We start from the raw sequence: 144,179 nt of genomic DNA, 5'->3' as shown, positions 1-144,179 counted from the left end.
GATGATTACAGGGGAGGCGCAATGCTCAGTGGTAACCACACCCAGGCAGCTGCTTGCCTGTGAAAATGAAAACATGCACCAAGCAGATTTCCTGAGAGATCTGTTTTTAGGAAGAGAGAGGATGAGTACTCAACTGAGAGAGGAGTAATCGACCACACAGCCACAAGACTAGGATCAGCTACTTATATAGCAACCCTTCAGAAAGGAGTCAACAGCATGCAGAAAAGGTCAATATCCCACTCAGGTGTATAAACAGGTGTTTAGGAAAGAAGATCTGAAAGAATGGGGTTAGCCTAAAGAAAAGAAGAGAGGGGATAAGGATAACAACTTCAAATACAAAAGGCAGATGCAAATAACAGAACAATCTTTTCTCCATGGCCCATGAACAATGAATTACGGATTTAAAGTACAAGAAGACTGATTCACATTAAATACAAGAAAAGTTTCTGGGGTAAAGACATGCACAGGAACAGCGTGTCTGAGCGAGGTTCTTCATGAACAGGAGAAACTTTTCATAGAAATAATTTGCCTTCAATAGGATCTACATGCACACTGTGGCTGATCTGAATTTGAGCTCCAGGCAAGTGACTAGGAAGGACTCTCAAAGTTCTCTGAAAGCTAAGTGTGGAACAAGCAGATCTTACAGAAGTGTCCTAACACCAAGAGTGCCCAACAACATATCTCCAGAATTCATGGCTGCCATATATTGCACTGCCTTCAGAAAGGAGATTACATTTCAGGGGCACCAGGTCTAAACAGAAACCCAGTGTTGAGCAGCTTCCTGAAGGATTAGAAGATTTTGAGAGCACCCCCAAGAAGCACATAAGTTCCCTCCATTCAATCTTTTGGCACCAAAAACCGTAAAGGTCCCTTAACAGCTGCTGCTGAGATTCCTCAATTTCCTTTAATTCCACATTTCCTATCATTTCTGTAGCACATCTGGCTGTGCTCTGAGCATTTCCACTCAGCCAGAAACCCTAGACCATATACGACTAGAGTATAAAGGGATTAACAGATTTATATACCTTAAGGACAGAAACAAACACTATTATAACCTAGTCTGATCCTCACCTACAGGAAGGAATCATAAACATAATTGGAAAAAGGACATGCCATTAATATGACACAAAACTAAAAGGCACCTGCTACATGATGTCAAGTCATGCTTCTTTAGAAGAATTGTACAACCCTGACAATCACACTTTTAATATAACTGTTGTTTAACATTATGAAATGCAGAAAAAAAAAAGCATCCTTTTTCTCACTGGCTTTCATTGTGGGACCCCCCCCAACTCCAAGCTGCGTACAGATTTTCTGAGATATATAGGAAACGATCTGCCAATCAACCATCTTCAAAACAAGCCTCAATGTATTCAGCTTGCCTTAGGAAGATCAATACTAACATCAAATGAAATCCAGACTATGCATTCTACATACACAATCTAGCCTCACAAGAGCTTGTGGCGGGGAATGAGTCTATGGTATTGCGTAGTCACCCGCTTCCCCCCACCAACCTGCAAGCATCCAACACTCACTCTCTAAGCAGCATCAGGCAGTTCAACAGAAGAAAAAGCTTCAAAAACAAATGGCAATCACAGTATTTATTTTATTTTTTAATAACCTTTTAGGGATAAAACAAAGTAATAATCAAATTTTCTGCCTTCTCATATCGCATACTTACTGACTCTTCCATAGGGGACCATTTCTTGCAACAGGTCATCATTCCAAAGCATGATACCAAATATGGGGCAAGGCAGAGGAAAAAATCAAAGGATTATTCCAAGCAGAGTTGCTGTATGAGCCCCGTTTTGCCACTGAAAATTAAAATTATTGCTTTAAGCTGCTGTCCTTACAAACACGGACTCTGTAAGGAGCAGTGGTTAGCATCAATAATCCAGAGTCACTAAATTAGCATGAAATTAACTATATTTGGGAACCAAAAAATTACAGTTTGCAAAATGAGGGACAGGACAGAAACAAGCATAGGGACTCAGCTCCATGTAAAATGGGATCCCTACTGACTCCTGAGTTTCATTAAAACTAAATATTGTCATATGCTTTCATATCCATTTATGAAGGTTTAACCTTGGATCTTTAAAAAGCTTCCTTTAAGGTTATATATGCGTATTTTTGACACTATCTGCCATTATACTAAGATCTGTTTCTTGCACTAGCTTTTTTCATGTATTTTAATTTTTTGGTTTCCCCAGTCCAACAAAGCCAGACAACACCATGTTAGGATTGTCTGGTTATTTCAGAGAAGGTGTAACACTCGTCAGCACGCCTGCTGCCCAGCTGAAATTGCCTTTATAACACTATTCACAGCCTTGCCCAGTGAGATGTTTGCATCTTTTTGCCCACTTCTGTCCAACCACAGGTATAGGCAATATGTGCAGTTAAGACATTATTTGGATTTTTCCACATGTTAAAAAATTAAAATAATTTAAAAAAAGCAATAAAACTGTAATTTTCATGCAAACATTCATTTTGAGGATATCTGATTTTGTATTCCTTTTTGTTCATGGACTACAAAAAAAATTTCCACTAAAACAACTGCACTCTTTATAAGATAAATGGAGGTATAGTTTCTCAGAGCAACTTACTTCTTTTAGGGAGAGTATTTGCTAAATGAAAAAACGCTGAAACACGACAATAGTGTGTAACAAATGTATAACCAAAACGCAGGTTTTCAGTAATGAAGCACCAGAATTTTGGACATAATTTTACAAATGAAAAATCAAGAACTTGCAGCTTAGCAAGTGAAATAAAAAAAACATGTAAAAACGAATGAAGGCTTCTACTGACTTCAGTGGTTTTTAGCTTAATCATCAGGTATTAAAACTGCAGGCTTCTAAAATCAATATTCCAGCTACATTTAAGAATATCTACATCACAGCAAGTCACAGCTTAGAAGTTAGAATACTCTGCAAACTCCATTTCATGCTGATTTCAAACAACATTTTGGCTCTACAAAGAAACCCACATCAGTAGCATTGTATACGCACATTTGAGACACTGTCAAAGACTGAGGTGATTCTCCCCCTATTAACTGATTACACAGGGTGCTTATGGTAACTTGGTTTTGAACTTGAATGTTTCCATTGTGTCAAAAATAAGATGAGGAAAATCTAGAGGTGGGTTCTTGGGGTTTTTTTTCTGCTTTGCCTCTAATGTCAATTTAATGGATAGACTGTCATTTACGCTGAAGGTTCTATATATCTCTATGAGTTCTTTACCTGTCCACCAGAAGGCTCTTGAGATTTCAGGCTTTAAATCAAGATTTAAGAGGAACTTACATAGAGGAAAGGTCACACCTTTCAACCCCAGCTGTCTCTGAGGAATTGCCACCCCCAAAGGAAACTGCTAGTGCATGAAACAGGCTGAAACGTTGCAAAACTGACAGTGAAAATACTAGACGTTGGAATAAATGTTGTTTCAACCACAACAGACCAGGTAAATTGTGCAACATATTGCAAAAGGTATATATTAATCAAAATGCTTTCTTTAATTAGTAGCTGACTGCCATACGCTAAGCACCTTAGCATGGCATGACAGCTGGACTGTTGCGAAGCTCGGTTAAGGAAAAACAAGTACCAGTTTTGTGCCATTTGTTCTCATTACATGTTAATCACCAACAAAGCATCCTACAGAGAAAAAAAAAATAATTATTCCTTCCCTAAGAGGTAAGCAAGTGGGACAGTGCCTGAGGAGCGTCTTATTTATATTACACTTACATTACTCTCAGAGTCTTAAATGCATTGACAATGCAGTTGAAAGTATTGTAACTGTTTAAGCAACCTCATGACAATGGATCAGAAACTTCTAGTTGCTAAATATGATCACCCTTAGTAAGCATTAAAAAGCTCCAAGAGCTTACTCTCACCAGTGTCTGATCCTGATCTGATCATGCATTAAGCAATATGATCCATCTCTGTTGCATATCTAAAACCACAGTGCTCTGTTTTCCCAAGAATATCACAGACAAAACTCATCCCTTATATAACAACAAGCCCTTCGTAACTTTGAACCTGGGCCCCTAGGGCACAGCTCTACTCCAAAAAGTGTTTTTGAAATGGCACAACTTCTGTTATCCCTCAGTGATTATCTTTCACCTACAAGTCAAAAGATGAGCTTTGAGCTTGACTCACAGCAGCACCACTTTATCAATAAATGGGAGAGCACATTACACCTTCAAGTACACCTAAAAACCACAGGTGGATGTATGTCTACTTAGGTACACCAATATAACAAAATTTGTAAGGGATTGAGTTAGGGACTGATGATTCAATCCTCACCAATATTCCACAATCAAGATTCTTCCACAGTGTTTCCAGATTCTTTAGGACGCATGTCCAGGTGACCAGTATTCACCAAACATATTCTAGATACCCCTTTGAAGTCAGGTGTTGAGAGATCTTCAGTAAGCATCTTTTATAAACAATCAACCAATAATGTGTACTTGACTTTTCAAATGCTTTAAAATTCCAGTCACTAATGTTTCCTTAAAATGTCAGCTGTCGGGAGATAAAGGAAAGGCCTCTTGTAATTTAATTTATTAAAAGAAAGAAATTGTAGGAGGAACCCCAGCAGGAACCCCACAGGAGCTCCCCTTCCTCAGCAAACCTTCCCCCTTTACAATGACCATGACATTATGGTATGGGCTACCCCTGTAGCTAAGGCCTTCCTAGCATGGCTGGGCTTTGATTCTGTCCCAGCCAAACCAGGACAAACCCACTCACTTCAACATCTTTATAGATCTGGGAAAGGACTGACTTGTGAACTAAAGATAAAAATTATTTAGGATCATCAAAATAAAAGCCAAATGCAAGAAGTTGCAAAGGCTCTTGAAATACTGATGGGTCTGAGAGATAATATAGTGATAAAAGCTGGAGCAGATGAAATTCAACACAGAAAAGTGCATAGTAACACACATGGAAAAATAACATTAATACTGCATCTACATTGATGCACACAGTAGTAGCACCTCTGTGATAACACACTTAAGAAAGGGGGAAAAAAAAAAACCCACAACTGCTGCGGAACAGAAGCTGGAGGAAAGGAGTGAGAATATGTGAGAGAAACAACTCTACAGACACCAAGGACAGCGAAGAAAGAGGAGGAGGAGGTGTTCATGTGCTGGAGCAGAGATTCCCCTGCAGCCCGTGGTGAAGATCATGGTTAGGCAGGCTGTCCCCCTGCAGCCCATGGAGGCCCATGGTGGAGCAGATAGCCACCATGCAGTCCATGGAAGACCCCACGCCAGAGCAGGTGGATGCCCAAAGAAGGCTGTGACCCCGTGGGAAGCCCACACTTCTGGCAGGACCTGTGGACTCTTGGAGAGAGGAGCCCACGCTGCAGCAGGTTTGCTGGTGGGACTTGTGACACTGTGAGGGACCCACACTGGAGCAGTCTGTTCCTGAAGGGCTGCACCCCGTGGGAGGGACCCACCTTGGAGCAGTTTGTGAAGAATGGCAGCCCATGGGAAGGACTCACATTGGAAAAGTTACTGGAGAACTGTCTCTGCTGTGGGAGGGACCCCACGCTGGAGCAGGTGGAGTGTGAGGAGGAAGGAGAGGCAGAGACAACATGTGATGAACCGACCATAACCCCATTCCCCATCCCCCTGTACTGGTCACGCAAATGAGGCAGGGAAAATCAGAAGTGAAGCTGAGCCTGGGAAGGAGGTGTATGGGGGAGAGGTGTTTTAAGATTTAGGTTTTATTTCTTATTAACCTACTCTGATGGAAAATGTGGGCCCTTTCCAGAAGGAAATGAGAGATCTGGGTACCCAGGATACGGAGAAGGCTGAGGTACTCAATGACTTCTTTGCCTCAGTCTTCACTGGCAAGTGCTCCAGCCACACCGTCCAAGTCGCAGAAGGCAAAGGCAGGGACTGGGAGAATGAAGAACCACCCACTGTAGGAAAAGATCAGGTTCAAGACCATTTAAGGAACATGAAGGTGCACAAGTCCATGGGACCAAATAAGATACATCTTTGGTGTCACAATAAGAGTATGAGGCTGAGGGATGCTGTCCCGTTGAGTTATGAGGTTATTCACTCTCCAAACTCCTCCAGAGAGTACAGTTAGATTCAATCCTAGTCCCAGACTTGGTCAATGATTTATGACTAAGTATATAGAGAAATGAAAGGGGTGTTGCATTAAGGACAAGAGGCGGTTATGTGACTGGGGAAACCCTCCTGTCCTGTCACAAGATTCATCACAGACTGCCTTGCTCTCTAAACTCCTCTCAGAGAGGAGCCTAAGTGTGGCTAGATCCACCCCTAGCCCCAGACCTGGTCAATGGTTTATCTCTAAATGTATGTGTAGTGTTGGTGTATAACTTCCAGATTCCTTTTTCTTTTCTTACTAATCTTACCCCAGAACACTCAAATTATTTTCACTGAGACAATTTCACAAGCCCCATATTAGAGTCAACTTTTGACTGTCGTAACCCTCTCAGGGACTTTCACTGAAACAGTTTCACAATGTTGCAAAAATAGGTAATTTATTAAGGCAACAGATGTAACAAGTTTGGAATTGCCGTTGATAAATGCACTATCTCACATAAATACAAAAATCACCCCAAAATATTAAGGTATGTATCCACTAACTAACATTAATTATACACACACTACAATAAGCAAGCATAAATTAAGTAAGCACTACAATAAGCAAGCACAGGTTAATACTTTAGCACTATAATTGATTATCATGATTCTCACCAAGAAAGTGTCCCTGCTTGGGGAGGAAAGAGGTCAAGGCCCAACGACCAGTCTGGTAATTAGAGTTCTCACCCTCAAAATGGAGGATTTAAAGTGCCAGATTTATCCCAGTGGTGTTCCTCAGGAGTTGGTATTGGGACCAGTGCTGTTTAACTGTTGGCAACATGGACAGTGGGATTGAGTGCACCCTCAGCAAGTTTGACAACACCAAGCTGCGTGGTGTGGTCGACACAGTGGAGCACCTCCCCTATGAGGACACTGAGAGAACTGGGGTTGTTCAGCCTGGAGAAGGCTCCAGGGAGATCTTAGAGCAACCTTCCAGTGCTTAAAGGGGGCCTACAGGAAAGGTGGGGAGGGACTCTTGATCTGGGAGGGTAGTGATAGGACCAGAGGTAACCGTTTCAAACTAAAAGAGGGTACAGATAGGTTAGATATTAGGTTAGATATTAGGAAGAAATTCTTTCCTGTAAGGGTGGTGAGACAGTGGTCCAGGTTGCCCAGAGAATCTGTGGCTGCCCCCTCCCTGGCAGTGTTCAAGGCCAGGCTGGATGGGGCTTGGAGCAACCTGGTCTGGTGGAAGGTGTCCCTGCCCATGGCAGGGGGGTTGGAAATAGATGGTCTTTAATGTCCCTTCCAACCCAAACCATTCTATGAGTCTATTATTTGATTGGCAATAAATTACATTAATTTCCCCAAGTTGAGCCTGTTTTGCCCATGACGGTGACTGCTGAGTGATCTCCCTGTCCTTATCTCGACCCACAAGCGTTTCACTATATTTTTCTCTCCCGTGTCCAGCTGAGGAGGGGAGTGCTAGATTGGCTTGGTGGACATCTGTTGTCCAGCCAGGGTGAACCCACCTCAGCTTACAAGAACAGGATCACTGCCTCATACTTTAGGATGAATTAATCCAGTAGGTCCACTCAGACACTTCAGTAGAAGTTCAAATATGCAATGACTAAGATCTGTTTTGCACACATACACACAAATGCACGTAATTCTGCAAACACAGGAGAATTCTTGCATACATAAACATATAGGGGCATATGAAACTGGGACATAAATGCTAGTTTCCTCATAAAACATCCAAATTAAACACTTCTGAAATGAGTGCTGCTACAAGTAGGACCTGCAGCAACTCCACTCCTCCAATATGTCTACCTGCATTATCTCACAAACTCTCCACAAACGTGAAAAGTAGCATCATTTGTATCTAGAAGAGAAAGGAATGCAAGACTTCAAATTGGCACTTTTAAAGGCCATCTTTTGGAGATATGGAGATACTTAGGGAAGTGCAGTCCATTAGGAGCAGTCAGTAAGCAGCAATGTAACCACAAGCTGACCTACTTATACACCTACACTTATATCTTTGATGCAAATATCTACAACACAATCAAAAAACTTGTCATTGCCAACATTTCTATGTTCAAGACAGGAATGTAAAATAGCCTGGGCAAAAAGCATTAACCACTCCTTAAAATGCAGTGTTCAGACGGAAAAAGAAGAAAGAAAAAAAAATAAAAGGAGGAAATACATGAGTGAGAGCAGAAAGAAGTATCTGATAAGATTTGAAACAGCAGCTACATCGGTAGCAACGAAATACATTAAGCTGGGCCACATGAATAGGCAGCAATATATTAACTGAGAAGCTAAGCCTGGGCATTCCCCTTTGCCGCTACCCACCTAGAGCAAGCAACTGGTTCTACAGGTGGGTCAGCAGTGGCACGCCTGTAGTTTGTCAGTGCAGCCACAGTTTACAACTCACGTGTACATATATGTAAAGTCAACCAGTCCTCAGCTGAATCCTGTGTTGGCACGGAAAAGGAGGTGGAAGGGTGGATGTGTGGGGCAGGGAAGAGGAGAGCTGGGAAGAAAGTCACAATTATTGATTACAGTTGCATATGCTCAAGAAAAAGCCATATAATAGTTTTAAAAGTTTTTTTTTCAATCTCTACTTTCCCTTTGAGGTGGAAGGCACCTAACAGATTTGTAATCTGGGCAGTTTTCCAGATCCATCTTAAAAACTGATGTGGTGCTCTCTACTTTAAGAATCATCATTCTGCCCACGACAACGCAACTATGAGCACTGAGGATGTGCTTTGGGCACCTGCTGGTACTCGGTAAGTCATCTGGAGAACACAAGGACTTGTCAGCTAGCTCTTTGAATCAAAACAGATGATGTTCACTGACACCTTGCAAACCCTTAGCAAGTCATTTTATTTATTTAGCTATTTATGCATGGCTAGAGATACAGCTGATGTTTGTTCCCATTCCTTAAGTTGAGAATGAATTTGGCTGGCCTAGACACACACAGTGATGTTTCCGGATCATGTGTCACTTGAAATATATTTTCATTAGTCCAATTCTCACCCAGGAAACTGTTGATTAGTGTATTCAAGCTGTGTGCACAATATACCCTTTTCTCTTTCACAAAGTAATGGATGAGAACATTGGAAAGGTTCAGTTTAATCCCTAAACTTCCCTATTAGCTAACTTTGTTCCTCTCACTCTCACATCTTCCCCTGCCACTTACTACTAAATCTAATTTGTCTCTCTTCATAGGCATATGCCAGGATCTAAGGTGGCAGGGATATCAAGTCAAGATGACATTTTCACAGTTCTCAAAATTACTGTGCAGCTGGATTAAAATTTCATTGCTCATGAACTGCACAGTTCATGAAATACAGTACTGTAATAATTCTATCACAATGCAATCAGGTGGTATAGTTGGCTAAAAATCTTTTGCTAGGAGAGTCTTATGTTGGAACGCTGACTCTACAGTATCTGAACACTCTACAGCACAACACTGACTCCATAAAAAGCTCTGATATAAATAAGACAAATGATTTCCTGAAGCCTTACATTTCCACAACCCCCCGACTGTGGAGCTAAGCAGCTTTGGCACTGAGCTGAACGAGCTCTCCAGATACCAAGCTCCACCTGGCCATATTCTGGGAAAGGACAAAAATTTCCTCCCAGTTTCCTGTCTATGGACCAGAAATTCCAGCGGCTCAGGTGACAGTGACTGAAAAAATTATCAGGGACCCGAAAGATTAGTAATATAACAGTTAACAGAGATAAAAATTGCCCAGCAGTATATATATAGACACTCAGAGAAATGAAAGGAAGCAACAGTGTTTCTAGTATTACTGAAAATAGCTGGTTCCATAAAGGCGAGAAAGAAGATAAAATCTTGGCTGCTCTCAGTCCAGTAAGACTTTTGCTATTGACTTTAAGAATGACAAGGTCTGATTTATGTTTTCCATGGTGAAAAAACTTACAGGTATAGATCACCACATGCACCAGTAGTGCACCTCCTTAGAAAGCAAGTCTCTAGATACACACAGGTGGTAGGTCTTTGCAGGATCATTGATAAATGAGTGATATAACAGGGACAAGGGGAAGTAGGGGGATTCAACACGGTCCACTTCATACAACAGTTTTAACTATGATTGGTGACTGGTATTTACCTAAAGTCACATCAGAGAATCTATGTTGGCAGGTTATCTTTTCCTCTAACAGCATGATTTTCTTTTAGAGTTACTCCTTTCATGTTTACTACCCTTCGAAAGGTAAACAAGACAGCAGAATTATATCCCTACAGAAGGATTACCTAAATGCCATGTCAGTCTAGGAAAATAGCTTGGTATTAGTGTTTCCATTCTTGTTTTCCTTGAAGTGTGAATGAAGTTGACTAAGGATAGTGAAGGGCTTTTGTTTTCACACTGTATGGGGATAAGTGACAAGCCGCACAGCTTTGGCTCTACATGTTCTAGTCAACGTGGTGTACCTTCTCTACACGTACTCCATCCTCTGCACTCTGGCAGGAAACACAAGGTGGACACAAATGCTAAATAAAAGGTTCTCATTCATATTTAGTGAAGGCATCTAGAGCCAGAACAACTTGCATGGCAGAGCTCTAACTTGCTAAGTTTAATAAGCAACGCTAACTCTCGCAGACATGCACTTATGCTGTTGCTACCTGGTTCCATTGGCACAAGGTGCTGCAGGAAGCATATGAATAAAAGAAAACTGGAAGACAGAACATCAGTTAAATAAGTGAAATCAAGCTCTGAAAAGACTAAGACTCTTCTGTTTAAAGCATAACCAGCAGAGTGCATGCACAAACCTCGGATGCCAAAGCTGAGATTGCCTGCACTCTTAGTCATTTAAAACTGATTATGGGACAGCAGTAACAGGTAAACATCTTTTAACAAAAGATCTCATACTTTAGTGTTTCACAGACAATATTGACAAAACTCTTCTCTCTCTGGTAAGGTTTCTATAATCTTTCAGACTTAAGACTTCCAGTTCTGCACTGCCAGAAGGAAGGGGAAGAGTTTACACCAGGCTTTTTAAGTTACCAAAAAGTGCGGGGAAGGGAGAAGGAGGGAATACTTTGTAATATACAACATGCTCCCAGCTGAATTAATAACATCAGTGAAAACGAACATGAGATACAACAGAAGTACAACACATAGGGAAACTGTCTTGTAAGACCTCCGTATCAAATTCAGAAACATTATTTTTAATACTGCAAATATACTTCAGCAGCAAAAGTATGACGGGAAAAACCTCGACCCTCTGCTGAATGGGGCAAGAGCGCTGCTGCAAAAAGACTTGGAAGAGATGAAGCTACTCAATGCCTGCTTTGCCTTGGCCTCTACTGGTAAGATTTGCCTTCAGGAATCCCGGGTCTCTGAGAACAGTGGAAAAGTCTGCAGCAACGAATGCTTACACACTGTGTAGAAGTAGCTTGTTAGGGAAAATTTAAGCTAATTGGACATACAGAAGTCCATAGGAACTGATGGGCAGTGATGAGGTGCTGATCAAGGTCATTGTGAGGCAACTCTTGGTTATCTTGAAAAGGTGGTCGCAATTGGAAGATGTTCCTGGGACTGGAAGAGAGCACATGTCACTTATCTCGAGAAAGGGTGTGAAGGAGGATCTGGGGAGCTACAGGCTAGTCAGCTTCACCTTGATCCTTGGGAAGGTGTGGGAGCAAATGATCCTGGAAGCTACTGCCAGGAAGGATAGGAAGGATAAGAAGGTAATTGGGAGTGGTCACCCAGGCTTTATGAAGGAGAAATCACACTTGCTCAAGAAACCCATTATCCTTCTATGATGACAGGACTGGCTTGGTGGATGAAGGAAGTGCAGAAGATGTTGTTTATCTCAACTTTAGTAAGGCTTTTGGCAATTTCTCCCATAACATCTTTATAGGGAAACTGATGAAGCACAGGCCAGTGAGGTGTGCTGAAAAGGGGCTGAGCTGCTGGGCTCAGAGGGTTATGATCAGCATCACAAAGTCCCACTGGAGGCCAGTCACCAGTGGTGTACCCCAGTAGTTAATACTGGAACTAATACTGTTTAATACCTTCTGCAATGACCTAGACAATGGGACAGAGTGTATACTCTCTCAGCAAGTCTGCAGATGATTCAAAAGTGGGAGGACTGGCTGATATACCAGATCAGTGGTCTGGACATGCTGGAGAATTGAAAAGAGAGAGGAACCTCGTCAACTTCAACATGGAGAAACACAAAGTCATGCACCTGGGGAGGAATAACTTCAAGCAGAAACACAGGCTGAGGGCCAAGCAGCTGGAATGGAAAACAGCTTTGCAGAAAAGGATGCAGGTGTCCTGGTGGATGGCAAATTGAACATGAACCTACAATGTGCCCATGAAGAAAGGAGGCCAACAGCACACTGGGCTGCATTACAGTGTCAGCAGGAGGTCATAGGAGGTGACCCTTCCCCTCTGCTCAGCACTGATGAGGCTGCTCTGTCTAGGTCTGGGCTCGCAAGCACAAGAAAGAGTTGGACATACTGGACTGAATTCAATGAAGGGCCACAAAAATATTCAAGGCATCAGAGCATCTGACACGTGGGGATAGAGTGAGGGAGCTGAGATTGTTTAGCCTGGAGAAGAAAAGGCTCACAGGGGATCTTATCAACTTATATAAATACCTGGTGGTGGGTAGTAAAGAAGAAGAAGCAAGACTCTCCTCTGTGGTGCCCTTGACAAGACAAGAGCCACTGGGCATAAATTGAAAAAACCCAAGAAATTCCACTTAAACATGAGAAAAATGTTGTTGAACTGTAAGCATGATTAACAATGGAAGAGGTTGCCCAAAGAGACTGTGGAGTCTCCAACCTTGGATATATTCAAAACCTGGCTGGGCACAGTCCTGAGCAACCTGGCTTAGTTGACTCTGCTTTGAGCATATGAGGTGGATTAGACTACCCCCAGGGTCCCTTCCAACCTGTGACTCTGTGGTCACTGTGTAATAATGCACAGGTTTCTTTAAATCAACCTAGATGAAAAATTCTTATCTGATCTACTCAGAAAGGCCCAAAAAGAGAAAGAAGTTGTAGGGTGAAAAATAGAGAACACTTCTGGTGCTCTGTTGGTAGCTTTGATGAGACTGGAATTTGAGTACATTAATTCCTTTTAAACACATTTTGAGCATTTAGCTACTGCAGTAGTGAGAGCTCCAGAAAGTAATATGACATTTACCCTTGCTTATACTTTTTGCAGAACAAAATTAAAACAGTCCAAATCCCAGCTCAGGAGGTTGTATAAGAACTAAAACTATGAAGAGTAACATCTGATTTACAGCTAAATTAATACAAGATAGTTTATTCAAACTGCATTTAAAAAGCTGTCAAGAATAGTGCAAGTGTTCCAAATGTAACTCACATGGGTCTATTAATTGTTTCTGCAAGTAAAACATGTTCATGTAAAGTCTAGTCTGAGACATCTTCACCTAGATACAGAATGACGACACAAGCTGCCTTCAAGAAGCCAGCTTATTCTGTCCCTGCTAAGTTCTTTTATTAAAAAAAAAAAAAAAAAAAGTGTTTTCTACTTCCTGAGTTTTTGCACTTACTATTCATTTACTTCATGTTTTCATGAACTTCTTGCAATTCCATTTCTGTATACAGTATGGGAATAAAGAACTCCCTAAAGCACAGAACTTGCTTCATACCACATTATCTCATTTTCAGCTTAACTTTTATTAAATATTAAAAAAAAAAGAAATCCAACTTTCCCAGGTAGCAACTTCTCCAAAACCAAAAACACACAGGGTCAGATAATCTGTTGTGAACTTCCAAGCATAAGAGAATTTTGAAAATCAGCTGTAAAGTTCATTTCTACATTGTTTTTCCTTCATTTTATGACCAATAAGTACACTATACATAATTCACTCATAAGTCATCACATGATATAAGCATTGAAAATATGAACATAAGGATACCTAACGCTGCTTATCAAATACTGATCTGACTGCATGTTGAATTTAAAGTCATCAGCCATCTCCACCAACTTCACATAAGTCCATGATCATGGATGAATGCGATGGAAGTATCAAGAGCAAGCTGGAAGCCATGGAAGGCAAGAAGTGGGTGCCATACAGCCTTTCCACAGACCGAGGCATCACCAGCAGCAAAGGAACAGTCCAACTGCTTTCTCCTCTGGTGGCCAGTGCCAGACAACAAAAGAACTAATCACAGTTCCTCATTAAAAGGATCCCAGTCGCACTTGCTGCAAAGGCAGATGGCATCTGTGGACAAGATGGCAGCACAAGCTGCCATTACAGCTTGTGGTTGTTACAAGACTGAATCTCACATGCCCAGAGGTATCAAAGTGAATGTGCTGCTCCCTGATGCAGGCACATCCATAACTGACAAACCTAGTCAGGCAGAACAGCAGTGTTTAATTATTATTTACTGAATGAGTAATAACAACATACTTGTTTATTTAGTATCAGGGAAGGTTGTTGAAGTGTCAGGTTTTAAAATATCACTCAATAACATTCTTCTAATGTTTTTCTTTTGACAAGTCTGCTTAACACGACACAGGTACATCATCTAGAAGAAGCACAGATCAGCATTTTAGAAAAATAAAAATTTGGATCCTAAAACCCTCACTTGCTAACAAGAAGAAAGCATTAAATCAAATGAGCCTGAATTTGAGAGAGTTTTGTGCTCCAATGGCTTCAAGCATGGCTCCTCAGCTTTAAAAAATAGGACATTTCTATAGATTTAGAGATTTAACTTCAGTTAGTCAGTTTTCAGTTTTTGCCCATTTTCACTTCTTCTCTATTGCTTGCAATGATGATATTGTGGAAATGCAATGACTTAGGCAGAAAAGATTGAAAGTACAGCAGCACACAGTCTTTTTCAGCTAATATAGTCTTTTAATGTTAATAATTTATATACAAGAGAAATTTTTTTCTGTTCTCATAGTATTATGCATAACAGATTTAAAGATGGGCTTAGATGAACGTTAGCCTGTGTACGAAAAAACATTATGTGAGTAAGCAGCAGTATGAAAATAATGTGAGAGATTAAGATAAATACTCCAAAAAAGAAACCATCTTTAGACCTTCTCAATTACGAGAACATGAAGAGACATGAAGTCAGATAAATACATGGAAACGTTATTACTTGTTACTTGCTTAATGCAAATCTAGGAAGGTCAACTGTGATGCGGTAAAAGATGCATGACTAATGAAAACAGATCAAAGGCGGCTGGAAAATAATTCAGAAGAGATGAGGAAGATTTTTCAGGATGACAAGCACCACCAAAAGCTACTATATGAAGATTTTCTTTCCGCAGATGGGAAGATGATCCATGTTGCTAAGATGTACTTACAGCGTTAAGCCATGTAGCACTTCATCATCCTTACAAACAGCATTCTGCCAGAAGCAGGACAATGTGCTCTTTGCCTTGTGTCTAACTCAAGTCAGTTCTTACAGCAGAGGCACTCACTTGGAACAGTGCCTAATAACCAGCTATACGTAAACTTTGTGATTCCAATACATAAAACTTACTAAACTCAGAAAAACAAATCTCAACATCACTGATTTCTCCTACTGTGGAAACAGCCTAAAAGACTGCAGTTATCTGCTACTGCTGGGAAAAGTGAAACATGGCAATCTCAGAGGCAGGGCACGATGGGCACGGGCTAAGTGCCAAAGCACAGGTCTCTCACACTTGAGATGCTCTAGGTTATACTAGATATCCACGTGGGGCTATGGGAGCTTTCGGAACTTGCAATTGGAGGCAAATCAGAAAATAAATTTTAAAAAGGAAGGAAACAGAGAGGCAGAAGCGCTAAACTTAGGCACAAACTGAGTACGTTGGATTAGATGGACCTGCTTCTCAGAAGGCAAGCCTATGCAAGTAACAGAGTACAAAAGGGCTATAGGTGAGTGATTTACTTCTAGCAACCTCATCTGTGCTTTTGCACCAATACAAACTGGTGAAGCTACAATAGGCATGCCTCCTTCTGCCACATCTTTCATTTTTCAGTAAAAGCATACCTGAACAAGAGCCATGTCTGGGTCACATGGAGGATGAATAAATATAAAATAAGCAGCATCCAGTTCACACAGAGAAAACAAGCAGTGAAAATGAACATTATTTCAAATATGAGTTTTCATAGACGTGGAAGTCTATTTTAGAAGTCATTATTGCTAGAAAAAACAACCCAAAGTTCCTGCCTTCGAAAGTCATGTTACTGATAACATCAGAAAGCCTCACATCTGGCTAATACCTGGAACAGCTTCATAATGCTGCTTTTCAAGTGGGCATTCTACTGTCATCTCTTCCCGAAGTTCTGTACTGACTTATCAATGCAGTTACAGATCTGACCATATTTTCATACCTAAACTTGCCTTCAGTGTCACTTAGGAGCACTCCACTTCTGAGTATGCTTGAAAGAACCTGTTACACAGTTGCTGATAAGGGAACATGTCACCTAGGCAAGTGGACTTCAGAAAATGGAGGCTGTCAATCAACACTGCAAAGCATACACAGGTGTTCTCTCAAATGTCTCTCCATGATGATAACAGACAGCTGAGGACAAGGCTCTAGGAAAATGCGCACAGATTGAGATACACTTCTTCCATTAACACTAACGAGATTTGCACAGCTTAAATCTCCATGCAACACACTGAAAATGGGCTTTCTAGTCACTCCAGGTTGTTGTATTAGCTAGGGAGAATTTTCTTATCTTTTTCTTATCTTCCAGGCAAGACTGGATCCACAGCACAGAGGCCCAACATTTCATCCAGGCTCCGTGTGTGAAACCCTTGTTGTCTGATAATAATCCCTTTTGCCAAAGGTCCTAACAATTCTTCAGCTATACCAGGTCCAAAAGTGAAGCAAGGCTTGGGAATACATACCTGCATGAAGCCTTGGTTCTAGAGGCAGCAAAAGCACATGTATCACCTGCTTTTGCCAAAGATCCATGTAACAAGTAATCTCTGAAGAAACAGGGAAAACATTCAGGCCTGAAGGTTGTCCTGTTCAAGTTCATGAGAATAAAATTAACTCATCTGTAAGGTGAAAATAAAACCTCCATTGTTTCTTCAAGGAGAGTATTAATAGGGTAAAGCAAAACAAACTTCCTTTCCTTGTGGTTGTCCAGTAAGTAAAGCTGGTCAGGCTAACATATAATAGTATTCCAGGAATGCATCTGCTGTTTCGAAAGTAAAAAAATCAATTTTTAATTTGTGTTAATTACTCTGAACAGCAAAAGAAAGAAAATCCATCCTAAACCAAACCAAAACAAAACAAAAAATTTACCTGCTGGATACTTCAGGAAAACTCTTCAGAGGGTGATTACAAAAGACAATCATTAGAAATGCTGGTGCTAAAAATATTAATGCAGAACATGAAATAATATCCCATCATTATTAAACTGTCAGGCAGTTGCTTGGAGAGAAGCTTAAGAAAATGTAGAACTAAATCCATTATTTTCAAAGAATATATTACCTTCTTTAAAGTAGTCTTGAAAACTTTGCTAAAAGCCAACTTCATGCACTTACAGACAAATCGATTTCTTAGTAATAATCGTGTTACCATACTTAACCCACAAGGACAGGGAGATCTAATGTAGAGACTTGCATTCATACAGGTATGATTTGTTCCATACTAAATTCAATATTGAAGCAATTAGGTGCATGATCTATTTAAATGAATTAGCCAAAGAAGGGAGCAGGGGTGGTAAATCTACAGTTGTATGGTTTGTATCTTTGAACTATAATCATTGACATTTCAGTAATGTGTGAGATTCAAAAAAAAATCGATGGAAATTAAAGTAAAAGTCTTTGTCCAAAATATTTTTTTTCTGGAACATGAGCTGAACAACTGCATTTCTCACTAAGTATTCTGATTTTGGCCCAGATTTCTCTTTCCTTTCGCATGGCATATCTCAGTTATAATACCTAATACTCTGCGAGCACAAAGGTTAGTCCGTCACTAGTCACACACAATATGGACTTCAACGTCCACCATATGAGCAAAGACGATAAAAAGTGTTCTAGAAGCAATACTGAGAATCAGCTGTAAGATCTGTTCATCAAGCCACAATGATTTAAGCATAGCTGTGGAAATTTGTTTGCCTAAACTTACTAGACATTCAGATCCATTACTGTCACCCTTACAACACCATCACATAGAAACAGCTACCAAAATGTACAGTCATCACTGTTTTTGAAAAAGCCGTGAGGATGCAGCGTAAATGTTCGTCAGCTCAGAGAAAAGCTTTTGCAGTCACCACATGTAACATATTTTACTGACAGTTGTTCTTTCTGCAAGAGGTATTATCTCATTCAAGAACTCTGAAGCTGATACTTCTAGAAACGCTCGTCTGCTGACAGGCAGAACTGGCTGTATTCCAAACAGCTACATGAGGGGGCTAAGATGGAAATCTGTAGCTAGCAACAGATTGCACGAACAGAAAGATACTTCGACAGGCACCCAAAAAGTTGTCACATAAATAGGCACCTGTGAAGAAGCAGACAAACCTCGAAAAAGAAGAAAGTGAGTTCTGGTCTGGTCTGACAACGGCTTTAATAGTGCCAAAAAAGGACAGAGAACAACTCCTAAAGAAGAACAACATCTTCACTGTGAAATGAAGAAATGAGAGGATCCTTCAATCAAAAAAGAGTATCACAGGAACATCCAAATTTATATTTTGTCTAATTATTCACTTATTAGTTACACAATGAGCCATGATAAGTGTAAACCAGGAATTTACACTGAAGATAAGGCGAGAAAGGGTTTCAAGACAAAGCAGCCCCTGGTCCCAGCTAGGCTGGCTATATAACGTTGTTTTCAAACACGCCAAAGTCAGTTACCATCATACCATTAAGTGGTATGGTCAGACTTGGCATTAACCTTTTGCAATTCTTCACTTTTTGTGACACATTTTCCCAGAAGCACTGAACCTTCCATCGCAATGAAGAATGTTTCCCATTCGAGTCCATGACTCCGTTTCCCAGTTTGTACTTGCACTTTCACAACTGAGTCTTATTTTTCCCTGCTCACTCATCTCACCCTTCTTAACCCATCTTGTCCCTGTCACTAGTTCTCCCTCCCTCCTATGTATTCAGTAATTGCCTCAACAGAGTTGAACCTCAGAGGAGTTCTCTCTTTACAGAGCATCCAGCACTGAGGAAGCAAAGAAGCTGAAGGGAAACGGTGACTGCTGAAGCCACTATCAGAGCCTGGCATTAAAAATCACTTCTTTTGAGTCCCAGTTACCTTGAAAACTAAAACTACAGTTTTCCTGCCTTTCCCTTTGATTTATCTCCCATTTTCCACTTTCATCTCGTCTCTCCACATCTTCAAAGAACAATAATCCAACCCTCTCATACTGGAAACTGAGGTGAATACACAAAACTATTATCTGTGTTATTTCTTCTCACCTGGAGGCACGCAGGACTGGAAGGCCCTAAGCTACATTCTATGACTGAGAATTTTATTTCCCTCATTGCCAATATTCTGGAAACTCCTTCTTCAAAGCCAGGCCACTGCTCATCCCAGCCCTTACTTTGAGATTATGGAGTTTCTGTTTCGAAATTGCTTTGTTTAGAGTTCACAGAAGCTTAGCAACATGTCACGGCTAACATATAGTTTTAAAATAACGACCTAATAAAAGTCAGCGTTCAGCTTTTGAGGGATATTGTTCTATTTCAGTCTTAATAAACCTATCATCAGTTAAAGAAATTGACAAAGGACAGCATGTGTGAAGGCTGCACGCTTCTCTCAGATCTTGTGGACATGAAATGACCAGCATATAAGAGTGACAGATTGCACTAACAGCAAAGTTTAACTACTTCTTTTTTCTTTGTTTTACACCCCACTGTAAATCTGGAATAAGTAATTCAGAATTTGCAGTAATTTGTGCAAAACTGACATGAAAAACAAGCTGGGGATAATCCACTGATTGTTGTATTTTGCCCACAGACATTTTGTAACTGTTCCAGGAATATATCTCTAAGCATAACTTCAGAGGAAATATGAGCATTTCTTCTTTCGTACGGTGTTCATAATATTATGGTATCAATAAGAGTTAGAAACAAAGGTCAACAAAACATACACACACGTCTATATTTTTTTTTCCTTTTTAAGAACAAGCATGCCTATTTCTGCTAGCCATAGACTAGCCTGAAATGTAGGAAGTTTGGGGTTTCAGTTTTGTGCCTTTTCATTCTATTTTGCCTTTCTAGGTGGTAGCCAGAAATTAGACAGGGACATAACACTGGGACACCAAAGGCTTTATTTTTAATACTTTAAGCAGGTGTAGACAATTCAAAAAAGCAACATCAAAAAAAAAAAAACAACAAAAATTCTGAAGCCTCAAATATTAACAGATTTCACTTCAGTCTTAAGACCCAGTCTCACAGCTTTTAGTGCAGCATCAGCTTGATCGCATCTGCCAACACAGGCAGAGCAAATGTGATTCTGTCCCCAAAACCCTGCACAGAGATGCCTTTGCATGTCCCCACAGGAAAAATCAGGAGCACAGTATGGACTCATGTGTCTTAATTCATCCCTCGATCATCCTCTGACTCGTCACTCAGGAGTTTCTGTCAAGTTGTTCCCAAAATCCTCTGTGTACTTGGAACCTGGCAGTAAGCAAGATAAATTTTCTAGACAGTGCCTTAATTTCTCAACCGCTGAACACGCATTACTCTTCAGGACCAAACCCATTAGTGCCCAGAGCCCCATTTATTTCTCACAGACAATCAAATAACTTCAGATAGGGCTCTGACTGAAAAAGCCCAAGCTATACTTTTCCAAATCATCTCTTGGTAGCCTCATGCACAGCAGCTTTCATGCTTACGATATATCCATTAAAGGAGACTCTCCCTCTAAAGTCTTTATAAACACTCAGAGCTCAATAAAATAACTGAGTACATTTCAGGATATTAGCCTTTAAATACTAGTTAGCTTTGCCCATAAAACAATACAAGCAGCTGCAGTAAAGTATTTCTTTTTTATTTTCTCAGATTTTTCCTTTTTCTTTTTATTTTCTTCTACTTTCATACAATCCACTCCTTTCACAAAACTCTACCACTGAAAAAACAGACGTAAACATCCATTTTAGCTGTACAGAATAATACTATAATCACACTTTACTGCTCTGCAATTAAACTATAGGTTTTGTGATGAACATGAAATTATCCTTTACTGAAAACATATCAATAGAGGCAGGACACATCTTTTGTTCTCAATACAAATTTATTTTCTTATGTGTTGTGATACTCTTCCCAGAACTAGAGGCATGATTTAGTACCTACAGAATTCAGTGGAAAGCCTCTTACTAATTTTGGTGGATTCTGGCTAATACTCAAATGAAGGTTGGCAAAATAGCCAGGTCTTCCCCCTCCTCAGAAAGCCATGATGGGGTAAAAAGGGGGGCAGTGGCGGTGGTTAAAAAAAAATAGATTTTAACAGTAGCTTGCAGATCAGTTTCCTGCAAAAAGAATACAGTTCACATGTACCAAAACTACTTGGCAAACATAAAGAATACCTAGGAAATTAGAATAATCAAGAAATTCGCTAAAAAAAGAGCACATAACTTCTCTGAAGAAAAAAAGTCAGAGTGGATGTCACCATTTATAAGCCAGTATCTATTTTATTTAAGTTAATTTCTGAGTTCACGCAACATTTATCTCATGTTTATTTGTAAAATCACTGTTTTGCCATTGCTTGGGTTCTGTAACTGGCCTGCCAACCGACACAGCTGTGTTACTACTCTGTGCATGAGTGACTTTCGTGGCAGGAAAATAGTGACTAACTAAACAAGAAACATCTACGCATCACTGAAAAATATTCATATGAAAAATTCTGCAACAGATTCTTGAAAGTTTTTACGAACATCTATCCATCCAGAGGACCCTGACAGGCTGGAGAGGTGGGCCTATACAAATCTCATGAAGTTCAGCAAGGCCAAGTGCAAGGTTCTGCACCTGGGTTGGGGCAAACCTAAGCACAGATACAGGTTGAGTGATGAGTGGGTCAAGAGCAGCCCTGCAGAGAAGGACTTGGGGGTGTTAGTAGATGAAAGACTGAATATGACCCAGCAATGTGAGCTCATAGCCTGGAAAGAAAATTGCATCCTGAGAAGTGTGGCCAGCAGGTCGAGGGAGGTGATTCTGTCCCTCTGCTCTGCTTTGATGAGACCCCACCTGCAGTGCTGTGTTCAGCTCTGGGGTGCCCAGCATAAGACGGACACAGACCTGATCAAGCTGGTCCAGAGCAGGGCCATGAAGATGGTCAGGGAGCTGGAGCACCTCCCCTTTGAGGACAGGCTGAGAGAGTTGAGGTTGTTCAGCCTGGAGAAGGCTCCAGGGAGACCTTCTAGTGGCCTTCCAGTGCTTAAAGGGGACCTGCAGGAAAGGTGGGGAGGGACTCTTGATCTGGGAGGGTAGTGATAGGATGAGGGACAATGGCTTTAAACTGAACGAGGGTAAATTGAGATATTAGGAAGAAATTCTTCACTGTGAGGGTGGTGAGGCACTGGCACAGGTTGCCCAGAGAATCTGTGGCTGCCCCCTCCCTGGCAGTGTCCAAGGCCAGGCTGAACAAGGCTTGGAGTAACCTGGTCTGGTGGAAGGTGTCCCTGCCCATGGCAGGGGGGTTGGACTGGATGATCTTTAATGTCCCTTCCAATCCAAACCATTCTACGATTCTATGATATCTTTGGATTATAAATAAGAAGATGCTAAATGTATGGGGGTTTCAGTAATAATTTATTTTGGTTTGGATATGAAATAATGAATGGTTTATTTTCTGCTCAGCCACTTGAAGCCAGTACCAAACAAAGTATCAGTAGGATAATCTACATCTCTGTTCAAACTTCTTCAAAGTTCTCATTTCCTGATCTTTCCACATCATCAGTCCATGAAAGCACTAAAATATTCATTTAGCCTCAAAACTCTGAGAACAAGCCATTTCACCACTGAATTTCTGCTCAAAATGGAGCTGATGTTAAAATACTGTATGACTACTTATGAGAAGCCTCCATAGCATTTCTGATGTTAATGTGCCCATTGAAATATATGGCAAAACTCTATTCATTCTACATTTGCACAAGCATTTTACTCAGGAATTCCTAGCTCAGATTTCGTGATGGACACTGAGAATGCATGCAGCTCTAGACATAAATGAAGTAAGAAAAAGCAATCATAATCATAAAGAACATTCAGACAATTATAAGCACCCTAAAAGAATTATAGCATGTTATTAAATAATATGAATCAACAAGATGCAGTGTTCTTGGGATTAAACAGAACAACTAAAAGCTTCATGCATAACTAACAGAAGGCTCTAGGAATTTCTGGTGCGTTATTGAACTTGCTTTATTATTTCATAAAGTCTATTTGAGTACTATTTTATAGAGGATTTACACAGATTTCAGTGTAATTACTAAGTAGATGGCAGTACAAGCCATAGCAGGAGAAGTTTCTGCACACTGTTCTGCTAGCTTGATGCAACACTTACCCAGAGAGACCTTCTTCAGGGAATAAAGTAAATAAATCAGACCTTTTCTTTTCGCTTGAGACTACCAACCATGCTAGTCACAGGGGAGATGCATTTTCCTTTGGTAAGAGACCAAAAGCACACAAACTTTTCACTGGAATTAGATGACCAAACAGCATCTATTTCTTGTAGCTACAGAGACAAGGGTATTTTGGTGCAGAAGAAAAGGTGGCCAACCTCAAGCCACTTTCTTCAGTACACAAATGGACTCATTTTGGTAGATGAGATTGATAGCATACATAAAATATATTTATATTATGCCAAGACTACATTAAAAAGTCTTCTAATAGACTAGTTTACATTACTTATTTTAAAAAATAATATTTCTTATACTCCAAAATATTTACCAGACTTTCAAATCTGCTTGTTTCTTTTCTTTGATTTTAATCTAGCAGTAGGTCTCTTCCCTTGAATCAGAAGACAACTTTAGCAGCAAGTGAGGGGAAAAAAAAGCTGTCCTTCTTTGACCTATCCATTTGCGTCCTGTCAAGATGCATTCGATCAATGCTATTATGTTGCTGTCATATCACACACTATATGACAGTCTTTAACATGATTTAAATATAACTTGACACATTGAGGCATTGAAAGGCAAAAAATAAATATTTTTAAATCCCCAAAATCTGCTATTATTTTCAATATCCATGTAGACAAACACACCACTGCTCACCACAGCAGCACCACCAGGGAGCTCAGGAGTGCTACCTAAGGCTGGAGATCTGCTCCTTAGCACAAAGATGAACTAAGCCACACGTTGAACTCATCTATTTTCTCCCCAAGGTAACTACAGTGGAAGTCACGGCAGGAAAGGTTTCTGCATACTGCTCTGACAGCTTGATGGGACTTTTACCCAGAGAGACCTTCTTCAGGGAAAAAAGTGTAAATCAGAACTTCCCCTTTCCCTTGAGACTGCCAACAACAGCGTTAGTCTCAGGGGAGATGCATTTTTTTGCTAACAGACCAAAAGCACACACGCTTTTCGATGAGGCCATTGTGTTCCTGTCAGCTGCCTTCTCTCACACGACACTGACCTTCAGAGCCTTTCGACCAAAGACTGAATTGTCAAGCTTTGAATCTCAGTAACAACAAAGCTACTGTGAGGATATGCTGTGTGAGGTCTTCAGCTGACAGAAACCCGCATTGCACATTGAGGTAGCTATGCCGCTTTTATGCCACTTGAATGTATGCATATCTTCACAGTTTTGGTTAACGAAAAATTAGTTTGTACACACTTCTCGAGCAGTACATGCATACTCCCCGAGCCTATACACAACAGTCTTGAGCAGCCTAGACAGCAACAGTTCACATTGTTGTTGTAAACATTTTATTTAAAAAACTGTTATTTCACTCAAACCACAGCAAAATCTAGACAGAGATGTAAGTTGGATTGTGCTTGGGTTTTCATGCAATTCATGGAGAGTTCTGATGACTTCCCCTTTCCAAAGACATTGCAAAAATGGGAAAGCTTTATTAAGATGCTCCCTGAAGTAAAGATCTACAGACTCTGTCACATAAGAAATTAGGCAGCTGCAACAGTGCCTTCCTGGCATCAAGAAATCTGCAGATTATATATAAAACTGCATTAAATCAGGATGTAAAGACCATATACTTCATTGGAAGAAGAAAAAACTTTCTGATGTTGGAAAAAGAGTAAGCAATTGCTTTAGTAACCTCACAAAGTTCCCAATAGACTACTTGCATGTTACATGCTTTAGTCCTTTGCTTCATCAGGTTAAAGTTAAGGTATGTCTCCTGTGAAGGTCAATAGACAACTGTAACCTGGTTAATTTTTCAGAATATCTGTTTACCTTCACACACAGCATCATGCTACTAAGCCGTGAAACTGATAGTGAAAGTTAAAGGCTGAAGGACTTAAGTGGAAATCAGATCTGGAATCCTTTTTAAGTTAAAGCTGCAGAAGGACTCGAAATCTAAGGAAAAGGATGAACATTTCCCCTAGAGTTTAAATCCAGCCAGGTGAATATCCAGCTTAATACCTAAAATCTAGTATTTGTAATACGCAGAGCTCCAAATGTAAAAGAATGGAAATGGAATAGAAAATGAGAAAGATCACCAAGGAAAGCTCTGAATAAGATGTCACAAAAAAAGCAAAAATGAAATTAAAACATCCAAAAATTAGACTATATTAAGGAGATTAAAATGAATAAACAAAAAGCCATTAGTGGAGTACTAGAAGAATCAATCTTAAGGGAAATTTTGCTCCATACTTTCAATAATGACATTAGCCCAAAAAGTAGGCAAGTGACACCCACTGACACGAAGCGTTTAGCATCACCAGTAAGCAAAGGCAGTAACTGGAATATTGTGTAAGGTTTAGAAGAATGTCTACTTCAAATCAGTCACTCATGGAAATGTCTGGAAATAGTAAAGAACGATCAAGACCTAAATTTATTAATCCATCTGCCATTATGACTTTGTCCCACCAGTGTGATGCTACCATAAAACAGGAAAATAAGACAACAGCAGTGCATCCACAGAGATATTTCCGATAAAAACAGGAAAGTACTGATGTTATGGGTGAGAGCTGATCCAAAGTACTGTTCTGGTCACACGTTCCCCAATCTAAGCCAGAATCTAAGCCAGAATTGTCTTTATAAGAGTGATTATTTATTTCTAATTAGGGCGCAGTAATTGAATGAGTGTTAACAGAAATTCTGCATTGCTAAGTAATTGCTAGACTCTCTTACGGTTTCAAAACTGCTTTTTGAAAAGCAGAGGGTAAAATGAAAATAAAGCCTTCAGAGCACTTTAAGCCCTCACAAGAACTTAAACAAATGCTCTTCCCAGTCAGCATGGCAAGATGTTTTACTGAATTCACAGTTGGCTCCTTTGGCCAAAGATGCCTAACATATAATAATTAGGGCAAAACCAGCATGACTGCTGTTTAAGTGAGTCATTAAGGCCAACCAATTGATAGGTTGTATTATATTTTTGCTTTTTATTTTTCTGCTTATGAAGTTGAGGACCTTGGGATGCCAGCAAGATATCTCTTGACGTTAAATATTTTCAAGAGAGGGGTTATTTCAGAGAAGAATAACAAAATCTTTCCAACCCTTAGCATTAAAAACAAAGTAAACAACAGATGAAAGAAGGAATGGCCCCTGAAGGAAAACTATGCAAGCTATTAAAACACTATTTATAGCCCTAGATGAAGAACAGCAATACGTCTGTCACAAAAAAATTCAAAGTCTAGTTTGTATTCTGATTTTAAAAAAAGACCTGCAGTATCGAAAAGAAAAAAAAAAAACAAAAAAAAACAAAACCATAAGAAAAGCTGGTATCATTCTCCACAAAGGAAATACATTTGATTCTGATTGTACAGAATCAAAACGAGTAATTTTAACCATTTCACAGTGTTTCATTTGGCTTGGTAATGCTAAAAAGCGAGATCGAGCATACATGAGGACAGCATCCAAGACCAGCACCTTTGGGACTCATCTATAAAAGATACCAAGGAACCAGCTGTGGGTTTTTAGTCTCGTATTCCTTAATGCTTTGTTTTCCAGTACCACATTTGCTCCTAAGGCCAACTTTCCCACCCTCCATCCAGAGGGATCCTGCCCTGGCGCACTGAAAGTTGGTGTGACTAAGTGGCACAACAGAGGAAACTGAGGTATAAAGCACTGTTGAGGAGTAAGAAGAGGTAAGGGCTCAGTTTGGGTTGCCTCATGGATAGGGCATCACAGAAAAGTACTAATGACTGCTTTCAGAGCCAATGGAGGAGCCTGAAGTGATAGGCTCAACCTACCGTCCAGCTCCAAAGCTAATTTGGTGTTTCCAGATCAACCTGCTGACCACAGAAGATGATAATTAAAATCCTGTTGCTATTTTACACAGACAAAAAAAGGACTACACAGAAATAATATGATATTAGGAATCTGGAGTTCTAGGTGGGTTGGAACCACATGATCTTTAAGATCCCCTCCAACCCAAACCACTCTATGATTCTATGTACTGCTGACTCTATGTGCTGTCCCCAGTTCCAAATCAGAAGCAACTCCATATCCAGAAGGAATTATATTCAGGCCCTTCACAGAAGGAAAAAGGGAGTGATGAGTGCCCTGACAGACATGTCCAGCAGACATAGAAGAATCAAACTCTGTGAGGGGTGCAGGTGCGGCCACTACAAAATCCTTTCCAGATTTGCAGCAGCAAAATTATACATCAAGATAAACTGCTCCACCAGAGGCCACTGCCTGCACTAGCAGCATTCTAAGGAGGTACTACAGCAACTGACACCAGGCTAAGCAGCTCCTCCCCTTCCTCCCCATGCCTGCTTCCCCTTCCCGCAGCACTCACCAGCTGTCTGTGCTTCTGGGGCTGCGTTCCTTCCAACAGGACTACCATCATCAAACACCAGCTCTGCTTACTCCTCTTCATTCAGAGCTCACTCACTTCACTTCCTGGTCCTCATCCTGCAAAGCTTCCACAGCTACTGCTCTCCCGTGTGAACGACAACTACCTTTGCTCCCTCCATCTTTAAAGGGGTTCACCGAGGGAACTTGCTTCAGAGTAGCCTGCTGCCTCAGCCTTTGTCCAGTGCTAGAAGTAGGGCCCATTTGCTATGGCTTATCCTAGAGTTATCAGATATTTTCTCTGACATTCTGCTTTAAAGATTCCTTTTTCATCTCACAAAGCGAAGGTGGAAGGCTTTCTGCAGTGAAATAAATCAATAAATAATTACCACTTCATATAGCAGTGCACCATGAACCACTAGCACAGCTACTCGGATGAGACAGATAAGTACCAATGATATTGGAAGAATCCTGCCTTGATAGCCCTCAGCCTTCTAAACATCTGTCACCAAAGAGCAAGAAGCATCTGTCTGCTGCTTCAGGCCAAGTCACACAGAATAAGGGCACCTTGCAAAGCAATATATGTTCATCCAAGGAAAAAGATGCAGAAAAAGGGCAAAACAGGAGTTATTAACATTTTTAAAAGCTGCATCAACACAAAAGACTGGTCAACTTCAGTATCTGTCTTCAAGCCCTGACTGTTAGCTTTCCATACAAAAAGCCCTTAGACTCAGACCTTGGTCGGAGCCCACCGTGACCCCAAAAACTTCTTCTGAAAGCTTGGGTTTGAGGACTGCAGAGGACTTAGAATTCACCCACTTGCTGAAGGACAGTAGAGGTCCAACGGGACAAATCCCTCAACTTCCTGTCACCAGATCTACACATCCAGCATCAAAAAATATCATGATATTTTCAGTATTAAATAAAAATAAAGTGAGAAATTTTTAAGTGAAATAAGATCAAAGCACGCAAGTGCAAAAGAAATCATAACTATTCCCCAACTAAAAGCAGGATCAACAACATTCCTCACTGAAGACTGTAGGACTTACTCTTAAAAAGCCTCTGCAGACAGAAGTTTGACAGCTTACCCACACAAACTACATGAGCTCTGGCTTTTCTATCTGTCAGGTAGTTTGCCCTAATACTTAACCTTAAATCTCCTTTGCTGCAAGTACTTGAATCTGGACAACAGATTATTTCCCTGCCTTATGTATTTCCTCTTACAAATCAAAGTACACTATTTTCTTCTTTACTTCTTCTTTTACCCAGAAAACTTTAATTTCTTCACAATTCTTATGATTCTCACTGTCTGTGTCTCAGCTTTCTCTACATGTACTTGTCATGAATTGCCGAATCTGGTAGCTCCATACAGGCAAGGCTGTTGCAGCTCCATATCCCCAGGCCCAGCCAGCAGCAAGGTGGTGCACATGCTCTGAATGGCCGTGTGCTCAATGCATATATACATACATACACGTGTGTCTGGCCACACAGATACGTGAACATCAAACACAGCACTCACAGAAAGAGCACCAATGGCTTAATCCTGTTCCCCTCTCTGGACAGTATGGATGAAAGCCCATCAACAGAAAATATAGACATACAGACATATATATACACAACATGTATCTCTCCAGTAACTGGCCTTAGACATTCAGTCTGTCTAGTACCTGGCTCCTGGATCGCGCTGCCCCACTCACAGACACAGACATATGCAACCTGACCCAGATTTATGAGCCTTCCCAAAGCCGTACCCCAGCGGCCACACTCTCTCCAATAGCTGTCTTGGACCTCCTGGTCCCTCCAGTAGCCAACTTACAGACCATTCAAGTCTCTCCAGGTTCATGGCCAATCCAATACGTAACTCCCAAGCTTCCATCCTACTCATCGGCTATTCCAGTGTGATGTTTGCTAGTGATTATGCACTGACATACACACTCACACAGTATGGACACACTTGGGTCTCTCCAGCTACTGGCACCACAAACACACAGGCCCCTACAGCCCGTGGTCCAACTCAACTCTCTGGCACTTAGACCTCCCTAGACAGAAGTGCACTGAATATAAGAGAGCTCTCTTCCCCAGGGCAATATTTAAAAACAGAGCTGAACAAGAAAACAGTACAGATTGCACTGGTCAGGTTCAGGGCACAGCTAGGCAAGGACACTGATCAGCAACCTGTTTATACACAACAGGCTCATTTTGTTATCCTCTTATCACCCAGTTTCCCCAAGATTCTTCCTTCTAAAACCAGCAAGATTTCTCCCTTTCCCCACTTTTTGTTCCTTCCCTAAACATCTCATAGTAATACGTGTTCAATGCCGAGATGCCCTTCCCCTGCATCCCACAAGGCCCATACCTCCTAAGCAATAACCCTCTTCAGTCCAAAAGGTGCTCTGGAGAACCTGTCCCATTGACTCACCTTGATGGGTTTCACCCTGGGACAAGGGGATGATGGCTCTTCTGTGACAGATGTGGGAAGAGCCAGGCAGAAGCTCATGCCTCTGGCTGGATTACTGGGGTTCCCTTGCTTGCTGTTGCCTTTCTGTGCTTCTTTGTGCTTGTGTGTGTGTGTGTGGTGAGAAGCCTAATTCCACAACCCAACACGCTTTCCTTGCACAGCAATGCCTAAAACTGAAAGCAGGTCTGCAACCGAAGCTTTGCAGACAGCAAAAGCACTGGGAGGATGAATTCACATATCCGAAAACAATAATCTTATTAACACTTCTCAATACAGTATTGCTTTTTCCTCTCCCTTCCTGCAACATCTTAATCACAGTTCAGCTTGTGATTCACTACTTCCTGCATCCACTTTGGAAGAGCTGCCACCTATTTACACAACTGATTAATCCTGCTTTAGCAGGAAACTGTTCTGACTTTAATGGATTTCACCATATTTTTAGGGCATTTCCGTAAGTTGTCAATATCACCTTGAATTCTAATGCTCCCTTCCAGCATTCTTCCTTCTGAGAGGCATAATCTGTGCATTTAATAAGCAGACTCTCTTTTCCAATATCCAACTTGTAAATGAAAATATTAAGTATCACCAGTCCCAGGCAAGGTCTCTGTGGAAACGACTATACCCCTGCTATTTAGCAGTGAGCCTCTACAAAACTCGTTACCCCAATAGTCAGGTTTCCACTTGTGCCTCAGTCTTTCAAGGTTTCTTTCTGTGTTCTTACTTCACGCATGTAGTTTACAATCTGACCTAGTTTCTCTTGCTGTGTACTACCTTTTCGTTCCTCTGTAGTGCAAGAGTTTGAGCTAGCACCCTTAACGTACTTTAAGGAAATGCCAGCTACTCCGAACATGTGCTTCCTTCTCAGAGGATTAAATTTATCTATTTTTTTTTCTAATTTGTTAAAGTTGTCTTTTCTAAGTCTATTGGATTGGGCTTTTTTTGTGGGTTTGGTTTTTTTAATGTTCTTCCACCTGCCTTCTCCAAGAATAGATTTTAATTGTTCACTTGAAAATGTGAAAGTAAGCCTAAAACTAGTAGTTAGCTAACCACAGAAAGAGATGGAGACTTTCTCCAACTTCTGTACAAGAAATTTCTCATCAGCAACCTGCAAAAATTTGCTGTAGGCTATATCCTTTCCAAACAGATGCAACTCCAGCTGTAGTCCACCTCCACTACAAAACTCTGTGCCTTGCACAATTGCTCTCAAGTACCACCTTCTGATCTCCTTGCCTAGTGTTCCATAAGAAACTCTAAATATGGTTCTTTCTCCTTTTCCCCATCCCCTTCCCCAGAGGAATGAAACCTTCCTTCTTGCTGCAGCTGAGAGCAATTGGCACAGAAAACACCTCTTCCTGCTATTCCTATTTCCTGAACAAATGGTAGCCTTTTAAAAGAGCTCTTTTATACCTTGCCTAAAGTCAAATCTTTGTGACAATCCAAATGACTTTGGTAAGTACGTAGATTTCAACAAACTGTCAAATCTTAAAGTAAAAACTAGGAGCATTAACTTCACAGCAAATTTCACAGCGCTCCAAGTACTTTTGCTATATTAAAAATCTACAGATACACAGAATCAGACAAATTCGCAATCATCAAAATTCAGTGATTTGACAAAAAGGCCAAAGTCAGCAGAAATCTTTCATTTAAGATTTTTTATCAGTTGGATCTTGCCTAGAGATTAGACCTAAACCAAATTAGCTCACAAAATACCCTCCAGAATGTGAGCTGAATGCATATACGTGGCACTATCATTTGTATACATGAAAGTAAAATACTTACAACACAGAACAGAGCGTGCAGGACAGTAGTCCTTAAATGCACCATTTCAGATGTTGAACTGTACCTGTCTGGAAAATCTCAAACAGGACACTCAAATTCAACATGTCAGTTCAGGTGTCCCTGCTAAGAAATAACAGTTAGGTCTTCCAAGGAGCTTTGATCCAGAACCCTCTTAAGGCAGGGAGAACTGAGTGAAGTTGCTGAAACAGGATCCTCACTGAAGAGGGGAAAAAAGGGAAGGATGGGAATGAGCTGAGGGTGAACGTGGTACTTACAAGAAGTAATGCACAGGATAAAAGCAGCCATAATCAAATGAAAATATAAAAATGCATCATCTTGCTAATTATTTAGTATACTACTTCTCCATAATTTGACAACCTCTGTCTGTGAACAGAGACTTAACATAAATAATTAAAAAGGGAAACTTAGCAATGTGGCAACAGATGTTTCAGCAGAAACTGTCAGTTATATGATGACAAAGCAGCTGTTTGAGCAATTTTTAAATTAGCTTGGTTTATGCAGAATCAGATGTTACCAGAGGCATCAATTAGAAGATGATCCTGCCATTCAGAATATTAAAAAAAAAACAACCTATAAAGTATTTCAGATCTATTTTGTTTAGAGGCTTAGCTATTCAGAATTAAAAATAAACACTAAGGCTAAAAATTCTGTATCATTCCATGCATGGATGGACCTAGCTGACAACGAGCACCGTCCGTTCTATCAAATAATTGTGCATGCGTAGAACAGTGAATAATCAGTTTATTCACTAATGTATAACTTTCATCAATTAGCTGTGCTTCACTTTACAAGGACTTCTAAACAGGACCTCTCTCGTGATTCTTCTCGTGTACAGCAGAGTCAGTCTAACTAACAACAACTGAGCAAATATGCAAAATGTAATAGGATCCCAACGTGGAAAATGAGGCTCTCACTGGTTTTAACATCCACAACCCAAAAGTTTCTAATGGTATTCGAACAGCCACACCGAACTGAGTCAATCTAACTCAGACTTGGTGTCACCCACCCATCGCACAGTCTGCCTTCTCCGTTTCGTTCCTTCACTAAAAGGACTGAAAAGAACATCGACTTTTTACAATTAACATGGAAAATGGCAAGTGCTTAGCACTTTGCTCATCTGAGACTAAGTATCAAGTGCGGATCACACATTGCTTTTGTGACTGATGTAGTCCAAATAACAGTCCATTGTTATACTGCCAACTATTCTGTATTTTACTTTCGAGAACACCAGTAACCCTGAATTTTATAGAGATAATTAACAATCCTGTGTGGTTCAGGAATATATTAAAGAAAAAACAAAAAGGAAAAACCCATTTTCTGTAGCTGTTCAAACAGTGCAGCTAAAAACAAAAACAACCTCAATTAGTATTGTTTTGTGGCCAGAAAAATCAAGCATCTGGGCTGTAAATTAGGAGGATGCCATGAGACATAAATGGATCCTAATATGAACTAACATGCTAGTTGCCAAATTAAATAGATCAGAATAGAGGCAGTTATCTCAGTCTACCTGACTGAAGAAACAAAGGTCTCCCTGTCACAGTAGTGGCAGTGAGAAATTCCCTGAGCTTTGCCGAGGAAGAGGGAGGCTCATACAATCCCATGTCCCAGGTAACATGGATGCAGTTATTTGTAAAATACACCGCTATTAAAGCACGCAACAATAAAACAAGATTGCCAAGAATATTTTCAAGATTTTGGGATAAAGATGTGGGTTTTAATATAAAATATTTGCCTAAACTACAAATATAATTTCTGCTAATTTACAGTCTCTCAGCTTGTGCACAAGCCAATCCTTCCCTTCCTTATTTAAAAATACAAAAGGTATAAAATATTTAAAATGTTGCTTGAATTTGGAGACAGGAGCAGAGGACAGTGAGAGCAGCTCACTATCTAAACTACTGTCTGTACCAACATCCTGTCAGTATTATTCTACTGGATTTTTTTCCTTCCACACAGTCACCTATTCTTGCAAACAAAAAAGAACAAGGACAAAGGGCGGGGGGTATGTTCAGAAAGCTGGTGTTAAAAATAATAAAAAGGGATGCTATGGGAAATAGAAATCTCTCACCTCTCACAAACAACTGAGTGATGGTAGAACGAGAGTAGGGCGTGATGTGCTCTCTCAGCAGACTTTCATACATCTCCAGCCATGAAGTGCTCACTGACCCATGAACATAGCTTGATAGTTTAAGGCTTATGCCATCAACAACCTAGCTAAGAAAAAAACAGTTTCCTCCAAGTTCTGTGAAGAAATCTTTTTTTCTTCTTTTTTTTTTTCCAATGGGGAAAAAAAGACTTAAGAAGCATTTATATTTTATAGAACATGGTTTTGCAGTTTATTAACAATCTCAAGCTTTCCAGAGTTGTTCTCTCTGAAAAATGAGAAATTAGCCACTAAACAAATTAACTTGTTAGATTTACTAGATGCACACTGGGATCTCTCCGCCAAGATATCAGGTGCGGGTAGAAATTTAAAAGTCTATAGCTAGCCAACTGCTGCTGTTAAAGGAGATTAATTTTCTTTCCAGACACCGAAGCTTGATATAATACCTGGCTAAAGCTCTAATGAAGGCAACAGAGCTGTTGCTGACACATCGCTTGAAGAATGTGACAAAGAAGATGACTGGTCTGATCTTCTTCGTCTAGATTATGGTGCAATGGCTGACTGATTTTTTTCAATTCAATGGCCAAAGTATTGAGAATGTGTCTCGGGCAAAGATAAAAGTAAGATTTGACATAATACTTTGCGTTTGAAACCATAGGATTTAGTATGTTTCAATAAAAATAATTTCATTATATTTTCAAGTTTTTTTTGGTTGAAGTGAAGGGCTAAGTGAACAAAGAGGTACACCTGCACACCTAAAAGCTGTATCTAAAACTCCCAGAGAAAAAAGTTAAAATGTTTTCTCTACTTTATGATCATCTGTTGAGACGATTCCTCTGGAGAGTGGGCTTCAAATCCCCACTGAGTACCTTCAGAGCACTTCCCCAAACTTTAAAATGCAAGCTATTCTGGTGCAGATTTGTCTCCATTTCCTTTTAAACAGTTTCACTTTATGGCATCTACCTAAATCATCACTGGGATAGGGACTGGAACCCAGATCTTCCTGACTGCACAATCATTCTCACGTTACGTCCTGGAGTATATGAACATAATTATTAACACAGAACAGCTTCAGCAGGAAAGAATGGGAAAAATCCATTCAAAATTCTCTTTGTTCATTGTGTATCTATCTTGTTAGACATAGAGGACTACCTAGTAAATTTTGGGACTGCAACAAGCTTCTGAAAAGGATCAGCTACCTCCTCCAAACTGCTTTTATAAATGCTGCTACATCCCTGATGAATCCAGACTGATAAATATTTTGGATATACTTCAGCGAATGTTACTGTGGAACCACTTTTTAAATTAAAGGTCCAAAAGTATTCACCAAATTTTACAGCAGTCACAAAGGTTTCACATTGACTAAAACTGCAGTTTTCACTGAATAAAACTACTCACTTGGAAAACAATACCCAACCTTGCTAAGATATGAATCAGCCAAAAAGGGGAAATCCTGCAAAACAGGTGCTATCAGGAGATATTGGGAGTAAAAGAGAAGTTATCAGGAAGCTTATAAAAGATGAAATAAAGAACAGAGTAGACTGATATCAAAAGAAACAGAGATGAAGATTAAAAATACTAAATTGTATATCCAGGAGGCCAAGCATAAGGGGAAAAAAAATGCCCCAAAACCCACCAGTTCAGTCAGTAGGAAAAAAATTAAAAGGAGAAGCTGAAAGCCAAAAGGAAGAAGAGTCGTCTAAGGTAATAGAAAAGAAGGAAACACAAAAGGAAATCAGTTGAATTTGAAACAAAATCCTGTTCTTAGCTGATGCAGGGTTTCAAGTCATCTAATCTGCTACCAGTGTAAAGTAAATGGTTGCAATTGTCAGACTGTACCAAAACAAAGTATTTAAAAGGAAAAGCATAAGAAGTGAAACATGCTGTTGACTTAGGGAAAGAGGGTGGTTTTTTTTTTTTACTTTTGTGGGTTTTTTATGCTTCTAGTTAAACAGAAGGCCTTGTGACAGAAAGTTAAAAAAAGGAATACTTAACTATTCAGTAATACATGATGTCAGTACCACTGCTATGTAGCACTGTAACTACAGCTACCCATAATACTCCAAATGCTCAGCATGAACAGCAATATCTGCATATGCATATGCCATTTTTCAAATTGACAGAAATTGCTAATATTTTGACTCAGAAATTCTATTTTTCTTTGCAAATTCTCATTATTTTTGATACATTTTTTATTTCACTGATACAGCTGTTTAGGAAGCACTCACTCCTGCAGCAATCAATAAGCCTCCCCACAGTCCATGCTTCTGCCTGTTCCCACACAACAAAATACACAATCATTTTCAAATTATCAGAATGCTACATTTAAGAAGAGCCTATTTTTACTCTGTGCCATTTATCTCACCTAAGACAAACTTCTTTTGCAGGGAGCCACATCAATACTCAGATAAATCCCTGCCGTATATTTGTTGCTTTGAGAAAAAGCAATTAACCACTGCCTAAGCAGTGGAACAGGTTTCCTTGAGAACTTCATTTGTGACTTTGTAATCTAAACTCTCACTCACCAGCAAAATTTTTTGCTCATCCACTCATTCAGCTGAATATTCTTTCTATGACATTTTGCTCCTTCGTAGTGATGTTTTTCATGCTATTGTTATTTATTGCTGAATTTGTTTTTAGATGTTATGCCTAAGTTGCTGCAAAACGAGACAGAAGATGTGTTTGATTCACTGCTGGAATTGAATACATCTTTGGGATTCTGCCCACATTAATATCTGCAGGACCTCAAAGTCTCCAGAGAGACTGGTGAGTGTCCTGCTGTGCTAGGTTCTGTACAAGTTCAGAAAAGACACAAAGGAACTGCTCAGCAAAGCGTATAATTGCAGACATTCAAAATGGAAAAGGGATACCATAGCCCATTCCAATGAAATTGTAGGAATCATGTCAGATATTCAAACTTAATTCACTTTTCTACTATTGCTGTTCTTGTTTCACCACCATATTCCTTTCCTCATTAGAAAACTTCTCCTAATTTCCAGTTTAAAATGTATTAATGCTCAATTTATGTCCATTTATCTCCTAAGCTTGTCATTTTGCTTGAGGAATTTTTCTTTCCCAGTATTTTGTGCACTGACCAATTCAGAGAATTCAACATACATTTTCTCCATCTTTGTTCCACTAGATGCCAGCCAGGTTTTTCTCATCTCCTTCCATAGCAGCACTGGCTTTCCCTTCTCCTGCTCAGCTCAGCACCTATGCCAATTTAAACCCACCATTCTCAAACACAACTGGTCAGATTTTCACACAGTGTTCCTACTCTCTACTGGAAATACATATGTCCTACACGTAGAAACAATGAAGTGGTTTCAGGCAACTTAGTGGTGCAGCTAGGAAAAGTGTTCACGCGACCACAGTTAGCTGACATCGACAACAAGCCTCCCAACAAGGTTTTTGAGTAATGAAATGTGTAATGTGTCAGTGTGCTACAATCTGACCTCCACAAACCCACTCTAGCAAAGATAGTTATGAACCCACTCAGCTAAAAACTGTTGAATTTTTTTCCTGTGATAAATCTTTTATCACATCAATTGAGAAGGCACTAAATTGAGGAACATTGAGATAAATACGTTTAATACTATTTCCAACTACAATACCTACTCATTTTTCAAACTCAGAGTACTATATTTAAATCATCCCTCATCTACAGCTGACGAAAAAAGCAATACCAAAGAAACAGATACAGCTCCTAACACAAAGCATACATGCACGTGCAAACACACCCGTTCCGTTAAGAAATACGGGGATATTTTAGAATCAATTTTCAAAACAGAAACGCACTTTAAAGTTGGGCTGAATGTACCAATATTTCCTAAAACATTATAAGTGTCTCCCACCATTACCTCCTATTGCAAACAGCTGAAGTGGGGTACTCTTACCATGTAATAACGGTATCTTAACATTCAGAATAATTCAGACTTTCACTACATAGGAAAGAGAGACCTAGGTAAAATCTGTTGCAGCAGAAGTCCTTATTAAAATATGAATGGAAATGTAGCATAAGGAATATATGAATTGTATGTTATACAGTTAATTACTTCACCACAAAGGGTTTGTTTCATTAAAAAAAAAAAAACCAAACAAACAACTAATTGCTAGACTACATCATTCAACACTTGTAACCAATTCTAGTGACCTAAATGTTTTAACATATTTAACTGTGCATGTGTCACATATACTGCAAGTTCTGCTGGATTCTGGTAACGTCCAAGATCAATATATTTAAAATATTGATTTGGTAATTCCAGCAAACACTACTGAATAATCACCATAACCCTTTCTGGCCAGCCAAGAGAAATGGGATTGGATGAGAGGCAAGCGGACCAGCACATAGCTGTAACAGACGTCTCAAGAAATAAGGTACACCCATCTCTGTCTTCACATAGATCTCTCAAGGGATTTTACCTTTCCAAGAGGCTCCAATAAACAGCAGCCTCCAGAAGAAATCACTGAAAATTTAATACTGGAACATGTACAGGCAGACTTTTTTTGATCTTCTGAGGTTCTTTTGATATGCAATCTCTTTAATTTAAAAGAAGAAAAAAACTACAATAATCTGAAGTCTATAAACCAAGAAGAAATTTCAGATGTTCTAGGCACAATTCCCTTAGATGTTAATAGCAATATTCTCAGTAACTCTACTGGTAGCTAAATTTTGCACACTTTTCAAGTGAACTGTTGATTACCTGCCTTATACTGAGGAATCTGTATTGAAGATAAAAATGAACGCATTCCTCCAGTCTGGCTTAGCCCATAGACAGTAAGTTTTACCATGAGCTACTTCTGTTAAAAGCTACAAGATTAGATGTGGAGCTGACTGATACACCACAATTTTTTACAATTACAATTTTAGTGGGGTTATACAGGCTGTAAGTCACTCTTGGATTCCACTGCCTTGTTTTATTCTACACTGTGTCAACTGGACATTAAAAACCAAACTGTTCTCTAAGAGTTCACAGATGTGTGGGAAAGTAGGAAGACAGAGAAGCAAGGAAAGAACTACCTGCAGTTCCTTTGAAAGATTAAAAATACCGTTTACAGCTTTTGGCAGATTAACTAGTGTTTATACCTATTACTGGCTTCATTAATTCATATATTCATCCTCATCATCACAGCCATATTTGCATAAAACCCAGTAACTTCAGGACAATGGTTCAAGTGTCTGATTTAAACAGGCCTATTTTCAATGCCAAACCATTCCCTATTAAGCCCTCTAAGGAGAGAGAGAGGGAGACAAATGTCCCTAATGAATGTCCCCATGGAAGTAAGTGACCTTCTCGGACACATGCAGCTGAGCGGACAGGACCAGGGCTGTGTGCTTTTTCCAACTGGTAGGAATCAACAACTTTACTGATTTATCCCTTGACACAGCCAAGCTAATATGCATTCCATGACTGTAACTCGCACGTGCACAGGTCAGAGTTGAACATGACGTTGTGACCATCTGCTCCATCAGCCAGCTGGTTATTTCATTAAGGGGTAAGAATAACCATTAGAGAATTGCAAACTCCGATCAGATGTTTGTTCTCCAATCTAGTGCCTAAGGAGACAAATCTTACACAGACCTACTATCTGTATGTGCACATGCCCATCCTTTTGTCTGCTGTCAACAGTTTTCTAATAAGCAACCAAACAAAACAGATGTTCTGATGATATTAAGTCCTTCAGGAACTTCAGGATAAGTTCCTGAACCCAGAAAGACTGGCTGGTGAAAAAAAAAAGGAAAAAAAAAAAAAGAGTATTGATGTCACAATAAAAAAAAGATCATACTGTGAAGTGAACTCCTATAGTAAGACAGCAGAAAATTCACCTGAATAAAATCAACTTGCACGTACAGCATATCAGACGTTGGAGAGTCTATCCAGTGGATTGAATGCCGTAGGAAATTCTATTTCAATCACTCTGCCACTCACAAAAATTCAGGATTTGCAGAGGCAGGAACAGGGAAGTACCATGTCCTGGTGGTAGGGACTGTTTAATTTAAGCTTAGCACCGCAGACAAACTGGTTGCATTATTTGTTCATATCTACCAGCAGTTCCGACACACACAGGATAATTGAGCACCTAAATAATACAGAAGGTGTGTCCACCTCCCAAAAGATCTTTTTTTGTTGTCTAAATGAGACGGTATAAAGATTAAAGTGGGGTTTTTTGAGTATGTAGCTTCTCTGTTCCTCATATCTACATCTGATTAAAGCAGTTTTCTTGTTCATTTTGTAGTTTATCTAAATGCTGCAAGTTCCACTGCAGAATTCTGTTTCATGTCAAAGTTGTATTAAGAAAGAACATCCTTCACTAGCATTTTCAATCTTGTTGTCCATGCTCTAATAAAGGGGACAATAGTCAGTCACACTCAGTCACACATGGCAAAATGTAATTTGAAGGTGTTATAAATAACTAATCTCCTAACAGACTAGTGGCCTTACTTCCTTTAAACCTCTCTAAACCGAGACATGAACTTATTCAACCCCTTTTGAAAATTCCATTAAAAACCCACCTCCATCTCTAGGCCTCTGAGTACTTCTGCCCACTTCCAGCTTTGTACTTTTTTCTGAGTCTGGGTTCTGAGCTGGCAATGCAACTGCATTTATAAACAAACAAGGTGTAGTCAGTGAAAATTCATTTCCATGCACCAATACAATCCCCTTCCAAAGTTAAGGTATATGTTAGAAACCCAGAGAAAACAGCGAAGGGAAAGAAAAAAAGAAGAAACAGCCCACATATGCATTACAGCCACAACACTGAAGGCATGGTTATAGACTAGTTAGTAGTGACAACAGCTGTGGAACCGTGTAATTTAAAAGCCCGCCGTAAGAAATTATATCATGACCACTCAGTAATTAGCAAAAATATATTGACCAGTAAATACATCCATAGGATAATTATTGGTCAAAATCCTCACACATGAAAAACATCTGAATGAAAATTTCCAATGCACATTAAATTATCTTGGAATATTAAGTGATTGGCATCTCTCAGCATTTGGCTGCAGTGAGGGGGCAATGCAATACCATTGTCTACATTGCCAGAACTCTGAAAAATGTCCCCTTTCTCCATTTGTTTCAAATTCAGGCAACTGTATTGAGAAATTTATTAGATCTTGTTTTTAACTGTAACTCAGAGCTTTGTGCTGTGCTTTGACCTTGTCAGAGGCTGGCAGGCAAAACCGGAACAATTAGCTGTAATGTGACAAGATTCCCTGACTTCGACAGTCTGAGCACTTGACAAGCAGCTGTAGGACAAGCTTTGGAACCATTTTAATCCAAATCCAAATGTCAGAAAAGGAATGATACTACTTAAATGGAACTTAAACATTTAAAAATCAGGGAGCAACTTCTCAAAAATGAGTCTTGGGCACCATCCTCCCAAAGGGAGTTTAATAAGATTTGATTACATTTTTCCTAAGATTAAAATAAAGATTTCTCCATTTCAGACAGAGAAACTGGCCTTTGACCCTTAACCACACTTCCATCATCTACTGAATGTAAGTAGCTGGAAGACATTCACTGCGAGTCTGAGTGCTCCCATTCTAACAACAGCATAAGTCAACATCTTCTGGCTTTTTTTTTTTTTTTAATACTTGTAAGGGATCACACATCAAAAAGGTCAAACAAAATTGCTGATAAAAAAATAAAATACTCTACTTAGCACTTGTTCTAATTTTCCTTTCCCCCATTCCTATACTTTTCTACCACTAAGAGCCACCCACACACTTGGCCTCCACAGCTCCCTGAAACAGCTTAATAGCCACACACTATGCTGTAAAACAAGCTGAAAATCTGCAGTGAATTAATTACATTATGGAGCTTGTGACCAGAGACATTAATAAATCACAGCTACCTGCTTAGGGCTCATTAGAAAGGAATGAAAAATGTTCCAAAGACAAGTTGGCTTACAGTAGGACCTTTGTTTGGAGGCAGAAGTCCTCACAAGTTGTCTGAACTGGGAAGGCTGGGAGTGATGAAGCCCATGATTCATCTTCTGCCTTTTGGATTACTTACCAGTTCCCAAATGCTAAGCAAGAGGGAGTCAGGCCAAGAGGTATATGAGGCAGAAAAACCAAGGGGACTCTGGATGCCCTTGTAGTTAGATGGGTCTGGGACAGTTACTGCTCTCAAAACTGTTTATTGTACTTTTCCAAACCAGACACTTCAGATACTACTTTTAAAGCACTTTTAAATACTTTTAAAGGTATGCACTTACTCTGAAATCTAAGTCACAGAATCACAGGATCACAGAATGGTAGGAGAGTCCAGTGGAGGGCTATGAAGATGATGAGGGGGCTGGAGCATCTCTCATATGAAGAAAGGCTGAGAGATCTGGGGATCTTTAGCCTGGAGAAGAGAAGGTTGAGAGGGGACCTCATCAATGCTTATAAATAAAGGGCAGGTGTCAAGAGGATGGGCCTGGGCTCTTTTCAGTGGTGCCCAGCGACAGGACAAGGGGCAACGGGCACAAACTGGAACACGGGATGTTCCACCTGAACATGAGGGAAAACTGCTTTAATCTGAGGGTGACAGAGTCCTGGAACAGGCTGCTCAGGGAGGCTGTGGAGTCTCCTTCTCTGGAGATACTCAAAATCCATCTGGACATGTTCCTGTGTGACCTGCTCTAGGCTAACCTGCTTTGGTGGGGGAGTTGGACTAGATGATCCCCAGAATCCCTTCCAACTCCTACCATTCTGTGATTCTGTGATTCTGTGATTTATACATAACAGAATGTTGCATAGTGTAACATGTCAAAATTAAGATGGTATTTTAGATTTATCAAAATGTAATTCCAAGATCACAACTCGATCTCATTGAGCCACAAAATAAACTTATGAACTCCTGGAATTCTGCAGGGAAGAGAAATTTCATTTTTCAGTAAGCTCTACCACCATCTTCGCAATTGGAATTTGAAACTGAATGTGAAAAACTGTTCCAAGTCAGCTTTCTAAACACAAAGCTTAAATTGACAATGGCCAAGATTCACCTGGGGTGGAAAGTAAAGGGAGACTTACATTGTAAGAACTTCATGCTCTGAGAAACAACTGAGAAATTCTACAAAAATTCTACAAATTCTACAAAAACAGAAAAGCCTTGCTTTTCTGAAGGAGTGCCTTCATCAAGACCTTAGGACATAAAGGTGGACTGGGAGTGTAGCTATGCAAAAAAAATGTCCAAGTTCTAGTATTTAAACGAAGCATAAAGCATTTGAAGACCGCAAAAAAAAACCTTGTTTTAGAACTTATATAGCTCTAAATATTGGGCATCACAATAATGCTTTTACTAATAGAGAATTGCCACATATTACTCTACTGCAAAGTTATTTTGATCAAGTTCTAAACAGCCAGTGCGAGAAGAAACCATTGCAAAAGACTGCAGGACCCATTTTCTTTACGACTTGTATCAGAATGGGTACTCAAAATCCTCAGACACTTCTGCAAGTTTCTGCCTATGAGAAAAAGGTAGTGGTTTAGAAAGAATTAGGGACCCTCATCCTACAGAATACAGTAATCCTATTAGCTTTGAAAATGCACAGCTACACTTTTTCATCTAAAACCTTTTATAGACCTTTTAGTGTTAACCTAAAATAGAGAACATATATTTCATCATTGTAACCCATTTAATTTGTATTCAATTTAAAACAATGAATTACTCAGAATTAGAAAGTAATTTTAAAATAATTTTAAATTAATTATTCCTGAACTTTCCCTATAATTTTTAAAGTAAAGAATTGCATTGGGTCAACAATCATGCAACATTTTAATATGTGTCTTACGGCACAACCATTCATGCATTTGTGCATTTAATGGTACTTGACTTCCAGCCTTACACTTCATAAGAATAAGTGTTCTATTGCATCATAATTCACACCTTGTCACATCCATGGCAGACAGAAAGAATTTGAATTTAAGGACGCTAGAAGACTGGACAAAGAATGACAACTGAATTATAACCGTATGAAAAGTGTAACAGGAACTGTAATCTGGTCTTTTCTAAGACATTGATAGGACAGACAACATGGGGTAAACAGAGAGAGGAGAAAATACAAGTGCTGGGAGCAGTAGGTAAAGATTTATTTATGGTAAGTATAATAATATAATAAGTATAATGTAATATAACAAGGCACTGAAAAGCAAACACAATCCTATCTAAGTTACAGCTGGGACAGTAATACAACCAAGACACAAGAAATACTGTATTTTCAACTTCTGTTCTGCATTACTGCTATATAAATGCAATATATGCCACATGTCCAGCCACTATGGTCTAACTATACTACTGTCTTCATCGAACATAAGTGTGTCCTTCCCTTCCTATCCCTTCACCTTTTGGAGCAAAAAACGAACATCTGTGCTTTAAACAGAAGGCAGATGAACAGTCTGGCCAATTTAACTGACATCTCCATAAATTAAGAAAGTATGAACTATCACAAAGCACTAGAACACAAAAGCACAAGACCAAGTGGGAAGGGAAAAATGAATAGGAGTATTTATTACAGCTTAATAGACCAAAGCTGTTCTTTGTCTAACTGCTAATAAACTTTGGAGATCTTCTCCTGTTGATAATCAGCAGAGTTGCTCATACACATACAGTATGACAATCTACATCAGTTACATTTGTATATGATGGCTGGTTATTGGCATTTGCAAATTCAGTCAGTTGTTTCAACCCATTTGATAATTCCCAAGAGTGCATGTGCCCACAACAATAAAGTTATTTATGGTACTAGCACTAAAAAGCAATCTCATCAGAACTTGGAGAGGGCAAGCACTGAAGATGCTCTATCCTCAAAAGAGTTGACAATTCATAAATCAATTACAGATAGATGTCTAGTTCTGAAATCTAGTTCTCCGGGGGGAGGGGGTGGACGGGACAGAACATGACAAAATGTTAACATTTTCTAGGATCAGTCTTTCTGAAGTTAACAATACCAACACGCACTTTCGAAAAACTTGGTCAAGAACAGAATTGCTCAGAAAGCACTGGGAAAAATATTACAACAAAAATATTTTTTTCCTGTCATAAATCAAAAAAACAAAGCTTTTCAGTTTGCAGCCAAAAGTTCAGTATGCTCATGAAAAAATGAACCACCCACTCAGCCACCCCTCTTCCTTTGAATAAAGACACTGCACACAGATTTAAGATAAAATTCCATAGCAAATGCTTCAGGTATTTTCATAGTCCTGTAATTTTGGAAGTATCTGATCAACATGAATGGGCTCATACACATACTTACTTTATCACCCATGAATTGGATGTCCTAAGTCAAAAACAAAACAAAAGAAAACAACAAACTCCAGCACCTGAGAAGTTTGAAAAAATTCAACTCTACATATCTTTGCACAGGAGAGTATTTTTACATTGGGCAATTTTTATGGTACACATATAATTCTTCTCAAATATTACAGTAGACTATCATCCTCACTCTTATAATATATGGAACTGATTGATATTTTCGTGTATGTGTAAATTTCTATCTAAAATCATAAAGAGTGTATAGGTTTAACAACCTGCTTTTTTTAAAGCCTTCCTGTTCCTTTCCTGTTGTCCTACAGTCATCTTTCACACGGTCTCATCAGAAACCATCAAGCCATGACATCAAACTATTAAGAGCACCAGGAGGCAGAATAAGCAGCAAGGCAGAGGCAGACAGGAGGTAGCAGGAGACAGGAGGACAGCCGAGGACAGCACCTTGCAACACAGGCCAAGCCCACCTTGACACAGTTGATTGCTCTACTCTATGCACACAGAGCATTTGCAAAGTCTGCACTCAGCAGCCATGTCACCAGGAAAAAAGTAGCTGACCTAAAGTATTTCTCTCTTCTCCTCAACATACACGGTAAGAAGTAACACACCTGCACTGCACAGGCAAATGCAGGCAGAATGTGGCCTATTACAAAGACAGAAACAACCCCACACAACGTGCTGCTTTACTCCTCTCATCTGTCGCTTGTGCATGGAAAGAAGGCCATGCTCCTTTACTAAAAATCTCAGATTATGATGGCTAATGCCCTAAACTGCTCTATGTAGGACTATGCAAATGCATCTGTTTGCACATCTGGAGCTGCACGTGCCAGAGGCCTAGTACAGTACCCATCCGAGAAGCAGCATGTAAGAAACAAAGTTCAACAGGTTCAGGATTGGAACTTAACTTATGTGAGGCAACACAGTATGAAACATGGAGAGTGACGCTTACAAGAATACAATTCTATAAAACAGTTACTAAATAATGGCATAAATCACACATTTTGATTCCCATTTTCTTAAAATAAAGAAAAAAGCGAGCCTTTTATGAGAAAGAATTCAATCGTGGAAATGTCAACACATCCATTTCCAACAGCAATAAAAATGCACATCATATAATCTAAAGCATCACTTCTAAATCCCATCGACCTAGTTTTAAATGTATATTGGATCAAGGAACTCCAAGGCAGTTAAATGGGAATGCTGGTCACAACATTCAATAAATGCAGAGTCACGGAAGTACTTGTTAAAAGGATCATCTAGGCTTATAAGGCTTACACGGACTGGATTGGGCTCATTTAGCTGTTATTAAGGGAGCCCAAAATATTCAGAACCAATATGTTTTTCAAATTGTACAAATGGAATGTTTATGAAATAGTACAAATACAAAATGTATAAGGGAGGCAGGGGAAAATCATGAATAGAAGGAGAATGTTATGCTTTGCATAAATTTCAAGCTCCTGAGGGAATCAAAAGCAATTATTTATAAAAATAAAAGAGCAAAGCTGAACCGTTGCCTATTGCTTGGTAAGTACTATAATAGTTTATTACCATTGCATTGGTGCCTGCTGGAATACTGACTGGACACACTTGAAGAATGTGACTTCACCATGGTTTCCTCAAATACGAATGAGGTACTGGGACGTTCCTGAAATTCTAATGTACACTCCGCATCCAACATGCAAATATTATTCTCTGTGAGTACAAAGCACATGAAGCACTCGAAGGAATTTTTAAAGACACAGGATTCTGAACCATATAGGTTTTGATGTCAGTATTTTGAATAAACCTTCCAAGTCCCTAAAAATTAATCAGTTGCATTACTTTTTACTTAAACAGAACATTTACCAGGTTCACTCCGTCATATCCCCTGTCACACTTTCTAAAAAAAGATGTAGTGGGTCTTAACAAAAAACATTAGAACTTCCATCTCTAACACATTCAGCAGATGGCTTTTAGCCAACTTTTTTTTGTAACTACTCTGAGTATTTGGTACAATTAGGCTAAACATGAAGTGTTGAGTTCACCTTTGTTTTCAAACAGTTTCTTTAGAACTACCAAGAAAAATGCCCCCTCTTTATTTCTTTGTGAAAATATGAGGATGGAAGACAAAAATTTCTGAGTTTCCTTCCAAAACCAGGACATGACTGTAGTTGATTAGTGGCATATGGCAAGTCATCTAATTTTCAAGGAGTTTTCTAATGGTTAAAAGGCAAGTTTGTGGCTCCAGAAGACATCCTGAAGAGAAATAATTACACAGAATGGTACCTCCTCACTAAGCCCTTGCACAAAAGGTCTTTTGTTTTCTACTTCAATTACTTCCCTAGGACTCCTTTGCCCAGCACACTGGGTTACAGACAAGGCTTAAATCACTTCACCTCCATTTTCCCCAACCAAATGACATCCTTATTATGGGATGAGTTACAAGACCAAGTACTGTTTCTTCCTGTTCCTGGAGAGGAAGGGCAGGGTACTCATACCAGAAAATATCAGAGACAACATCTGTATTTACCTAAGCTTTCGAAAACTGTCTCATTCCAAGATCCTATTTTCACTTCAGTGCAACTCCATGGCAGTATTTGCTGTAGGCTGCATGTTTAGGAGAACCATCAGGAAAAAAAACAGCTATTTTTAAAAATCCAATTACTTAAACATAAAAATTCCAACAGTCATTTGGCAGGGAAACTCTAATTCCCTCTTGGGACAAAGATTAGAAAGACAAGATCCACCTTATGCCAAGCACAGGCCATCTAATGATGGTTGTCTGTCTCCATATAATCACAGAAAGACTGTAGTTTTCCTATACTGAGTGCAGGCTTCTTTTGTGAAGGCTTGGTTTTTAGGGTTTGGAAGCTGCCTTCTCCAAAGAACACACATCAATTAAGTAGCTTTCCCAATGGCTAGGGCCAGCAATTTTGCCCTGCAACTTAAGACCATGAGCTGTTTTAGAGACAAGGAAAGGGACAGGGAAATGGTCAATCAGTGCTGCTGATGCCCCTCCTCTGCTGATCTCCCCTGGCAGATGGGGAAACAACCTGCCACAACAGGGAGGAGGGCGGGAGGGGCAAAAAGACAAACTGGGATGCATGTGTAAGAACCTAGAACTGGAAGAGCAGCAATACAGGGAAAAGAAGATACTGAACAGGAAAAGAACTGGGCTACAGAGGCCTATGGAGGGATGAGCAGATGCCAGAACATACCAGCTCAGGAAGGGCATTCTCTGCCACCAGCATTGACGCTTTGCTGAGCAGCAACAGATGTTACAAGCTAGCTTCTGACTGAGACCAAAAACATCCTGCTACAGATTGAGCAGTACTTGTTTCTAATAAAATACATGTGCAGTCACAGAACACATGCAATCAAGAATGCAAGTCTATTTCTTTCTAACCTATCTTGACATCAGAGCCCAGAGCAAACAGAAAACCTCTTTTGCTGCTTGCACACCTTATTCTCTCCTGACAGACTTCCTACACAACTTTGCATGACTCACAAAATGAAAAATAACATGTCTTTTTAGGTGACCAAACTTGTTTGCCTGCTCTTCTATGTAAGGCCTTACAGCAGCCACTGCCACACCAGCAATCTTCAGCAGCAATGGGAAAGGAAGCCAGAATTCAAGTAGTGTGGAAGGCTGCTTGTGTTTTTTAATTCCTTCATTAAGGAAGGTTGGGACACCCTAGATCAATGCACCCAAGAAAACAGAATCTATGGAGGAAAACTTGAAGTCAAGTGTAGGTACTTGAGAGCACTCATTGCGGCTTGGAGACTGACTGACTGATTTCCACTTTCCATGCCTACAACATATAAAAATTGCAACAGGAATAAAATCACAAGATTGACTTCCATTTCTCTTGACTGTTCTACAGATTCTGTTCTCAAGCTGTAGACTAGTGTTCATACATAATGATGGAAAATAATGAAAATAAATAGAAAAAATACTACTTGAACAGCTCCTAACCCTTTTCTACAACCTTTTGCCCTTTCAACTTTATGTTGACAAATAAAGCACTTAGAGTTTCTGTGCACAAAAAAAAGTCTGTATTAACTTCCGAAGTATCAACAATTTTGTTTCGTTACTATACAGGTTTCACTTTTCATGTCAGATTCTCGACTTCTTTTCTATTTGCGAAACCCACAAGGACTGCATCCATTGCTTTCCACTAAGAAGCCTTCTGATTTTTGCAATGTCAGCTTTAGTAAGCCAGACTCTCAGGCTTGCCCTTTCCACAGTGAAAGGATGCTGAAGCCTTGGGGGCAGGGTGGGGCACACCACAGATGGGAGACCCAAGCAAGTCTCAAGTTTTCCATAGCTCTACATAAAAAACCTAGCTGAACATCACCACAGGATTTCCGATAAACAAAATGATGCATCTTTTTAAAACTAGGCTGTGAGTTTCAAATTGTATCTTCATGTTTTTTTTCCTGGACAAAAGTGTAAGCCTCCGGTAGTTATTCATTTTTCTCATTCATTGTGGCACAGAAATTTTTTAATTTGCTTATCCATTTACTCTGTATATTCCTCTCTACCCTCAACCTTATCCCTCACCCCCCATCTTATTTCTCTGCCACTTTTCCCCTTGGCCTCTATTTCAAAAGAGGCAGCTTTTTCCTTCTACAGTGAATCTTGTTGATCAGAGATGGGCATGTGTGTCTATAACACAAGAAGAACAAATGTTTTAGTGGATGAGTTCCATTATCTGCCAAATGGCCCTTGAAAGTTAATGAGGAGTCTTCAGGCTGGTTCATCCTCCTTAAGTGTAAAATCTTCTATAGAATTTTTATACCTGTTCAAAAATAAATGTGATTTTATGACCTGCGTTCTTTTCAGCTCCTTGAATTAAGCTTACAGAAAATTTCATTGCTTCTTTTCCGCTGTAGTAAATTGCCACTTTAGCCTTATAAAAATCAGGTTTTTATCTTTATTGCAGTAAACTAGTGTAAGTTATTTCCTTTACATTCTGATGTACCACAGTAACGAGAGCAAGCATGAGTGTACGTGTATCTTCCTTTGGAAAATGTGAGCACTGTTCCAAATAATCACAGTTAACTTATTCTCATTCATAGGCTCTTCCTCTTCACTAATTAAACTATTTACTATGTCTGTACAGACTGACAATGAGCCTGTTGCCCAGGATCATGCCCAGACAGCTTCTGAATATCTCCAAGGATGGAGACTCCACAGCCTCCCCCAGCAACCTGTGCCAGTGCTCAGTGTAGTGGGTCTGTCTGAGATGGAGCCCTCATGGTGCTGTGTGTGTATTGGTAGGTAGAAAGGTCTTGGTAACACACCAGTGTTTTGAATACTGCTGAGCAGAGCTCACACAGCATCAAGGCTCTCTCTCCAGCATGTCTCCAGTGGGCTGGGGGTGGGCAAGATCTTGGGAAGGGACACAGCCAGGACAGCTGACCCAAGCTGACCAGAGGGATATTCCATACCATACGACATCTGCTCAGCAATATAAGCTGGGGAAAAGAGGAAGAAGGCGAGGGCATTGGTTTTACATTTGTCGTCCAGAGCAATTGCTACAACTACTGAAGCCCTACTTCCTAGGAAGTGGCTGGACATCGCCTGCTGATAGGAAGCAGAGAACTAAATCTTTTGTTTTCCTTTGCTTCTGCACATGGCCTTTGCTTTTTCTTTATTAAATTGCCTTTATCTTGACCCATGTGCTCGTTATATTTTCTCTTCCCTGTCCAGCTGAGGCATTGAGAGTGACAGAGCAGCTTTGGTGGGCAACTGGCATCCAACCAGGGTCAACCCACCACACTCAGTCACCTTCACAGTGAAGAAGTGTTGCCTGATGCTCAAACAGATCTTCCCGTGTTCCAGTTTGTGCCCGATGCCTCTGGCACTGTCACTGGACACCACTGAAAAGAGCCTGGCTCTGTCCTCTTTGCACCCTCCCTGCAGGTATTTATTAATAAAATTACGCCTCAGCCTCCTCTTCCCCAGGCTGAACAGTCCCAGCTCTCTCAGCATTTCATCAGAGGAGAGCTGCTGCAGTCCCTTAATCATCTCCACAGCCCTCCACTGGACTCTCCAGTACACCTTTGTCTCTCTTGTACTGGGGAGCCCAGAACCCTACTGAACACTTCAGGAGCGGCCTCACCAGTGCTGAGTGAAGGAGAAGGATCATCTCCCTCAACCTGGTGACAACACTCCACCTCATGCAGCCCAGGATGCCATCACCCTTCTTTGCAGCAAGGGCACGTTGATGGCTCATGCTCCACTTGGTGTCCACCAGGACCCCCAGGTTCTTTTCTGCACAGCTGCTTTCCAGCCAGTCAGCCCCAACGTATTTTGGTGCCTAGGGCTGTTCCTCCCCAAGTGCAGCACTAATCCGTAGCAGTAACCTAGTAGGGTACTAGAGTGACACAGGTTGGAAACAATTACCATCTTCCATAAATACATACAAAGATTTATCTGCCTCTGTGTGTGTATATGTACATGACACTTATTACGAATTTTATTTACTTAAAATGTATGTAAAATGTACATATAAACATTGTATACATTAAATAATTTATACCTGCACATAAAGATATGTGTAAAAGACAGTGAAAGAATAGGTTCATCTCCTCCCAAGGAAATTTATTTTAATTCCTTACCTTTAATGGTATTTGACGCATTCTGAGAGCAAAGAGAAAGGAAACTCCAGAAATATTTTTAAAGAAGGCCAAAAAACCCCTCCATTTTATGAAAGTATGACTGACAGTACAAATAGAGGCAGTTGAACTCCACTTGATGCAATGGTACCTTGCTTTCACTTTGGTGGCAGGCAGACCTTAACAGCAGACTCCCAGAAGCCTTCCCACCAGCATATCACAGTTTTATCAGGAGCTCAGCTGAGAATAATGGAATCACATTAATATTTTATATAACATGCAAAATACACTTCCCACGACCACTGACATAACATCCCCTCAGCATCCTGGGTGAGGCTGGTCTGTATTTTTAGGTCTGTATTTATTATTCATGTAGCAAATATGATACAATTTGCCTGAGACGAAACCACATAAAGATTCAGACTCTGGCATTCCCACTTCTTTGGTCAGTTTCCAAATCACATCCTCAGGCAGCAAATGTGAAATCGAACTATAAGGAAGCATTCTGCTTAATGTAAGGCTGCCTCTTTTTTTGTTTGTTTGCTTGTTTTGTTGTTTTTTTTTTGTTTTCAGGCTTCTGTGTCCTCACTACTCTTGCAAAACATAACAAGAACACCGAAATGCCCTTCCTGGGTCATCACGCAAAGCCATCTAGTCCCATGCCCTACAGTAACAGCTAGGACCAAAAACTGCAAGAAAAGCAAGTATATAACACATAGTGATACATATTCTCTCAGCTTTCAGCAACATGGTTCTCATAAGCCAAAGGTGACATCTTGAGGTTAAATGTCTTCTTTTTGTATGTCTTTACTACTCTCCCTTTGCATTTTTTACATACTCCATTTCTTTCTCCTCTTTTCATTCTTTCCCACCCCCCCCATTATCATCTTACTTCTTCTTTCACAGATCCCTAATACTGAAAGATCTGCAGCAGCTTCACTCCTGCCTCCTTCTCTACACCTCTCTTCAGACAGAGACCTTACTTCTACTTCACGCGGCCCACTGCATCCAATGTTCTACAATCTAGTGGAGCAAGAGCATCAGCATTTCTTCCCCACTTACTTAAAAGGAACTATCACTTTATACCAGCTGTTACGCCTCCTGATGGGCTCTATTGGGAAGGGACAGGTGATACCCACTATTCATTTGGAAATGTGAATGTGTGAAAATTTTAACAGACTTCGGAGCCATTTCAACACCTCTGGTTCAGCCACATGGATTCCCTTACTTCTTAACTTCATCTCTTTAGTAAAACAGCGTTGTCAGAAAAAAAAGGGTTAACAGTCACAAAAATTCCAGGTTTTGCAACTAGATGGGCTTGTGTAGTTGATGGAGGGGGGGCCACCTTGGTGGTACCAAACTAATCTCAAGGACAATGGGAGTCTGGATATAAGAGAATGGTAAATGTCCGCTTTCAGATGTAAAGTCAGGAGTGAGGAGTGACTGACCAATCACTTTACTGTAGTTTCTTCTTTGTATTTTGTACAGAAGACCCGGCCTGTTTCTCACGAGGGGCGCTAGCTGTGTGGAGTTACCACCTCACACCCTCTTCTGCTCAGAACTGGAATTAAACAAATACGGTGACTCTCTGTGGTTTTCGGCTCTTTGCACACTGGGTAAAAGAACCTCGATTTTTTGGGACAATAGCAGCACGTTCAATTCAATCACTATTTTGACCCAAAAAACCCCCAAAAACTGGGGCAAAAAGGCATTTCTGACAACTTGTAAAAAGCATTTGCCTCCCCTTTTCCTAATAGCTCTGCTCCAGCAATAATTTCTCACGTTTCCCTTGGTATATAGCTCAAAATTTTCCTCACAGTCAGATTAAATATGCCATTTTTAACAAAGAAACACAAAATTTACTAGCATTAAATATTTAAAATCCATTATTTTATGAAAGAGCAGTTGCAGCTTTAACAAGGACTACTGTGTTTCCATTCTGTTTTCCTTTCTTCTGTAATTTAAATGCTGATGGGAAGGAATTTCATTCCCAGCAGAACAATACCTAGCCCAAAGTTGTAAAGTTTCTGTCAGGCTCAAACATTCACAAATACTTTCCCAAAATCTGTGACTGTACTAACAGCAAGGTGAATTTCCTTTCCATAACTAAGGCAAAATTACCCATTTAAACAAAAGGATTTCGTTCTGCTCCATTACACAGACCCACCGTGTTATTATGTAGGAAATGTTCAGCTGAAGATCAGGCACTGTAAAGGAAAAGACTACCGTATGGTCAGACACCATACAGACAGGCACAGCAAACCCCCCCATATTTACATATGGGTTTGTCCAATACACTGTACGGGTGTTATCTTACCTCATTCAAAGGAGCATTACTGCAAAAGATAACTCATTTTTGCATCAAATGAGGCAATAAGCTTGTAAATGGTTGTTTTTCAAAAGCTAGAATTAGTCAAACTTAGGTATGCATGACTTACTCTTTCATCACTAAATTATGACAGTATTTGTATGTAAAGTACAGCTATAATCATTAGAGGGTAACAGTCTAACGTGGAAAAGCTTTTAGGAACAAGGTATTATTTAGACTAAGCCAATGATATGTGTCACTTTTGTGTCTAAAGAAATTCCACAAAGTTATTCTAGGACTACATCCTGGATGTTCCTGCAAATTCTGTCTGTGCAGTCGAGTGAGTGATAGCAGGATTTACTACATACAAATAAATATCCTTTGTACCTGAAGACTTCCACTCACATCACCCAGCTGAAGGCCCTACAACTAGAGAACATTTTATTCCCCTTAAACTGAACATAAGCCTGCTGTAAATCATGGATTAAGATCTTCATACCTAGCCAGATCTAGGTCTTTGATTAACCAATAAAAAAGGCCAGTGCGCAGACCCAGAGTAGGATGCATTTTGCAGAGATAGCTCTAATGTAAAATTTACCAGACATATCTTCAGAGGAAACTCTCAGCTCTCACCGACTTCACTGGGTGTTGAAGGTTTTCATTCACTTTGGCAGTGAAGTGTTTTGCATGAAGTGTTTTGAAGTGTTGTGTGAGACTTGTCATCTCACATGGTTAGCCCTCTGTTAAATCTAGCTCTTTTATATTATGAAAAAAAGCCTGACAACAACCAAAAGTCAGAATTCACATTTTTTGTACCCAAACAATCTAAGATGACATACAATAGATGATAATATACTGCCAAAGATGTCAAGCAGTAATGATGTATCATGAAGAAGTCCTTAAATATACCTCTCTCAAATCAGCTGCGATTCTCTCAAAATTCAGAATGAAACAAAAAAAGAAAAAAAGGAAAAATCCTTCTGAATATGGAATTTTCATCTCTATCTGAATGGCTGCCATTTAATCACATACACTATACTATATTTACAAACTGAAAATATTTAGTTCTGGCTTGAATCCCACGGTGTCCATTGTCTCGCTGATGGAGGGCCAACAAATGCCGTGACTTTTTTGATGAAGACAAAAATTATTAGCCATCTGCTTCAGCTACATGGTTTTGTGTTAAAAGAATACAAAACACATTACTCCCGGTCTACTCCCATTACATCTAGTTAATTATAGCAGGCATTGCTCTCCAGGTTTTAAAAAATTCAGTATGTCTACACCTGGTCATTGCCATAATTAAGTCTCCTCAGAACGTACTTAAAAATGACAAAGATAGCTGGGAAAGACCAAAGAACAGGAGTCACAAGTGAGATTTTTGTCCCTTCAGTCCTTTCAGCCATATAAGCATGATGCCAGTACTTGCAGTGTGATGAGATCCCATAGACTATTTCAGTCTCAGTGACTGCAAAAACTTAGCAGGAGCGGCTGGCAAAGGCAAGACACAACTGACCAGCTCTTCCCTTCAAAGCAGCAGCACCCACATTGTTCCTCCCAGTGCCACAACCACTGATTATCGGTCCGATTCCCAAACCAGTTCACTCTGCAATGCCATAAGGAAATCTCAACTTCCTCCACATGCACAGACGCCAAAGGAAATTTGCTCTGTCCTTGTATCCCCAGCGTTCATGGCCTCACACTTTTTTCCTACACTCCAGTGCCTCCATGAAGGTCCTGCCTCTGTCGCTGCCTTACACTGTCTGCCTCAGGACAGCAGTACTGTTCCATCTAAACGTAAACAAGCTGCAGTTCCCAGTATTGCTGCTCTGCAGCACCTGTATCGCTGCTACCAGACTGCTATGTCTGTTATGGGACAGAAACGTAATTCAGAAATGCAAGCAGAAAACATTCACTTCATCATGTTGTTGAATTTATTCTTCAGTTAGGAGTTCTGTCATACTGAAATCTTTCCTGTACCACCAAGTAAAAGGATTGACTTCAGCACTTTTGATACAGACCTGCTCTATAACAATACCTAACATGGCTAATTCCTTTATTTCTACAGATATGCTTAATAAACAGGCACATTAATAATACTAATTAACTAACAACTGGACTTGTTCGGATGGGGCATCAGACCAGCCCCACATACCAGAAAAGAGTCACTCAGAAACAGCAGCCATTGCCAACACCACTGCTATACAAATGGGAAGAAAATTCTGTCTGCAAGAAACCAGGACAAAACTGAACTAAGCTATATCAATATTTTGGTTCAGAGTATCAGTGTAAATTTGACACAAATCCCTGTCTGTCCCCACTTACTGTGCATTGGTGCAGCACACTGGATGGACTGAGCAAGCACAAATTACATTAACTCCACCAGAAATCAAACTGGAAGCTCTGCTTCAGGAGTACACAAACCACTATCTGTTCTCTAATAGTGAATCAAATACATCATGGTCACATACACGATGGGGATATTCAGTCCAGGATTGAACCTAGTCCAAAGAAGAACCCTGAGTAGTGTATACCATAGAGGTAGGGGCCCCAGCTTCAGTCTACTGATCCTGTCCCATGGTGTAGAATTACACACTGATGTAGACCTAGCCAAACCCTCTGGCCAACAGCCCAGTAAGTCTAAGTCTAGCAGATGCAATAAGGCCATCAAAGAGTAACCATACAAACCCAGCCAAAGATCTGCCTAGACCTGTAGTCCAGCAACGGTCAGTAGAAGGTGCCTAGGAAAGAGTGTGGAAGCAAAGAAAGCAAGCAAGCATTGCTATTTCCTGCAAATACTTTCCAATTTACAGCTCAGTGAAACCTTGAGCCAGAAGCACTGTGTTTCTCGGCACAGAAAGAATTCTTATAGATTCCTTCTTTTAGGAAATTATGTAATTTTTTTTCACAAATCCTCAATATCCACCATAAGCAAGAGGATGTAGAAGGTATTTACAAGCTATGTGTAAGTTACAGAACCACTACCATTGGTTTGTTATGAACATCACACCTGTATGATCTGACACTCCCTATCCTTTCTGTGGGAAGCTATTTCACCTCTCTATGACCTTTATGATTTTATTAACCGGCACTATATAGGTCCTTTAGTTTTTTTCAAGAAACAGATAGCTGGTATTTTTCAAAGCACTGAGCAACACCATCATAACGAAAAAGGAAACATACAGAACTGTGAGATACCTCACCTGACACTGAGCTGTCAACTCCCAGACACCTCCTGGGCGTGAGAATGAGTTTTCTGCCATCAGTAAAAGCTGTTATACTGCCCTGTTTTATATCACCAATGCAGTTTTTACTTCTTGGTTTCCCAGTCACCACAGAGATTACAGCATTTCCCAGCTTCAGGTTGAATCTACTGTCATTCACAGGACGATGTTAACCTGCCACATTGAGGTAAAACTCCCAGCTCTATCTGCAGATAGCTTTTTTTTTTTTTTTTTTCCTGACAAAAAGCCTAATGTGTTGACTTCATTAGGACTCTCAGAAAGCTCTGATTTAGGGTGATTTAGAAACGCGTTGCATTAAACAAAAGAAATGGGAAAGCAGGCAGAAGGAAGTGAACATAACATTTATTTGCAGTTTAGATGTAGATTCAGTCTAAAATCTCCCTTACTTTGCCCGTTTTTCCGTGTCCTAGGGATGACTGTACACTGTCAAGAAATGTTGTTACCTTCGTTATCCGATTCTCTCTCCAAATAAATAGTAAAGATACTGAACATCCATGTTCTCATGCTTGCTGCAAGTGAACCCATATTGCACATTGTTGCTTGTGCTTTCACTTCAGTGAGAGACACAAGCAGCCTACTCAGTTTAGAGCCCTTTACACCCATCCAGTATCAGGCACTCATGCTGCCTCTGCCTGCCAGGCTACAATTGTTATTAGCAGCTCCTCAACCATTTCTCAAAGTCTGGCAGTGTCTGCAAGGCTTCGGAATGCTGTGTAGCCTGGGGGGTTGATGTTTCATCTGGGATATACAGAAGAATTCTGCTCTACACCCAATGGGCACAGAACAAAGTTTTCTCTTCACTGAAGTGGTGTTTGGACACAATTGTGGAATGTGTCCAAGACACCAATGTGTCTTTTTTTTTCCCCCCTCAAAGTTGAAATTAACTTTTTAATTCGTTTCGCCTTGAATTTGATAAAGATCAGGTGATAAAGATCAGGACACTGGGAAAAGGGCAAGTCTCTCCAACACATACAGACTGGGAACTGGTATATTGCAAAAAAAACAGCAACCAGCTATGACTAGATCAATATAAACCTGAAAACCCTCAAAAGTTCTGAGAGGTTTGAGGGCTGTGGGTTTTTTTAAGGCTTGTTTGTTAGTTTTCAAACAAGGAGGTATGCTTCCACAGAAACATGTCTCTACTGAAGATCAAATTGCTGAACAGAAATGGTACTGGCATCTTATGTTTAAAATACCAAAAAGTCATCTCCGTAGATAAAGAGAGCCAGTAACAATAGCTGGAACTGATCCAATGTTGCCAAAGAAATAAAGTTTCTTCCTGGGTCTAAAGCAGCCTTTGTCAGGTTTTAGTTCTGAAAACTACCATGTTAAAGTATTTTGGATTCATTGGCACTCTTCTGCTTCATCAGTTTCACCTTAATCTCTGGACAGATCTGGTCAAAAATTTTACCTCCTGCTAACTGTCCTTTCTCTCTCCCGCCACAGCACTTCCAGGATTCACATAAGCCATAAGAGGACTTTGTGAAGACATGCTGTGATTTATCTAACACTTACCTAGGTAGCTGCATGGCCCCAACGCAGTAATGCATCTCACTCTTACAGCCTCTGAGGGTAACAGCAAAGTGTTAACTCCATGAGAGAGGAACTGAGAAACTAAGTCCAGGGCGGGAGGTGGAAAGAACCTGGCCTTATTCCTACACCTCTAGTTAGGCTAACAGCCAAGTAAAATAAAATAACATATAATAAAAATAAAATAAATTGTTTTAAAAACAAGTAAGCCAATGGAAAAGAACAGTTCAGTTCAATTTTTTAAGTTATCTTCAGGGAGCAAAATTAATGGGTGCAAAAGCACTCATGGCTCTTTACAGCTGTGTTGCAAGATCCCCTTCTCAGGTGAAACAAACCCTCTGCACATAAATAATTGCAAACTAATTGGGAAAAAATCATGGAAAAGTAAGTTAGGTCCTCAATGCAAGGTCATCAAGGAATGAACACACGCAGACAATGCTACCTTGCAGAAGAGAGTAATTTAAATATTTAAATATTCTGATAAAGAACTCTTTCAAGTGCTAAGCTCTTTGCCGAAGGTCTAAGTCCCTACAGGAGGCAAGAGTGAGTTCTCACAATATTCAACAATCTACTTAGTCTGATATAATTCGGTTATTTAGTTATTTACCATCTATCATTTAATCAACTTCTGTGTTAACAAGCTAGTGCAAAGGCTAAAAAACAATTCTGCCCTCAAAAGACAGCACACAGAGAAAACACTATCTCTGAGAGAGCTCTGGGAGTGAAACCATCTTCACAGATCCTGCCACTACAGTAGGTCTGATGCTTCTGGAAGATGACTTTTCTGCATCTGGTAATCCAGCCCATATTAGGGCTGGTGCAAAGCCTGCTGCCCTAGAACTGAGCCAGCAGAAAAGGTCAAGAGCCAAAGCCTGGCCTCTTCCTTATGTGGAACAGGAAATCTTACCGGCATACTGGGCATTATGAGTGGAGTCCCTGCTATTCATGCTGGTGTTTATCAAAGCTGTCCAGGAAATGTCTTGTGCTATACTCACACTTTGTGATTTGTATAAGTACAATTGCAGTCTGTTACTGCTAATTAAGTAAATTGTTAGACATTTTCTTCCTAGTTTTACCAAACACCACTGACAATGTTCCTTTTTTCTTCTACCTGTAGCTAAAGACAGGCTGTAGAACATTCAAAGGCTATCTATCTGGCAATGCACTTTCAATTACCTTTTGTTCATAGCTTTAGTTCAGGTAGACAAAAACACTCTAGTATACTGTCTGGTGGGGAAGTAATAATGGATTCCCAAATGAAAACAGTGATTCAGAGACTTCAAATCTTAACACCTTATACATCACTCGCTACAAAATATATTGTTTCTGGAAATGTACTATTTGGAGCTATCTCCTACCCACCAATTAGTTTTAAACATAATAATCCTGCAAATAGCTGTAAGGTTCTGTTACTACACAGAAACACGGTTGTTAAGACTACATGAACTGAAATGACCAAAATATTGCCCAAGTACAACCTCTAGCTTTCCATAACCACCACTATGAAGGCTGGACCAGGCCTGTGAGGGGACAGAATTAAAACAGACTTCCCTAGAAAATAAATTTCTTAGGGAGCATATAATCATCAGCCATTTATGTGAAAAACAAACCCCCACCGCTGCATCACCAAGTAGCATCTTAACCGTTCCACATCATTCTTAAACATATACAAATGCAGAGGTGAACCTATCTAATCCAACCCATACCAGATTTCACTCTCAGGATACTTCCAATTCAGCACACAAAACACTAGCTAGGCTAAGAACCTTTTGGGGAAAAAAGATACATGGGAAAACGACATATTTCTTAGGACTGAAAACACAACCAGTGGCCAATTTGGAAACCTTAGTCAAGCAAAACCTCCAGTGGCTTTCAGTGGCGTTTTGCTGCATAGAGACGAAATAGTCTGACCCTAATGCATGCTGAGCACATCTGCTAAGGTGCTGAGCACAGCCAATTACAGTCAGCTCGCCTGCCAAAGTCACTCTTCGTTCTGATACAGAAAAGGCTGGCTCAGGTCATGTGCACATCTACTTCCAGCCCAGCTGGGGAATACTTGAACTCATTACTATACCACACATACAACAAGTTGTTTCAGCGTAGCAGCTTTAACTGCATAATACACGGCTCCACATGGCACTTGTATTTGCCCAGAAGATTAGCATTAATGCTTCACACCTTCATTTTGTACTCAATTATCACATCTTATTTGTAGGACTTAGTCTCTGGATTTGTATGTTATCATGCTGTAAGCTACGAAATAGCAATGACCTCATTACCACCTAAATTACATGATCAAATTCTCCTCCATACTCATTGCCTTTACTGAGAGCTGTGATGTTATGTTTCAACTGCACTACTTACTGGGGGTTGGGTTTGCCGGTTGGCTGTTTTTTCCCTTCCCAAAGTCACTGTTACTTTATAAAAACGCAACATAAAATGCAAACAGGTTTGAGTACAGTTTTAACAGTGCATGGCATACAACCTTTTCTAGTTAAACTGTTTAGATATGTGTGTTCGTGTAATGTCTCTTCAGGCAGCGCTAGGACTCTGACAGATGGTAAGTCTGACACACGTGGCTGCGAGTAAAAACTCAGCTTTTCCAAGAGGAGGGAAGGAAGAAGTGAGGGGGGAGTGAACTGAAATGCAACTTGTCAGCTCTGGAAGGCAAGTGGTATCTTCTCCCATCTCAAATTAATTGCTTCGTTATTAGGAATCCCTGATGAATTGATTTAGAGCTCATACCCTAGGGTATCCATTCATATTTACATGGGTTGATGCACATCATTAAAGCTACCTGTTAGCTTTTGATAGCAGTGTTTTATTTTAATACAAACCATGAAAACCAGTTGTCTAAAGAACAAAAAAATACTTTTTATAAATTGTACAGAAATATTTTAGCCTAATTTTAATAATAAAACAGGACTTGTTTCTCTGTGTCCTCAGAGACTACAGCAATGCTCAGTGTACACATGTCAACCTGTACGCAATGCTGGAAGACAACCATCCCTGCAAACAATTTCTTCCTCACTGTGCCATCAGACAGACCACATATGCCACAGCTGAAAATGTTCCCAGATGTCTGATGTTAATCTACCATGTACCTCAGAGAGACCTTAACCAAATCAGTATCTACCTCCTCAGTAGGTTAACTCCTTCAAAGCACTGCCATCATTTCATATATTGAAGCTGCTTGGTATCACAGATAACGGAAAATTTCACTTCCTCAAGAAGGGAAAGTAGTCGTCTTTTTGTTTAATGGCACTTGTCACACAGCAGAGAGCAGGGGTTAGTGCAAGTAGCAGCCATGGTTCAGACCTAAGGGTTTAGGAGTTTCCTTTTAATGCCTATTTTTCATTTGTTTTTTTGCAGAATCTGGGAAGTGCTCTATGAACAAATTCTGACTAATCCATGAAAGAAGACGAGGAACAGCTGGTTAATTTACATTATTCAGCAATGTGGGCAGGTAACAACTCTAGAAGAGGCCTCATCTTCCTTGAAAAAGGTAGAACACCACAGACTGAAACCAAAAAGTTTGCTTTCATGTTTTGAAACCTGACAGCAGCTGTTTTCTGTAACAAAAACCTGCAAGAAACATATCCTTATCTACACAATTAATTATCCTGTATCCTTAAAGAAAGATAAATACTCAAACTTAGCAACTTACTGTTCTAATCACTGCTTACATGACAATGCAGTGTTTGTGGTGACATTCTAAATACACCATCATAGTAGTGCAAAACCCCTGGCATTGAATTTACAGTAAGTAATTACCATTTATTAGCCAAATCTCAGATCATTGAAATGAGCTGGTGACTAACTTACTGTCTGGGTTCATATTTTCCTACTCATTTTTTCAAAGTTGAGGGTCATATGACACATCAAATTTACTTTGAAATATTCTGGCTCATGTAATTAACTCTCTGGCTAGATCAACATACAGTCATCACTGGTGTAAACCGCAACAAAAGTGTAATTGAACTGTAAGTGCCAAGCGTTACATTGTAATTATGGTCACCAAGTGATAAGGTACAATTATTAAATTAAAATATTAGATGCTTGTGTGTAGATGATATCACTGCTTTCTGGAGAAGATGCTACTGCATCTCTGTCACTAAACTGTTTTTCCAGAAACACCCTTTTTTCGAGAGAAATAGTCTTCAGTCTTTTTCCCATCCTGGTTTCATCGTTGCCCATAAAAACAGCCAAGCAGCAGTAACAAGTATTATTAGAACTGACCTGTAGATCTTTTTTAAGATTGTATTGCAACTCATACATGATAAAGTTGGGAAGAAGGATATTTGCAGTGTTACTGGAAGAGGAGGTGGTCTGGAGTGGGGAACAGAAGAATGACTGCCTATGTGACAGGAACAAGCATTCAAGATTTCAGAAGAAAGCTTAATTAAACATTCAGCTGGTCAATGCAGAAGGGGGCAAAACAGACCCCGTCCTTCATTATTTGTAAGTAATCAAAGCACTGTAATCTAGGGGCGAATCAATACAAGTTTTCAGGAACTCTGCTTTCCCTTCTCATGGCGATAGCCACAGCACTAACACGATATAGGCTCTGAATAGTTCTGCTTTTTGTCCTGGTGCTCCAGTTGGACAAATGAAACAAACAATAGTATGCAAGTACCTGAATTCCTCCTCTTGCTGAGCTGCTCACAACCTACAGAACAAATGGGGAATGCAAATCAATATGCAGTAATTCTATCAGATACTACACGTCAAATTTCATAAGGAATAGACATCATCATCCATGATTCAGCCGTAACCAGTCATTACTAGCATAATCTGGACTCTTTGTGAAGTAAATCTTCAGAACAAATCTATTTTAATATAAAACCCCCTTCTTTCCTATAGAAAATCACAAGTTTGTATTCTCTTTCTATGCCAGACAATTAACTTCTTTGTGAAACATCTAATTCTTCTAAAAATAGGTACAGCTACATGATTAATCAGTGCACATTAAATACAAATAATCTTTTTATAAAGGAGTACTCTCTAATCTAGATACAATGAGTTACTAGTTACAACTACACAAAATTAATATAGCCTGAAACAATATGCATTATCAGTTTACAGTATGACAATGTGCATTTAAATTCTTTTGACCTATTTTATATGGGTTGGTTTCTTGTTTGTGCACATGTGGCTCCAATTTCATGTCTTTTCCAAACCACAGTTACTTTTCACATTTTTTTCGTCATGATTTTCTACTTATTTAGCTAATAGAGCACAGGTTCGTTTTGCAGCTATCAGAGTCCTGGAGTCTTGTCCGGAGCGTGCTTGGTGTCATCAAGACTAACTAGGAGGCATTAAATAAAAAGTTTTGTAGACCACGCCTTTCAGCCCAGACTACTTGACTTTGGAAAGCTCCTGATTTATGTTATCACTATGGATGGAACACAGCTATAACAATGATTCTTTAAGAGCAATAAAATAACAGAGATGTACTGTTCACCGAGCATATTGTTTCTCTTTGTCTTGTGTTGAACTTTCCACCCTTTTATCTAGCTTATCTATTTCAACTATCAGTTGGGGAGGCAGGATGATTTCATTACTAGTATTTTTGTATCACAACCACACATGAGGAGTCAAAGACTTCTCTGGATCCCAGCTACTAACACAGCAAATACAAGTAGTAAGAACAACACTGTTGATGTGCCTGAAAAGCCTCTATCGTTAAACGGCTGACTGTAGAGTTGGCTTCCATACATCTCCTCCCTATACTGTATCCTACCCTATTGATTCTGGTTTTGTACATAAGAATACATTGCACATATAGGATGTGCCATGTGAGGAAATACACTAAGCTGGAGCCCAAGAATAACAGGTTTTTTCCTTTATCTGTTTTCCATGCCAAAAAGTTCAGATTCTTTTCCAAAACCAAGGTAACAGAAATACAGAATTTGTAAAGCATCACTTTGGTCACCTACAGCATTATGTTGGCCACCTTCATCCCAGGGCAGGGCTGCTTTTGCAAATGTTTTGGATTCTAATTTTAAATACAGAAGATATTTTTATAACCATGCTTCCCATGGTTAATTCCTCAGTCCATAAGAAAGATTTGTTACTTAGACTGAACAGCCTTTTTAACTCGAATTATTTTAACTAGCAAGACACCTTCTGTTGTGTTTAAATATCTACTTTGCTTGGGATTTAATCTAATATAGGCGTGGACATCTGATTAGCCAATGTGTATTTAATTAATCTAATCTTCCTTGTAAACCAGTCTTCCAGTCCTCTCTAATATAAGTGGAATTAGCCACTGATTGCAATTAGAGCAAGTTAATACATCTTTAGGAAATACACATCATGAATTATGTCCTAGGAAAAAATGTGACAATATTCACTTTAATTGGTGGATATCTTGATCTCACACACACGTGTGTGGCCGTGTTTTATTTTCTTTTTAAAGCAAAGACAGGGCTTATGCAAGTCATCACTTTGAGTTCTGGACTCTGACAACTTCTAACATCTGATCTGAGAAGTGTATGTAGAACAATTTCAGGCATAAAAATGTTCTTCCAAAATGCTTTATGAACTCACTTCAGGAGTGAATCTATAAATTCACATCTGCTGTCAATGACACTGCTGTTACCTGCATGCCAGCAACTGCTTCTAGACACTGGACAAAGACTGCCACCCAGTCTTTGTCTAACACAAAATCCCTTCAGTCACACTTCAAAAAACGACCTAAGAGTGAAAGGTTTTCTGATTCTCTCCAAGACATCATGTTTACACTGCTGCGTTTTTATTTTCTATGAATACTGGAGCTCTATTTCACTCTACACATTTATTAAAATGTTAAAATAATGTATTTCCATGTGAACATGTCAATGAGTGCAGTCAACAAGTTCTTTAATGCAGAAAAATCTTGAGTTACCTCTTATGGAGAGCTCATCAGTGATGGTCAATTCATTAAGCTAACTAAGTATGTGAGTTACACCCACAAAACATCATGATGTTTATTCCATCTTTATAAATTTCCCAAAATTAACACACCAGCCTACCTTTAAATCACAGTAACAACACTGTGATAGTAAGGGGAATCCATTTAAACAAAAATATCCAAATCTGTCTTTGTGGATGGTGCATTTAAATGCTTCCATGTAAAGATCTAGCAGATAAAGTCAAGATGATTTACTTCTTTCAGTCGCAAGCGTAAAAACCACCTAAAGTAGACTCAAGAAGGCTGGATTTTATTCTTTAATGTATAATTGAAAAAGGTAATTCTAGCTGAACTGCAAACATGTAGCAACATACACAGCAGTATTTATGAATTACGATGTCTCTAGAACTTTTAATCTGGAAAAAATTTACAGTATAAGTGAAAGTTGTAATGCAGGATCATTTCCAGTCTGAAGTTTGCAAAGGATGCTCTCAGTCTTTCAAAAGACACAATGCAATCCTCTGCAGCTTAACGATGGCTGAGTCTCTCACCAAGAAATAATTTATGAATTCACAACCAGTCACACAGAATTTCTGTTTTCTGTAACGGTTATCTTTAACAAGACATCTTGCATTCCTCATATTATAGTGGAATCTCAGAATCAACACTGATGCCTTGAAAATGGTTTGGCTTACCTATCAATAAAGTGACCACCACCACCACCAATCATACGTGATCTAAGACAAATCCCAAATTAATGAATTTAATTCTGGACGTAAATATCAGGGGTTCATAACATAATTATCATTGGGCAGCCAATAAGCAGGTTAATTACTTTGATGCATAATAGCAGTTTCGCAAGTAGCACAAGATCAGAAACATGAAGAGTCTTTTAATTATTCTGTTCTCTGACTATGGTTTAAGGGAAGAGTATGTAGAGAGACAACAAACCTCTGGCTCACGGCCTCCGCCATCCTGAAATAAGTAGCTGTACTGGTGAGATGCAGCTGAAAGTGCTCAGACCATACACAGATCATAATGACACCCTACACGCACAGTTTTCAAGACAGCTAAAAGAAAGGTGATGTAAATTTCAGCCATCTATGTTCAAACAATGAAGAGCAAAAAACCTGTTGAATGTAACTATCAGATGAAAGCCAGCTCACTGCATTCAGGCTGGTCACTCTTCTGCTTGGTAAAATGTTTACAGCCAAAGAGAGACAGGAGCTCAAGATCACAATTACTTCATGGAATTTGCACACAATCAAAATAAGCAGCAGCTAGTACTTTTTCAGACACCATATAAAAAAGACATTAGCAAATGTATTAAAAATACATGAACATGAATGTGCAATGCTAAATAGCAGCAGAACAATGATAAAGTTGAAGTTTTATAGTGCTTTACAGGTATTTTCCCAGGAAATTAATTCTGAGGCTTAGCCTGGGTAACTTTGGTATGAGAGCTGTGCACTTGTAATTAAGAGATGGAAATAACAAACAGAGGCTTCAAACTGTTGGTATCCAAAATTCCAGAAAATCTCAATAAATTATTTGCAAAACATTCCATAAACAGTTTACTAAGTTAATATTTTTCCAACTGGGCAATGAAACCCGTAAGAGAGCTTCACTGAAATCAGAAAGGAGAAGTTTTCAGCACTACAGGAAATTGCATTAATATAGCCTAAACACACTATATGTTCAATTCTTGTACCAACTAAGTCCTAAAGGCCTTCAAAGTTAAGTATTAAAGGATAAAGCCAGCTCATGCAAGAGCTGAAATTCAATTTGAGATCATGCCATGAATATACTTCCCCTTACTCTTACAACTTCATGAAATGGCTTCTGACAACCAATAAACATTGCAAGTTCAAACAAAACAGAGTCTAGTCCACAAACAAGGATTTGATACTTGACAGTCACTGCACAAGAAACAACGCTCCGAAATGAAATAATGGCAGTTCCAGCATCGTCCAGGACTGATTTGTACATCTTGAAGCTGTGTGAGATGAACACAGGCTAAAAAGAAAAGACTAAAGCATTTTCTTCAACAGCAGAAGAGTATCTGAACTCCAGACAAACGGCGCAAACATATGCCGTTAAACCCGGTGGAATAATGAGGTGGATGAACCACAGCCACATGGAGACCAATAAGAAAAATCTGTCCTATTAAGCACTTAGTATATTGCGCCACTAAGAATGCTAATTACTCCCCAGTGTAAGGTAGATTGAAGTGAACTGTTTACCCAAAATTACCCAGCATCTGTCATGTGCCAATGACAATTTTTATCAACTTTCTTAATTGAGAACAGCATCATAGCATGCACCAGACTATGTGAAGCAACACAGAATGATTTTAGCCTTCCTTCTACACATGGCAGTATTTTCAAAGTTATGACATATTAAAAAAAGCAATATTCATGGACCTACCACAATATAAGATTTGAACCACGTAGCTTAACCTCATTAAAAATACATTTATCTACACTAAACAGAAACATGGAACAGTAGATAGGTGAAAATGCATCATCACCATCTGCAAAAGAACATGGTAATTTTAAGCTCTTCTTTTCGTTATTAGTTTTTGTTCTTTCATAGGCAGTAGCTGAGCAACTGCTTATGATACAAGAAAGTCCCTCTATGTTAGGACCACATTTATGCAAATAGTGTCACTAGGAAACAGAGGAGAATTGGGGGGTTGTGAAGAAGGGAGGGAGGAGGAATCTCTTGTAACTCTGCACTTCACTGAGTGAGGAGGGAAGGAAGGAGGCATCCAGTCAGCGCGGTGTCTAAATTTTCAAGGCTTCTAGGAAAAGATGGTCTAAATAAAAAAAAATAATACTAAATAACAATGACCAGGAAACGAAATGACCATCTATGCCATTCCCCATCCTTCCCTTTCCTTTACAGTAATGGAAATTTGAGGGAAAGTAAACTTGTGTCACCTGAAGAAGCACACATCCTTCTCATTTTTCCATATTGAACCAACTATACAGACCAGCAAGTGAGGAGATAGTGAAGTCAGTCTCTAGCCACCCGCTCTCCGTACCTGCTTAGCCACAGAATATCCAGAGAGGAAGAGGCCAACAGCCAGCATTTGACAACCTTGTGGCAGGATGGAAGCAAAGGAGAAATGTTGTTTCTTTCACAGAATAAAGTTGAGCTATGTCAAATCATAAACTAAACAGAGACAGTGGCGTACATATGTCTGATTTGAATCAAGAAGCAACTGTTCTTAACTACGTGTAATAAATGGAAAAATAAAAGTAATAGGAATAATAGCAGTATTATGTCATAATCCAGTAAATTCACAGTACAAAGTGCACATATACAAAATAACACAAAGAAGAAAATTTAGAAAAATATGTATATTGAAAATTAGAAAGTTACAACTATCATTCCAGTAGTACCTAAAAAAGTGTTTAACTCCTCTTTGTGGTTCTTTTCCTAAAAGCAATGTAAAAATCTCTCTTAATTTATTCCATTGAAATTGATGAGACCGAATACAAAAAAGATCAATTTTTCTAGTTTTCTAGTTAATTCTTAACACTCTGTAATTCAAAGATGCCCTTTCACAAGCACGTATAGTCAGTCAGCACATCCAAACTGAAGCAGTCTTTTTTCTGGCCTCAAACATTGTAGCAGTAAGCAGCTGTAAAACTAACAATATCCCTACATCTAAGCATTTATGTGTTTCTTCTTTGTTATGTCTTGTGTTTAAAAATCCTGACTTTCACACATTCTCTTATGCTTCATTTTGTTAGCCCTGTAGCCAAAGAAGCTAACCAGAGAGAAGAGTCTTATGACTGTGGAGAAATGAAACAAGCAAACTCCTTTTGGAAAAGGCTTCTAATTAGAATCAAGACCATAGTAAAAATAACTTGATGGGAAACAAAAAGAACAACTGTGGAAGCCATTTGAGACTATATAATAATACAACACAAGTTTGTTGTACTACGTTTTCCATTCATCAAAGCGGCAGAAAGTAACAAACCTGATTAGAATGAAAAAGTGGCATATTTAGTGTCAGCGAGAGAAATATAACAAAACAGAGGCTCCCCTGTAAGCCAGAAGATAAATTCTGGCTTTCATTTTTGATCACAAGTGTGTGACGATTTGCTTCAAGTAACTTGTCTGATAAGGGTTAATTACCTCTCTGTATTTATATCAATGTGTTTCTAGGCAGATTTAGTACTGCTTATACAGCACCACCAGCTGAAAGTGCTTGCTCAGAAACATGAAGAAATCGTGACTAATCAAACCCCTGATGTGCATCAGGCGTTGCACCTACTGTGTGTTTCCTGGGCTGATTTACCATGAAAACCCGGGAATCATTACTGATGCGTAAAAACACTGGCACTCGTCTTTACAGCCAACTATCCTCTGCTTAAGTGTGCACCAAAGTTCTCTCTCAACCTTGTTATTTTATGCAGGTCAGAGGATCTCAAAAACACTGTTCTCTCTGTAAGAGGTAACACACAGCACCACTCAAATAGCTGTGAGCGGGATGCAGGTTAGATGGCTGTGTAGCACTTCCTAAATGATGTCTAAGCTTATGGCGTGAGAATTTTCATGTTTTGTATTTACTGAAGTAGTTGTTAAAGCTGTACAGGATATCCCTGCAAAAATGGTATCAGAATAGATTTGGACCTCTTTGCATGGTGCATAAAAAGGAAAGCGTTATCAAACAAAAATAAGCCATCAAAATTAAGTAGTCCAAGAGAAACACATTAGCAATAATGCAAATTGTAGAATTAAGAACTACAAAATAGTTTACCCTGTATTGGTGATAATTCACTAAAAAAAAAAAAAAAAAAAATCTTCAAAAGCTTCTGTCTAAGAAAGCTAAACACATACCCAAGCGGAACTAAACAGCCCATCACAATGGTTTTATGACAACTGTATCAATGAACCTACACAGCTCATGGTCTTCAGCAAGCACAAAATGGTTTCCTTAGATGCACCTGAAAGGTAAGAGGGTGCCCTCTGGAATCCTCTTTGCTTACTATTAGCAACTGAATCACAAACACCAGGTTTCAAACCTACCCCAGTCAAGCGTTTGGGACAAGTGGTGTATCCACAAGCTTTTAAATACGATTAAGACTGAAACTGAGGCCTTGGTACAGGGAAGACACCTAAATATTTTTCTTCTAGCATTTCCTGTTCTGCTCCAGAAGCTGTCCATCTGACATGTCCGTCTCCCAAAGCTTCTACAGAAATCAGGAAAAAAACAGTGAGGAAAGTCTTCCTATGGAGGATTCCTCCTGAGAAGGTTTAAGGTGGTGTCAAAAGACATCCTAACCGACTAGCTGACTCCTATCAGTTTTAAAAGCAGTATCTCAGGATAAGAAAAGAGAGAAACACTATTCTCCACGGGAAAAAAAAAAAAAAAAACAACCAAGAATAGGAAATGCAGAGTTAAGTATAAGCCACCCTCTAAGAGCACTGGGGGAATCCAATGGAGGCAAAGGGGAGGGGAGGGGAAGTTTGGGTGTAATTAGTCGGAGCAGGGATGAAGTCAAATATATTCGACCAGACCAAATAGAGAGAGGAGCACTGGCATATGGCCTGGTTTAACATTAACTGGGACTAAGAAGGTAAGTTACAGACCTCCAGGCCTTGCAGTCAAAGATCACAACTTTTGAAACGAAAAGCTTCCTTAAACCTTTCTAAGTAAGCAACGAAGAGATGATGCTGAAATACTGCTTAATGAAGTAATCATAGGTAATGTACCAGGCTGGGCCGGGTGACAGAGGAAATTTTGGACTTTCATAGTGTGCTTTAAGTCTTTCTTGGCTATTTCTTCTCCATACTTCTCCAATTAAACATACATAAAGTTTTATTTCTGTTCTGAATACTTAGCAGTATGTAGCAAATTATGATAATTGTATAAAAATGCTGTCAATTTTTTTCTCCAATATTTAAATGAGTCACACAGACATTTTCATCTTAATCAGACTCGGTAGCTGTTAAAGAAAATATACAAAATGTAATCTAGGTGTCCAGATTCTAAATAGTTGCCCAGACATAATCATGATTAGGACTACATAGTTACATAAATAGCAAGTATGATTGCACATAAATGATTATTCTCTTCTGAAAATAATTTTGGGAGATCATTTATTGCTAAAATGTCAAGCAGGAGAGATATCAAATTTTACCTCTAAAACTTAATCTTCAGTGGAGTTATCTGAGAATTAAACTAGTGTAACAAATCATTCAAATTCCAGACCTTAATTTCTTCTATATTTCTTTTATCCAAGTATGAAACAATTTCACAACAGAGGGTCCTCTTACCTTCAGGAACCCTACCGACACGGTATGAACTCCTGATGTGTTATTAGTGTTCTTCATCTGCATATTTACTTAATATCGTAATTTGTTTCATCCAAGTATTGTAATAAAATTTGATTACTACACCAGTTATGGAATTCAGGCAACCACCTGCAGCTACACAAGGAAGGAAATTGCTTTTGAAAAAACTCATCTTTTCCATCTTCCTCCATTCTTCAGTTGTGTCTTCACCCAGACCAGAATTGCCTTCAGAATTTCTAGTCACCTTCTTGCACACTTGCACCCTCCTTGTATATCTTCCAGCTTCCACCTTTCCTGTTTTTCCTAATTATTGATCCAGTTGTCTCATCTTTTTGATTTCTTATCTATTTCTTCATGGTGCCATTTTAGTCAGTTTTCCAAGACTTCAATATCACCTTTTTGTTTCAGGATATAAATGGATTAATATTTCTTATTTTTTAAGTTTCTTCTGTGAGTCTATTTTAGCTTCTTTTTTTCCTAAGTACTTCACGGTGCTTTCCTAAAACTGCTCCACTCACACAATGTTCCAATTTACAAGCAAATAAAGTTGGAAATTCCATCTCATTTCTTGTTTCTTCCAAATTATTGCCTGGTACAGAGAAACAATTTGCTTTTCTTTCCTGTGGATTGACATCCAGTTTTGCCAGAATGGATGAACATCGTTCCAAATCTGTACTGGTATAAAACTGGGCATCTAGAAGTATCAGTAATGGAAGAGATGAAGAGAAAAAAAATGTGATTTAAAATAACCCAAACAAACTGATCTGCATGCAGGGATCATTTAACACCTATTCAAACTTCATTCATTTTGTGACAGGCTGTGCTGAGATAACACTCTGGTCTGCTCATCAGTCTCCCTCTTATTTTGCAGGCAGTCTGCTTCTGGTTACAAGTAAGCCCAGACTACTAACCAGACCACACAACCAATTCCATTGGGGCCAGATTAAAGTTTCTCCCATTCTCCACAGTTGTTCTCCTACTTACACAATAAGAAAGAGAAGATCTATCTCTGGTATTTATCTCCCGATTACTTTACATCTTATGCCATCAGTCAAAAATGCTGAACATTCTCCATTTACATTTTGTTATAATTTTGGGGATTTATTAGATTTTTACATATATAAATCTACCGGAAAGTCTAACATACAGAGATACTCTACTCACATATATATAATTCCATACCTAGTAATTTTCTCTTCCCTTCTGAAAAACAAGAAAAAATAAACTTCTTCCATTTTTTAATCGTCCTTTTCCACTTTCACCTCACTCTCACCGTTCCTATCACACAGTCCAATGCCCTGCAGCATGGATCCTCCACTGTCTTTTGACTTGACTGCAACTTACTTCCTACCTCCCTTCTCCTCTGCTTCAAACACTTGTCTCGAAATTCTGCCATTTATCAATGTTAATTGGTACAAATCTAGGACCTTTGGCAAATCAAGGCAGAATCCTTCACGGAGTCAGGGATCCAAATGTGAGGAACAAGACTTGACCTAACTTTTCTTTGGTTCTCAGAAATTACTTGCTTTCCTTCTTGAACAAGCTCTCCACCAGGGACAGTTCTTAATTCTCGGAAAATATCTTTAAAATGTTATTTTAAAACTTAAATTATATTTTAATTGCTCTTAACTGTTCTGCTCTTTGGGAAATTCCTTGGGTCCCAGTGAATCCAAAAGTTTTCTTTTTGCTGCAAGGTGTCCAAAACATCCTAAAAGCTAACAAAACACATGTCCTTTTTTAATTATTTACCAAAACATGACGTAAAATCACAGTTCATTGTTTTCCATTTCCAGATACTGATAATATAGTCAACACATAAAAAGAAGCAAGATATGAAATGTCCAAGGGATTTTTTTCTTCCCTTTCGAAGTCCTGCACATTTTCCATTATTTTGGTTAAAATTGCTTTCCTACCCTGCACACAGACAGAATATTACAGAAATTTTTCTTTCAATTTTTTTTTAAATGAAAATTGGAAATATGCAGAGTCCCAAATTCTGAGTGATGCACTTTGCATCCTTTCCTGTGTATTTCTTCCTTTCTTATTATTATTCCAAGTGTGTCATTCATCAAATGAAGAAATCTAGTTCTTCATCTGTCTATCCATCTACCTACCCATCCACCTGCCCTTGGCTTACAGAGGGATACGATTTTGCCTCTAAGCAATACAATTAAAGGTAAAAGTCATTGATGTGCTATGTGCCTTTGCTTGTAACAGAAAACAATACTATATATTATGTCCAGCAACTGATCATTTTTTTATTAAGTCTCCCAACTACCAATATATGCCCTGAAGTCATGATACAAATAATACACTTTGTGTATTTACCACTTAGGTAAAACATTACATCTAAAAAATTATTTTCACTGGCACTACTTTTAAGATTTAGAAAATATAAGCCTGGTAATTCCAAGTACCTTCTATGATCTCCAGTTCTGCATTTGAAGAAAGATCATGGTATTGATAAGTTTAGACCTATTTGTTCCAGGAAAGGCCTAAAAGATTATAATGCAACATGTGTTTACTGACGACTGAAATAGTATTTCTGGACCAAGTAGGAATCCATACTTCTGTATTAAGAAAAATGGTGGTTTAAAATTCTGCCCTTTTCAGACTGTCAGTCTGCTTAACTCTGAACAACATTGAGTTGTTCAACCCCAAGAGTCTCAGTCCCAGCTATTCAAGTGAGTGTGGGACAGACGGGAAATCTCCAAGAGACAGGGCAAGACTCAAGAACAGCTAGTCAGGACAGCAACCACTGAACTCCCAAGGATCTCCCTCTCCCAACCTAGTATGTCTTATAAAATCAAATCAAATCAAATCAGGGTAAGGACAAAATTGTTTAAAATTTTACTATTCATGCTATATATGCTATATATAGAACCAGAGTAATCTTTTATCATCACATTTGTTTGTGTTCTTGCTCAGCATTATGCAAAATTAGGTTTTAGGTCTTTACATAAAAACTTGGTTAAATCACACAGGTATTCTGCAAAGGATTTTAACCGTCCAGCTCCTATCTAAGCTTTCAATGTCCAGTGACATCAGGGGTATCAGGATTTAAATATCTTCAGGCATCTGGATCTCAGTCTCTCAGAGTCCCCACAATTTTCCAATTACAGACTAAGAATGCTGGCCACATTGACAAGAGAGATACAAGAATTACTAGGCATGCACATGATAATTTCTTTGATAAAAGCCTTTTTCTCCCCAGATTGTCCAAGGGAAGTACAAGAGTTCCATGGGAAACCTGTCCCTTTACAACAGTCTCTGGGGAAAACATCATCTCTGTTGACAGGTAACATTTGTACTTCTCCCTAGGAAGTACACTTAGGCATGAGCCTAATTACATCTTTGCCAGTAAACCTGCAGCTGTTGACAAACATACTGACTGTAGGCTCACTGTCCTGGGAAAAGCACTGGAAACTGAGCCAAGCATATGACAAAGGTGGCACAAGTTCTCAAGTCCATTAACAATCCATGTGCACTTCAAAATGGTATGGATGAAGGGAGGTGTACGGTGAAGTGTGCTGTTGCTCACTCTCAGTAAACACCTTACATATAAGCAAGTTGTTCGGAAATACATTGTGCAACTACTGTAGCATTGATCAATCTTGTTTCAACAGTGCTTGAGGCACATATGGCTCCAAGAGGTTTAATTCCCCTATGATATGATAATTTTGTAAAATTTTAAAACAAAACTAAATATATGGTGAAAGCTCCTCTAATCCTAATGAATATGGAACAGACTAGTAGGTAAATACAAATTTAAAGCTGAAAGATGCATAGGAACTGTGATTGAAAAAGGACAGTATTTTAACCACGTGGTACAATTCACTGAATTATAAATACCAGTATGATAATTTACTATATGTTTTATATTGTATGTTACTATATGGGCTTTTTTTCAGCTCAGAGCCTAAACCCATTTTTCATTATTCAATGAATTTAATTAAAACCAAGTCTCTCTTTCTTATGATGTCAAATGTGTAGATTAACACATTAGCAAAGTGTAGGTCTGGAAGATGAATATATGACAAGACAAGCAAAGATGGAAGAAATTAAGATCAGTATCAAAAAAACACAAAAAATACATTCAGCCAGAGTAACTTTTGCAGGAAACATAAAAGAGTTATTACCTTTGCTCATTAATACATTGTCTCTTTGCAAAAGACTAATTAACTTCACCTTTGCAGTCTGAATAAGGAAGGGATAAAATACCCCAAAAAAGAATCTCAATCTATGATGCATCTTCACTTCCCTCACTCTTTTTTGTGTATGCTCAGTGATCACTCATTTACTCACATGCAGAACAGCTTCACAGATGGAACAAAAACACTCTTCAGTGCTCGGTGCTGAGACTGATACTGTTGTCTGCACGGTAAGATTTTTAGTTTGGACAGAATTTTTTCTTCATTTGTGTGTGGGAAAGAAAGGAGTAGAAAGCATTGCTTGTTTCTACATTCATTCCTCCAAAAATACATATCTTATTCACAAAGCATACAGCCAAAGAAATTTTAGATTAAAAAAATGCTTGTGGCTATCTAGGAACAAAAGGGCACAGACATTCCTAGGAAGTGGGAGATGCACACCCTGATTCCCCCATTATTTTCCATTCACCCAATGAGCACTTTGAAAATGGGAGAGTAGTTGATCCTTATCCTAACTGCTGGATATTAGCATACCTGCCCAGCATCCTTTGGTCTCCCAGGTGCTCTGTGAAAGGTGGGACTGCTCAGCCTGAACAAGAGAAGGCTCAGGGGCACCAGCCTCTCACCACGGGACTTGAGGAGCCTGAAGTTAAACTGGTGGGTTTAAAGCCACCAAAAGATGGCCAACATCCCGTGAGGCAGGGGCGTTCCTGGGGCATTTGCTGTCCTCGCTAGGCGGTGGCCAGAGCGCTACCCCTGCGAGACTCCTGGGATGCCACCGCGGGCGATGGCGGCGGCCCCACCACTCCCCAGCAGCTGCTGTGGGGCCCAGCACACTTGGTCCTGACCCCCTCCGAGTGCCGCCGTGCCGAACGCCACCTCCAGCACTGCCACCTCCCTCCGGAGCACTGCCCTTCTGCTGGCGTGGGGGCTGTGGGACCTGCCCACCCGCTGGCCCAGGGCTGCCAGCCAGCTGCTTCTCCGGCCCTGCCGGCCTCCTGCCTCAAGTCACGCTGGGTGTCTGGAGGGGAGTGTGGGGAGTGCTGGGCTGGGGGGCAGCGCGCTTCGGGGGAGCCGAGGGGGGTCAGCCACATGCAGAGGGCAGCCCGTGGGGCTGGGTGGACACTTCCCGGCCTGCAAGGAGACCCTTTGGGAGGCCCTTACCTCCCCTCCTTCACCACTTGCTGGTGCTTGCTTTGCTGTTCTGTTCCTGGCACCCAAAAAGCTCAGGCAGTTTGTGCATCTCTTGGCAGGACATGGCATCAGATGCCAAGGAGGCTGTGCAGGACAGGAGCTCTGCCGCCACGGCCAGCGTGATCCAGCTGCAGCGGGCAGAGCGGCAGGAGGCAGCAGCAGACATCCAGTGTTCCATCTGCCTGGGTGACATGGAGAGCACGGCCTACACCAACACGTGCTTCCATGCCTTCTGCTTTAGCTGCATCCAGCGGTGGACTGCCACCGCCGCTGTGTGCCCGCTCTGCAGGCGGCCTTTCAACCACATCCTGCTCAACAACGACCTCCAGGAACACGTGGCTGGCTTGTCCACGCGCCGGCAGAGGATGGCAGCCAGGCAGAGGGCACGCAGCAGATCCCCGCAGCGGCGTTACCACCTGCACCCAACGCTCAGTGACAACAGGCCCGCTGCGAGGAGGAGGCGGCCTACAGGGAGGCACCAAGGGCCACGGGGCGATGCAGCTCCAGGGTGCACCAACACCTCCGCCCAACAGGCCCCAGCGGAGCACCCGGCCGGCCCAGACAATACACGCGTCCCTGGCTACAACCTTGTGGAGCTGAGAGCCCAGCTGACTAGATTCATATACATGCAATAAAGTGCCAGAAGCTTTTTAGAGTGTGTTTCTTTCAAAATCAAAGCACAAGCCACTGCAGGCAATGCTTTCTAGCAGGGTCTCAACAGTGTAGGAAAGAAAAAGGGGAGAATGTCTTGGACTGGGCCATGAACTTCTTTAATGTGAATGCTGCAGTAGAGCCCCTCTCACTCACACTCTCCCAGCCTTCCCCTTCCAAGCACTGGAGCAAGGCTGACAAGCCCCTCGGCCATCAGCCAGGCCACCTATCCTGAAGCAAAGCCAGGTGACATCGACAGACGCCATGCTGACAGCCCTCTCCCTGCTGGTGCCTCCACACCTAAATGGCTCCTGTCATCCTCCAGTCACAGCCCTTTGAACCTTTCTCTGACAATTCTCTACAACAGCAGCCTGACTCCTCCAGCCCCAAACCCCATGGCCATGGCTGGGAGGCAGGAGGGGGCTGCTCTTCTGGTCCCAGGCTGCCTGCTTCACAAAAGACACTGCAGGGGAACGAGGCCCACCTGTTGATCTGCAGACCTTGGCTTGGCTTCTGTTGGGACAGCAAAGCTCTAAACTGCAATCATCCCAGGATTTCGGGAGCTTTTGGGCCATAGGCTGAAACGCACTGCTTCCCCCCGCATCTTGCTGGACTCATCTCACTCTCCCACTTTTAAGCCTTTCCCCAGAGACACCGGCACCAGCCTTTCACACTTCCACAAGGCCCTGAAAGACATCGCCCCCGGGCAGCCCCATACACTCTCACCCCGCATTCCGCCCTGCTGGCAGCCTGCAAGGGCCCTGCACAGCATTTCTGCAGGTGATCCATCTCAGCTTTGCAGGAAAGGTCCGGGGGGACACCAAAATACAAAACGTGCCAGCAGTGTGCCCTGGTGGCCAAAAGGCCAACAGACCCCTGGGCTGCACTGGGAGGGGTGCTGCCAGCGGGTGGAGGGAGGTGATCCTTGCCCTCAGCACCAGCGGTGCCACACGTGGAGCACTGCATCCAGCTCTGGGGTCCCCACTACAAGAGAGATGAGGAGCTACCAGAGAGTCCAGCAAAGGGCCAGTAAGATGTCATCCTGTTTCTGCTGGGATAGAATGTTAGACCAGCCATGTTATGCAGGCTGTTAGCAGTTTCAAGCCAGCCAGGTGCTTAGGCCAGGAGGAGCAAAAGCCAGGCCAGCTGACCCAAACTGGCTAACAGACATATCCCACACCGTAAATGTCATGCTCCCTGTAAGAAGGGGAAGTTGGCTGAGAACAGGGTGGGTGCTTCTCCTCTTCCTGGCTCCCAAGGACTGCTCTGCTGTTGGTTGTGACTGCTGCACATTCATTTGTCTGAACATAATTTTGAATACTTTTGTTTGTATTAGTGCTGTTTCATTAAATCTGTTTTCACTTCTACCCACAGGTCTGCTCTCCTTTTCCTGGTTCCCCTTCTCAGCTGGGAAGGGGTCATCAGGTGATAGAGCAACTGCTATAGTTTAGCCCTAATACAGGCTAAATGTAGCCACTATCACACCAGATCTCAAGCAAAAAAACAGTGATTAATGTGCAATTTATATGATCACATAAATTATTTCACCCTCCACATGTCAAAATGAAGCACTACGTTCAGCAGGCTGAGACACTAAATAGATATGCTGGATATATTCACACATTGTGTTGCTATAAAGGAAGTTTCACTTTGCCTCAAGTGAAGGCATCAATCAGCCAGTCTTGACTCGAGGATTGCAATAGATCTGATAAAGCAGCATCATATTTCTAATGAAGAAGGTAAGTTCACAGGATAAGGGGAGAATCAGCAAGACTGTTTCCAGAGGTAGTTCAGAAGAAAAGAAAGCTTTAAGGAAGAAAAACCAGATGTAAACAGAACTCCTGGAAACTCCAAAGAAGACTAGCTGTAAAAACCACATGCTTCACCAGGAACTTGTTGTATCTTACAAATGTGATTTAAGTAGTAAACTATGTTGAAATGCAGTGGTTCCCCGATACCTGCGGCAATACAACTGAACACCAAGTGAAGGGAGGAACTCATTTAAGTTTGATCCTGATAGATTCATATTCTTTCGTGTCTCCATATGTATATTTCACAGCAAATGTGATATGCTGTATCAAATCTTGTAAGCTACTGTTTTAAACCAGTGTTTTATCCTAAATTGGTTTAGCATAAGAATGGCCTTCTGGTAACTGTTCAGCCTCATTGTATTCCAGACCTTCATATGCACATGTGATCCTTAATGCCTCCTACATGTTCCCCAGCAAACTGGTGCAGAGTACGCAGAACAGGTCTTTGCTCAAGTTGGGTTTGAGAGCTTCAGTAATGGGGGTCATTGTAAAAAAAATAAAACAAACCTGGCTTCCAGCAATAACTGTTCTTGTCATGTCTGAAATGTGGCAAATATACTAACAGGCCTGGAACTGTATCTTTCTGAAAACACTGAATTATTTCTCTTGGAGTAGTCCAGAGGCCAAGAATACACTACTCAATCAGAGTTTGGTATTAGACTGGGAGAAGCAGGAAGGAATAGGGGACATCAGTAATTTCCAGGGTATGTTTTTCAATATAACAGTAATATATAATAGACTTCAACAGCATTGGATTACTGTACTCCAATCTTCTCCAAATTTCTAGAACTCAAAGAATTCCCTTTCCTCATTTTTATGCTTCCTTACTATGACTTTGTCATTGAAACTGTGTTGTACAATTTTACTTTGAATGACATTAACAGAACACTTGATTCGTGGTCTCAGCACTCTAACATGTTGGCATCACAGTAGACCTTGTTCTGATTTCAGTTCAGACTAGTTCACCCACTGTGCATCTATATAATTTTAGATGACCAATGCATAAGAAGCTGATTTTACATTTATAAAGTAATACAGAACAATATGAATCAAGAAAAAAAAAAAAGTTTGCACATTCAAAGTGCCTGACAGACTAACTTGCCAAGTGTCATCACCACTGAATTTTTTCCCCTCAGGCCTCATTTATACCTGCTTCTTGGATTTTATTCAGGTATAGAATTTGCATTTAGATTGCTCTCCTAGAGGGAAAGGAACAAAACAAACCTACTGAAATCCTGTGACTTCTTTTAACCTTAATGCAGCAACAATCACAATGATTGCATGTGGCTGAAAACATTTTAGCATATCAAGCTGCATTTCAGTATCCCCCATTTAACCAATCCAAAGTTGTTACCATCAAGTAATAGTTTATCCCTTCCTTCTTCAAACTGCAAACAAGATGACAATGGTCAAGATCACACTTGGTGTTATGAAAGGTTAGGTAGTATATTCCTTTTATGCTAAATGTATCGTTAGTAAAACCAGATATACTTACAAAGATAAAAAGAAATGTGTGACACAAGAAAATGATCTTCAACTCTTACAAGGTCTTACAATTACTGAAATTAATACAGTTGGAGGAGGAAGCAGCCATAAGTCTATAATTGTAGATTTTATAGTGGAAATAAACAACAGACTTACCGTGTTTTGATTTAATTCTTCAAATGTAGACATATTATGAGCAAAGCTAATAAGGTAACCATATGATATTATAAATACAGTATATAATTTCTTGTAGTCCCTGTAAATTCCCTCTAACAACCCTTCATCCCATTTTTAGCAATGGAGAAAGTCTGATGACAGATTGGGTTTTGGGCCACTAACTCAACATGAAATTTTCATCAGTTAATTCTTCCCATTACTTTTTGAAAACATAAATAAACTTCTCAGAATGTTCTTCAGCCACTATAAAAATAGCCAGCAGATTGTAATATGTTTTTCTACCATTTTTATAAATTCAGAGAATATGAGACAGCTATATACAAGTAAACATGCAACACCAAAAAACCCCCAGAACTATCAATTTGCAGATGGAATTTCAAGTATTGCAAGCAATCTTTTGGAGGAGACTGCCTCCTTAAAAAATAGATAGGGATTGATAATCTATTAACAGCCTGACCTGGGGCTTCATACAAATGTAAATAAACACAAATAAAATTCTACTAAGAAATAAAATGAACTTTAAATGAACTTTAAGTACAAGATAAATGTAAAAAGTAGCAATATGCACATCTGGTTACTGACAGAGAAAAACGAGGCCTCCCCCTCCTACAGGAACGCTGGCCACTGCAGCTAACAAAGGGATGGGAAGTGAGAGGGATCATGTATCCTTTAGAAGGGCTAAATGAGCAAGCACAGCCACCTGTAACTGCCTCAAAACCCACTGAACTCAAGAGGAAACCTGAGCCCTGCATTCTCCAGTTAGCTGGATTAACTCCAAAGGCTTCATCTCATTGTTGAGGCTCACACATGCCAGTGGGCTCCTGCTGCCCTGGCCAGCCTGTTGCCCTCCTCTGCAATCATGTCCTCCTGCACCATCTCTGAGAGCAAGGCGATCGATAGTGAACCACCAAGGTTTCTTGGGTAGACTTGAGGGTTACCAACTGGAGCTTGGCACAACTGGAGCCTGCTAGTGAACCCAGGACCCTGATGGCTATAACCTGCCAACAGTAAGAATAACACGACTTTAAATTAACATCTGGTGTATGCACTTCTCTTTCATGTCATGTGATTTAAAACAACGCCCTGAAACAACATGTTTAATAGTCATTTACAATTTTTTATCTTCTTTAGAGTAAGCTTGCTAACTAAATTCGTGTTCTGAACACATCAACAGAAAATGTTATTTGTAATGTTATTAGCTGTAGAACAAAAGGCCAACGCAACCAAGAAGCTACCAGCCATCACATCTTTGACTTCCACTTAAAAACATAACATTTGTTCAGAGCTGTTCACCATTCATTACTGCTTTTGTTTTTGTCGTCAGAGTGTGCTTGTACAAGCCATCATTGCATACTGGACACCAAAATGAAAAGAAGGGTCTGTTGTACCTGATCAGCCCAGCCTCTGTGTATATAATTACCAAAGGAATATAACAATGGTGACTGAGTTAAACCTGATGGTAAGCAAAATAGATCTTTTCAGACCGGGATAAAACTGGTTTGAACACATGCCATGTGCTGCATTTGGCACAGAGGCACCCACAATACAGCTTGCTAAAAGTACTTCTCTCTCAAGAGGAGAGCATTTATCAGAAGTAGCAGCCGCAGATTCTGAAAGTTATAAAGCTGTCAAGAAAATGCTAATTTAATCAAGTGCAGATTTCCATAGGGTAGAAATTCACCATGATCTCAATGCGAGTGCTTCAACAGTATTCAGAACTAGATGTATATTATGCTGCACATGAGATGATGCTTCACCATAGATTCATCTTTCAAATAAAGTAACACTTAAGTACAGAATAAACGGAGCCATGGCTATCAATACAGTGCACACGATAGCTGATGGGTGACAATGACAAGGCTGCCCAATATTCTGAAATCTGATCGGCATTACATAGATTTAAAAAATGAACCTTGTGAGGTGCCAAGGGCTTGTCTTCCACAGACGTATACATAAGTAATTTTACTAAATTCAACTTTAACTCAATTTCAACTTTAACTCAATTCAACTTTAATTTTAAAATTCTACAGCTGCAGCTTAGCTGTGCTGGGAATTTTACGTACTTTGGATACAAAATAATCTCAAGTACTGCAAGGATGACTAAATCCGGCCCATATGAATAAGGATTGGTACCAACTATGTTCTCTTGGTCGCTCACAGAACCCTGCCCAACAAACTAGCCTAGTAGCCAAGGCATCCCTCGTGGTCCTACATGCACACATCTACCAAAAATTTGTTGTTGAGGCACCCCACCAGCTGGAAAGAATTTGTGCCATTGGTGATATGGAACCTGCTTCTACATGTCCAGGGCTGAGCCACACTAAATAGGTCATCTGTAGGTGAGATGTGTCTTTAAAACCTGCTCCCTAGGCAGTCCCAGTTGTCATGTCTGCATGCATCTCTGCACAGAGTCTTCTCTCCAAAACTCTTCACAGAGTTTTGGAGAGAATCTTAACACATTATTTTAAACAACCATTGAAAATTAAAAACACCTTTAGAAATATAGAAATTAAATACCAAATCAGATCAGAAGTCCCCACAAATAAGCATCTTGCCTTTCACACACTCAAAACAAAAGCCTGAAAGAAGGACCAAAAAAGAAGTGAAATGTACAACGTGCACAGACGGGAGAACAGCAGTGAGCTTCCATTTCCACCACCACTCACACCGATCTCTAGGAATTAGGCAGAGGAATAACTTGAGGCTTATCACGTACTAACACAATTGGTGCAACCATTGATCATTTATACATAATATCTTTTTTGTACATTTTTTGCTAATGAAGATTATGATGTACATTTCTCCAGTCTAAACCACAAAAAACTGTATGTTAGTTATATTTTACTAAATAGTGTTCAACAGATACATAATACGTGTTTAAGCACCAATTCACACCAATACCATTAATCTATGGTTGTAAATGTAGAATCTGCTTTTTGGGCTATTTTGTGTGTGTGTGTGTAGAAACGCAGTATGAAACTACAAGATTGTACTTGAAGATTGAAAGTTTCCTGGGAAACATCTTGAGCAAGACTGTATTTCTCAATGAACCAGTAATAGCATTAAAAATTAATTCAGTAAATATGAGCTGACTTAGATTCCCTTTTTAGTGTTTCTTAATGCAAAGCATGACCCAAGTGTTTACTGAAGTTAACAGCATTCCTTTCGTTGTCATTAGCAGATTTCCAATGAGATTCAAAGCACATTCATTTTCATGTGCATTATTTAACAACACAAATGTATATACATTTAAACTCCAATCTAATACTAAAAAAAAGAAGAGACGTTGAGAAACAATGAAATAACAGGGTTTTTTTGACACATCTGATCTGCTGTTTGTAATCTGCAGCATTTCACCAGATGGTGGCAGGTTTTGTAGCACCTCAACAATCTAATTCTGCTGTAAAATTTTCCTCAGTATTTCACTGATGATACAACCAAACACTCTACGCAACTTCATACACACCCAAAGCTCTTAACACAACCGGAGTCAATAGTTTTATGAAACAGCTGTTGGCAGCCATTTACACTTCTATAGGTCTTAGATTATTTCATACATATGTAACACAAATATGTGCATCTGCATACACAAATGCATATACTTATGCAATATTGATACCTTGAAACATCAGTATTCATAATACTTACACTGATCTATTTCATTCTTTATCACTTGCTTGCTAATTTTCTACCACTGTTTCATTTCAGAATATTACTAAAAAATGCAGAAAGTGCCCATGCACTGCAGCAAAAACCTGCAATCCATGACCTGAGGTTTGTTTTTACGAGTTTCTACCTATCTCCTATTCATTCCATCCCTTAATCAAACCTGCAACTGCCACCTCCAATTTCTGATTAAATATTCCAATTAGATGAACTTTTAAAAGTGTCCCAAAGAGCAAGTAATTCCTCCAGCTGCTGTTTTATTACTTTTTCTCACTTGAGTTTTGCTCTTAGCTATTAATAAAATAGTTCATCGTTTAATTAATTGGACTGACTGGCTGAAGACTTTCTTGCTTAATAAGCAGCCAGTGTTCTAGACGAGCTGACATGAGATCTCTTTCCCAGCATAAGTACTTCAGCCAGCTCCTACGAACACACACGCCACCACACTCTGTCTCAACACAGAATCTCAAAGCGCCAGCCCAAATACCGCGGAGGGTGAGCTATACCTACCTGTGAAAGAGAGGGAGCTCTAAACAAATTGTGCTCTGCAACGGTACGCAGGAAATTTTCATCTAACACAGCACTGCTCTTTAGCCTGGCGGAACAAGAGGACTGGGATGCTGTTTCTACAGAAGCAGGCTTGGCATTTTTAAAATACATAATGATACTGGCATTAGTTTTATTTGTGTTTATTTGGAAGTCCAGGTACATTTCCGATGAGGTGGCAAGCTGTGCTTAAAGAGTTAAGTTTAAATACAAGTTCAGAAAAGCACACAAGTCTTAAGACCTAGTGAGAAACTTCAAACTTGAACTTGTGAAGTTCAGCATTTTCTTAAGACAGCAACAACAAAAAAAATCGGGATATACCTTACCAGGTAACATAAAAAATCAGAAGCAAAGGTACAAACAGTTAATGCAAAAAGCCCAAGTGCACATATTCAGCTGGATAAAGGAAGTAAGGGAAGATCTGTGGAGCCTCAGAGCTTTATGCCAAAGAAATATTTAATTTCTAATTCTTCTGACAGAAAATGGTCCTGGCTTTCCCTGGAGCAAAACCTTTCATACTTATTGTTTAAAAAAATTCAATATACTGCACAATTATGTCCTTTAGACTCTGTAAGTCTTATTTTCTTCATCCTAATATTGTGAAGAAACCATTTACTTTTAATGGAACTTTGATTCAAGAATACAGAAGGGCTGATTTGCATCCCGTTAATTTTTTGTGATGTTAATCAAGAGTCTTAGAATGCTTTAAAACTCAGTATCCCTCTAAGGTTAGCTTCCTAATATACCTAGTAGGACAACACTAAAAGCACAGATATGATAGAAACCAAAAACTGTATACATTTAGAAAAATACAGAGGTGAAAATATGCATAATGGTTTGCTGCAAAGCTTTTATAAAAAATGATGCAAAGAACATCAACTCATATTTGAACTGGTAATAGCTTTAAATCAATCTTTCAGAAGAATTTTATGAGACCCACTATGTGTCAGTGTGGAATCTTCCAGATTCTTGAAAATGAGTGTGTCTCTTTAAAAATATATTTTTATATTTATTGGCTAGTGCAATCCCAAATACCTGTAATACATTTTGTAAATTCCTACATTTGCTGACTCTGTTTTGCATTAAAGAGCAAATATTTTAAATATCTGTGAATGACCATTTGTCATACAATACTGTTATTCTGGTAGAGTATCTGACAGGCATTAAATATCAAACTAGAACAAACCCTCAAGCACGTTTTATGTACGTTTGCTTTTGATTCCCAGTCCCTGTTCCCAAATACAAAACGACCTACCCTTTACCATGTGCAAAGCCATGTGCATGAGAATTCCTATTGACTTCAACTAGACAATTAAATTGTCATTTACTTACTCATGAGATAATATATTTGCATGTAGAAGTTGCTCATGAGATAAAACTTTCCAATAATACAGAAGGTAATGGATTTAGAGGGAAATTCCCAGAGGGTCTGAAAAGTGGAGGTCAGGACTCCTCAGTCAACAATTTTTGAAATGCCTCCTTCATCTCTACATAGGGAAGCACAACATCCTTGAGGGAAAACAGCAGGAGTCCTGTAATGCCCTGGGAACTGATTAAAAGGGAAAGGACTGGGACAGCCCCTCCAAGAAATGGAAAAGCTCAAGAAAAGAATGAGAACATAATTCTATTATGCATTAACATTCAGTTACCCCAGGTGACAACTGAAAATGGAGGCTCTGTCAAGCCATGTTCCTTCTCCCATGTCTTTCTTCCCAAATGTCCAGATTAAAGTGCTCAGAATAATTAGATCAATTCTTGTCCTGCACAGAAAGGCAGTTGGATTTTTAAGAAGTGCTACAGTAGGATTTTTTCTCCCAGAATATAAGAAAACTTACTTCCTTCCAACTCTCAGACTTTTGGAAAAGTTTCTCAGTGTGTTTTCTCATTAATACAACTACGCACACTGAATATAAATTTGCTGCAGCATAGTCTAATCTTCTGGTGTTCAACCTGATAGTGACATTAAAACCCCCTAAAATCGTGAAAGAACAATTGCCATTTGAAGGGAAAAAAGGTGTGATGAATGCAATGCTTTAAGCTCCAGGACAGACAACTCTTGAGACTTAAGAAGGCCCAGGGGATTAAATCCTCCCTAAAAGACAAACATTTCCAGTAACAGTAGAGAAAATGTAGTATGTGGAAAAGCTACTTAATTAAACATACAATGTATTTCTGTAATGTGGTGGGTTGACCCTGGCCAGGTGCCCACCAAAGCCACTCTATCACTCCCCCTCCTCAACTGGACAGGGGAGAGGAAAAAAAAAAAAACAACCACAGACTTGTGGAGTTGAGATAAGGACAGGGAGATCACTCAACATTTACCGTCACGGGCAAAACAAACTGGACTACAGGAAAATGTAGTTTATTGCCAATTAACTCAGAGAGGAATAATGAGAAATAAACCTAAATCTTAAAACACCTTCCCCCCACCCCTCCTTCCTTTCCTGGGCTTAATTTTGATCCCAATTCCTCTCCCTCCTCCCCCGCAGCGGCGCAGAGGGGGAAACAGGCAACGGGGGTTGGGGTCAGTTCATCACACTGTTGTTTTCTGCCGCTTCTTCCTCCTCAGGGGGAGGACTCCTCACACGCTTCCCCTGCTCCAATGTGGGGTCTCCCTCAAGGGAGAAAGTCCTCCATGACTTCTCCAGCCTGTCTTCCCACAGGTTCAGTTCTTCATGAACTGCTCCAGCGTGGGTCTCCTCCATGGTGTGCAGTTCTTCAGGAACCGACTGCTCCAACATGAGACCCCTCACGGGGTCACTAGCAGCAAACCTGCTCCAGCGTGGGCTTCTCTCTCTCCATGGGCCACAGGTCCTGCCAGGAGCCTGCTCTGGTGCAGGCTTCCCACGGGGTCACAGCTTCCTTCAGGTATCCACCTACTCCGGCGTGGGGACCCTCCATGAGGTGTAGGCAGTCATCTGCTCCACCGCCCATGGGCTGCAGGGGCACAGCCTGCCTCACCGTGGTCTTCACCACAGGCCGCAGGGGAATTGCTGCTCCGGTGCCTGGAGCATCTCCTCCCCCTCCTTCTTCACTGACCTTGGTGTCTGCAGGATGTTTCTCTCACACATTCTCACTCCTCTCACTTGCTGCAATTACTGCTGCCCTACAAATTTTTCCCCTCTTAAACACGTTATCCCAGAGGTGAAAAACACTGTTGCTGATGGGCTCGGCCTTGGCCAGTGGCAGGCTTTTCTTAGAGCCAGCTGGCATGGGCTGTATCGGACATAGGGGAAACTTCTAGCAGCTTCTCACAGAAGCCACCCCTGTAACCCCCCCCGCTACCAAAACTTTTCCATGCAAACCCATTAGACATAGATACCCTTTTGCTAGCTGAAGTAAGAACGATCTCCCTGCCCTTATCTCAACCCACAAGCCTGTTGCTATATTTTCTCTCTTGTGCCCAGCTGAGGAGAGGAGTGATGGAGCAGCTTTGCTGGGCACCTGGCATCCAGCATGGGTTAACCCACCACAATGTGCCAGAAGAACAACAAGTTTTCATGAAGAGTTCAATGCACCTTGATGTGCTTTTGATCTAACGTCACTTACACTCAATTACTGATGCAATTGTCCATTTGATAAATGAAAATTCAGTTATTGCTAATCAGGTTCAAAAATCATGAGCCTTAAATCCAAGTTGTGTAGCCTACAGTATTTTAACTAGTAGCTTCTGTAGAAAAGTCTGCCTTTCCTCACAGTGCAGTAGTGAGTAGGCTCACACAACTCAATTATCATTCATGCTTTTAGAACAAAGTTGTAAGGAAAAATTAAATTAAATCCCAAATCCACCTTCAGCCCTTCTGAGTCTGGAAACATATCTAAATTATTCTGTGCACTTTTGCACGGAGGTGGTGGTGGGGATTATGGAGGATTAAAACTGAAAGCAAGAATGTCTCCTTTGGCAATGGAAAAAATTAATCTCCTCCTATGCTGAAAGAATGGACCTACTGTCTTATCAAATGTAGCTGTACAGAAGAGGACTGGATTTACAGGCAATGTAAGATTTCATTTTATTAGGGAAAAAAAAAAATGTGTGAGGGGTTGGGCTGCGGGGAACAGTTTCTCCAGCCAGCTTCAAAAGCTGTCTTGGAAATTAAGGATTTTATATACCTTGAAATGGAAAGATTCTCCTTCTGCCCTGTCTTTATACTTTTCTTTTATCTTTCTTTTTTAATTTACAGATTTTTTTTTTAACACGAAAAACGTGCATGAATTTAATATTGATAAAACACTGACAAAACCCCTCAGGAAGAAGAAACAAGATGCTAGAAATAACATTTTATTAAAAAAAAAAAAAAAGCTAGCTAGTAAGGCCACTCAGAAACTCTCCAGCAAACCAGACAATTCATGAAAGTCACCTTTCTTTTTTGTAAACTGTATTACTGAGCCCTCCGTTTCATTCCTCCCCTTCACTGGGAGGCTCCTGCACATTTCTATTATTATGAGGTTATAGGAAGAAAGGAAAGGTCCCTTACATACCACAGATCAGAAAACCAAATTAAATCCTGCAACAGCTTCAGATAGTTCCTGTTGGGTTTTTTTGTTGGTTGGTTTTTGGTGGTGGTGGTTTAGGTTGTTTTGGGTTTTTTTTGTTTTGTTTTTTGTTGGTGGTGGTGTTTTTGGTTTTGTTGTTTGTTTTTTTTTGTTTGTTTTTTTTTTTTTACTTTTTTAATCAAGGAATCAGATACTTAAAAGAAAAAAAAATCAACAGCAAAAAAACCACACTGAGTAAGTGGCAAATCTAATTCCAACATTATGGCTTTTTTTAAAGGATATGAAACAGATGTTCCAGTTTAAAAGAATGTGAATAAAACTCAAAAAATAATATTGCTCACATGTGTTTATACAAGGAATGATCATTAACCAGTAACAATTAACGCAGCTGGATGGAGCCTGTATTTATCCCTTACATTCCATGAAGATATTTAGGAAATGCAAGAGTTACATTCACGATTTGCCACCCATTTCAAGACTGAAGATGGTAGAAAATACTACTAGTGTGATAAAACATCATTTCATTAAAGTTTCATTAAGCTCTGTAGAGTTTTAACTTATTGAAATTCATAAAGGAAATAACTTTGTACATCATATCAAAAGCAAGTATTGAAAGACCCGAAGTTAATTATGTAGTGAATTATTTTAATGCTATACTGAATTGATTATACTGCTTTCAAAAAGACAGGATGAAATGCTTGAATTATAACAATAGAAAACAGAGAAACAAAAACTAAGCCAAGGAATTGAGAATAAAATATATTTAGTAAAATAATAGAACAAAAAAGCCCAAAAACCAACACCAAGAGCAAGCCAGAGTTTGAAATTGTTGTAGACAGCCTGACTCACACCCACAACGAACTACCGAGTATTATTCAGATGAGGGACGATTTGAATAAACTGTGTTATATAAACATAACAGTGTGACTCAAACTTGTTGTGAAAACAAACCTGTGGCTTATATATCACTTCTTAAATAAAATAAAAACACTGCCATTGGGGAGGGCTGAGGGGAGCATTGGGGGTTTTTGTTTGCTTGAAATCAAGCTCTGCAATTTTGAAGAACGCACGAACTATCACTTACCAAAAGTCACTCTGGCTTTCTCCTGCTACAAGAATGTACACTTTAGTCATGAAGCCCAAGAGAGTTTACATGACCTAGCCTCAAAGTGAAGGAGGAGTTTATATAGTGTTCACTGCTTGCCGTTCATTTTACACTAATGTCTGATCATCTGTCTCACTGTATCAAGTCTCTTTTTGAATGTGTGGGAATTACCAAGTATTTCATGGCTACTCAAAATACAAACAGCTAGAGAAACACACCACGCTTCCAAAATGCTGCATCAGACCACAGACCACGGCTATGTCACTAGCTTATTTTAAAGTTAAAATCATGACTGCATTTTTCCTATCAGATATGAAATGTATACTTTATGCAAGTTCTCTTTATACTTGTTTTACATGGTTTTCACTATGCATTTAGGTTTATAGAAAGAAAATAACCAATTGCAGACAATGCGTTCAACTAAAAACGCTGTGGGTGTTTCAAACTACATCAAGCAGATTTAAGGACCTACCACAAGTATTCCACATTAGAAAAAGACATGACTGGGTGGGAGTAAACTTTGACCGTTTCTTTTTACGAGGTGATGGTAAGGCTGTGCAACGTTTGGTTTACCTAGCTCCCAGCTCCTTCCCTCCGTTATTGCTGCAGAAAACTCACACATTAGTCAAAATCCACACTATTCTGTTTAGTCTGACAGAACATTAATGTAAACCTGCAAGTATGAAAAATCAGTTTGCTATATGGCAGATTTGCCCTCAGTTGCCTCTTTTTTTACAGTTTTTTTTATTAATGAAAAAGATAATTTTGTTCTGTTTCAGAGATCAGCTGCTGCTCTTCCTTTACTTCAACTTTTGCTTTTGGTGCCTACAGGTGCACATTTGTGAGGCTATCAAGCCCTTGTAGAACGTGGCACCACTAATTACCTCTCATTTCCCAAAGACATTGCACCATGTTCTTAGCATACAAGAGCACACTTCACCGTGATGCTCATATGAAGCTTCACAAGATGTTCTCTCATTCAGATTGACCTTATAGCGAGGCACTGCACTCCTCTTTAACTTTTGAATATATTAGCCACATTCAATTGAGTCTGACAGAAGGGAGCTGCCTTAAACATATTAATTAAATTCTTAGAAGTTTCATTAAAAAAAAAAAGGTAGCTGAGTAGATCATTAAATAAAAATTTATAACTTAGGTCCTTAAGTAAGCAAATGATAGCACCCAGCCTGTAAGTCAGCACACTGTGGTTAGCTTGTAACTATACAGGTGTGCTATGGTTTCTCCTCAGCCAAACCTACAGGGCAGGGGGGTACAGTGGAGACAAGGAAGAAGAACTAGGGAACGGGGGACAAATCCGTGGGAAACCTAAGGATGTTGATTCTGCCGCTCATGAAACAGCTTCATTTGATTTCTATCAGCCAGCCCTAAAAAAAACCCCAAACACCAAAATCTATCTTTCAGAGTCAAGAAGAGGTTTGTCATCCTGTGAGTTTTGGGTTGGATTCTCTCTTTCCTCATGATCGGTGTCCAACGCATTTGCTGCGCCGCATGAGTCTTCACGTATTCGCTGAAATCCCCGCTGCTGGCTGGAATCTGTTTCAGGGTTTGCGTCTGTCTGTACAATTGTAATTGCTGCCATCGTGGAATGCTTCCTTCTGTAGGGGGTTGTTACAGCAGTTAGTGCAACATTGTACAAAAAAAATCCAAAAAAAAAACCAAAAATGAAGTTTGTCCACAACTAGGTCTTCCAGACATAAAAAAAAAAAAATCCTTTTTATGTTAATTGTGGCAGTGAGACAAATAGGTTTATGACGATTGAATACATTTGGTTCTTTTTGTAACCAATTTTGCACCTTGAATTCCCAGTTTTAATTCCTGCGGTCTGCCTTAGTTGCGCTGATGTTTTGTTTGTCCATTTGGTTTCAGTACCGGGACTGCTTCGCCTCTGCAGTTCCGATGAGATGCAGAAGCCAGGTATGGTAACTGGATTCCCGCACCTCTGGTTCATTTGAAAAAGATATGGTGCTGCTTTTTTTCTCCAAAGATGCTGACTACAAGGATTACCCAGAGCTCACTGGATGACTGTGGAATCACGTGTTCAGTGAGACAGATGCTGATGGACTGGCTGAAGAACAAAGCCGCAAGGGCAATCACACTGTTTGAAGGACAAGTGACTGAACAACACTGGTAAAAGCAAACAAGAGGATTATAATCAGCAACCTACTAACTGCAAACAAAGCTGCATGTTAAAGAAGGGAAACCTGTTACACATGTCCTAAAACCAACTGAGATTAAACACTGCGGAAGCATCACCTAGTTTGTTCCTCCCAGGAAGAAGCTCGTGAATCAAACATCTGCTGTGCCGTTGCAAAGATGACAGCTGTTAACACCAGTGACTGTAGCAGAAATAAACCTCGGGCTTATTAAGGTATTGCAGCCCTACTGTTCAGAGGGATTTGTTCTCTGCTGCTTCCCTCAGCGACAGGTGTATGCATACATAGGTCTACCACTCAGGCTGGGGAATCCCCAGCCTTGGAACTTTTCAAGACTTGCTGTGGCTACACGAAGTCACAGTTGACCTGACCTAGAACCAGAAATAGTCACACATTTATTTGTAAAATCACACAAAGAATGTCGTGTATGTCATCAGCCTGAATCAGTTCTGTAACCGTAGCAAAGAAGGAAAAACAAACAAAACACAAAAGGCCACTTCTGACAGGTAGGTCAACCAGCACAATTTTTTCAAGACCATCACATACAAGCCTGACACATTTCAGTTGTATGCTTGAAGGCTCCTCCTCTTTGTGCTGTCTTCAAAACATAAAATTTGTCTCACTTAACACGTAACTCACGACAAAGATTAATTGCATTTAATCAAATGATAAAACACTGAACTGAGCAGACAGTAAGGCAAGAGAGGGATAAAAGAAATCAAACTTAGTGCTGCTGCTCTGGGAGACGGGCTGCTGGTCCACTGCAGTGACAGGGGAGAGGTCTCACGAGGCAGAGAGCAGCATGGCACTCTGGATGTCAGAGTGCCTCACTCCAGTTGTGAAGCTAAGGGCTACAGAAACCAGCTATGACAGGAAAGAGCCTTTAAGAGGAACGCAAGCCCGTTGTGAAAGGAAGATGGAGTCAGCTGAAGGACGAAAGTCCCCTTCAACCAGCTAATAGGGTAAACTAAAAAGATCCTAATGAAACCAGAAAGAATTCCCTTTTTAACTAGAAGTGCGACATTTTCACCAAGGGCACAAGGAACAGGAGAACAGCAACAGTGAGCTATGCAAAGGAAGAACAGGAGAGGACAGGTCTGTATACAGCGGCAGACAAACATTCAGAGTGACACACGGACTTTAGAAATGCACATTCCAAGGAAAAGAAAAAAATATATATTTTCAGAGCCAAATGAATTACTGCCACACTTACGCATGCATAGAGTGTCCAGGCTCTGTCCCTTGATTTTTCTAATGCTAACAATGTCAAGACGGGGAAGTACAGAATACTGACGGCATTACAGCATGTAATCCTTTAATAGCAAAACTTTATCCTTAGCAGATTAATAAAAAAGTTTTTAACATTATTATTAATCTGTCCTAGAGGAAGTGGGAAGGACCCAGAGCTGCTCTGGCTTTTGGTTGGGCAGTTCAAGCATATGGATTATGAAGCTGATTATAAATAAGCACTGTGTATAATAAAAGTTTGTTCAATTCAAGTCTTAAAAATCACCAAAATGCTGGAGGAATGAGTGTGGTTAATATTTTGGGCTTGTTAAAACCATCTGTTTAATACAAGGGATTTAATTTATTCCAGATTTTAAATCCACAGAATCCAGAGAAGCTTTACAGAAAAAGCCAAGCCAGGTGCAGCAAGCTAAGCACAGCACTTAATACCAAGGAAGAAGATGTATTTCCACCTCTCAAATATGTCATGCTCGTTTGTGCAGAAAGGTAAGCACCCTTTCAAAATGCCTCTCTCACACGTGAGAGAGGCACACCATGAGAGAATCAAAAATAGATGACTTCAGTCACCCAAAGCTCTTGAGATTTGGACTCCACTGTTCCAGCACACGAGTGTGCATGCACACCGACTTCCTGAAGTACCTACCGTCTGTCCTTTCAAGCGTGCCTTTGCAGCACTGGCTTCAGCATAATCAGTTTTGTGGATTTCCCTTCATCTCATTCTCCATCTCTGTGGGGATCTATTTTGTGCATTCACAAAACAGAGTAACAAACTGTCTGCCACTTCTTGAATATTTTACTGAAGTATGTCCTTTATTCTCTACACAGCAGAGTCTTTTCCAGCAGCCTACAGGTTTTTTCAGCTACAGCTATTGTCTGAGGCACTGCGTAAATGTTTCACTACTAAAACAGAGTTACCCCCTACGAAAATCATTTCAAACATCCAGAATAAAAGAGAAAGGACTCTCTCAGGCAGTTCACCGATTATTGTTTTTGTTATTTACTGACTTTTCTCTGGTGCTTCAGTCTGTTCTGTCTGTGAACGTAACGTCTAGTATAATACACAGAAGCTTTGTAAGGGTAGAAGGAAGGATCTTCTGCTCTTCCTTGGCGAGAGACTTACTTATTTTTAGGTTTGTGTGCAAGTTTGTCCCTATTTCACAAAGATCATGTAGAAAAATTAAGATAAAACACTCTTCTGATGTGCTGTTGATATCAATTCCTCATACCTGATTCTTCGCCCACAGAGACAGAATTGTGCAGGCACGGCACAGTAGCGATAAGCTGTTTGTCAGGCAGGATCATGAGTGGTTCCCTTTCATTATAAAAGATAGAACCTCAAAATATCCTCCAGGTAAGTTGGCAAAGCAGCACTTTGCATCCTTCCCGAATCGAGCCCTACCTGCCTTTTCCTTACACAGAGAAACAGCTGGGGAAAACACACAGCAAAGCAAGCTCCACACAGAACACTGATTACTTTCCATGCTCCCCACTCACTGAGTGCATAAATAGGAAAGTGGTTGGCAGAAGATGGCTCATATACCCACTACAGCACCTACAGACACTTGCTAAGAAGCGATTCCCCTTGAAGATAAAACGGCAAAACTTTTCAATTTAAATTTGAATCTGAATGATTTGACTTAAAGCATCGTAACCAGCTTGAAATCCATATTTGACTGGAAACATTTGTGCTTACGTAGCTACAGACAAAGCCTGACATTGATACTGACAGTGTTTGGACATTGCCTTATGTACGTATTTCCTAGTAACTCTTTTGTACTTTTAGCTTTTTATACTGTATGTGGGGAACTTTGGCTAAAAAGAAGTAACAACTGCCAGGACTTGCAGTGGAGGACGCACAGAGTGCTTATCTTGAGGTAACAGCTTCAAGGACTTGAGCTAACGGAGCAGCCAAGGATATCTGGAGGCTGGCACAGCGTTTCTGCAAGAACAACAACTCCAACTGTGCCCTGAAGTGAACCTTGTCTCGGAAGGAGCAGGGGGCACTGACCCAAACGACCACCGACCACCACTCGAGATGCCCGTGCATCCAGTGTAGTTTTGCAGTGCTAGCAATATGCAAATGGAGTAGAAAGGTGGAGTTGAACGTGACAAGTGATGATGTGTGTGGCACGTAATTAAGATATGCAAATTCTAGCACATAAATATGCTAAGTTCTCTGTTCAGCTTCGCACGTGATTTGGGAGCTTTCCCCAAGTGTCCGATTCTGCGCACTACCGACGAATAAAGCAACGTCTCTTTCCTGAACGTAGTTTCATTTCTGTGTTTCAGGAGTTTGGCTAAAATGACAATGTGAGAACCTGAGCGAAATGCTTTCTTAAAGTAATACAGCTAACTCAACCTTCCATGCCTGTCACCTTCTCTTTCCATTTTTTTTTCTTACCCTCTTCCTTTATTTGCAATAAAACCAAGCACTGCTCTAGAAGAACTCTTCCTTGCCTGGCCACATACTCAGGATTTACTTCTTACACAGCCCAACCTGTATTTATAGCTCTTTTTAGATCATCTGCTTATGTACAAATACAAGAGCTTATGCTCAAGAATAAAGAGGTCAAAAATGCATTGGCTATACCCTAGCAGACAGCATAGCACAGATGGAGTGAAGGGCAAGGCAATGTATATGTTGTTGGTTTCTCAAGCTAGAGTGCTTTCTGGGTCTTGTGTGTTACTTTTAGCTAACGGACTGCAGGTTCACACAAGCCCTTGGAATCTAGTCCTGCACTTCACCGAAGTCAGCAAAATCTCTTTAGAATAAACAAGAATTTACTGGGAATTCTGCACCATTTGTCCTCTGAGTTACTTCTTTTTCTCTTCCTTTGTGTTTCCCAACCAGCCTTATTCTTACCTTGTTTCATAACCCACTTCTCTATTCCACCCTTTCTGGCTGTCCTGCTTCCCCAGGGCCTTCTGTCCAGGACTTGCAGCTCCATCCTTCATCAGCTTTCCATGACACTTTCACAGTATGCCCATGTGGCTCACACAACACGTGTTTATATCCCCACATCCAAACTCCAGTTGCCTTAGTAGCACAGATCCTCACAAACCTTCAGTCACCCTAGGGCAATCAGGGTAGAACTGTGCTGCTGAAATGGTATATGCAGAGCACATATGTGTCTTCTACAAGCAGGCAGGCACCCACCCACTGACACCCCCTGCCCCCCCAGAAGTAAGGCAAGAGTAAAGACTACAAAAATCAGCCCCTTTCATGCCTGACACCGGTTTGGATACTTAAGACTGAAGTCCCGAGTATTCAGACAGAAGACTGTGAAGCAGTAGCCAGAGCAGCATACAGAGCATTTAACTTAAACACAGAAAAGTTTTCCAAGGAGTGACAGCAAACACAGTCGTCATCAGGCAAAGCACCAAGCTTCCCAGCAGTTTTTCCCTGTGCTCAGAAACAGCTCGCCAGGTGCTCTCTGCACAGGCCTACCTCCAAGACAGCCAGCTTTATACACAGCCCGAGAACTAAAGCTGCAGATCCAGATAAACAGGCTTGCCCTTTATTTGTCTCTAAACATTTTTAGCACCTTTTCTAGCTACAAAATACATCACAGAAAAGTTCAGATTAAGCCTGACTAGAAGATGTCTTGAATTAATCTTTCACTTGTCTGATTGAAAACAAAAGCAAACAGTCCATCCACCAAAAGCCATGTTGTACCAGCAGTCTTCTCTTTTGTCAACCAGACCTTCTACTCTTCCTTAAAAAGGAGGTAGAAGACAAGACACACATGTGCTGCCCTTCCGTTTATCATCATCTGCTTCCCATTCAGGTAACTGTTGAGAACAAGCCCCTGGGCATGGCATGTGTTGATTTTGCATGGTACAAAGAGGGTTCAAGTGAAAGAAATAGGATAAGACCCTCAGCTTCCCCTAGCACCAATATAGAAATTATATTTTGTTAAAACTAACAGAAGTTTTTTCAAATCTCTTTTTTTCTTATTGTTGTTGGGCTTGTCCAGATAATATTTTTAGAGGTGTAGAGGGCAGAAAGGACAGATTTTGTACAAAAATAAACAAAGTAATCTCCAGCACTAAAATAATGTTGACATTGGTGAAAAAACTGACAATAAAACCTGTTTGCTCATCAGGATCTGAAATATTTTAAAATAACCTGCCTCAGTTCTGATCCAACTTCTGATTTAGACATGCCAGATGCAGATATCAATCAATACAGCCAATGCTGCCTAGAGAGGATGTCAGAGAAAAAACAGCTTCTAAACCAGACCTCTGATTATAGCAGCATTTCCCAGAGGAAACTTCATTTTTTTATTTTTCCTTACACACAACTATTTAAAGCACAGAATATATTAAAAAATACCCAGTATAAATAACTTCTTAGACAAACAAGGCCTATCATAGGAAAAGTGTATTTTCTGATGTACTTCTGGGAATAACATACAGAAAATGTAAGCCCAGGACCAATTTCAAATAATGGAACCGTTATCAAAACAATATTGCACTTCTCCAGGTTGTACTGTGTAAATAAAAACACAGGCTTCTCCTCTTTTTTCCACTGTGAATTATAAATAATATTTTCAATACTTAGCTAGGCCACTGTAAAATTACCACTGGAGAAAACCACACCACCTTATCATAGTTCGAGAGTGCTCTTCCCCAATTCTGTCGTTAGTTCGGTGGAGGAGCTGATTTACGTTTCTCAAGCTGCATTTGGAGAAGATTGTCTTCATTGACTGCAAAGGGCCCAGACCGTGATCCTGACATGGGAACCTGAGGTAGGAGTTTAAAATCAAGGCACTGTGCATATCCCATGTTTATGCCCATAGTAAAATAACAAGGTTACTCCACAGCACAGCTCATTTCCACAAACCTGGTAAACACCCAGAGCAAGCAGTTTCAAAGGCATTTTCCTACTGACTTTAGCAACAAATCCCATCTACAAAACGCTTGTTCTGGAGTCAACCAGTGGTAGCAATGGTATGATCCTTCCTCCCTTTCTTTCCACACTGTAAAAGTCTGGAGAGATGGCGTCTGCATCACTTCAACCCTTCTATTGTGCACAAGGAAGTGAGTACAATTAATTCATTAAGTTTTAATTTTTTTTTTAAACATAGAACAAAACCAGCAACATCCCACAGAGACTGTCTCACTGACAAAGAAACAAAAGATAGGTATTTATTGAAAATGTCAGTAAAAAATTCAACCACGCTCAGTTTCTTTAAGAGCCTGTCTTAACATACCCGTGAGTAATAATGGCTGAAAATTTTGTGTTAAGTTGCTTAACATTTTACAATAAATACCACAAAAGCTGCTTACATACTACTAAAAAGTATATTTCAAAGGAAATGGGACTGAAAAGAAGCACGCAAAAATACACTGGCTGCATAATATTTTATCAAAGGTACTCATCCGGCATACAACTGCTCTGTGGATGTTGTTTCCCACACAGCTTCGGTTCCCTTAACATCATGTGAAATCCCAACCAGTTGTGTTCTCACTCTGTCAGTAATTTTACAGCTAATTTGGACTTCTCGACACAGTTTTCCTCTGGAAGGATTAGGCCTAGCTACTCTGTGTCTTCCTCCGCCTCCCCAGTCGAGCTTCAAAGGAACATTTCTCATCTCAGTTCAGCTGTTTGGTTTGCAAGTCCTATTTTAGGCTGAAAGACAGTATCTTTTTTTAAAAGGATCATGAAGAACTGATGTGCTCCTATGACTGCTGTGGTCCACTGCTACGGCCAATGAGGTCTATGCTGATGGTCTCCTGCCCCGAACCTTGCTGTCTTGGAAAGGTCCTATCTAGGACCAAAACCTTATGGATAGCAAGTCCACAAAAATCAACAGGATGACTCACAGCAACAAAGTTGAGAAGCAAAGGTAGATCCTGATCCTGCCCTGCTGCACATACAGCCTGGCCTTCAGGCCTGTGCTGTGCAAAGACCTTGGCTGCAGGATCACCACAACTGGCTCATTACAACAGAGCAAGAGGAGGCTGCAGGCAGCTCCTGCTCCCTACCTGCAATTGTATCACCTGCATGGCCTTGCCTTCATCTAACAGTGCAGAAAGAAGTTCTCATGAAAACATCACTTCTGTTGACTGTTGACTGTTCCTTTCTAAGAACATCTTATAATAGCTTGAATCACCAAAAGGGGAGAATCTCTGCTGTAGATGAGATCTGCATGGCGTCCTGTGTGTGCCTTGGAGACCTGTTCAATGCTATACGCTGCTCGGGACTCCCAGCGCCTAAAGGGGCATAAGATTATCTACACTATTCTCTTCTTACAGTGTTAGCTCTAATAAATAGCTTTTTAAATGATACAGAAGTATTAAGTAAAACCATAGATGGAAAAATTACATTAAAAAAAGTTTCAAAAATCTTCAGACGCGTCACAACAGGGCCATTTTTTCCAGCCAGCTCTGGTGTTCAACTTCACCAAGCTGTACTGAACCAATGTCCAGCTCATGGTGCCATTCCTGTTATTTCTGCTGGTAGCTTTGCAACAGAGTATATCTGCAAACATGGAAATGAAGTAATTTCCTATGATGAAGGGAATTTAACTCGGTAAAACCAACCATAATCAGTGAGATTAGTCTGATACTTGTGATCCATACATGTCCATAGACATTGAACTTTCCCAACATATGTAATGATGCTCACTGGAAACTCTGAAATCACTAATAACAAAGGGCTTCTGAGAAAAACAAACGTTACGGAAATCAGTCTGTACTGAATTTCCTACATGCAAAATTTTTATGATGTTTAATATCACAGCTATACAAAACAAGTGGGATCAGGTATATCTAGCCTAAACCGCAGCGCAACATTTAAAAGTTGGACTTTTGTGCACTTTGGCAAACAAGTATAAGTGAACAGGGAAGAACACACGCAGAAACCTTTTCAATTTTGACCTTAAACCTAACTGTGTTAAATCAAAATAAAACCAGCAAGGTATTTTTTCCTCACATATTTTGTTATGAGAAAGCAGAAAAACTCAAAGGGTATGTTCAATTATTCATGATCATTAAAAAGAGAAAGAACTAGCAAGTTCACAACATAAATACAATTGTCAAAGTGAAAAGGGAAATAAAGCACAAATTGGTGAAGTCCAAGTAAGGCGCAGGTAGTTGTCAGAAGAGAATTATAAACGCAAGGCAGAAAGACCAAGCCAAACGGGGAATAAACTGCTAAGTCAGTCAGACCCTGTGGGTCTAATAACCTTAAAGAAGTAAAACCCAGCAAAAATATCCCTGAAATGGTATCAACCAGGGATTCATTAAAAGAAGGGAGGGGGACAGGGAGCAAGAAATAATAGTATGATACTTTTTAAATAAAATTCATATTCAGCAGCACATTCCTATTTGAAGTACACTACTATTTCAAACAACATACGTATGTGAGATCTTAACAGCGCCTCAGTTGGGGCATTTTGCAGATCAGGAGTATGTACCACAGAGCACACAATCAACATACCAAGTACATAAACACCAAATTTTCACACTTGCACTTCCTGACAGTTACAGAGATGCTAAGAACTGACAAAAGTAATTTGAATAGGGAAAATATATATATTTCCTTTAATGACATGTTTTTCAACTAATTGGTCCTTGTCTCAACCCCCCAAAACTGGATTAAAATTTTAGTTAAACTTCAATTGATGTTCCTACGTATTTGTCAGCTAAATATCCTTCACATGATACCAAAGCTTTAATGGAAATACATAATACAAAACTTATGCTGATTTTGTAATATTTGTGTGTTCTTTAGAACAGGAGTATGCAGATACACTAAATGGTCTCATTTACACAAAGGAGCTATTCATTAATGCTTTTCTGTCACTGCATCACCACTAGAGAAAATGGTGTCCTCCAGAGCAGGGGCCGGGGGAGCGGGGCGGGAAGGGCTGAATTCACCACAGTATTCAGTATAACATGTTACTGCTGGGCAGAGCTGTGGTAAGGCTAGACATGCAAAAACTACAAAAATGAAAACAGTCATTTAGTAGAAAAGACAATGAGAAAACAACGTTGAAAACAAGCAGGGATTAAAATGTAAAAACTCACTTTTGGGAGGAATTAATTGTATCACAGATTCTACAAAACCACTAGAAAAAGCATGAAAATTAGATCAGGAAAGTGTTAGTTACCATAGGATATCCTAGAACTATACGGACATACCACACTTGATGCAATGATACAATACCATGCAGTACTGCATAACCCGCACACTGATACAGCACAGCACTGAACTCTGAAATCTCCTGGCTAATATTTTCATGGAAGAGTGTTTATGTTTGTACAATAGGATGCTTAACAGTGAGGGAATATAACACCACTGCTGAAAGTGAGTACAGAACAGTCATAAATTTCAAATGCCAGGTGCTACCACAGACTTTGAAATTGCCTGGGAAGAACGAAGGATTCAGCTGAAGGTAAAGTCTACAGAATTGCACACAGTTGGACTGCAAAAAGGAAACAGAGGAGGTCAAGAAGCAGCTTGTCTAATAGAAGTGACTCCTAAAACATCCCCACTGAACACCTGGAACAAAGGCACTATTTTCATGCTTTCCTGCAATGGCTGTGAAAGTATTGCATGGGTTATGGTGCTTTTAAACATCAGGTAACAAAACCTAAGAAAAATAAAGTTCTCTTAACCAATGCAAGCACCACACATAATCAACTGTAAGCAATCTTTTTATATAGTGCAATTTATAAATATTAACAAGCAAAACCCAAGATTAAGCTCTTTTGGATGGAGGATGATACATTGCTAAAGCTATTTTATATAAATGACCCACCAAACCACAGGAATGAAGGGAAATTGTGATTTCAGACATCATTTCTTCCCTTTAGAGAAGATGTATATAGGATTGCTAATGGAAGTAAGGAAGTTAATAGCAGATCCTATTCTGAAGAATATATTTTAGTCAAGCTGCTGGGCTCAAAAAGGAGATAACTGAAGTTTAACAACCTGTGATCTACAAGAGACTGCACTGAAGGATCCTTCTGTCTCCAAAATGCATTGCTCTCTTATTGTCTGTGTTGCACATACACCTTACTGAATTCCTCATCTGTCCGGGTGCAGAATTTGATTTGGTTTGGATTCCAGATTGCAATATCTTCCTACAGAGAAGCCAGTAACAAACTCTACAGAACCTCCTATACAGTCTCCTGTAAGTGCAGGAAGGTTTCCTGCCAGTGCTAAACAGCAGCTTATTTCACAAATTCTTAGGAACATTTAAATATTGATGGCAACAGCAAGAGTCATCCAACAAATTATTTTCCTATTTCAGAATCAGCAGGAGTAAATGCAATTGATTCTATGATCACAGAAAATAAATTTGGGAACAGAGAGCTACATCTCTGACTTACAACGCCTGCAGTTACCCGATCAAAGCATAATCCCTGAGCTGTTAAAATCAGAGATTCTTTTTTGCATGTCATCAAGATTCACTATAGTAGACATGGCAAAATACATAACTATGGCTTTTCAAGTTCACAAGTGACCACTCATGAAGGATACGCGAAAAATTTAATTTCCCCATTTTCTCTAGGATTCCAGCCTCTCCTCCCCGTGCAACTTCAACACAGCTCTAGTTAAAAACATTGTTTTGGAAAACAGTATCTGACATCCACTAGAGGATTGTACAGAGAACCTGCAGAAGATTTCAAGATCTCTAATAGGCCATATGTGCTCTACTCATCCCCATACCTTGGGAGAAACCTGTACATTAGCATGCGTAGTTGCTGAGAAACCCCAATGTTAGCATGAGTAGCTGCTGTAAGGGAATCTGCCGGAGTGCTCTGTGCTAGCCTGTGCTGCTGGTGGATGCTATGAAGAGACAGCCTCTCAGGAGAATACGCATCATTCTGGCTGTTACACAAAATAAAAGGCACAAGGGTATGTGAGGGAGAAGGAATCTCTCCACAAACAGGATCTGCACAGCATGCTGTGGGAAAGTCCATCCAGGATCCATCCGATGCTGCATGAAACCACGGTTCCCATCGTCTGAACAGACCTAATATTTACTTGCTATCTCTGTTCCTCTTTTTATTCTACCTTATTAAAACAGCTGTTTAATTACTCAATTTGTTGTCAGGTCTTCCTTGCTGAGTTCCAGGAAGAACGCCGCACCACTTCTCTCCCTCTCACCTTCTGCCTCCTCCTGGTGCAGTATGAGGATTCAGACACTATTCACATGCAAAAGTGCTACAAAAACAAACATTCTATCACTGCTCATCCTCTCATGCTTCAGTACAACAGCAACCAACATTTTTGCTTATTCATACTAACCGGGTTAAACTGAACTCCACACAGACCTTGGCGTATATGTATACCTCATCGCAAGAATTTAAGATATCCCTTCTGACTGACCATTATACTCCTCTGCCAGAGACGATTGCTTTGTAACAGGATTCACAGAAGAGCTGACTACCCTGTGGATCATACCATCTGGGAAAAGACTAAGGTGGCATTCACAGTTGCAGTAGCATCCCAAACTACCATAGTATTTTTATTTCAGGGAACATAAGTCATAGCCCTGAAAGATGGAGCTACTACGATACCTTTTATTAGTTTTAAACAAAAATGAAAAATAAATGGGGATATGCTGCCCACAGATGAGTTTGTCAAATTGCCCATAAAGCTCTCTAAGTAATGTTACTGCTTTAGCTGTCCAGGAACGTGGAAAACAAGCTGGCAGAAGTAACTGTAGCAGAGAGAAACATGATCATATTTCTTAAAACAGGCTTTATCAATCACTCAACTTCCTTTAAATTTTAAAGCTACAAGAATCCAATGAGAGCAATGGTGCATCAGTTGTTCTAGGTCCTATATTTGTACGTAACTTAACTTCAGCACCGACTGTACTAAAGTTGTTTTTTTCCTATTGTTATTTGGAAACAGCCATTAACAACATTATATATGTAATGGTCTCTGTTTAAACAGCTACCAATTTCAGTTACCCATAAGCCCTCTTTTCGATTTCAGGACAAAGGTTCCCCCAAAACTTCTAAATTTGTGACTGCCCAGGTAATTTCTGTGAGAATGCTGCAGCTAGAGTTGAACAGACTCAGCAGAGATATGTGTTGCTTTGGTTAGTTTGTAAGCACGTACCACACACCAAAAAAGTAAAAAAAAAGTAAAAAAAAAAAGAAACCAGGTACAATATACAGCAAACGTTTTTCAAAATATGAAAGTTCACCTCTAATACCTTTCTCTCTATAACAGCTGCAGGGTTGTGCTGCCCAAGAACCAAAGGCATTTTGTCAAAACTATTTTTTTCCCCCATTATACAGCCACTTGCCAAATAGAAAACTAAGGAGGAAAAAGGTGGGTGTTTGAAATAGAAACTGCAAAACATGAATCAATACACACAATTACTGTGAATACACAAAAAAAGTCAGCATCTTACAACAGAAGAGAGAGACTAAACATTTCCTTATTGCTTAGTGCAAAGACAGAAAGTGGGTTACGGATGGGAGGGAGGATCTACCGACTCAGTCCAGCTCTGTATGAGGGCAAGTAACAGCTACTTACTTTAGTACAGCTGGCAAAACGCTACCTGCCTCTCCTCATGAGCTGCTTATGAGCCAAAGTAAACGCCTGTGTTGTGCTTTAAGACTGTACAACGTCGGGTCAGGAGCAAGGGATGAGCAGCTCAGACATCTGTGCAGCGGGGGCAGAGCAGAAAGCTGGGGCTGGATCCCCTATCCACCATCCCAGCCTAAGCTTTTCCCACCCATCAGCCAGAGCCTCTACGATGTCAGCTGTTTTCATCTTTTTCTTAATTTTTTAAAAATTAGTACTCTGAAGTCTGTTTGAAGAGAAGGCTTTCAGCAAGAAAAAAATAAAGGTCTAGATTTCTAAAAAGTTACTTTTTATAGTATTCTATTGAGTGTTTTTATGGGACTGTTCAGAAAACCATCAGTTTCCTATTTCCCCGCTGACACACTGGCTTCTGTGATTTGTCACAAGGGTTATCTCTGTCACATTATGTGACATAATACAAAGAAGCACAGAAAACATGATGTGACAAGCCAACTAATGCACTGAGCCAGCAGGGAAATTTAAAAGCTGTACATATCTTAAAACTGAGTTGACTTCTTTTCTGCCCTCCTCTCACCCAAGCTCAAACGGTTTCCCCTGCAAAACAGTGTGGGTCAGCTTTTCGTTACCTATAGTTATGCAGCAAATTCTCCTTCTAGCACTGCCTGTGACGAACAAGTATTTTCTCATAAACCGGAGTACGGGCAAGTGATTTGCATTTAGTGCAGTCCAGAGTCTGAAATCATATGTACAAAGGCTCTTCCTGAAGCAGGTAAAGAAGCTAGCTACCAAGAAAAAAAGCAATATTCAGAGATCTATGAATAAAATTGCAGTGTGTAAGCAATCAAACAAGGTGAGCTAGAGAAATATGCAGCATCTGTGGGCAACATAATGCCATGAAACCAAAGATGCATCCTAAGAAACAGCTATTTCTTCTTGTAATAATCTTTGTTTTCTGCTTCACACTGCAGATGCATGCATCATTCCACATGTCCATGGAGCCAACTTAAAATGGGCCAGTCGCCAGAAATTTAAGTGCATACTTCAAGGGAGGATGACAGTTGACGGCTTCCAAAACAATACATAAGAAAAAGTATTTCAATACTGCGATGGACTGTAATATTTCTGTTAAGCCTTTTGGACAAAACAGGCATCCACTTTGCATGGGTAATGTCTTTCAATAGCAACAAATAATTTTATTATCAGGTTTATTTAGAATTGCAGTACTACACTGCTATTTTTGTGTCCCTCCCTTATTACCCGACTCCTATTGGCTCTGGTATGCAAAGAGGAAAAAAAAAAAAAACAATATATTCCCCCATCATCAGTTGTAAACGTTCCTGGAGTTACAGAGAAACTTACTCACTCAGAGGTTAGTTTGTAGAAACAGTATATTCAGAGTATGTTCCTTTTTCACATAACCTCTTTTATACTGTCATGACATTGGATAATAAGAACAATTCTAGGATGGATATTCTAGATTAAAAATGTTATTTTAGAGTAAAAATATTCTTAGAGTAACTTCAATTAAATTTAGGATTATATTTAAGTGTGGACAAAACCTGAATTTCAGGCAAGCACTTAATCAAGCTTCAAGAAGAAATTCTCAAAACATTTGAATGATCAGCTGGAAATTTTAGAGTTATTGTACCTTAATAACCGCAATATGGGTAATATTCTATTCACAATGGAAACAATATAGATTTCTAAGAAATCCTAAAAATACTTAGAATACTAACTTTTAAATTCCATTTGCTCTGTAACATTTCATATTATTTCATATTAAATAAGTTATATACAGGCTACTTCATAATAATGTCATCGTTCTCTTTTAACAAGCAGTAAAAGCTCTGTATACTTGGGGGACATATGCAGAACATAATATTTTAATCACTTTTACTCTGCAGATTTAATGGGTATAATCAAAAAGATCATAGTTAAAAAAATCTCAAATCCCAAAGCAATGTCTTGATTGAAGCAATTTTAACCTATAATGTAATAAAATCAGATTTAATAGTTTATGTAAAAAGAATTAGGCACTGCAGAGTATCACTTAATGTACAGTATATTTTAGGACTTTCCACTTAGAAACATATTATGCTTCTCTTTCTTTCTTACTGCAACCCTTATAAAGCTCCTTTAAAGTAGAACTCATTAATATTTATATAAACATTTCGAGATTTTCATATGGTAACTTCTGCAGAGCTGGAAAATAACAGTATTGTTTCGCTGATCTGAGCGGTGGCAGACTTTAGTAACACCATAGAAATCACACTTGAAACTCAGTACCAGCAGCCCTGTTACCTCAAGACTGTCTGGCCACAGGGCTGGACTGCACCTATACACACTATGTTCACAAACAGCAGAGGTAGCCAAGCTGGATACCCTCACAGAGCTCGGGGACCTAAAAAAACCCAACTGGGACCCCTAAGTCTGGACAGAAGAAGCCTGAGGGAGGATCGCAGTTTACAAAGTCGCAAAAGCAATAGATAAACAGCCCTTCAGCGAATCCTGCAATGCAAGAAAGAGGCGGCCACTTGAAACCCATGGGAGGTAGCCCAAAACAGATAAAAGTGCTGCTTTGGACAGCAAGCAGAGAACTTGCAGACTTGCTGTCACAGGAGGCTGTGGACGCAGACAGGATCAGCAGGTTTAAAGACAGGTTAGACGAACTCAGGCGCCATGCATGGTGGGTACTAAAAGGACTGTGCAAGGATGCACCCTCTAACGTGCCTAATACAGCTGTAGGTCCTGGAAAGTACAAGGACAAAGGACCAGAGAACAGGTACACACCAGCCCTCCCTAACCTGCATCTCCCATTGTCACTGCTGGAGATGGAGTACGAGGACTGACAGACTGCCACTCTGAGCAAGGAGGGTATTTCTTACCCTTTCCTGTCATCAACTGTGACCTCTGTCAAAGAGCAAATAATTCTCCTTTTCAATAGCATGCCTCTCTGACCACTGTGGCACTTGATACAGAAATGTCACCTTCCTATCACAGAAAAGAAAAAACAAAAAATTTTAAAAAATCAGCAGCATCCATGATGAAGTCATATAAAAGCCCTAATATTTACTAGATGGCTGCCTGCTTGCTTACCTTACCTTAGAGGTCAGAATTATTTTTAACTGGAAAAGGTATTTATATCAGCAGAGACTTCTGAGGTCAGAAACAAGGAGTGACACCATAAAGAAAGAGGAAAAAAAAAAATTAAATCATCCTATGAGAGAAACAAATCTTTCCCTCAAGGAAGGTGGCCTGCATGATGATGGTCTCTTGACCTTGTAGCAATTAATTTTGCACATGCTGCCCACTGCAGAACAGTACAAGCAATGTGCAAACATCTTGCTTTCTGCCTTATGCCAACCTGGTGTTCTGAAGACACAATTCAAGGTTACCGAAATCCAAATCTCTTCCGCTGGCTTTGCATTCGGTAGGTATTTCTGCAGTCAGTTATACCATGTAGCCTTGTTAAACTGCACTGAGAGAGCGACTGAGGCTACATCCTACATCAAGAGCAACCACAAAAATTATATTTAAAAGACACGCTCCATCCGTATTTGCAAGTCAAATAACTTTTGCCATAGCACAATAACAATCTATCTATCAAGCTAATCAATGGAAGATGCATGTCACGTCAGATTCCCTTCATTTTTATACCCTCATTTCCCTCAAAGGCAAATGTTTGGCATGAAGGGACAAGTATGACTTCACTAATCATAATAAAAAATTGACTAGTGACTACTTTGTGTTTATACCATAAATAAAATACAAATCTAGGAAATCTGAAGTCAAGCTACCAAATGCTTAGAATTTGTGGCATTTACAAATATGATCAAAGCATGGGGGTTTTGTTTCAAGTATAGTACATAAAGAGTATATTGCAGGTAGAGTATTAATTGCAGTAAACTCAGTATACGCAACACAGTATCTGGACACAGGTTTTGCCATTCCAGTTCTGACAACCTGTCTTTCATATTGCCATGTACAGTATGTTAAAAAGGCTTAACAAGTTAATTTAGAAGTGTTTTTCCTACAATCAGGGTACTACAATGTTTCATAGCCTCATAATTAAAGCAAGCAGTACTGAACGGCAAATTTTACAACTGAAATAAGAAATACCGAATAGCAAACTTCACAATTAAATTATCAATTTCAATGTGAAGAAAAAGAAAGACAATGAAGACTCCTCACACTTTTCCAATAATACATGAATATTTACAATCACTTCACTATTTTCTGGTTTAAAAATAAAATGTTTTCAAAGGCATGTTTTTGTCAGTTTCTCCACACATGTATATAACTTACTAAGAAGCTAAAGCAGCCAAACATGTATTGTTTTGAAAGTGCTCACATTCGATAAACATTTCTAAAATTTAGCAAAATGAACTGATTCTGCTGTAGGTGAACTACCTGCACCAGATGGCAGGTGACAGGCACTCGCATTATAAAACAGAGGCTGTCTTCAGCATCTATAGAAACTTATACCCACCAAGGTCAGTGCTCAGAGCAAACAAGAACTCTTACCATCTTGCAGCATGTTCCCCAAGTGACAGAGAAAGGACTGGTGTACTGCGGGGATCCGTCACCTCTGGTTGAATTCCTGGAAGCTGCAGGACCAAGCCAGAGAACTGAACTCATTGAAGTGGGCCCGAACCATAAACTGAAAGAGATAAACTGGGCAAACAGAGCTCAAAACATAACAGCTGTTCATTACAGGAGACACAGTCAGGAAAGATTCTTTAATCTGTCATTACCTGTAGAAAAGGACAATAATGACCAGGAATCTTGCAGGTATTCCAGGTGAACAGAAGGCAGCAGAATTCAAGTGAAAAGCAATTGACCAGATTCAAAATAATTACTTCTGTAATTTACTAATTGCTAACATCAATAGAGGAAAAAAAAAAAAAAAAAATCTATCTTCCCCTAAGATGATGCACAAAAACTATAATCCAAGGACACATACATGATCAAAGGTACCTGTAGTAGCTTCAGTTCATGATTTCACTATGCTCAGACCTCTCAAAGACCAACAGCACTTCAGTGTATCATTAGCCTTTACACACTCATCTCTGACTTCTGAAGCTTCTCTACAATTAGAATTCTCACTGCTAGACTTTGTGCAGCATCCTGAGGAAGAAATTTTTATCATCCCTTCATTTAACACTTGACATCTGTCTGTCGCTGGGACACTGAGTGAGCCTAGCTGAATAAGTGCACAGCAGGTTCTCTTTTTTTGGTACGTTTGACTTGCACTACACTACTCCAATGCCCCCCTCTTCACACTGCACCAGTTGTTTACATAGATATACCTTCTCTCACCAGATATACCTTTCCTAGGAAGACATTTTCTCTCTTCCCTTGATTTCATTGGTCTTTAGAGGTCACCTCTGTCCTTTCCATAATAAAAGAGCACAGGCATTATCATATTTATCATACTTTGTTCTATTTAACACATTTAATTTTTCATGTTAAAAGGGAAGCTACGGATAGATTATGACAGAATATTGGTAAAGCAAGTTGTTCGGGATTTTTTGGTTCTTGTTTTGGGTTTGTTTGTTGGTTTTTTTCTTAAGAAAAAACACATTAGGTTGAATTACTTGGCGGGAAACGTTTTAAACATCTAAACTATCAGTTCAAAGCAAATTAAAAATAGCAGACTACCTCCACATACGTATAACAGGAATACTTAGGAGAGAGTAAACTTTATTACAGCAACAGTTACAGAAGATCTTAGATTTGTCATCATCTTACCTCAACACAAGTAGCATCATTAATACACTGACTAACAACTTCACAAACTCCCAAAAATAGCTTCATCAGAAAATGCTGCCTGATATGACCTCCCACTTATTTTTGACATCAAAATATCAGTTCAACAAACAATTGCTTCTGGTAAAAGTTCCATTTTAAAACCAATGAAGTCATGAGCGCTGTGAAATAGTTCCACAAAGATTTTAGAAACAGAAATTGTTTCAAGAGTTCAGATAACCTAGCCCCCCCTCAGGCTGCGTCTAACCCGATAGTATTTTCATATTAATTTTTAATGCTTAGTTTCAGTCATAGTACGATTGATAAAGGCTAAAATTACATACACATAAATATCATAGACTCACAAAATGGTTTGGATTGGAAGGGACGTTAAAGATCATCTAGTCGAACTCCCCTGCCATGGGCAGGGACTCCTTCCACCAGACCAGGTTGCTCCAAGCCCCATCCAGCCTGGCCTTAAACACTGCCAGGGAGGGGGCAGCCACAGCTTCTCTGGGCAACCTGTGCCAGTGCTTCACCACCTGCGCAGGCTTCTTCCTAAGATATAGTCTAAATCTCCCAACGTCAGTTTGAAACCATTACCCCTCGTCCTATCACTACACTCCCTGATAAACAGTCCCTCCCCACATTTACCATGGGCCCCCTTTAAGTACTGGAAGGCCACTAGAAGGCCTCCCCAGAGCCTTCTCTTCAAAACCACAACTCTCTCAGCCTGTCCACACAGGGGAGGTGTTCCATCCCCCTGATCATCTTCGTGGCCCTCTGCTGGACCAGCTCGAGCAGGTCTGTGTATTTCTTACACTGGACACCCCAGAGATGGACAGAGCACTGCAGGTGGGGTCTCAGCAGAGCAGAGCAGAGGGGGAGAATCACCTCCCTCGACCTGCTGGCCACACTTCTCTTGACGTAGCCCAGGATGCAATTGGCTTTCTGGTCTGCAAGTGCACGTTGCTGGGTCATATTCAGTCTTTCATCCACCAAACACCCCCACAGGGCTGCTCTCAATCCACTCATGGCCCAGGCTGTATCTGTGCTCAGGATTGCCTTGACCCAGGTGCAGAACCTTGCACTGGGCCTTGTTGAACTTCATGAGGTTGACCTGGGCCCACCTCTCCAGCCAGGTCCCTCTGGATGGCACCCCTTCCCTCCAGCATATCAACCACACCATGCAGCTTGGTGTCATCACCAAACTTGCTGAGGGTGCATTCAATCCCACTGTCCACGTCACCAATGAAGATGTCAAACAGCAACAGTCGCAATACCAACCCCTGCAGAATGCCAGGTCACTCGTCTCCACTCAGACATTGAGCCTTTGAGCCTTTGACCACAACCCTTTGAATGCAACCATCCAGGCAATTTCTGATCCACCAAGTGGTCCACCCATCAAATCCATGTCTCCAGTTTAGAGACAAGGATGTCGTGTGGGACAGGATCAAATGCTTTGCACAAATATAGGCTAGAATAGTCAATACTCCTTAACTGTGAAAATAAGTGAGACCAAATGAAATTATAAATGCTGTGTAATTTGAAAGAAGTAGAAAAAAATGGCAGGCTTTTTCTTTATAGCTCAAAAAACACATCAGGGAACAGTAAATTAATCAGATGCTCTGTCTCAAAGAAAAACTAATCGCATATGCAAGTCAAATTTGGCAAAGTAACTCAGCCTTAATAAAAGAGGGAATTTGACAATATTGACACATTTTACAGCAACATTTTCAAAATAGGGCATTTCACTCTGAAAAGTCCACATGTTTCATTTTTGACATTTTATATAGAAAACATTTCAACTTTTTAAAAGGTATGTCACAGCAGGTTGAATTCCTCCCACGAGGTTTTTAGAAGTCAGAATCATACAGGAAGGAAAAAATACCATCCAATCCCTCATCCTATATTCAAGTCAATCTCAATGAACACTTACAGTGAGAATGGAACATGAGGAGAATATAACCCTTACGACACAGCTCTTACATTATTACCAAAAAAACCAACTCAGAGCCCTGTGGCCTTATGGAAGTCAATTTCCACTCTTACAGTCTACCTCCTATAGAAGCTATCGCTTTTGTGATGAAAATCTTCTGGTCTTAGTAAAGAAATATAGATAACTCAAATTACAGATGGTAGAGAGGAAAGGAAGAAAGAAATTATGTTTTTCAAACTATTTTGACAACATATATGACCAAGAGCAAAAAAATAAATTTAGATTTTGGTTCACCTCCTGAACCAAAACATAGATCTTGAAAATTGTTGCCCTTTGTTCCTCAAAGAAGTTTGCATCCATTTTGATTCTGACAAAACTAAGCACAAAACACATTGTATATTTTGGGAAATGAAAAACCAGCACACTCTAACAAAGCTGAACAAACACTCTCATTTTCAGGAACTTGTACTAAAAGTCAAAGGTACCCAGAATTTGGATTAACAAAACTGCCAGAGGCAGCACCAGCACTGGTAATAGCTCTCTTTTTACCCAGTAAAGCCTGCTGTGTCACTCCACATGGACAAGCTAAATACCACCAACAGTAAAACACTGCCACAGACATTGAGAGCAGCACATCCTATGACACCTGTGTTGATCATACACAAAAAAATCCACACAACATCTACCACATGATTAAAATTACACAGTATCACTCCAAAGGCAAAGAACATCTGCTTGAAATTAAGTTTTACTAAGGAAAGGAAATATAGGACAAAGCTACCCATGCATCAGATTCCTTACCAACAGGAATATGATAATTTTCAGCCACTAACACTCACCTAGTGGAAAAATATACAACAAAATACAAGTTACTGCTGGTCACCTGCCAAGCTGACTAGCTGTAACTTGAAAATGGACGTGGAGATGTGTGCAAGTCTCATGGAAAACACAGGTATTTTCTTCAAATATGTTCTGTTTGGAACCAGACCCTGTTATTAAAATCTCACTAAAGGGAAGTCACTTTTAAGTGACAGGACGTAATCTGATGGAAATGAGACAGAGGAGATCTCACACTGAAGCAAAGCACTCTTTAGGAAGAATAAAATGAATGGGAAAGAGATCATGGTTATGGTTATCCATTCACATCACAACACAATGAGGGGCAAAGTGTACAAAAGGCAGTATGAGTGTGTGAAATGTTCCAGTACATGGCCTATTAAGCATTCCTACTTTACTCCAGAAAAGCAGAGCAGTTCCAACAAAATACAGACATGGTAATATTTTTATACATTCCAGTTAAACAGTGACTTCTCTAATTTACAAATAGATATTGAGATAGAACACAAATGTCACATTTAGGATTTAGAAAGCCTGGACGAATTTTCTCCTTAAACACACAGAGCTCCTATTATCTTCCTGTCATCAAAAGCAATCAAGCCAAAGCCTCCTTAAATTAAGGGACTACTATTACTTGAGTGACACACTGCAATTGGCACACTCCAGTTTGCATGATTGCGCAGTAATGTCTTTTCAATGGGCAGAGATTTCTTAAGACAGACAGCAATAGTTTCTTAAAACAGGTGGCAATACGGTTACTTTTAATCCTGAGAACACATGCTAAAACAACTCTACTTTGCATGCACACAGTAGATGGACCAAGACAGACATTAATAATTCTCACAAACAATTGCACAAGAGGAGGAGAAACAAAACACTGAGAAAAGAGTCCAAGAGGATGTCCACTGAAAGACCATTTCCTCATCCCCCACTCAGGTACAAAATCCTACCCACTCGTCACCCCAAACCCCACTGACAACCGAAAAAAAAGTAGGAAGAACAAAACGCTGACCTCAGATGGTGAACAGACTGTAAGTGATGTGGCGAACAAAAGACAGACTCATTCGAAGACTGATTTGCTTATAACAGAATCACTGGTATGGTAGAAGTTGTGTTGATGACATGGAGTAAAACATCACCTTTGCAAGCACAATGCCAAAAATTCTCAAGAAATTCTGGTGCAAGGGGGGGGGGGGAAAGAAGATAATCCAAATCATCACTCAGCCTGCATAAAAGAGTTGAGCTCACAAAATATAAATGACAGAGGCCAAAAAAATTATTATTAGCCTGATTAACACACAGACCTTCCAGCAATCAGATGGGAAGATGGCAAGACGGCATGGAAAAGGCTCATGCCAGCCTAGACAAAAACTAAAGAAGTGCAACTCTAAAGTTGAATGACTCCATGTGTTCTGGCATTGGTGGAACGGTGCAGCAGGTGGCAATGATACAGGTGTTTCATTGTACGGCCTTGAGGGGTTTCTTTGGCAGCTTCAATCAAAGATAGAATCAGTTGCTTACCCTTCCTGATGCCAAAACCAAACCAGAGCAGTGATACACAACCAGTAAAGGAAGGCAAAAAGAGCCCACAGCTTAATAAACAGTTCTGACAGACAGCAGTGCTGCAAACCAATTTTGCTTTGCCACCCTTACTGAGAACACTAAAGAATACATTATTGCCAGGAAACAACTGTCGTGGAAAATAAGGCAAGCTTATCAATACAGGAAAACTGAATACCGCAGCCTCTACTTAGAAAAGTTACACCTACTGTTTTTGGAAACAAAACTCTTCCCCCAAAACAAAACCATACATAAACAAATCATGCCAGAATTAAACACAAGTCCAATAATAATTTTTGACTGTTGCCAGAGCTGTTGCTGCTTTCCCCAGAATTTCCATCTCAAGACAGTACCAGCTTTTCTCACAATAAAAGAAAATAGAGAAAAAAAAAAATTAAAAAAGACTTCTACAAACACCAGCAAAACTCACAAAATGTTAATACGTTCACCAACTCTTTAGTGTATTGCATTTGCTTACAATCTTTCTTCTTTCTTTCTCTGAAAAGAATCTTTCTCGATGTCCACACCAGCAATATCACCACAACTAGACATCTATTAACAAAAAGCAGTTCGGAAAGTATTATACCCATACATGCTTGCTCATATGAATCTATCTGTATTCGTACAAATGTATACACTTTTGAACACCACTGCTGGGCAGTGCGAACTACACGTGACTTTGTAATAGGAATGTATGAAAAAGTGGGGAGACACAAGAGTGCAGCAGGACCCACCCCGAGAGTGTAAGACTGCAGTGGCTTTGAAACTACTGGAACAGGGCGATACCAAAATCACTACTTAATGAAACTGCCCGTAACTGACATCGGGCATCGGTAGAGCTTCCTTTCAAGAGTGAGTACGGCAGAAACAGCCCATTGCAGTTGTATCCCCCTTTGGAATCAAGTAAGCAGAACTGGCCACTAATACATACTGCACTGCTACAAGTGTGGTGACTGCTGTACTCAGGGAACCGTGTTTCGGTATTCGCTCTAAGGTTCTGTTGACTGTAGTTCTTTTGTCTAGTTATCCCTCACTAAGGACTTGCTATTAAATCTCAATGCAATAATTTCTCCACTTGAAGTCATCACAACCAAAAACGGTTTTCTCTAGTCCACACTATGATTAGAATTATTTAAATTTGCAGTCTTCAAACACAAAGACTCACAAGTAAAAGAACAGTAAGTCATACAGAAACTTAGAAATAAGAAACACAAGGGCATTTTGGAAATTCTCAGGGACTAATGGGAATTTATTCTTTATCAAAGATCTGCCTAAATATCTTGCTCAACAAAGCCAGTGGAGAGCTGACCGATCAGAAAATCCAGCAGTTTTATCTCAAACTATTGCCATAAAACTTGTTTTGTGTTATTACAATTTACCAAAAAAGCAGTTTCTTCTAGGAAGAGAAGACAGACATTTCAGTGACTACTTTTTTTTAAAAAAAAAGAGGAAAAGGAAGTAACCATAAAAGAAATGGAAAAAAAATTAATATGGCTGCATTAAATAAATAGTCAGAGTTTTATAACACCTATGTAGGAGGTTTTAAAGGATCCAACATAAAAAAAGCATCAGAGCAAACAGAAGATATTTGAAAGTACAAAGAATATCTAAATTATGCAAAACCTCCTTAAACTCCCTGGACAAAAAGACACACGTTTAAATGAAAATATGCAGATTTTACCTCATTATTTTAGAAAAGAGAAGACTTCGCAAGATGCAGAGGAGAAGTGAGAATTTTCCTTCAATTGTTTCATAAATTTGTAATGTAAAAAGACCAATATTGGAGACTATAAACAAAGATGAAATGGGTTTGCCTTCAACCCGTTCTGTGCTTCATGTTGTTATCGCATACTTGAGCTTTGTTTGACAAATCTGAAGCAAGGCTATGACTTTAAAAAGCCGTGTACAGGAGGGCTCTCCCACCACAGTAATAAGACAGAACTTGTAACCTTGCATGATCAGTCCTCCTTCCACCTCTCCATCTACGTCTTCATCAACACCCAGCTCAGAGAAGCCCTTCCAATAAACATTTGATTGATCCCATCTCTCATTCGCAACTTTTCTTCCCCCATCTCAACTACACCACAAACAGCTTCTATGGTGAGTCCAATTAGTTAACAGCAAGAGCTTGGGGCCCTTCTACAGTGTCTATACAGGTATGATCCACAGCAACTGTCAAACACATGGAACTCATCCCTCCAAGCCTCAAAAGTCTGTTAACAAAGAGCCTGGTCACTTCATGGGTACATACACCAAAAGCCAGGTCCTTATTTAGACTTACGTGAAAATCTCCCAAAACTAAAGTTGTTACTTCTGTCTTTTTTGGGGGAGTCCAGTTTTCATATGTGTCTTGCTGTTTTTAGGAAAAAGAGCTTAGCTTCTGAAGCAATTTTTGGTTCTCAAGCTTGTTCCTACTGGACAAGTTCATGACATTTCACGAGTTTCCCAAGTGACTTGTTTTTCTCACTTCTACAAGTGGCACTGTTTTCTGTATTTGGCCTGGAGCCAACTCTCTTCAACAGCAACCTGTATGGAGCTGTGTTTTACATTCGTCATAAAAAACCCCATGTTGATAACACACCAGTGTTTTAGCTGCTACTTAGCAGCGCTTGCACAGCACCAGGGCCGCCTGTTTCCCACTCTGCCGCCTCCAGGGAGTAGGCCAGGCTTGGGCAAGAGGCTGTGAGGGCACACAGCCAGGGCAGCTGACTCAAATTGACCAACGAGGTGTTCCATAGCATATAATATCATGCTTAGCTATAAACCTGGCAGGGGGCAGTTTTTCTAAAGTAGCCATTGCTCAGAGACTGAGGGGTTTTTCCTTCATTTATTAAACTGTCTTCATCTTGACCCACAAGGTCTTCTTGCTTTTGCCCACCTTGCTGTGGGGGAGTGAGCACGTGACTGGGTCAGGGCTTAGCTGCTTGCCAGGGTCAATCTACCTGCATTTTTAAATGGAGAGAATGCACTTTTTCCAGAGATCAAACCTGTAACACTACATGGAAATATCAGCCCAACAGACACTAATAATTCATAAGTCAGTATTTGTTGGTGTATATTTTTCTGCAACACCTTGGCACAGATTTAGGGTAAAAATGCAAATGTTTATTTTGCAGACATCTGATCCTGATCTGCACAGCTGTCTACTGAAAATGACTCGAACTACTGCTGTGACAAAGTCAGCAAATAGACATCAAGCCCTGGAATAAGTGGGGCATAACACCAGCTCTAATCTTTGGAGTTTCTCCTGCTTAAACCCAGGTTGAATTTAACCAATTTCATGAAAGGACTTCTCACTGAAGTGATGACATGCAACACTGTCACTGAAAAGACTCAAGCTACATAAAGAAACCAGTTCAAGACTACCCATCTGAGGCCCTGTGACTAATAAAATATTTTCTGTGTTTTCTGCAGTACAACATCTCCTCACTTCCAATACGAATATTTGAGAAACATCTGCTGTGTCACTCCTTACAATGACAAAAACATACAGAGCATTAGCTTGATTATATCAATATCAATACTGTTTTTAAGTTAGTATACATTATTCATACAGACTTTACCTCAATAAAAGGATGACTACCACATGCAGTGCTTACCTTACTTATGTTTCCAAGAAAAGGGATCAAAACAGGGTATCAGCATGTGTTCTGGAAAAGAAAAAAAAAAAAAGAAAAAAAAAAAGAGACAAATCCCCTAATTGTCAAGTAAGTCATCACCACGACTTATTTTTGACTTCACTATATTTTCAGTCATAATGTAAAACTTCTCATGTTTCCCACAAAAAAAAAAAATGCATTCCTCTGGGCAATGAAATGTTCACGAGCTTTTTGGGTTTATAGGCGTACACATACCAACCCTGACCTGAGCAAACTCCCGTAGCAACATAGTTTTTTGATTTTCCTGGGTTTTTTTATTATTATTATTTTTAAAAAAACCAAACACACACACAGATAAAAATATATTACAGGTAGCTTTTTACTTATATTATTTTTACAACTCTGTTACTGATGATGGGAAAGATGTTCAAGAATAAGCTCACTTTTCTTCATCAAACACCAAGCTTTTAGTCTGCTGCAAAATGAGGGCGCTTGACAGGAATATATGGTTTACTGAATGACACATCTACAGCATGAGGAAAGGAATTATTTGGCAGTTATAGGTATATTTACCCTGGAAAGCCAAATGAATTGTGCCAGACCATCCATCACTATTTCTCCACCTGTCTACAGTGCAGAGATTGGTCTTCCTATTGCTCCATCTCTAGGTCAATAAAAATATCCCTTCCTGTAAAATAACCCCCCAAAAAAATCCTGAGGATTGGAAGTTATACTTTAAGTACCATAAATTACATTAGTCCCTTGTCATCTTTTGCAAAGTATGTGTTCCCATTCTGTAATATGAGCATTAATACTATTGAGCTATGTAAAAATTAATCTTGTATTTTAAAGTGTTTGGTTGTAACAAACATACATAATGAACCATATTCCATCCTTTATCAGCTGATAGGGAACTATTTGTGGCACTGGGGATAAACAAGCCAAGCAGTACCTGTTTAATTACCTGTGATCCTGTTTGGTGCACATACTTAATCCTTTATTTACAGGGAAGAAAAAAAAAAAAAAAAAAAAAAAATCACACATCAAATTAATTCTGGTTCGTGATACACTGCACAACTTAAATATATAGAATATATGCACAGGTTGCTGTTTTGATGTTCCTCTATACATATATTTAATTACTCAGACATGAACAAAATATAAAAATGTAATATAGCTTTAAACTAGCAAATAATTCTGCTTTAATTAGCTTTTCTGGTAACTCCTAGTGGTTTAATATCACATAAATATCGTTCCACAGAGTTGTTTTTGAAAACTGGCAAAGCTTGACTGACTAAATTTCACACAAAAACTCCCAGTATCAGTTGAGTACAGAAAAATATGTTCAAGTCGTTTAAAGCGAGAAAGGGCTAGCCTAGGTGTGCTACATCATCTGACCTCCAGTGACTTTAAAAACACTTGTTACTTCTGCAACCATGACATATGGTTGCTTTATACATATTGCTCATTTCCAACAGCTATGCAGCTTTAGTCGTAAAAATTACAAAAGAGAAAAATCACACAGGAAGGTCAAAAAGAGCATCTGATCCACAGCACCATTCGTACGGGTTACTGATGGGGAATTTGTAAAGAGGCAGCAAGTTTTTCAAGAATAAACAGCTAATGGATTCTACATGAATGTTCACAAAAATCACAGAAGGGTTTAGGTCACCTGCTCCAAAACTCTGCCCAAGCAGGGCGGCCTAGAGCTGGCTGCCCAAGACCATGTCCAGACGGCTTTGGAATACCTCCAAGGATGGTGGCAGCACAACCTCCCCAAGCAACCTGTGCCAGTGCTCGGTCACCCTCACAGTGAAGAAGTGTTGCCTGATGTTCAGATGGAGCCTCCCGTGTTCCGGTTTGTGCCCGTTGCCTCTGGCACCGTCACTGGGCACCACTGAAAAGAGCCTGGCTCTGTCCTCTTTGCACCCTCCCTGCAGGTATTTATATTTATTCACAAGATGCTCTGGGCCCTTGTCTTCCCCAGGCTGAACAGTCTCAGCTCTCTCAGCCTTTCCTCATACGCAAGATGCTTCAGTCCTTAATCATCTCCATGACCCTCCGCTGGCCTCTCTCCAGTATGTCCATGTCTCCCTTGTACTGGAGAGCCCAGAACTGGACTGAGCACTCCAGGTGTGGCCTCACCAGTGCTGAGTGAAGGGGAAAGATCACATCCCTCGACCTGCTGGCAATGCTTTTCCTAATGCAGCCCAGGATAGTACCCACCTTCTTTGTAGCAAGGGCACATTGCTGGCTCATGTTCCAGTTGGTGCCCACCAGGACGCCCAGGACATTTTCTGTCAAGCTGCTTTCCAGCTGGGCAGCCCCAGCATGTACCAGTGCCTGGGGCTGTTCCTCCCCAGGTGCAGGACTTTGCACTTCCCCTTGCTGAACTTCATGAGGTTCCTGTCGGCCCATTTCTCCAATTTGTCTTCACCTGTCTCAAAAACTACCCTTGGCTGGAGATTTCTTGTTACTTGCAGCAGAAGTGCCTGCCTTACAGAACTACAGGGGGCTGAGCGGGGGAAGAGCGCATGCTCATGCACACAGCTAATGCATGGGCCAGGTTACCTTTGGAGAATCAGCTCTTCCAAATTTCAGGCTAAATTTTTAAAGGTGCGTTCATACCTAATCATCACAGATTTCAAGGAATTTAAACAGCTACAGATTCAGTGATCTGAGACCCTAATCAGTTCTGATGTTTTTAGGTAAGTTAAAGCATTATCTTAAATTTCCTTCCAAAAATTGCTGGAGTTATTTGCAGTCAAGCTACTCTATGCTCACTGTAAATTTTATCATAGTCTGATACCTTAGAGTTTTTCACAGACGTTCACTCCTAAATGTGTCTCTAAAGCAATAGAATATGAAATAACGGGAACTAGAACAGAACTTTAGTTATTAGCAACACAGTACAGCAATTGCTAACATAATCCTCAGAACACTATGGGAAGGGTAAAACAATGTATTTGTGTATACACCTACAGAGGAGTAGAAAAATACAAAATGCATTCTCCTAAAATACACAAGCCGCGTTTAAGAACACTCCCTAATTCGCATCCACAGGCAAAACGTTCAAGTATTTGAAATCCGAGTACTTGTTTAACCCAGACGTCTGGAATAGGAACACAAAGGTCAGCCCCAAACACACATGCATACTCTAATGTCTGGTAACATTTTTAGATATAGCACTTACAATTTTTTTCATTAAACTGAACAGCTATATAGTGTCAAGCAACTATCAAAATGGTGAAATGAATATTCCGCTCCCTAACACTTAGACATTATCCATGTTAAAAAGACTGTGGTGGATCAACGATGTAATCAACCAGGGAAAATAAACTGTGTGACTGTTTGTAATTGGTTTGATGTAAATTCTGCCTCAATTTCACTATATTGAGTGATGCACAGGGACTCCAGTCATTACGGTGATGCTGCATGAACAAAAAGAGAAGAACATACATGTATGTTGCATCAGAGATAACTCAAAGTTCTTTTTTGCTGAAGAACCATCAGGAAACTTATATCCAACACATTATCTCCACAGTAGGTTGACATCTTACAACTTATACACAAACTCCAGCATCGGTGTCTCAAATATCTTAGTTGTGTTCTTGTAGTTTCAAGCCATACATTCCAGGAAGATCTCTTCTTTCCAAGGGCACTAAGCATCCAATACATTAAGCAAGCTAGGTGCCAGATGCTGATCTCAACTATTACTTCATTCTTGGGGTAATTCAAGGATCTAAAATTCAAAGTGATTTACTGAGCTGTGCTCCTATTTCCTTCTCAAATGTAAAACAGTACCTGTTTCCAGCAGTTCGTATGTCCACCGTGTTTATACACCCTTTATAAAGATCCTGCTTTTCAAATTTTAAATATGGATGAATATAGTTCTGAGTCTATACCCTGTATCCATCATAGGCAGCTCCTTCCTTATTGTTCTGAGTCCCATTTCACCTCAATTTATAACACTTGCTGTTTCCATGGAACATTAAGACCACATATTCTTTTGCAAGCAACTAAGCCCACTATGCCCAGTCACTCAGCTGGATAAGCACACAACTTACAATTTCAGTGTTACTGTCTAAATCTGAATCAGGTACTAAAATAACCAACAATCCTGAAGTAGGAAATAAAACTCTGATCCTTTTAAGTCATTAAGATCGTGACAGCTGATTCCCCCATAGGACATTTATCTTAAGCCCTTGGGTTTTTTTTCCTAAATTCCTTTAATTCTATTATAGAAAATCAGATGAGGTGTCAAACTCTGAGATGTTAATTAAAGAGAAAACAAATAAGGGTAACTGTATTATGATGTCAATTGTTTAAGACTTATACATTTGTCACATGAAGCCTGGCTCTCTTGAGCTACCTGCCAACAAGGAGCACCAAAGCAGCAAAATGCTCAGGAAACTGCATCACTCCCAAGCTTCTTTTGCACTGCAAATATTTTCGTCCTTTTTATAGCATTGTGTTAGGTAGACTATGCCACACCGAGTAGAGAGTCAGAGCAGTAATACATGAGCTGAGAAGACCGGGCACAGAGGGAAGAAGATTTTAACTGGACAGTCCTTTCTTCCAAATCTACTAATGGTTTTCTCAGGTATTTACTATTGTTTCTGCATCCGGCAAAGTTATAGATTACAAATTAAAATGATTGGCCACTTTTACCACTCTTCTTCATGGCACAAAGCAGTGATATTTCTCATCTATACAGAAAATGTTGGTCTAAATTCTCAGCATTTTTGCAACTCACTTGCAAAACACAGACCATGTTCTGAACCCCTCTTCTGAAAAGCAGACTCTCATCCTTGAGTGGGCTGAAGATTTTCATTTTCATCTCCTCTGTTAATTAAGCACTAATGAAAGTAAGTAGTAAAAAGCCAGATTTTGAGAGCTATTCAGGAGCAATCACACTATGAACAGTTGATTAATGAAGCATTAATAATCTCTTTTAGTATAAAGCAGTAAGAAAAAAAAAAGATACTGTTTTCTAAAATGTCAGTAGAACCAGCAAATACAACTATATAGTTGCACATACATACTGAAATCAGTATTTTTGAGCATCTGGAAACCAGGAAAAGGCTTGAAAAGACATCTAAAAATATTTAAATGTCAGGCTGCAAATAAAGATAAATCCCCAGTGTCTCACTACATGGCAGACTAACAAAGGCACTGCAGTGTTTTTTACATGTGGTACAACTGTGAAGCATAGGACATGGAACTTGGCAAGCACACATGCTGTACACAGAGGAAGCCATCATGCCATCATGTAGTCTTCCTGTCATGTTGTCCATTACAGGATTAGCTGCAAGTTTTTATCTGCTGCTACATCTCTCGTCTCAAGATTGTCATGTTTCTCCTCTTGATTTCACACCCGTTACATCTGATTAATGCCACTAACTTACTTTTTCTGCACATTATCAACCTGCCTTGGAGGTTCACACAGACACTTATCCATCCCAATCACAAGAACACAGTGTGAGTCGCTGCCATCTCCCGGCAGAAACACTGGCTCAGCCATAAGGACTAAGCAGTGACACGTACCCTGGTCCAGGGGTACGTACAGGCACTCCAGCGGCAGCAGTGGCAAGTACTTCGGTACTTGGGGAGAAGCATGTGATCTGTGCAGTGTCACGGTGCCTGAAAGCAGGTTTTCAAGGAAATGTTTTGTTTTCCTGTTAGCATCCCTCTCTTTTCATTTATATGCCTTAAATTAGAAGTAAAGTAGACTGCACTGGGCTGACCAAAGGACAGATGGTGTGTCTCTGCATGCACAGAACATGCACAACCACTTGGATTATCATCCCTCTTGTTTTCTATTTCAGTCAACAGGAAATGTTTACATGGAGAGTTTCAGGTCATGTTTAAACCATTAAGCATGCCTGACACTTATAGCACTTTCCTACAGGACAATTGTTATTAGCACTGCCTGGCTTAAAGCGGAGAAAAACTGAAATGATGCTACTATTGTGAGTTTGTCTGAAAGGTGCAGCCTGACAGAACCTCTCTTTTCCAACTCTCTTTCCTTACATAGAAAAAAAAAAGGCATGTGGAACAATACAGGCAACAAACACGCTAGGACCGCAAAGATGCAGTAATGGTGTACCTAAACCATATTCAAAGAGAGGCATTTGTAACAAGGTACTTGTTGCCTAGTTTATATGATTTTTATTCTTTATATTAAACTAGTCCTTTACAGTCTAAGCAGACACTAGTGGGTTTTGGGGCGAGAGTCCCTATAGGTCAACAGGATTATTTCCACCGATATCAAAAGCCAATTATGGAAAAGCAGGCTTTCCAGCAGAGAAGCTGAGGGTCAGCTCTGTTTAGTCTGTTAGCTAAAAAAAAAAAAACCAACCTGTCATCAGCTATTACAATGTGGGAACTGGTCACACCAGTCTCCAACTTTTATCTTAGCAATCAACACCATACTGACAGCAGAAGTACCATCGTATTTTTGCTTGCACTACACAACACGGCAGAAAATAATCTGGCAGTAGAATGCATAACTTATTTGTCATTGATAGTCCTACGTCAAGTATGTTCTAGAGTAGTATTTGTGATCAGTGGCAAAAAAATAGATACTGAAAATCTTAGTGCTACGTTACGTGATAGAAAGTTAATCTGTACATGCAGAGAGAGACAACAGTAGGTGGGGGAGCCTCTGTAATACCCTCCCCCAGCTCCTCCCAGGCCCATCACAGGAGCCATCAGCTTATCAGTGGTCCATCTCCACAAGCCCAGATATGCATAGAGGAACAAGTGCGGTCAGGAATCCAAATTAAATGGACACCTTGTCCAGGGTGTCCACCCTGCCCCAGGGCTGTCCCAGGAGAGCCACCAGCCCCAGTACCCAGTGGTGAAACCCAAGATGAACCAAGGGGAGGCAGCTCTCTGGAGCACCTTTTGGATCGAGGGGGTCACTGCCTAGGGGTACAGGACACATTACGAGATACAGGGGAAGGGCATTACACGCACATGTGTAGTGTATACATATGTTCGTGTGTGTGCAATACACTCTCAGCCTTGCTATTGGTTGGACCTAGGGACAAGGAGCTGCTTCATCTCCATTGGGCTGACAAATTAGTCTTCTGCTATCAGTGATTTTCGTGTAGCAATTTAGGCTCAGTACACTCCCGTCCCTTTCTGCTCCCTTGTCCACAACATCTCTGCAAACATTTTTATTTCTACAAAGCTTGTTGACAAGATTTTATAGTGAGTAGTACTTCCTCAATGCCCTGTATACACAAAACAATATACTACCAGTTGTTGCTCAGCCAGATTTGTGCTTTTAGAAATGAGCAACAATAGCAGCTTAACGAAGACCTGCAGATTTAGTTCTTGCAAAAGGCAAAGCTATTCAGAAAGATGTTTATGGGAGAAGTGATACACAAACCTCCACCAGGGCCCTAGAACAAAAGAAATTTAAGATGACAAAAACATTGCCATTACCTCCACAATCAAGCGCGCAAAGATGCTTACGCATTCTCTTGTTATTTTGTGTGAACCGACCACAGAGAATGAAGCGTGAAGCCTGCTAAACAGCCTGGATCCATTTGGCCCGGACCTTTCTGTATTGCTAGATATACTTCTGCTTCTTCAAAAAGTGAGAAAAGATTTAGAGTTTACTTAAAAATTTAGAGTTGACTTGAAAAAACCCCATCACCTTGTACTCTCTTCAGTGTTATGATTTTAATGGCTCTTCTCTGGCATTCCTTCATTCAGAAACTTTAGGTCACCTCATCATAGACCACAACCACCACCACTTTTGCTCCCATCACCAGCTAGCTACCCAACTGAAAGAGTAAAACACAAAATAATTAGATCTCAGACTTTATGAAACTAATCTCTGGGTTTAAATTCTCCAAATACCAGGAAAATATCGGCTGAAATAGGAGTAGGACTTCACTCTTTTTGTTTTCTCTTCTCACTAACACCCAATAAGATTAGTCAAAAACATCTTATGAAGACAGGTCATTCACCAGAAGAAAATGCCAATTCACAGCAAAATTTCACAAGGAATTGGGCCAACATATGCTTCCATAGCGACAAAGAATGAAAGAGATGTACGTACCATTGAGCATTTGCCTAATAATACTCTTGGCTAATAAATTTGGCTGTCCTCAGAGAACTGCAAATGTTTAAGTCCACATGCAACAGTGCAGCACAGTGCAGCCCAAAAGCCTGTGAGCAATTAGGAAAAATATAAGTGACAAGCTGTCTAAAAGAAAGAGAGCCTTTCGTGAAACACTTAGAGAATCTTTGCTATATGGAAGATTTTTTTTAAAAAATACATAGCACAACACATGACAGTGCTGTACGGAGTGCTTTGTTTCTCTCTAAAGGTAAAAAGCCTTCAAAGGACAAAAACGGCAGAACTGTTCTTTTTTCATCAAACACAATACATGCAAAACAAAGATGTAAAAAATCTATACAGAGATCAGGAACTGATGGCAAATCATTCAATGTAATTACATTAAGTTACTGAGTTGTCCTCCCAATTTTCCCAAAAATCTTGTTTTTCCTCATTCACTCTTTTATGTTCGTTAATAATTATAATTTTCCAGGACAGGGAGAACAATTCATGTGCTGAATATATAGTACAGAATTTCTCTGTTGTTTTAAACCACAGTCATTTTACGTTACAAAAACCTTTTCCAACGGATTGATAATGTTGCATAGAACAGCATGATTTTTCCCAGTGTTTCCAATAAACAAAAGTACGGTCCATAAATGATGTAATGATCCTGGAAACTGTATTTTAAGGAGTCTCTCTCAACTGTGAATTAGTCAACAAGCCATAAAGAAACCTCTTATATAAGGTTAGAACATCATGAAACTGATGAAAGAATTCTCAGCAGACTACGTGCAAACATCTTTTTCAGCGAGTTTCATGTGATATTAAACCCCAACCCCCAGCTTCAGTTATTTCAAGGGACTATGCAATTCTAACTTTATGAGAGCGAACAAACCAGAAACAAGCTCTTTTCACATAAAACTTTCACCCAATAGAACCATATTTTTTAAGGAAGTCCACAAAGTGTAAAGGTGCTTTGTGACAATTACTAAGGTACAAACCTAGCATAATTCCTTTTCCAGATTGGGTTTCTTCTTTACTCTCTCCCATCTTTACAGCTATTCTCACTCCCTCCACAACACATTAACAGATATGACATAACCAGTCTTAATCACTTCTACCACAATATACTCATACTACTTACTAGCCACAAAGAGACTAGGAAAACCGGAATTTCTAAGTTCCAGTGTGACTGACTTCATATTTTGTCTTAAACTGTAATGCCTCAGTGGGTCACACTACCTCCACAGTGGCCTAGGTATCATTATTAATTTTTAGAGGAAGGGAAGTTAAGAAATCAGGGGAAAAATCTCCCAATCCGGTACAACACTGCTGTAGTCATAAGCCTTCATTACCTTCCCAGAGAATTATTTAAGCTATCAAAAAAATCTCTGTTTCCCATGTGTTTACAAGCACAAGTGTTTCTAGGTTTAGCCTGTACCTGGGGCTAAACTGTAACAGTCACTCTATCACCCAACAACCCCTCAACCAGCCAGGAAGTGAAATCAGGAAAAAGGAGAGCAGACCCATAGATGGAAATGAGAACAGATTTCCATGAGACAACACCAATACAAACATAGATACACAGAGTTATACACAGCCAAATGAATATCCAGCCCTCGGGAGCAGGGAGAAGCCAGAGGAGAAGCAGGAAGAACCCCACAGGAGCTCCCCTTCCTCAGCCAACCTTCCCCCTTTATAATGACCATGACATGATGGGATGGGCTACCCCTGTAGCTCACTCAGGTCAGCTGCCCTGGCTGACTGGAAACTGCTAACGGCCTGCCTGGCATGGCTGGGCTGGGATTCTGTCCCAGCCACACCAGGACAAAGTGATGGTCCAAAGTATGAAGAACTGCAACGGCCCCGAGGCTGCCTCTGGAAATACCACCTGTACCAGCCAGTCCCTGAGCAGCGATCAGCACCTCCCGGCCAACTCCCCCCAGTTTATATACTAAGCATGACATCCTATGGTACGGAATATCCCCTTGGCTAGTTCGGGTCAGCTGTCCCGGCCATGCTCCCTCCCAGCTTCCTGTGCACCTGCTCGCTGGCAGAGCATGGGAAATTGAAAACTCCTTCACTTAGGATAAGTGCTACTTAGCAATAACTACAACATCAGTGTGACATCAACATTATTCTCATACTAAATCCAAAATACAGCACTGTTCCAGCTCCTAGGAAGAAGATTAACTCTGTCCCAGGTGAAACCAGGACAGAGGTACAGGAAAGGAAACACAGGACTCCAATCCTTTATCATCATCAGAGACAGGACAGCTGAGATAAAAGGGCACACTTTTTATTTCATTAGAGAAGTATTGAAATGGTGATGTTGCTATGAAAAAGAAACAATAGAAGTTTGCCTCGCTTTTCAGAAAATTGAGTGTTCTACTACAGCCAGATGGCAAACCCAGTCAGTACTAAAACCTTGTTTTACATTTTCAGAACCATTCATAAATCAGCATTTCTGAACACAGAACTAGCACATTGTCAAGAGTTAGTGATAATTTTTTACAAATCCATAAATATTTTTACAGGTAACCACAGGTGGATAGTCTTAGAACACCCCAATCTTTTAAAAGCAGCAGTAGATTTACATTAAATGTAACAGAGTAGTTTTTGAAGTGATGTACGCTTCCCTTGGCAATATGAGAAAAACAACAGTCTAGAATTCACAGCAGTAAGTGGTAGCATTCGCTTCCATGAACAAAAACAATGACAGATCACTAGTTTTCCATATAACTACGAGGAAACTAGCCAAGACAGATGTTACTACTGGAAAAAATACACAGCAAAGCTTCACACCTACATCTGTTTCCTGGCAAGCTGATTCTATTTTTTGGCCTCGGACGCTAGGCTTTCAGGTTGGGTTTTCTTCAGAGGTTGGGGGGAAAGCATTTAGGCAGAGAGGGTGGAAGGACAGAATACTTCCATATCTAGCCATACCTTACTTAAGGCAGGGAGGCTGCAGATTGACAAAAAAACCCAACCCCAAACCAAAAAACTGTTGCCTTCACCTTAGCCATTCTTTTAGAATATCACACCTCCAATGAAATGCTCAAAAAGTATAAATTTATCAGGAGCCAATACATATTTTTCGCATTGCAATCAAAAAGGTATTTACAATGGAAACCCACTCAGTTTAAGCATCAGGCACAGAAATGTGGCTATTTATAAATAGCAAGCTGTAACTATTTTATTTAGAAAACAACTTCTTTCAGCTAGAGAAAAGTTGTACAAATTCTGTCACGTAGCTCCAGCTTAGTAAATACCTAATATGTAGGCAGCTGCAAACAAAAATTCCCTCTTATTTTATGTTTAAAGTACAATTAGAGTTTGAAGGAGAATGCCCAAGAGCTGGAAATTAAATAGGAAAAGAGCAAAGGTATATAAAGGGCCTAAACCAAAACACTGATCTACACAAAGAAGAGCAAAACTAGTTACAAGAGGATTTCCTGGTTTAGTTTCCCTCCATCAACTATGGAATTAATAACATACAATTTACAGGGTTATTTGTATTATGATTTACAAGCCTCTGTTGCTTTCCTAGCCTTTCTTGAAGAGAAACACACACCTACATCCTCACACATGTATATACTTAGGTCATAAACAACATGAACTTGCTAAAAGCCACTGGTACATTGACAACGTTAGTCATTTCTCTGAGTCCTTCAAAGTTCTCATCCCAGCCTCCACAATAATCCTGGAAAATTACATTTTATTTCAAAAAAATAAAAGTTATTCCAAGCCATTTGGAATCCATAATGAGATTTCATTCTTTCTCCGTGTCTCTAGGGCTCAGGATCTAAGTCTGATTCAGTCCACTGCAGAGACAAAGTGTTGACACAAAATTCAATTCAGAATCCATACAAAGATTTCTTCTAGCACTTTAGTCTCCATAATCCTTAGACATTCAAATAAACCTTCACTGACCAGCTATATGACATTTGAATTCAACAAATGCATGCACATACAAAACAGAAACAGGTATGAGTATGAGCTTCTAGTGTAAATTCGTGGGAATTCAAGCCTGGCCTCTAAAGACCTGTGATGTAGCTTCCCTATCAAGTAGACAGGATTGAGATTTATGCAGTTAATGAATTTGGACAGTTGGTACATCAAAGCATTCCCTCCTCTCTAAGCATTCCTTCCACCACAGCTACTGACAAAGTTATTTCAGAGATTAGAGCCACGCATTAATGAAGACATCATTACCTGATGACACAGCCTTTACCATGTCTTAGCGCTAATTACTTTTGTCATTAGAAAACAACAGTCTATGGCTACAACCTTTAACAGGAAGACATCAGCAAAAATGACTGTCACCTTGTATTAAGCATACAACAAATGGAAGAGTTTCACAGAATTTCATAGGGTTTAGACCCTGCGATAGGATTCCAGCAGTGACTGTTTTACAGACCGTACAGACGAATAGCGAATAACCCATCTCCTTGATATAGAATTTTAAAGACTAGTTCATAAACTTACCTAAAGGAACTGCATATACACTAAGTCTTCTAGGATTTTGTTCATATTCATAACTTCACTATCACAGAATAAGCACTTCTAAAGGGAAATTATTTTAACAAGTATTTATTTTGGTGGTGCATAATGCAGTGACAGCTGTGCTGAATGGCAGTGACTTCTATGGACTTTGGAATAAATAGCTCCTTAATTGCTTTGCAGTTATTATTGTGGCTTTTATTCAACATGGCATTGCTACGGGCCAAGCACATTAAGAATGTATGCATGGAACTATACTACAATGCAAATGGACGTGAACAATAACCACAGTTAAGTTTTCAATTCAAAACATGTCAAGCCAATAACAGATTCTCACCTTCCCAAGAAGCAGTACTGACAAACTACAATGTTCAATAATTAGAGATTGAGAGGGGAAAAGCCCTTCCATTTCTGTTTCTACAACATGATCAATACTATACAGTCAAAATCACACATTTTAAGCTCACTCTTACAGTAAGTCTGTGAAATATCACCAGCATGTCACTCAGTTGAATTTGGTCAAAAAAGTAATTGAAAAAGACAAACTAGCTTTACTGTGTAACCTTGGGGTTTATAATGGCTTTTGGGGAAAAGCATTCAGAACGAAAATTCCTATAACCACTCTATCACATACGCTGAAACTAAGGGAACAGTTATTTGAGGGCCAGAAAATCTCCAATATGCTTTTAATAAATCTCTGTTATTTTTTTTTTTCTCTACCTGATTTGTATGTTTATTTTCCAGGCTCTCCCCCCATCTTCCCCCCCCCCATTTGATTTTCTGGCAGTTCTAGAGCTCCCGTTCTTTTCCCACAAGTTATCCACACATCCATGCAGCCGTTCCCCAAAGTACCTCAGAAACATCCATTCTGCAGGGGAAGAGCAAAACCGGTGTTTTAACAGTATAGCATCAGTCCCATAAGACAGATTTGACACAGCTTGGCACCCAGAGCATTCATTTGCTTCCAGGCATTATCAGCATCAAACACACTGGCATGATCTATTTGCTTGGCCCAGACCTTTTGAAAAGCTACAAGTGAACATGAACAGATTAGAACAGACCTAATCAGTCTCCAGGATTTTAACACAGATCACAAATCACTGATATCTATATCTTTAATGTTAGATATAGACAAAAATTAAGAATTTAGTGAAGCAGACCGACTAGGTGAATCTTGTATCTATAGGGTAGCTTGGCAGCCTGAACTTTAGACCAGAGGAGCGTGGTCCAGAGATGGTAAAAGAGAAGATACTGTATCTTCTGCCTAGAAGTAGAAGAAGCCTTGTTTTTTATTTCCTTCTGAAGTGGAGCATTGTACAAGAGAACTCCTTAAAGACAAAAACAGCGTAAGAAAGAAAGGGGAAAAAAAATAAGACAGAGCTGAGATGTTACACCTAATCTCCATGCTAGTACAGGAACTGTTTTGGCCAAAACCCTCCCTAAAATTACAGCCTTGGGCAGACACATATCATGGAAGGTTTTTTGCCTATGTCAATTTAACATGACATACATATTTCTGTGTATTTTGTCCATATTAAGTATCAAAAACCTCCACAAAACCAAAAAAATTAGTGGCACCAGGGTGTCATTTTTTTCCCTTTAAAGTCAAAACCACGTCAGTAACAAGTCTGCATACCTGTGAAAACAATATCGCATTGCATTTCAGCTATGTGATTAAGCTGACACTCAGTTGGGAAAAGCCATTCCCTCCTACTCTTACTGTCTCAAGTTTTCCATCCTCTTCTCAAAACCAGGCTAGCCACTGATTTCATAAAAATTCCTTTTTTTTTTTTCTTTTTTTTTTTCCGTATTTGAAGACTCTTAAGTTTTGTTCACTACACTGTCAATTTATGTCATATTGACATTCAGGAAACCTTAGTGCCCTTCAAAATCTTAAACAGCAGGAGCTCATCTTTCTAGTGGGGCTATAGGCTCTATTTCACATGTTCTAAAGACTGGAACGACCACTGTAAATAAAACTGTAAAGCTGGAGAGGGTAGTGGGGATTTTTTTGTATCATCTGACATCATCTTACCCACCTTTCCTCAGCTTGAAAAGTCCTCGATTGTCTTTCCAATCTCTCAGCATTTCAAGTTCTTAACCCTCCCTTGTATATTTTGTCAGCCATTTCTGCAGTCTCCAGGGAACTCTACAGTTTCTGCAAACAATCTGAAGCTGTTGGCTTGACAACGGGGACTTGGGAAAGTTTATTAAAGAGCCCTAATCCACAAGGTAGGGGTTGAACCTTATCACAGAGGGATTTGATTAAACTTTAAACCTTTAGCTTATATAGAGAGGCAAGACACATGACAGAACAAGTATAGGTTGTTGGTTTTCTTTTTTATTCCAGCCATTTTACTCTTTCCTAATTGATGAAAACTGATTCACTGACATTGAACAACCTCATTCTGAATAAATAAAAACAGCTCATAGGCTGCAGTTAACAGTTATCATCCAAATGCTTCATACTTTAAACAGAAGGAAAAAAAAAAAATCTACAAAGGTTGTCAGTCCGAATGCCTAATGGTCATATTACACACATATCACAGAACAAAACTTACTTTATTTGCTAATCTAATTTGGCACTGCAAAATATGACAAACTTTCCTTTCTAGAGCTTTCAGTCTTTTTCCAGTTCTCCCTTCATTTGCAGCTATTCTGGGCTTTATCTTATCTCTTAGTTACCACTTTGAGTACACTTTTTCTATTTTTGCTTCATTATTTTCAAGCTAGTGCTTCTTTGCCACATAGCTAAGCCTAGAGGACAGCTTTGCTTCCCACAAATCTTTATTCCAGACACACAAGTAGTCCTTCAGCTCAGATAAATGTAGTACCACATATTGCAAGGACATTTCTGCAAGGAATTAAACAAAACAGATCCTGAGAAGAATGCACTTTTTTGACAGCATAATTCAGCCAATGGACAATATCAGCATACTAGATAAAAGGCGTTGCAGAATGAAACCTGATTGCTTCAAAATACATTCTCTATTTATTCTTAAAAATCCGCTTGTCCCAGAAGCAACTGTTTTGTTTTACAGTATAACATGTAAATGGACTGAGAGCACATTAGAGGAGCCAATAATGCATCTTCCTGCACAGTACCTACAGTGTCGAGTCTGTCCCTGGGGTGTCCTGTTGGTCTGTCTCCATGAATACCAGTGATTTACTCACCTCCACTCTTCCAAGAACACTAACAGATACTTTTCACCATTACTCTTCTGGAGAAGAATGGCTAAAGTCAGTATGGAGAGGGGATTTTTTTCAACTGCAGCATTTCTGTCTATATTTGAACAGAAAAAATGTCACTGGAAAACACAGGAGGCAAAAATCACAGTTCTTCCAGTAACAGCCATTAGGAAGAGATATTTCTGTTAATTTCCTCCGATTTAACAATAACAAAAAAAAGCCATTGAAGCATTCAGTGAACACCTGCAACACACATAGGTGTGCACGCCTGAAAACTCCCATGTTATGACCCAAATTCAGTTCTCTCAAGATAACAGCATTCCAACACTCCCAGCCCCCACATAAAGAATTAATTAAGCTAATCACAAGAATGACTAACAACAGCCATTCTATAGCACGGTCGCATTAGTTCTTCCCACAACAGAATTCAAAGCCCTCCATTAAACCTGAGGTAGTTCACACTCCTTGCCAGGGCAGTGGTGGTTCTGAAATTACTTCCTGTTGAATAACGGACTCTAATGCAAAGGGTCGATCCAGGCTTTGATGTCTGCTACATCTGTAATACTTCATAGCAGAAAATCAGATCAGTTTCGTAGGCAAAAACAGATTCCAGACACATCCTTTTATCAGGAAGCAAGTGATAGCTTCATGTTTAATACACTAAACATTCATAGTAGAGCAGCCATTAAAAAGAAGGAAAAATATATCTTTTTTTTATTACCTTTTCCTGAGTAAGATTTAAAATTTTATAAGGCTAAATAAGGTGCCTGAACAGGAAGAAACTGCTTCCACTGAGATGACTACAGGAAACAAACAACATGATTTTTTAACCATAAAACTGCTATCAGTTCTCATTATTTCGAAAACTGAAAGCATTCTGTTATAAAATTTTAAGCATCATCTTCTGTAAAATTTTACAATTTGAATATTATATTTAGAAGTGGGCTTTTAAGGTTCTCCTTTTCGTTTTTCTTGTTCTTTTAACACTAGTCCATGTTTCAGTAGAAGATGAGTTTGGAGCTCCACCTACGGGTACAAATACAAAGCTCTCCTCGAGAAACGTGACAGGGCAACTAACCAAAGTTTCCCTTTAAGCAAAAAAGAAAGGGGTCAAGTTTATTGATTGCAGTGAAGACAGAGCAAAGAGAGAGAAAAATCACAGTAGCTCCAGAGCCAGCAGCAGTGCACCTCTACCTCTGCCACACTGCACTTGAGCTAATTGCTCAGGGTTATCATCTTGGGTTTGGTGCTACGCAAACATGGCTACAGAGCTGTGGCCGGGTGGCATGACTTCATGTACTAGATAGAACCTGTGATGGGATGGACATACCTTGGGTGACTCTCTATGGAATCCCACTGCAGGCCAGCAACAGCATTAGACATTTCCAAAAAGCAGGTGCACAAATGACACAATTGTTCCCCTACACCGCAGTAGTCTTTTGAGCTGTAAGAACTCAGCAAGTCCAAAGAGTCACAATTAAATGGTGTTGGTTTACCCTAGACACTGAGCCTAGATCTTTTCAGTGGAGCGTGGAACATGTCAATGCTTCTGCTCAGCTCACATACTGCCAACCTCAATGTTAGAATTTTGCCGACTGATCGAATACTTGCTTTGCAGTTCTTCAAATTAAATCTATTAGTATTCATTTAATTTATATTCTTATTACTCATGCAGCAAACCCGCTTCAGTCATTTTGTTAATAAAGATGATTAAACAAAGAGCTAAGAAATTATTTGATACATAACACTAGCTCTGTTGTAAAGAAACAATAAAACCAAACTGGATTTTTTACCATTGGACATAGTTGGTGCATGTTTTTTTACAGTTGTACTGCCTAAAAAAAGGTCTAACATCCTGTTACCCATTTTTTGAACTGTCTGATGCTGTGCTCATGGCAGAATAATCTTCTAGGTGTCAGACACTGTTCATTTGTGCAGCTTACTACTGCATGGACTTGAGTAGCAGTTGCAGCTTCACAGTTCTGAGGCTCAGTATTTGTCATGAGTGGGATCGCTATTAGCAAAGGCATTAACCCTGCTCACGGGTTTGCCAATGAAATGCAATTAGTGGGAAAGGGCACGTGGCGCGAGATGCTGCCTTGTTTGATGGCATTTAACAAAAATGGCATGACATTTTATCATTTCCCCCTGTTATTATGCTACTGGTAGAGGAGACAAACCAGTTCAGGCCCTTGGCCAAGACTGGCTAGGCCTTAGCACCGTTTGTAAGGCGCTAGAATCTGTGTGCAGAACCTCTCCACCCTCCCAACGTTTGCTCTACTCTCTTGTACTATTTCAGAAAAGAACTCCACATGTACATGAAAAAAACCCAGGTGAAAAGTAAGGCATCTTGCTAGTTTTTCTCTCCCTGAACACATTTTATATACAATTCAGAAGACTCACCTAGTTCTTGATGTTATGCTCTTTCTTCTGTTACCGTGCTTTAGAATAGGGAGTTTCTAAACTTACAGACTTTAAAAAGAAAAGTGAATCGATGCAGAGAAGACAAAAGGAAGGATGTGGTTAAATACACAACAAAACAGTAACAAACCAACAGAAGGAGCCTTCAACTAGCCCTAGATTGAGGCAGGACAGATGAATTTTTAAATGGTGTAATTTCAAATTCCAGTGGCAGGTGATGAGGGCAAAGACCCTGTTCACCACGCTGAAAACAGACACCCAGAACCAGTGCTGGCTTTTCAGTTCTGTACACCACTGCTCAGCCAGCAAAGAAAGGAGAAAAATTTAGGCACTCCTCACCATTCCCAAAGGAAACATACATTTGAGTGAAAAATGCAAGAGTGAAACAGAAGTGTCTTCTCAGCTAACTCACCTTACTTCTACAGGGCTGCTTTAATTTACTTAAGCCAATTAATTCATGAGATATTCAAAGATATGTCATTGAGCTGTGGTATCCTAGGGATACACCTGTGGACTTTCAACATCAAACAATTTTAACACCTGAGCATTATTACTGACTAAATATCACAAAAGGAATAATCAATGGAGATGGAAGACAAGAACCATCAAATATGATGAAAGCTGCTGGAATCTGTGCAGGAAGAGTTAAAATTCGAGTCACAGTAGTGCTCCAAACATCAAGCCGGAAAAGTGACCAGCACATTGAATGGAAAAATAGCCTAAAGTGAGGAAAGACCACACCAGCTGGGACAACTTGAAGCAAAAATGCAAAACTCTACATGAGAGGACTAACGAAGAACATAAGGAAATCGGACTGAAGTGGCAAGAGGACCTGATACTGACCCAGCCCACTGACCATCAAAGAAAATTACACCCAAAAATTAAAAAAGCAGTAATGAAATTATGGTAAAGACAAAGCAAAAGGAGGGACAGGCAATCAACAGCCAACTGGGAGTGCAGCAGGCATTCAGTTCGGGAGCAGGAAAAGCAGATCGCTGGGCCCGGGTGGCAAAGGTGCAGTTGAGATTTTTCACATTTCGTATACAGTATAGGTCCTCCTAATTCATTATAAATTGCTCCCTAAATTACTGCGTGCATACTTCGCTGACAGACAACAGGTAAGCATCAAGATATTTAACTGGTCTGCAGAAAAAAAACCAACCCTCACATATCCTGGAATCGCAGTTCTTTCTCTCATGTGCTAAAATACAAACACTTTCCAATTTAGTGCAGCAACAGATTCAGTGTTCTGAAAACAAATTGGAAGACTTAGGCCCAGGTGAACTAGAATTCTAGATGATATTCACCCCCCATGTCAGCAGATGTCCGAAATCATACTCAAACAGCTTTCCTACTGCAACTATGAAACATCGTTCAAATATCCTGAAGGTAAACAGACCATAATAATTGCAGAGCCAAACTGGGATACTGATGCATAGATTTCTCTATTGTTTCATTTCATCTAGCAAGTTTCTTTCAATATTATTATTTAGACCTTGTGGGGAATTACATATGCATGTCTTCTTGCTACATATAGTCTCCTGCAGATGTACATTTAATTGACAAGTATATCTTGTTCAACCTTTTTCAAAGTTGAATGACTTTCAAAATAGACATTTAACAGTTTGATTTGTGAAGGTAATCACATTATACAAAGCACCATTGCTTAAAAATATGCTTTATTGTACAGATGAACATTTTCTTTTGAAATCTGTACTGAATCTTCCTACCTGCTGTGCTTCATTACAGAATCCAAGATTATCATGGAAACAAACAAAAACCAAGTTGCCTTTTCAACTGCGCAGAAGCTTTCACCAAAAACTGCGAAGATTTTTTTGGGAATATTGTTCACTCCCCTTTTCTCCTCCTTTGCAAATTTCTGATCAGTTTACGTATTGATCCTGAATCACCAACACGACACTGGAAGAGACTGTAATGTCTGTACGGTTCGAACCTTCTGCAGCATATCAACATGAGTAATGGAACTGTAGCGAATCATTATACCCCATACTGAACAAACGCTGCAGATCGTGCCAAAGTATAAACTACTCCATCTGAGCACAACATAGCAGTCCAGCTGGGTCGACCAGATGCTCTCTGCTGGGTTCACTGGAAGCAGTTATCACTGTTCTTCCACTGGTCAGAGCCAGTGCCTCCTTCTTATCTTACCCCTCTTCATTTCTAACACAAATACTGAAATCATCTGAGACCCTTCCATGCAAAGGAACTATTCTGTACAAGTAAAATATTCTCCCACACTAGCAGGTCTAGGAAAAACAGATTTATCCTGAGTGAAGACCAGATGCGTTAATTGGCAACCACCAAATTACTGTTTAATACAGAGAAGAACCGTAAACAAGGAATGATGAAGGATAATGGGATCGGACTTGATGCCAAAATGCCATTTGACAGGGCCTTTGTTCATGGATTTGTCAATTATTTAAGATGTCTCTCATCCCAACAGAGCTTTATGCCTCACTATGCATCTACACATGCAGTGGTACACTGAAACACCAGCACAGCCACTTTCCTCTAGAAAGAGGAAAACTATCTTCCTGCCAGTCCTGTTGAGAGCTGGTGGTTAGAAACAACTTCCAGCCAGCCCACTGCAATCATGAGAGAGGATTTGGTTTACATGTTAGAAAAGCAGACATGGCCTTAGAGCAACTGCCAGTGATAGTACACATGGGAAGAAAAACAGTTTACAGTTTTTCATTCATTTTTATTTTGATAGGTCCCTGTTTGAGTGGTACACCACATTTGTACAGCCTCCTTGAATACAGAACCCTTGGTTGAAGCAGTAAGCATCAGCCACGTTCACCTCCCATAACCTGTTCATCCACATACTTTACTAAGCAGCACCAAACCTGCAGTCCTATATGGCTAAAAGCAATGAAAAACTCCTATAGGAGGTTAACTCCAAACCAGAAACTTTACGTAGACACAAGCAACATACCGGGAGACTTGCAAAAGATGTGTTTGATGAGTCAGCTACTTTGAGCAAGCTCTGTTAGCCATATCTGGCCTTGTTCCTAAGGCCTGAGATACCCGTATGATAGCATGAGCGACTGCTCTATAACCCTATGGTATCTAAAAACATAAGGGAACACGCTGGAAGGTTCTGGATACGTACTGATCCTGGATATAGTTCCCAGATGCACATAGCTAAGTATGCTCTGATGGGCACTGAGAAAGACAGAGCATTCCTACCTGTCACCAAGATGTGTAGTTTTGGGTTTTTATGCTAAAGGAGCCACGGCACTGGGTGAAAGTGAACCTCTCCACGGATGGGATCTGAGCAGCACGCCATGGCTGTTGACAAGGGGTCCGTCCCATGCTGCACAAAAGCAGGGTTCCCAGTATCTGAAGAGATGTAATATTTACTCAGTATCTACATTTCTCTTCCTATTTCTATTTTATTACTAAAGCAATTCTATTTTTATACTATTTGCTGTAGTGCCTTTCTTTCTGAGTTCCAGAAAGATCCCTGCACCTCTCCCATGCAGAACAGCAAGTAGCTAAGAAACACCAGAACTGTGCACAGAACATCAAGTCCGTGGTCCAACTTCTTCCAGAGTTTTCTGTGGAATAACCTGTTGTAACGTAAGAAATCTTGCACTAGGTACATGTGGGAAAACCACAAACCTACCTCTTCCCAAACATCCTCAAAAATCTCTTTCCAGAAATTACTGATCAGAGACTTCCTGTTTCAGGCTGTTGATGCCTTCTGACGCTTTCAAACTGCGAAAATAAAGGTATCACACCAGCCTCCTGGAGATCAGCCATGGGCCAGGCTGCTGCCCTCAGGCACGAAAGACACCATAACAGGTTTGGCTTCTGCTCCCTACATACAGTCTGACAGCACTTCTCTAGCACTTGACCAGAGGAGCAAGCACCACTCCCTGGGAGAGCTGGCTCCATCAGGATGGACTTAACCAGGTTGCACTATCAGGATACAGCCACTTGGCTTAAAGACTGTTGACAAACAGCTGTACTAAATCTACAAGTGGTCTTGAACCATGCTTCCAAATACTGTTTTATTTTGCCTCCTGTATTTTGATCCTCCCCTCTTTTTTTTTTGGCCTCCAACCTGTACAAACATTTTTCAGACCTCATTTGAATCTTCTATTTGCTAACTTCTTGGCTTTAGTAACAGCCCGTGGCAATGAATCTGACTGAGCAAAGTTACCTAAAGCCTTACAGCATGAGCAGTATTTCCTTCTAACATTTTAAACTTCATCCTACTTTGATGTTTCACTATAAAAGCATCAACAAAGCATCTTTTTCTGGTTTATTACTGGATTCAATCTCTCACTTTCTGTTCTCAGGGGGGTCCAAAGGAGCTTTAAGAGTGATTAACTTCATTCCCTTGCCTATGCAGTACTCCTTTTATTCTCCTTAGTTGGTAACATAGGTACTCCTTCCACTTTCAAGGGGTGGAAATTAAACCATATTTGAATCAGCAGGTGGTTTCTTGCTAGGCTTCCTCAGAAAAGTCTCAGACTCTCCCACGTTCTCTTAACCTTCACACACTGTGCTCTTCTAGCTACAGCTGGACAAGTAGCTCCTCTAATCAACAGCCCAGAACAGAAAGTTATTCTAGCATGGGGTTTACCTTTTTCATTGCCCTCTACAATCCTTACTATATCCCCTTTCATTAATCTCCCTTTTCAAATAGGTCAGCCATTCTCTTTCACATCCTTTAACAAAGATAATGACATCTTAAATGATTTGCATCACTTTCTCCAAAACTCAGTCAGTAGCAACAGGGGAGGTACCAGTACAAACAGTATTCCAGATGAAACTGCATTTATACTCTCAGAAATTAATAGTATTTTCTTTTTTGGCTTATCCACTGTGCCGACTGCCTTTTGCTGTATTCTATCTCCTTCCTCAGACAAGTCAGGACTCCATTTGCTTTTTTTGATTACATGTGAGCAACCAGCAGAAGTCCTTTGCAAAATGCCTACATTGACGTCCAGGTCTATCAGCTGACACTGTTCATTTACTACAGCCCAGGAAGGCATATGATCATTCCCACTTCCCCCCCACCCCCCCTCCTTCCACAATATATTATTTTGCCTTTATCAGTATTTTGAGCTAACACTTCTGTGACACCTCTCCTTCAACACCTTCTGCACACACATAACGACACAGTAGGCAAAGTCACTACGTGACCACAGGGCAAGGAAACATCTTGGTAAGTACACATTTGCTTTATAATTACGAGCTAACTATCTGGAGATGCTGAAGTATTTCACATGCTAATTGTACTAAATTATCATATGATTATATAGGTAAATTGACATCTGCAAAGTTGTCTGAATGCCAGGCAAGCCCAGCAGCAACATATTGTACAAATTCACATTTTGACAGCATGAGGCTTACTCCCACAGGTCTGCTATTCAGTTATTGCTCCCAATCAAGCTCTCAGTATTATTTGGTGTGATTCAGGTGCTGATATATATCAACATTGCTGTATTGTCTCATTCTGAAACCCAAAAACATTAGTATACACCTAAACATGTAAAATAGGATTATAAATTCAAGTAATTATATTCTAGTTATACATCACCAATAAACTATTCAACTCAAACTCCCATCCTCATATTCACCTCCTTATTCACTTTGACTTGTCCCTTCTATGTCCCATTACTTATCACTTTCTCTTTGTAAATTAAAGCTA

Source organism: Leptosomus discolor, chromosome 8 (assembly GCF_034619465.1).
Source record: "Leptosomus discolor isolate bLepDis1 chromosome 8, bLepDis1.hap2, whole genome shotgun sequence".
Classification (NCBI taxonomy): domain Eukaryota; kingdom Metazoa; phylum Chordata; class Aves; order Leptosomiformes; family Leptosomidae; genus Leptosomus; species Leptosomus discolor.
The sequence above is the reverse complement of the archived record's forward strand: the minus strand, read 5'-3'. Positions refer to the sequence as shown.